Genomic DNA, 144,179 nt, shown 5'->3' with positions numbered 1-144,179 from the left:
TTAAAACATTTCCTCCTATCTTTAATTTCACTTTTTGCTCATTCTATTTCAGTGTCCATACTGTCTGTAATCATAAAATCAAAGCAACTTAATAGCTGAACTTGCAGCACACTAACTCTATCACTACTCAAGGACTCTGGTGAGTCAAGGAATGTAATCAGCTTCTCAAAAACTTAGAACTCACAGTCAAATGTGGACATTTCTACTACCTTTCTGGGTAACCACTGACATTTAAGGTTTTCCTTTATACCAGTTTGAAGCTCATAATTCTGTATCTTATAGAATGCCAGTGGCCAGCAAGTTTGGCTCTGAAATACTGCTGAAATCTTGAGGATAAGATCAACCCTCTTTCTAACTGTTCTACCCTGTGATGGACTGAAAATTTCCTGGCCACTAAATAAAGAAAATCTCTAGTTGCCAAGATTTGTCCTTAATTTTTTTTTGCATTTCTATTTCTTTTTAACAAGGAAATGCACTGGATCTTTATACTTACTTGTTGTAAGTGCCAGTGCAGTAACAAAATTACCAGTATAGAAATGCCATCTGAGTCTTTGGCCAAGATTCTGTAACGTACTTGAGTCAATACATAAATATGTACCATAAGTATGTCCATTTAAATAGTTTCTCATTAATAAAAGTGACATTAAAATAATTCTAATTCTACATCCATAAGAATTTTTTTAATGTAAGTCTATTAGTATAGAAGTACTATTATTTTTTTCTTTATTAACACATCATGTGCATTTTGCTACTTCAACAGAAAGCTATGCAATGAGTTTTATTCTTTTTTAATTTCTCCATCTGATACTCTTTTTACATACTTCACTGACATACTATAAACTTCAGGCTTCCCATATTTCATAAAGCTCTGATTCTTTCCCCTGTCAGAGTACAAATCCCTTGATTTGATTTTGTTCTTCTAGTTGTTTTTTTTTTATATATGCTGTCTTACTTTTCTAAGTTCCTTTACCTTTTCCTTCATTCTATTCCCTTATCCAATGCAAAAGCCATCAAATCCACATATTCTTTCTCTGATTTTTGAAAGAGGATATTATAGACCAAGGTTCTTCACTGTTGCCTAACAACAGACCAACTCTTAATTTCCTTGCACTTTCTGTTTTTTTTTCTGCACCTGCATCTTTGCTTTTCAGGTAATACTGTAAATTAAGGAGCTGGCACCACCGTTTGTAAAAGTTACCTTCCTACAGACTACCCATATAATCACATTTTAGCTAACACGATAGAAACAAGTTAAGAATGCTCTGTAAATCTGCGTTTAATTTTTCATCTGAAAGTACTTTTCCAATATATTGATAAATAATTACCTCAGAAAATGTCATTTATTTCATATATTACCAAAAATGATCCTTTCTGGCATCTCTTAAATATTCATCAGTACTGTAAACGTTTTCTTTCTCTCTTTTTTTCAACTGCTGTTTTGTGTGTGCACAAAACTCTTTGTAGAAAAAATATCACTCCTATACAGTCTTTCCCCATCCCTCATCTTCTAGTGCTTATATATCCTGCAAATATTTCAGGAAGCATTTTCCATGCTATCTGGCTTCTGTGTGAGAGTAAGTCTAGACCACAAGGAAGAAGCTTTGTCCTGCCCTTTGCAGCGCCCACAATTCCTTCAAGCTTCCCAGTAGCAGATAAACACAGTAATTTATTTACTTTAAGCTGAAAATTTCCAAAGAATATTACAAAACATCCCTCATTATGGCTCTCATCCTCAATTGTGGGAAATGAATGCTAATGTTTTCATTTTATTATGGGTTGGACAGAATAATTTCCCCAATGTCACTCAGCACACCAGTGTCAGGTATAGGTAAATTGTTCCTGGCATGTTGATTAAAGAAATCAGAGTTTAATTGATGACACCATAGCACCTCTCCAGCATCTTTTTATTTCTTCCTGACCTATTACATTATTTTCTTAAATCCTCTCAAGCACCAGAAAGGGTGAGAATCATTAGAAGTACATGGACATATGTAGCGCAAGCTTGCATAGATAAGGGATTTTGTAGCTGCACAAAAAGCTGACTTTGTGTGCAATATAAAAATTGGAAACATTTTTAAATCTATCAAGGCAAATAATGGAACAAACAAAGGCAACTTTATTTGAAATGACACTGCCATTCCAAAAAATCCTGTTCAATACTTGGCTAAAAATGAGACTCAATAATTTATAACTATACTGCAGATTCTTTCCTATCAAGCTTGCCTCCTTACACAGAAATATTTATTACTTGCACAGTTTCAGAGTGTACACACAATTACAAATACTACACAGGAAGAGAATAAATTTGCAAAATTTTGACCTTAAACGTTTCAGGAAAATGAAAGGTCAAATGCAAAAATATAAAAGCTGAAACATAACAGTAATTATATAATAGTTTATGATGAAGGCCCCTCTAAAACTCTCAGTTTAGAAATGTGTCATGTGGTGCCTCAAATTACTGAAGCCTGAACACATTATCAAGGTGCTATGCTGTATAATTTGAACATAACATAAAAAATTGACAGTAACTAGTACAGATAATTATGTTATGAGATCATGAATGAATTGTTCTTTCTACTTATGGAACATCTCATGGTGTTTTTCAGAAGAAAATGAAGCAGAACTATCTTCGTTTTGCATCAGATGAAAGTAAAAGACCAAATTCTATCTAACTTGCTAAAAAATATACAGCTATATATACAGAAATATAATATACAGAAACAAGAGCAGCACTTTAGAATTCCAACACTGTTTTTATATCCACTGTTAATAAAAAATCTTGCTACAGATATTCCATTATTCTAGATCTGGGAAATAAAGCATCAAGTGTAGGATAGATCAGATGAGAAAGCTACTGAAATTAACAGGAAGTGCTGTCAAGGCTTTTGAAACGTTTATGACATCCTTTTCCAGTTACAAAGATATTATCTATGTTTACATGCCATGGGACAATGCTACTTCATACATTTATGTTTGTTGCCTCTCTCTAAGTTTGCCTTTCAATCGTTCCTAGTCACTATTTCAAATTCTGTCTTTGTTGATGAAGAATTTAACCTGTGTACTAAAATACGTACATAAAGTCAACCCAGTTCAGAGTAACTTCAAAGAAAAATTAAGCTATTACATTCATTTGAACATTGTGTTACAGAAATATACCAGGTATATATATAGGGAATATATTTATCTCACTTTTACCATATCATCCTAAAAGTTAAGTATGAATGTCTCAGACATGATAATCTACCAGACTGCAAATTCAGAAGGTGAAAGACAGTAAGCTGGTATCCTGACATCAGGCTAGAAGTCTTACTGAAAACCCTATATAGTACAGTCCTCGTATATCACAGACTTATAAGTCCTACAAACAAAAACAGATATAGGTTTCTACAAACACTGTAAACACTTTCACATAGCAGTTTCAATTGCAATCTAAACTCTATATATATACACACTCCTAACAGGTTTATTTTTATTTGTCTTCTGCCAAAACGTAGGCTCATCAGTCTCTTGGAAAAATATACACAGAAATTCAGCTACCAAAAGAGATTGTAAAGGGTTTTTGCATCTCTCTCTAATAATCCTTGAGAAATCAATGCCTAGATGGGACCAAAACAAGAATTTACATCATTTAAGCAGCCAAGTAATACAGAATTAGGAGAAATCAGCAACTGCTACATATTTCCCCACGCTTGCTCTGTCATTGGGGCTGCGCAACAGACATTACTCTCTGTCAAAAGAGGAAACACTTCCAAAGAGACTAAAAAGAAAAAAGAGCTAATTCAAGAAGATAACAAAGCAATACTTTTTGAATCACTGCTAACCGAGACCCCTTTTCTAACCACCACGTGGCTGGTAAGATTTAAGAGTCTTGTAATATATTTATGAGGTAAACAAGAGCATCAAAGAAGCTGTAACAAGTGCACACTAATTTACCACATGATTAAAGTTCCCAAATTTAATTGAAAAAGGAAATGCTTAAAAAAAAAATCTCACTATGAAAACAATTCCTTCAGTATCTGGAGAACAAAATTGTATTCATGTAAGAGGAAAGACAGACATGTAATTAAACAATGTCAATCAATACTCCTAATGGCATACACACAGGTTTTTCTATGCTTAATCAAATGAGATGTGGACAATTTTTGAATATGGAAAAGACAATACTATACTAAATTCACATGCTAATTATTTGTCATACCCTTATTTTAAGGCTTGACAATGAAATATCTGTTTACCCACTGTGTCAAGAAGAAAGCAGTAAAAGCATGTAAGCATCTCATTATTGACTGAAGAAAAACATTAATCTCACCTTAAATTCAAGATCTGAAGAAGATCAGATTCATAAATAAGAATTTATAGTGCATGTTTTCTTTTAAAAATGTCACATGACTGCTTCAAACATATTTGGAAAATATACTATGGAACATTCCAAGAATTTAAACTTGTCACTGCAAAAACATTTGGATACAGAAGATTATATGTGTGGTTTATGTAGTTGCAAAGCAGCATTTTCAGGTGAAAACATTTGTTTCAAAATTCTCATTTTCATGTTCTAGGGCATGCAGAGGAACTAATCCGCAGCAGAAACTTGAAGAGGAATGCCAGCTGACTCAGGGACACCTTTAAATGTCAAGTTCAAGCTTTGGGATTCAAGTACTAATTTTGGTCATCCACATTAACAAATGCACACCTACGTCACTGTAGAATTTTAGACACCATGAGACACTGAACAAGTAATTTCTGATTTCTGTATTACAACTCATTTCTGTTCACTTTAACTTCTAACTTTACCTTAGCATCTGCTTCACCCACTAGAGAGAAAACAGAGAGGAATTTCCAAGAAGTTTCCATCTTTCTCCAGTGTTGATTTGTACCATTCATCACCCCTACATGTAGCCACTGAGAATGTTAGCTTCCAGGGCTTTCCCTTTAAGCAGTAAAGAAAAATGTGATCATTTTGTCCTACCATACATAGGAAGAAATTATTAGATTCTTAATATTTTGTATATTAATGTTTCACCTTTCTATTAGCACAAAATCTAGGACTGAGAAATTGTGACAAGCCTTCCCACATAGCAACTGAGAATGCCTTATCACTCACATAACACAATGTTATAGATTCAAAACTACAACTCCTGTGCTGAGGAATTTTTCACATCCTAATACAAACCGAACACAGTGAAGAAACAAAACAAAAGAACAAACAAACAAAAGACTCTTCTAATACTTTACACATAGAATTAATAATAGAAGAAGAAATACTCTTCACCTCTAACAAACAAAATTTACGTAACTATTTATGCTGTTTCTAAATGAGCTAATTCATGGTAAAATGCATCTTCCAAACTAGGAGAGAAGGAGTGGAAGACAGAAAGAAAATTCGGCAATTTCAGAAGTGTTAAGGCTTCCACTGGAATACTGTACTCAGTTTTTGCGTCAAATTTCATAGATGGTGTTGAATGGAAAGTACCCAAAGGGATGCAAAACCAAGAAGAGGTCTAGGAAATATACAAGGAAATGTGAAAGAGTTGGGTTTTTAAGTCTTAGAATGAAATGGCGGAATAAATAAAACATATTAAATGACTGTTACATTCCATTAACTTGTCTGACAGGCAAGTGATACTAATGAATCTATAAAATGCAAAACATCAATATTAAACATTTTGCAGAATGTGAGATATACATAGTGGAGTTCAAAATTTATATTGTGCATATTTCCTTTTAATTCTGGATAGGAGACGTTGAAATCTTTTTTCACTGTAAATTTTGAAATTCACTATGCACACAGCATTCTGACAAAACTACCTAATTTGCTGAAAATTATAAATAACCTACCTCTACATCTTTGAAAAATGTTCCTCTAAACCGAACATATATGTACCATAGTAAGCCCTATTTTACATCTGATAAACAAGAAACTATTTCTTTTGTGGAAAAGCAGTAGCTGAAATTTGAAACAGGCACAGATTTTTAGGTTCATTCAGTATCCTTTCTGTGGTTATATTATTTTAGGTTCTGTCTCTGGTGCACATTCTCAGCAGACACTCAAGGCTATGCTCGGCATGCAAAATGTTCTGCTCTCTAAAATAAGACTATTTTTAAAATTGCATAATTGTGATAACTTGCTATCTTTCAATAACAGAGAAATCAAAGCAAGCTCTCCACCTTCATAGCAATAGAAATCCTTAAACTTTAAACAGACTCATTACAGAGTCAGTGCAAATATATTCACAGCTAGTATGGTACTTCACTGTTATGCTTGTTGTTGATTAGAAAAAAAAAATAAAATAAACTGATTTCCCCCTTGGGACCCCACAGATATGAAGCAGCCAAAAATCAAAATTTTTGCATAATGCAGAACTAAGAACAACCAGACAGGAAAGGAAAGCCAAATATACCAGTGGAGTGGGAACCTACATATTAGAAAGTATCAGGCTGCTACGAGCAAGAAAGAGGATCAGTGATATCAAGGAGAAAACAGCCCAAGAAACTCACACTTAGGGAAAGTACACCAGAGATGACTGACCATAGAGTATCTCTGAGGAAGCTTAAGCAGTGCACATTTGGTTCCTCTCTTCATTGCTTTTAACAAGCGCTTTTTTGCTTTCAGCCCTGCTTTCTCATTTTGCACATTCTCCTCCGCCTCATCCCCATTTGCTCTGTAGCTTTACTTCTCTAACTTGTTGCAGCAATTGTAGCCTCAATATATTTAGTTCGATGAGCTTCAGTGAATTTGGCACTCACCTGACTGTCTAATATGACAGACACAGAACTTTTAGAGGGTTTTGAGAGGAGCTGCAGCTCCCTGACTTCAATATAGCTGGATGTATGACAGCTCAAATGTGATGCAAATCTGACTAACAGAAAATACCACTCATATATGCTATGTGCAGTAGGTGACAGCAGATATGAATATTTCAGTTATACATTCCTCATATTAGAAAACTAAAAATTGTTCAGCTATAAGCCTGCCTAAGAGCCTTATCCAAAATCTAGTATCATCACTGGAAACTTCTCTTTTCATATTAATGGAACTAGAGAATGATTTTAAGTTAACTGGAGTTTGGTCTTGTTTGTTTTATGAGAAAGACATAAAGCATGACTGCTCTGCAAAGCAAATACAGTCCATCAACCTTTCAACAGGCAAGTAAAAACACAAGTTGGGGAAAAATAATCTACAGTCATTCTGAATGTATTCATGTCATTCAATTCAGAGAGGAAATCAAGCCTTGAAGTTTTGGGGTCTCATTTTGAGACTAGTTACTTGAACAGGTTATTGCTCTCTGTACGTTACCAGCTAGAGGTTCAGCTCCTACACATAACAACTAGACAACACTGTCAAAAGAAAAATCCTGAGTCTGTACACAAGAATAAACTGGAAACTCATCCTTCCCAACATTATGAAAAACACACTCATGATATGGCACTGATCTTAGGATTGCTAACATTCCAAGGGCTCATGCACCAGGCAACATTCCTGTCAGCCAATTTTACATGCCAGATGTCTTAGAGGAAATGAGATCCTGGAAAGAAAAGCCGATACAAAAGAATACTAGGTTTATTTAATGAAAACATGATCAAGTTCTTTTAGTACAGGAAAAGCTACAGGCCAAATGCTGCAGGTCTTAAATTGAGCAAAACTCCCACTACAGTCAAGAACTTCACTGATTAGAAATCATAGATTTTGGCTCAATGTGATTGATGCAAGACAGATCTGAAATATCGTGCAGTTACTGAAAAATTTTACATGGGTAATATTATCATAACATTCCCCACAATAACAAAGCTCATAAACACATAGGCAAGGAGAAAAGGGAAAGGAAAAAAATAAAAAAGGATTTTAACCATTCACGTCAGTGGGTTTCCAAACAAAGCTATATTTCATAAATGAAAATGCTACCTAAAAGTTAATATGAAGAAGACCGGCACATGGCAGGAACCATGTTAGAATCCATATGTTAGAAAAAAAGCCTCTATCTCCATAATTAAATTTGCTTAATTAAAAAAACTTTTCATCCACCTTATGAAACTCTGAATTAAAATAGTAAGGATAGGAAAATCCACCATGGGCGGAGAGACACTATGGACTTTGCAAAAAATGAACTCTTTTGGTATGTTTGAGGCATGTGTTTCCAACATTTCAGCAAAATGAAAAGTGTAATTGCTGCCAAAAAAAAAAGATCAGAGGAATAAAAAGGATAAATTCTAATAATCTGGTAAATATTTTACACTTGAATCCAGAATAAGTGCCAACTACATTATTCTGTACATTCTGTGTTTCCTGACAATGTATGGCAGAGATATGGTTAACTGACCTCATTTCAGTTACTATTGTAATGTGCAGAAATATACAAACAGTAAAGAGATGGAGTTCATATATCTTTCTTTTCAAATCAATGAGGAAAAAAAAAATGCAAGGATGCGGTATCCCTAATCCTAAGTACTTAAGAAACCACAGTTCCTTGATTTATTTCATAATCGTGTGTTTTATTATTTATTTTTATACCCTGCAATTTGCATAAAAGAACGATTCCTTTAAGGCATACTCCAACGAAAAAATGTTTTGATTTGTGGATGTAAAGATTTGCAAGAAAGAGACTGAAAACCTCTTACACTTCTCTGCAGAATGAGATTCTAAGATTCTGTGTAGTGACTAGAACTAACATTGTGGAATACTAAGGAATGAGACATCTCCAAGTAAGCACCTGAATTGCTAAATTAGAGTTAAAACTCTTAACATTTGTTACTGTATACAAGCACTATGAAATGCCTTTTGCCTGGTCTTTTTCATTTGAGGCCACATTTCTTGTCCCTCACTGACTTGCAGCATTTAACATAATTGAGGATTAATTATCTTGAGAAGTTACAAATAATTCATGGGACAGAAATTTTGAAGAAGGAAAGCTAGTTAGAAATATGACAGTGTTACTGAAAAAATAAATTAGGGAAAAAACATAGATAGCTTCTGTCTGTGGTTTTGCTGGGAATTTAAAGCACTTAAATAAAAGACCATTTTCATAATTATTAACCAACAGTGACAAATTTAAAGGGCCAAGAACTTGAGGTGATGAACACACAGTCTTTTGGTAAGAAATGAGAGCCTAATTCCCCAGGGCCATTTGAATAACCCTAGGTCTTGGCATTTACTGGGCAATCGCAATTCTCTGAATTCAAGTGGCCTTAAAGCATTTGACTTTAAGGGAATTCAGGGCTACAGCGACCAGACTGCCAGTTTGGAAAGGCTAGCTTGGATATTTTTTTTAATTCTTCTTTTTTTTTTTTTAAAAACGTATTTATTTATTTATTTATTTAGGCGGCGGTCGGCCCCCCTTCCCGGGGGGCCCGCCCCCTTTTTTTTTTTTTTTTTTTTTTTTTTTTTTTTTTTTTTTATTTTTTTTTTTTTTTTTTTTTTTTTTTTTTTTTTTTACAGTCAGGCAGAAATGCTGGAAAAGGCAAAAAGAGGAAATGCTTTTAGGCCTTTTTGAGTGGGGGAAGAACAGATTATAAACCAAGAGGAAATGATTGCGTGAACAGGGTGAGCCGCAAATGCTAAGGAAGCATTAAAAAAAAAATTCAAAACAAAACACAAATACGTTCCTATTCTGAAAAAAAAAAAAAGTTGGTGGAGGGACAGAAAAGGCACTGAGCAAGACAAGATTTTACTAGCACTACTTTTACCTCCTATTGGCAGAAATCAAAAGCAGTGTAGACCTTTTAAATAAATGTACCTTAGTATTCCACACAATTTTTCTAATCACTATACCTGAACTGTAGTACAACTGCAGACACTTCTTGTAATTTCTTAATTTTTCAAACTATAATAAGAAATATCTGATGATTAGGCATATCCTTTCACTTTACATAGACGTGCAGAGACATGAGATATTTTAATAGGTGGGGAAGGGGAAGAATGTGATGTTAGGATCATCAGTGGCATAACAATAATAAAATTATTAGGAATAACAAAAAATACAATAATAAGGGCGTTGAATAAACTTTAGAATTATAGTGCAAAGACAATAAAGATGGTTTCCTTACCCATCCAAAATTTTCAATTTCTTATAAAGGAGGAGAGGGTGAGAATGCTGGAACTGGCTAACCATGTGAAGAAAAATTCGGGGAAGATATTATGAATGTGTTTAAATATCATACACAAGGCAGTAGAGCAGACAGAGCCAGATTATACCTCAGCAGTAATCAGTGAAAGGAAAGGAGGCAATGGAATGTATAATAGTGGAAATTGCACTCACACGTAACAAAACCCCTTTTTTACTGTAAGTGTAGTCAAACACTAGAACAGGTTGCCCAGAGAGGTTTGTGAAGTTTCCACCCTTGGAGATATTCAAACTCAACTAGACACAGTCCTGTGCTGTAGTTGACCCTGCTTTGAGCAGGGAGGTTGGTCCCTTCTCACCTCAAAAATTGTATGAGTTTGTAACAGCAGAATACAATGAATTAGGTTCTCTGGGGGAAATTATACTAGCTAACTAAAGTACTTCCTTGAATTTATATTTACCAAAGGAAGTGTAATGGAATTACAGATACTTTAACAGTATGTTGGTAGGTGAAGAAACCTGAAAAGCAAAATTTGCTATGTCCTTTTCCAAAAATCATCAGTCTCACCCATTCTAAAACAACTTTGACAGCAAGACTTAATTTGTATTTACAGGTGTAACAAATATCACACATCATCTAAAACTATTATCAAAGCAGTTTAACAACATTTGCAATGAGTTGGCCTTAAGTAAATGAAGAATATGACAGAGCACAGATTATCTACTATTTTTTTGTCCCCTAGTGCCTCTGCCATTATTTCTTACCTATTTAAAATATTTATGTGTTGATCATTTTGGAGTTCATGTTGAATTATTATTAAAAGGAAGTTTCTGATTAGCTAAGGCAGCAACTGCCTCTTCATGATACTTTTCTTGATAGCTTTACCATAAAAATTGTATCCTGCTTACATGAAAGAACAAATAAGCAAAGGCATGGCAATAGCATGGTGCCTTCTAAATTGAGATGTCCAAATCTTTTTTCAGTTTTATTGCTAAACTTCACATAAGTAAAATTTAGGCTGGTGGCTAAAAACTAAGTGCAAATTATAGGTGTTTAATGTTGCAGAGAAATGAGAGGAGGTTAGAATGTGCCCAGATTTGTGTTTGAAGAAGATTTGTTTGTCTTAGAGCTGCATAAATCCCCAGAGTGAAGAGAAGCAAATGCAGATATTTTATGTTGACATGAAGATTTAAAGGGACGAATTTTATTTCTGGTATCCCTAGCAAAATAAAAGGAAATTATAAAGAAGAAAATTAAAATTATCAAAAAAATGGAGAATCTTTAAAAGAAAATTCCATTGCTTCCAAGAAGGCTTTTCATATTTGATCAACACACACATTTCCGTGATGGATGAGCCTTCTCCAATAATTTTTAACATCTTACTTGACCTACATTTGAAACCAACATTGAAATACTTATATTACTGTGTTTGCAAATTAATAAAATTCTCCTAGAAGTTTCTAGTCCAATGTCCTTGAAAGCACTTTGATGATGAAGAAAGCAGTAACCAGCTGCTGCTTCACAGATGCTGAAAAAGCGTGGAACAAATGATACTGATTGTAATGATATGTTGCAAAAGCAATAGCAGTGGAGCACTTCTGTTGAAGACAGCCTTCCTGTTAAACAGAAGACCAAGCACAGACTCTTCCTCTTGTTCTGTATAATATGACTGCTACAGATTGCAAATCTCTTAAAATGCCAACAGGGTTTCTGACTAAAATTGAAAAGAAATTAGAAGAAATCCAGCTAAGGGCCAAACAATATGAGCTAAGACTTCTGTGTTAGTGGAAATTACATAAAGCTTTCAGTTAGCTAGTAGGAAATAGGAATTGCAATCAGACAACATCCAAGTACAGATTTCTTAAATTTACGTTAATTTACTCAAGTTATTTTATTTTCCTTAACTTCTGATGCTAGAGACTAACTTCCACTGACAGTTACATATCTTACTTTTAAATAAAGCTAACTTCCTAGGTTCTAAAAGATCTATCATTTTTTTCTTAAAACACACAAGTATATTCAATTGAAAATTGAAGATTTCCTGCTGCACAGAAGATGCCAACCCCATCCCACTCCACCCCTAATCCCCCCCTCCCCGCCCCCAATAAAAAGAAAAAAACAAAAAAAACCCAAAAAACCAAATAAATACCAATGAAGAATTAGTCAAGATTTCATTTTTCCACTAAAGAAAAATGTATTCTGACACCATGTTTGTTGGCCTAGATTAGAAACATAAATTGACATGGTACAGAAAGAAGTCATGCTAATCTTGAAGGAAATATAGGATGTTAAGCCATCCTAGGAAAAATAAGTAATTGAATCTCATTGTCACTTCTCTTTTTTTTAAATTACTTATACTGAACTAAACTCCTTTGTGGAGTCTCTCAAAATTTATCACATTCATACCATAAAATGAAAATAAATGTGCAGTTATTACCACTGCTGCTTTATGTCACAGTTCTCTGAAGACATTTACAACTTATAAAGTGGGAATGATGAAGTGTTTCCAAACACAGATCTTATATTCTGAACAAAGTAAAATGAAGTTTCAGAAGTGAATCACTGGTTAGCTAAATAGTTTTATAGAAGCTCACACTCCTCAGTGAGAGAATATTACATAATTTGGATCACCTCCATTTAAATAGTTAAAGACTATTGGTTAAACTAGAAAGAAAAGCATTTAATGACAAAAGGGAGGGTAAAAAGTGGAAATAAATGAACAGTTATTTAAGTCAAACTGGAATCACCAAGAACAAAATCACATTACCAAAAGACATGTAAAGAATTTATCACGTAGGTTCTTAGAACTCTGATACAAACTACAATTAGAACATTTCATTTCTGAACATATATTTAACCGATATTACTGAAAAAGGATGACATGAGCAGTATCACCACTGAGTCTAACCTTTTTAAGGAGAATCAAGCAGAAGAAAAGGGAAGAGCAAAAATTTCTGTCAACAAAAGCATTTTTGAGATTACCAGCAAATCTGAATACAGCTTAGTCTTTAGAGCATATTAGAAGTCCAAGATGCAATTCTTGCTAGTAGTCGAGTGCCAAATCAAGAAAAGAAGCCTTCAACTTTGTTCTCAGTACTGGGGCAGTTTAAATCCCTTAACACTTAATTCACTGACTGACAACAGGTAAAGATGTCTGACACCCTTTGGGCTGAAATGAGAGGCAACAACTGTATTATCTAACTCTGAGACAAATATCACCTCTCTGTGCTGCTTGTGCCTGGTTTTGGCTAGGTGACATTATATGAGCCTCCCAAATTAAGATCAGTTTTGGTGTGTCTGCAGATATCTTTCCACTATCACCAAGGCCAAAGGTGCTGCCAGTCTTTATACAAATCTTAACAGATGCAAGCAGAAGCTGAACCTTGATTTAAGGTCTTACAACTTTTCAGCTCTTAGTTGTAAGGACTGTACTTGGCCATTATATTGCACTAGATACTCTTTGTTAGGCTTCACTCAACCTTATGTTCCTGTTTTCCTGACAGTCTTTTTTCCATCTGCTGATGGTATAAGAGATGCAAAAAAACTTCCGTGACCTTAAATAATTTTGCTCCACTCAGGAAACTTCCATCTTGGTATCTCCACCAGCCGTAGGATTTCAAAGCACACGCTCCCCCTTGCTGACTTCCCTCTTCACAGTTGGGCTACCTAAATTCTAAAAGCAAAACAGCTGATTAAAAACACAAAACCTGCTTTCTGTTATTTAATTAGCTTTTCCATGGGATTCTTTCTCAAATGTAGTATGAGTGCAGAGCCTGCCCTCCACCTGGGAACTCAAGTCCCCACGCTGCCAGCCAAAACTAGATCACAGAGCAGAAGCTAGGTGCTTTCCAGGAGCAATAAAGAAAAGAACTACCTGGGATCCTGACGAAGTGCTACACAGTAACGGCACAAGAAAAACTGTCAAAGATAGATTTTTCCCTTATGAGGAACTATTTTTAAATGCTTTAAAGTATTTCCTCTGCAAGTTTGTTACTCCATTTTCACAAAAGTCAAGATTTCAATCAAACAATGTTTCCTCTTTTTATACATACATACAATTCATTCTTACCATATCTGGAGCTGTTTACAGCCTTGGTTGATTCTTTAATTTTTAGTGATTAGGCAAGTTGCTTAGTAAAAGTTATTATGGGCAGACAAGAGAGGCAGACCTCTAATTTGTATTTTAAGATTAAAGAAAGAAGGACATAATGAGTCAGAATGATGAAATAATGGAAGAAACTAAATCTAGTAGTTGGATCCACATTCTAACAAGAGTTATTTAATTACTTTTGGCACAAAATATGACTAAATATATTATTTATTAATGAATTGTCATAATTATGCATTCATCCAGACAAGAGACAGCAATGTCTCTGGCACGAAACAATTCAAAATCTAAGACAACCCTAAGATTAGACATTGACTACATTAAAGCAGAGACAAGCAAAAATAAAATGCACTGGTGGGTATGGCCATGACTGACTGACTTAGAAATTGCTAGTGATGGTGATTCTATGACCTTCCCCTACAATCTTTTTCAGTGTTTTTACATCACACTGTATTCATACATACACAGTATTTACATACCACAGTATTCCAAGAAAACAAACGTTATTCTACTTGTTACAAACTAGTCAGATAGGTTGAAAATACTCTTCTGACTAGCTATTTGTTGTTAAATAGAAACAAATCAAGATTTACAAAACACTTGGGGGAGGGGGGCAGAGAAAGCTCTCTTGCTTTTAGCTACCAAATGAAAGAAAATAAAATGCTAGTTTTTATTGCTATCAAAATGCTACCATCGTAAAAAGCAAACTTAAATGATAAGAAGCGGAAAAAAAAACATTCCATAAAGAAAATCAGTTTAATCACCTAGATCAAGTAGACTCACTGTCATAAGTCTTACATAGAACTTTCAAAAAAGAGCTGGTGAGGATATTCTATTTAAGCAGATGATCTTACCCAGAAAAACTCAGCTGTAGTTTAAGTACTCTCTTTTTCCAGCTTGGATTTCTAGTAGCTTTCTAGATTTCTGACAGACATCCAGATTCACCAGTAAATAGGAACAAGCAGCTACAAAGAAGTTAATATCCTTTCTTGCAAAAGCTATACATATAAAAAAAGAAGTATATATGCTTTCAAGTGCTATGCACATGAACATGTTGTAAGAGATGTTAGAATAGTATAAATTCTCAAACACGAGCATAAACCACCACATGAGCCTGTTGTATGAGTATAAATTGTTTTACATGTTTTAAGTGTTTATGCTAAGATTAGTTTTGCCAGGTGTTAGGACCTTGCACAAGTATACAAAGTTATCTCCTTTCTCCTTTAGGCAGTTAGATCAGCTGGTCCTAAGAGTTCTCTTTCAGACTGAAGAATCCTGCAAGAAAAACTGTGAAAATACCTATGGTGAGGAACAAGCTTGTGCCAAGCTTTACGCTCTACTACAATTTGCCTTGACAGAAAAAGAAGTTGCTCTCTGGTGTGTTACTTATGGATAAGAAAAAAGCCCACTTTGCAAAAAGCATCTTAACATCTTGAAAATATTTAATAGAATCTAATTATGAATCTAGTTATGAACTATTCTAGAAAGACACACAAAAGAATCAATAACATAATAGCATAAAATTTAGTTTGTGAAAATTTTTGTAAAACAAACAAATCCTATAAAAGACTGGTTTCCTCATTAAAATATTTTTATACTGGATTTGTAGAGAAATAAATCTTGTGTGATCATGATACTTGTAGCAATGCATCCATTTTTTCTAATGACTTTAAACTGTCTGCATGTTTCAAGAAATTTGGTAAGGTGTAGAGATGTCAAAGGCAGTAAGTTTCTACAACTTTTATATAATAATAATGGGTAGGAGAATGAGATCTTCTTAATGTTCCCACAGAAAGAATGTTTATAGTCTGAACTATAAACATAAATGGGAAAGTTTTCATAAAGTAATTTGGTTTTCTTTTTGTCCTGTGTGGTCTACAGTACTGGTGAGTCATGCTATTGTTAAAATACAAAGCACTAACCAGTATCTTATTCTGTTTCAAACTGTTCAGTTTAAATTTTGCAAGTTCTGTCCTTTAAAGGCTACATGCTTTCCCAGCGTTGCAGCATTTTTCTTCAAAAGAATTTAATATCAGGTTTTATAATGGAGGCACTGCTACCATTCTGTACCCAAATGTTAGCAGTTTCTAAGTGTCCTCCAACCATGTGCTTTTTATGGCAAAAATTTAAGGAAATAAAACTATCCTTCCATTAAATGCTTATGAAAGTGTCTCTGCTTATGAAAAATTAGTCATGAAGCAATAGTCAAGAACTGTTATAAAATATGAAGAAACATCATTATAAGCAGTATCACTGTATATAGAATACAAAAGCATCCACAGATTTGTAGATCCAATGATGTTAACACCAATGAACCTGCAAAGTCCATGCTGGATTTTTACAGTGCTAGTTTTAGCAGATGAGACCTCCCAGCAGCAGAGGTTTATAGCGGCAGCCATTCCTATTACTTGTGCAGTCTGGTGAGAATGTGCTAAAAAGCTAATACTACTCCCTCTTTTTCATTCTCCATATGGCTGCAAACACAAGAAGTCTCCAGGAAAAAAGAACTAACCAGAGTAGTGTTGTGAACACTGGGTAGAATAAGAGTTCAGGAAGTTTGGAGTAAAAGTAAATGAAAGGTTAAAAATGGTATGGGGGATTTTCTCTCAGTTTTCCACAAGAAATTAATAAGAAATATATTAGTATATAATAGCTATCAGTAAAAAAAAACTCTAAATGTAATTTTTTCTAGATTAAAGATCCCAAAATATCTGCTACTAAAATAGGTTCGCATCTATTTATACTCAAAATTCTCCATCTAGATAAAACTTCTACTGCTTGGAACTATCGTGTCAATTTTAGTATAGGATAATCAAAGCCTGCTATTACTCTGCCAAGAGAATTTGTTTTATGCATCCATATTTGGCCAAAATATTGTAATTTAGTCATTTAACAGAAAGTATATTTCTATGGGATAGACCCTATATTAATTATTTACTCTCCATAAATGAAATCAGTCTCTTTCACTTCTTCAGTTTGAAATTGCTTGCTTTCTTCCTTTCAAATATTCTTCCACAGAAAACTATATACACAGTAAATTCTGAAGACCTGTGTATATCAGAAAGCACTGGAGGTTACATTTCTTACTTTCCCAGTTAAGGCTACCTAAGAAGCAAAGAGTAACTCAGAAATGGAGATATTCCCAGTCTCCTTACAGTGTTATCTTGTCTCTTAAATAAACTCAGGGTTAATTTGATCATCTGCTAATATTGCCATCACCATCATATCAGTTTGTTTCACGTAGTTAGTAGCCCATTCAAGCAACAGACAAGAGAAAAGTGAACTCTGGCACAGCAGATCTAGAGACACCAAACACCAATTTTCTATGTTCTACTGACAATGGGAATACATGACAACTTTGACACGCAATCCAGAAGCTTGCCATCACTGCTCTAAAGTCATATTCAAGGCATATAGTTGAAATGCATTTGGAAGAGAACAATTCTGCTGCCTGTTCACAGACACAAATTGCTGCTGCCTGTGCTGTGTCTGTTCAAGGACACCAAGGAATCATTTTAAAACTCTGAGTCAATACCCTTTACCAATACTAAATTCATATTTTGAAAAACAAGATATAAAAAGGCAATTCAAGTCTATGATCATAATATACTATATCAGACGCAGTACTCTGGGCAAACTATTCTTTTTTTTTTTCCTTCAGGCTGTAATTCTTTATGTGACTAAGCTTTTGGTGACTCACACCACTATATTGTACCAACAATGCTCTCAAAATGCAAATTGCTAATGACTTCTTTTAGACCAATACAAATCTAGAAAATAAGTGCAATTTGATGCAGTATTTCCAAGAGTACCATAAACATCTTTCTATATAGGTTTAAAATAATAGCAATCAAAATTTTATTTCATGCCTAAAGCTATTGCCATACTGAATAGATGCAATATTTGGAAAACAGTGGCATTGTTGTATATGGTACACTACTTCACAGAGTTAACACACCTTTTTTTTATTTGAATGGGTATCAACAAAACACAAAAAATGCTTTCCTTTTTTTTTTCAATAAGTTCCCTTCCTATTATTTTTATGATTCTGCTGTTTTATTGTAAGGCAATTTTATTGCCTTATTGTAAGCAACATTAAAAGTAATATTTCAGTTTTCAGGTTCAAACTTTCAGGTCTATTAAGGCACGCATGCCATTAAATCAAAATAACAGCATAACAATGACATATAGAAAGTGTAAGAAATCTTGAAGTTCATAATGTATATTTTGGTGCAAGGTTTTGAACTTTAAACTTCACTGCTTAGAGCAAAGGAAGTTCATTTGTTGTTTGCAGGCTATATTATGACAATGTAATGTATGCAGTTAAATCAAAATTTTACATTAGACACTGTAAAAATTCATTCCATTAACCTAGCAAAGGCTAATAGGTAACTTAGTTTTTTTCCAGTAGGAAGATAAAAATTTTAATACTAGGGCTTTTTCCTGACTAGCTAGACAACAAAGAGATTGAAACTAATGATCAGAAAATCAATAAATTTATATGAGAAGGAGCACACTGTCAGAGTGGGGCTTCTCTAATTTAAATCTTCAAACAAGGCTACAGGTGATATTTAAGATTCTTACTCAAGGTTATTTACTGATGTGCCTGGCATTTAAATCATTAAGTGAAGTTCTATCACCTAGGATATGTATGAACTACTGGGGCTTTAAATGTTTACAAACAATTTAGAAATTGTCACTGAAAGCATAATCATTTCATCTGCTAAACTTTGCTCTCTCCAGTCTTCCAGATATAGATGTATGAATTCAATACACGACACAAATGATTCTTAAATGCCAATCAATGACTAATATATCTGTCTAGCTATCTGTCAGTGTATATCATTAAATGACAAAGAAAAATTGAGATTTTTTTTTTTAAATAAGTGCACTTAAAGTGAGTTTATAACTTTCCTTCAGCAAAACTTCCAAAAGCACCTCAGAATACAGAAAACAAAGACCCATTTTCAGAAGATATTCAGGCTCTTAGATCTCCCAGGGGAGGGAGAGAGGCAGCATGTGAGGGACTGACGGACCCAGTTGACAAAGGTCTGGAGTAGTATGAAATTGAACCCAAAATAGTTTAAGCAGGACCACCTCAAGTATTTATATGTAAGCAAGGAAGTGTCTACAAGGGGACACTACAGAAAAAACCTTCAAACCCTTTCTGGGAAATCAGCCTGTACACTCATGTCAGCTGAAAGGGGAATAAACATCAGGAATTAAGATAATTTATGTGCAGTTATATCTTATCATAGAATAGTTTGGATTGGAAGGGACCTTAAAGATCAGCTAGTTCCCCCCCCCTCCCATGGGCAGGGACACCTTTCACTAGACCAGGTTACCCAAAGGCCCATCCAGCCTGGCCTTGAACGCCTCCAGGGGGAAGCTAACAACACACTCTTACAAAAATCTACAGACTCAGTGTGACTGCCTAAGTCTCATTTCCTTAAGGAATCAGGCTAAAAATCATCAGGTAATATGTCAGAAATTTTAACATTCCTTTTTGGGTTAGAGAATATTGAATTTCTTGTGGAACATCCTTCTTGTGATTAATCAACCCCAAGTTTGTAGGCGTTTCTTTGTTCACCTCACTATTGATCTCACAATGATCCTGAGGGGAGAATAGGAAAGGATGTTCACAGGAGCCATGATCACCTGTACTACTTTCATTCAGTGAAAACTAAAATATGTTCCATCAAAAACATATAGTATACAAATTGCTTGACCACTGGGCCATGGGTAAAAGGTGAATAGCATCATGATAATTTTGTAAATTTTGTCCCCTTTTTGCAGATCAGACAAGGTAAGGTAATAAATTCAGCTTCTATTCAGATACAATGTTAATCCATTAGTACATTTCTCAGTGAATAATCTATAGGTGAATAAATTACGTAGGTCTGGTGAGGCACATATAAAATATGCAGTGCAAAGCCTCTTACTTCCCATTAGTTTCTGAAGCCAGCCAGATATAAAATTAAGAACTGAATGGGATGGTGTATATCAGAGAGAAGTACTTGTTCCCCAGCATTCTGGTAAATAATAGGTTTTTTCAAATCAGTGTAGGGTTGTATTACAGTTGAATTACACTAATGTAGTTTTTCTATTTGAGGGTAAAGTTAAATGCCAGTGCCAAGAATTAATATTCACCATCATCTATCTAAATTTCACTGATTACACATGAAATCACCAAACTGGAACTGGAAAAGAGCTCTTATAATGTTACTGGCAATCTTATTGTAATATACTACCTGCACCCGTTATGCAACAGCAATTGATGAACAGACATACAATGATGTTAAAAACCACTTTAGGAACTTTGATGGCAATAGTGTAATCATTGTAACACAGGACCAGTGCTGAAAAATGCAAGAGTTGCCCAAGTTAATCACTAGCTATACTGTTGACATGCATAAGTTAGAAATGGGGTTATGGGCTTTGTTGATATTAATCCACTTTTCTTTTTATTTGCTAAACAAGATGAAGCAAATGTGATTATTTACCATCTCATTTGCAGCAGTTCTTTGTCATCCCTTCCACAAAGAGTATTCCTGGTGCCAGTAGTCTCTCGCTTTCAGAAGCACTTAGCACAAATGTACTTCCACGGAATAAATTCTGAACGAAAAATATTTTTACGGCTGCATGTATATGTATTTTACGTGAAAGGTCACACTATAACAAGTGTTCTAGCTAAAATGTGATAATTGAATATTTGTGAATTCTTCAGGCAGGCATTATTTTGACTCTCTTAAGTGCTTAACTAACACATCTCACTTTTAGAAGTGACAAATGAACCTCATGAATAAATTACACAAAATCTAGTTATGTTATTTACCTTTAATCAGCTAACCACAGCTCCACTTCCTGTTTTAAACATTACCATTTATAGCTTAAACTCCTACAGTTGGATTACTGCTTATTATTTTATAAGGCCAAATTCTACATCGTGTTTCAAACTCAGAATATTTTCAAGGACTGCAAATATGTGGTAAACAAATGAATTAACAAGAAGTAAAAGGTGTTCTATAATTTCCTAACTTTTTCTGTCAAAATTATCCTCCCAAATCTCTTTTTATCTTCTTTTAATTTATCCTTTTAAACTTATTTTAATGTTTGTAACCCCTGTTCCTTATAACTAGATACAGTGTACATAGGCAACTATAAAAAAAACAAACCTATGTTTCTTCACTAGGCTATAGCTAAAACAATCTAACCCATATTTTGAGATTTTTGAAAGTGAATTTGAAATATGCTAGCTAAATTGCAAGTTAGTAAAGCAGATATAGAAATGATTTAGGAAATACAACAAGCTTTATTACCCACCAAAAATACCCTGCCAGAAATGATCAGAGAACCCTAAAACTACAACAGTTCTTCACACACTTGGACATGTGCATGAACCTAATCACCTAAGCAGGTATTTCTTCTGTTAACAGGATACATTTTTCAGTGGCTGAATATAAAGTCAGTCATGCTTAAACATGATTGCTAGGCAGCTACTGTGCAGTTGCAGTTTCTTGCTGTTAGTATAGCCCTTTAGATAGTTCATGTGGGACTGCAAAGACTGAAGAGGGACAATGTCTCATTAGTTTTGTGACTATCAAGCACCATATAGAAAAACTGTATATAACATACTTCATGCTGACCCAAGCTTTATATAGCAAAACAGACCCCCCAAAAAAATTCTGCATTTAAGTTTTGGGTGGGTTTTTTTGAATTTTTTCCTAGCTTGAAAACTTAAAGGAACAGAAAGTTCATAATTTATCACAGGTATTTAGATCAATCTGATTAAACTGAGACTTATCTATCAAAGACAGAACTGATATCTCACCTGTTCCCCAAAGCACAGAGCCATCTTCCATGGGCTTCCAGTTATCCTGCATTTTCAACTCAACGTCGATTCAAAAAATTTATTCCTTTCATAGGTTCCGCAAATAGAGTAGCATTAAACAATATACAGTTCCACTGATAATGGAACTAATAAAGAAGCTTGATTTTAATTTACAGGCTAACCATGCATCTTTGGAAAGAAGAACACACAATTTTAAAACATGCTATGTTTATAAGAAAAGATTACAGGAAAAAGAAGAAGGATGATAATTTTTTGTGAAGGCAAAGAGGAATGATGGTCCTCTTTTCAGCTGCAAAAATTATTTTAGACATGTAGGAAAATGTATGTATCAATAAGTAGAGAGAGCTTCTGTTTGTTCAGCATGCAGGGATCACATTGAGAAAAGACTTTTAGCCACAAATGAACATAAAAACTTAGCCATAATGTAAGGAACCATTCTTACTTAAACAAACAAAACATATAAGCCCCCTTTGCCAAATAGGACACAGCATATGATCAGCTCAAAAGGGAAAAAGCTACATTTAGTTCATATCACAATCTCTCCTCATCAGCCAGACCTACAAACATCTCTAAATCACAAACCAGTCTTACACTCTTACAAACTTGACGCTTTCCATCTTCACCAGCCGGCAGTAGTGATCTTCTAGGCTTTACCTTTTGAAGCTTCTAAGAACATACATGTTCTTCTGACCGAAGCAATGAACATATCCCTTTTCTCTCCTGAAAACTAGAGTGCTCACAGTTTGAATACAATCTGATCTCTTACTCTTCTATTACAAAACTAGCCAGCAGTCTCCAAGATCTGGTATTGCTAGATACTTAAAGGTGATGTAATATTACAAAATTTATCACGGACCTTTGACTGCATTCATTACCTGCCTTTTGTCACCCCTTGTCAAGACTAATATGACTAGCATTTGGGGATTCCAATAAGGTAATAACTAATACTGCTGTTGTTAATAGTACAAATAACTTGACAGAGAAACAAATACACTCCTCAATGTCAGTCTTCCCCCCAGATAACAAATACTCGGACTGGGTTCTATTCAGTCATATGCCAACAACAACAACATTCTTTTTAAAGCTTGTGACATTTTAACATGTAAGATCAGATGTTTCATTGTCTGACGGATCTAGGAAAAGATCTCAATAAGACCCATTTCCCAGTCCCAGAATACCCAGAAGTAACAAACTTTACTATGTTTTTGTCTATGCATACATTTACACAGACAGTTCTACTTTAATGAAAAGCTATTGCTGGTCAATACAGGAAGTATTTTGCATTTATATTCATTCTGCACTACATATGAGCTCTTTTGGACTAATAGTAACTAAATATTCTCATTGATTTTGACCAAGGTATGCAAGAAAGTTGCATTCAGAGTTTTTAATTCTTAAAACAACTGTTCTTTTGCAGATATTATATAGAGAATGTATTCAATGACAATACTTGTATATGTCATGGATTTGACATTTTTAAGAGTGTAAGACCTCAACCTCCCACAAATGGAATTTCTGTGTGACAGAGACACACTGTTTTCAAACTAGTGTAAATCTAGGCACATACACACAGGTAGCAAAATATCACATTTTCATTTGCAGGCTTAGTTCAACATATCTCATACTTTTCAAAATAAACAATGGAATACATCAACATAAATTTCTTATCTTTATATTTAAAACTATAAGTAATAATTACTTTTGATATAAAAACAACCTGTTTTCTATTTCACCACTTTTCACACTTCTAGTTAATAATTGATGGCCAAATTCTGCTGTTTCCTAACACAGCTATATCTCAAAGTCTAATTATAAGTTTAACTTCAGTGATCTCTTTTGGTTGATAAAATGATTACTGATTTGACAAGCTTCATCAGTAAATGATTACAAGAACCAATAAGTTAGCATTTAAAATGGGAAGGCAATGTTATATGAAATCTTCCCTTGATAATTAAAACAAATTTCTCATTAAGCACTACAGCTCTCAAAATCTGTAAAGTTAATGACAATACCTAGCAAAATGTAGAGATTGCCTATTTCTAATTAAAAAAATATTTAAAGGACTGCAATTAAATACATCATTAGAAACATGATTTTGCACAATCATCGTGTGGCAAATACTGCAGAGATGGTCTTATTCAATATAATCAGTGTCATATATAACTGTTTAGCTTTTGTACCTATTTTAGTAGGCTGACGATAAACAATTTCCTTATCATTTTAGAGATGTTTGGCTGTTTATGAAAGAAAATTCAACAACAGGAAAAAATCCAGATGATTGTAATTGATACATTTTTTTAACATCAAAATACTGTAGGTTTTTAAGATTATCTGTGACTTCATCTACAAAAATATTCAAGAGATTATGTAATCAGAAATGATGGTGCAAGGAGAGTGCCAAATAAGGAATAATATGTAAGTGCTCTTAAGCACCAGTTTACTATAAAAGCATCACAATAACAGTAAGAAATATTTCTCTTTTTTAATCTTTCAACTTACATATGCGATGAGAAGGTAAATGAACCAGCTTGGCATCTATCCTGGACATCTTCATATCTTACCACACAGTTCTTCACAAATTACTCCATGATTTTGACAATTTAGATATTCAGTTTAGAGCCAATATCACATATTATGCATAAATCAGAAATTAAATCAGATTTAGAAATCAAGTAGGTTATAGTCTTTGAACAAAACTGTCAAGAAGTGTGGAACTGCACTCTGAATTGACATCTCTGTATTTTCTCTGAGTTCTGTTTCTGTTCATGCTCAACAGCCCTATGGAATGTAATAGATATGCACTTGTTGCACATTCATTAAATATGAAGAAAAATATGGCTCTCCACTATTTTCCACCAATGAGTCTATGGCTATATATATGGCTCTCCATCATTTGCCACCAATAAATATAACATTTCCTTATTCAAAAGTCCTGTATTACATTTTCTGTAATGTTCTATGGCTTTATTAACCATAATAACATAAAATATGCAAATGCAATTACATCTTAAACTTAAAAGTCATGAAAAATGTGTATGAAGTAGAAGTCACAAATACAAATGCCAAGAAAAGTTGTTAATGATTAAAACTGTTGTTGCAAAAAGCAGTGATATTGCAAGAGAGATATTTTTGACTTGCAAGACAGAAAGAACAAGATCATCACTTCAGGTTAAAAATACTTATGCTAAATGTTAAATTCCGACATTTACTCATTAAGTAAATTAACAAGAATAATTTTCATTACAAAAGATCAGAAAGAAAACCAGTTCACTCAGATCACTTACAGATCATGTTGTAATTAACCTTGTCTACACTTACTTTTGCATCTTGAAGGAATCAATTTTGTTGAGTATTTCAGATTCTTTGGTAAATGAACTAATAAATCAGGTGACAATGCAGGCTAAATACATGTGCTGAAGCAAGAGATATAAATTAAAAGAAAGTTAAGCTAATGGTATATTAATGTTTAGGAAAAATGTACATTTAGCTAACATGAGATTCCACTGAGATATAAAAGTGTATTTGGAATCATAAATCACAGAAGGGTTGAGGCTGGAATGGACCTTGTGATCTTCTAGTCCAGTCCACCACTCAAAGCAGGGACATCCCCTTTATATACGTCCAGTTTGTTTTAATGCCCCCCTAACCTGATCCTCCTCTATTGAAGGAAAGTCATTACTCCAAATGCTCCCTCGGGACTGAGTGATGTGGGGTTCTTGAAGGCAAATCCTATCAGTAGAAACTGAGGCAAAACCAGCATTGAGCACCCTAGCCTTTTTACATCCTTTGGTGCCCAGTCCCCTGCCTCATTCAGCAGCAAAAACTCACATTTTCCAAGTTCTTCCTTTCTACGCTGAAAAAGTTGTAGAACTCATTTTTTCCCTTCGCACCCCTCACCAGATTTAACTCCATCTGGTCTTTGGTTTTTCTAAGCCACTCCCCACACAGTCAGACAGCATCTCTCCACAGTCTCCTAGGTTCCTACTCCCACATCCTTTACGATTATGTTTCATTTCTGTCAGGAGCTTCTTGTTGATCAACTCATGCCTCTTGCCACCTTCCCCTGACTTTCAGATGAACACATCCTGAATTTAGAGGAAGTGACCCAGCAATCCTGTGTCCCTCTTCCCTCCAGACCTTCATCCCATGGGTTTGTCCCAAGCTGAACCCTAAACAGAGCAAAGTTTGGTCTTCTGAAATTCAAAGTTGTGATCTTATTTGCCCTGTTCTGTTCTCTCAGGATCCTGAACTCCACTATTTCATGGTCACTGCAGCCAGCCACAGCCACATCAATTGTCACATCCAGTTCCTAATTATTATTACTAGGTCCATCAGAGTGCTTCCCCTCATCAGTTCTTCAGTCATCCTGTGTCAAAAAGTCATCATCAGTACACTCCAGATGTCTCCTGGGCTGCTTGTGACCTGCTGTGCTGCCCTTCCAGCAGGCAAGAATTTATAAATTTTATGATAAAATCTGGTCTTGAAGCCTGATTTTTTTCCTTGCCGGGAATCAATTTTATATGAACATACTAAGCATTGATTGTAATTATAGATGACATCTCAATCAACAGGTAGTGGCAACCAATTCTTGATAATGACTGCATATTAGTAATGTCTTAGAAATTAAGTTAGTTCAACTGAATCCAATCTTAGCAGTTCAGCAAAACAGGTAATGGCTAAAATTTCACTAAACAGCTATTTTTAAGCATGAAATCTGTGAAATGATCAGCAGCTCAAGCTTCCAAAAATTTTTAATTAGGTTTAAGTAAGTAATGGGTAAATGCAGTTTCTGTCTTCCATTTTGGTCCAGAAAAATATTTGCAAAAACATAGATGAGATTTCAAGATTGTACCATCCCTACATAATACTAATGAAAACAGTGCCGGGTTTTGGTTTGGTTTTTTTTTTTGTTTGGTTTTTTTTTGTGTGTGTTTTTTTGGTTGTTTTTTTGTTGCAGCAGGCCCTTCATTTTGAAGGGCAAACTGGTTTGAAGGGTAATAAACATGGGTTCAGTAGATGGTGAGGAACAAGGATCTGAACTCAGCAACAGATTTCAGTCAAACAACACTGGCAAATCACTATATATCCACAAATAATCACTATTCATGCAAAGTAGCAATGAGTCATCCAGATGAAGCTGTAATTTATATTGTTTTTACTCTTTAAATAAGTGTACCACTTCCATCTAAAAAAAATGAAGATCTTGTACATAAATCATGTACACTCAGTTGCCTCATGCCGACATGTATACCATAAAGAGCAGGGAATCCTTGCTTCCTTAAAAGTCACTTACAGCTCAATGCCCATAGCACTCAGGGCCAGCAAAAATAAAAATAGATTTTGTTATAGGTTGCATGCTGATAACATCTCAGAGAATCAGACATACTGTTAGCAAGTAATTATTCTTTGAACGTGAATCAATGTGGATAAAACTATGAATGGCAGACGGCATCCCCCAAAATGGTGAGACAGAGTAATATCAGCTGCAAATAGTACTTCCATCGAAAATTTGGAATGTAAATGAATGACCATGAAGTCATAATGCTTAGCAAAAGTCATTGCAGCAGTACATTTCCCAAAGACAATAGCTATTGTTGCTTGCCTTTAGGAAAAGTGACCCTTAGTATTCAAAATATAAGGTATGCCAACCAAGTGCTAAACACAAGGATATATTAGGCTATCCATTTTAATTTTTTGCTGGGAAATTAACTTAGTCTTACAAAATATAACTCTGGCCAAGGCAAACTTTTCACAATTCTATATCAATGCAAATAATTATTGATATTTCACTGACAACAATGCTATCTTCCATGAAAGACATCCATGATTAAAACAGCATTTATCCATAACTAGAATGAGATAATTTAAAAGCAGATTGATTTTTCTTCTAATTAACAAAAGTTTTGTGTAATTCTTTATCTTGTGGCATTGATCTTTGTAGACTTTGAAGCTCATCTGTCCAGTGGATTGCCGCCACAGTGAACAATCCCGGTGCCAGTGTTTATAGACTTGTTCAAAGCTTGCTGAAAGCACTGGATAACAGCAATCCACCCATCTGGATAGACAAGACTAAAAAAGCAGACATCTGCCAGAGCAATTTGGCTGACTCCAACAGGCCCTCATTTATGGGAAGTACAAGGCATGCTGGCATAGAGGTACAGAGTATGTCCAGAAACTTATGTGATTTCTCCTGGACTGGAGAACTGGAATGTCCAGTGTGACTGCTGCCACTCTGTCCAGTAACTCCTGAAAACTTTTATAAGTAACTGGCTGTACTTTTGAGCATTGACGGAAGCACAGTCTCATCCTCAAACAAAGGTAATACAGTGTTGAAGCTGTATGATTAACAGCCTGCAACTCCTCTTCCTCAGAGTCTCCGAGACAGATGTTTCAGTCATATACAAAGTTCACATGCTTTGAATGAAAAAGATCAGACTGTAATTGTTATAACAGAAGCAGGTACAATTTTGCTAGACTGCTAGCATAGAAAATAGTCAAGACAAAGTGTTGCAAGGTTACAATAGTCACTAAATCATAATGTCACTCGTAGATCTTGGATAACAGTCATGAGCACTGCAATAATGACCTACTGCTGTAATTAAGAGTTCACAAATATTCTAAGGCTGTGTATACCACAGTGCTAATGCTATTTGAATGGCAGGAGTAAACAGCAGAATAGTCAGTATCAAGGACAGGTATAACAAACAAAAGAGAGAATACCAGGTGAGTCCTTTGCAGATTTTGAATTTCACTTCACAATAACAGAATAAAAAGACAGCTGATTCCTCATGCTAGGACCCAGTAGGAGAAACCAAGACCCACACCTGTGGTATGTGACTTAGCTTACCACATGAAAAGTATACCACAGCATTTCTGTGTTCTCTTTAGGCATGACAGCTTCTTGTAAACCCCTCTGACCTTTCATTTCAATAATTACTTGCAAAATAACATATCTCAAGAATGTACCTCACATCCAAAGTAGTATAGAAATACTTTGTGGACTCATAATGCAATGTTATTGCTTCACAAGAAACGAGATTCTTAAGACCTGAGGCTTATACTCTGTCATAACATCAAAACATTAGTAGAAACAACTCAGATAAAAATGCAATTCTTTTTAAAAGGGGAGGAAATGTAAAAAAGAACTAAATAAAAATTAACATTTTTAGTGAAAAAAAGTCAAGTAACAAACAACCAAGTGTTTGGATTTTTACAAAGTGCTGATTTATTCTACATTCATGAAAAGGAATTGCGGTAGAGTCAGATTCATTCGTCTTATAGCCCCATGTAAGCAGTGTGTCAACTCTCATCACGCAAACAGATTCAGAGGATTCAGCTCACTAAAATAACTTCCACTGACATGCGTGGAACACAAGTGTACCTTCAGCAGAATATATGGATAAGACCTATGACAGCGTTGGCAATAACATTCCTTTACCTTACCCAAACTTCTTTCATATCCTCTTTCATATAGGTGCAAGTACGAGAATGCAAAACTCTCAAATGCAAACCATGGTCAGTCTTACGATCATTGTGTATTAGCAATAGTATTTACTGCCCTTCAGAGGACTTGATTCATTAATGGTTCCAGTAGCATTGGTCCAGCACTTTCAAGCAGCAATACTTCTAAAGAAATTCTCCTGCCTCAGTGTTAGTTATGCAAAACAAATTACTCACCTCAGCACTATCAAAACCATATGAGAAGCAATGAAGAGGAGAAATCCCAGGAATTCCAGCAGACTTGCACTGGATAGCCAGGTTCATGGCCTCTTCCAGATATCATGTTCTCAAATGGAGTTCAAAATTGCAGTTGCTCCTCCTTACTTTTTTCTTGGTGTTTTGTTTTTTTTTTTTCTTTTTTAATTGGCTGATATCCTCCCATCTGCCTGCGAAGAAAAGGGGCCCGCTCTTTCTTGACCTCTTTATTATTCTTATAAGGAAGTTCCTGCTGTTACTTGGTTTCAGAAAAATTGATTGTGGCTCATCCACAATAATTTTGTGCACTAGGGCCTTCTCTCCGAAGTGCAGCATCATACACCAAAACAGACTAATTCAAACTTTTTACAGAATACAAATGCAAGTGTAAGGATGGACATATAAATTCGTATTTGGTTTGTGTGGCAAGTTTTTCAAAGTGAGGAAGGCTTACAGGAGTGGCTTCTGTGAGAAGCTACTCGAAGCTTCCCCCATTTCTGACAGAGCCAATGGCAGCCAACTCCAAGTTGGACCGGCTGCTGGCCAAGGCTGAGCCCATCAGTGCTGGTGGTAGTGTCTCTGGGATAACATAGTGAAGAAAGGGGAAAAAAAACGCATGGCAGCAACTGCAACCAGAGTAGTGTGAATATTTGAGAGGAACAACTCTGCAGACACCAAGCACAATGCAGAAGGAGAGGGAGGAGGTGCTCCAGGCCCCAGAGAACAGATTCCCTTGCAGCCCATGGTGAAGACCATGGTGAGGCAGGCTATCCCCCTACAGCCTATAGACATCCACAATGGAGTAGATATCTACCAGCAGCCCATGGAGAGCGCCATGCCAGAGCGAGTGGCTGAGCCTGAAGGAAGCTGTGACCCCGTGGGAAGCCCGCTCAGGAGCGGGCTGAAAAAGGGGACTGAAAAACAGCTTTTTGTATAAAATTTACCAAAGCCAAACAAAATAAACCAACTGAAGAACCCCCACCAACTCCACGTTTTTTAAAATCAGAAGTAGAAGGCTACTGGGCAAATGAACATTGACCAGGTGTTTTTATGCTATTTTAAGAGTCAGTAAAATGATTTTTTTAAGGTTATTTAAATACTTTCTCTTGCATTGCAAAGTTTTTCAATGCTGACAATAGTTAAATTTGTCTTTATATAAGATACACCTGTTTTATTTATTGTTCAGTCAATACTAGGCACTAGGCTCAAACACTTGTACATGACAATTACAGTAGTTAAAAGACCAAATAAAACTATTACAATTGTTTCATAACTCATTCCTAGAAGAATTCAAAATAAGTATAAGACAAATTCCAGGCACATTATCACCTAGCTTTTATTTACCGACATATACCACATCAGAGTTCAGATGTTAAGAGTACTTATTTCATTGTAACAAGATGCAATGTAGAAGCAAGAAGACTTTCTCAAAATAATTGTCATTGCTCTGTATGCAGCACTAGGTTGTTATTTATTATAAAAATAAAAAGCCAAATAGATAAAAAATGATGAAGTGCATAAGCTGGTATGTTAAAAGATCTTAAATTTTTACTAAAATTGAAAGTTTCAAGGTGAAAAGGAAAAAATGCAGACATCAGTGTTAGGATTCCCAAAGACATTATGAAGAGATGTACACAGTGCACTGCAAATCTGCAAGTGTACAAATGTTATCTACTGCTCTGAACAGGTAGAAAAGTCACTGAACTTATAGGCATATGCTATTGATTTCTTAGTTTTATTAGGAGGTTCTACTAATCATCACTAGAATCACCTCAGATCTTCACCAATCCTTAAACAGCCAGTTCAAGAAGTGCTATAGGGGGGAGTACTATAAGTTTGCCCTGATCTTATATTCTTCCATAGACTTTAGCTTATAGACACAGTAGACAACTAAATAGACACTGTAGATCGACTTTCCAATTGATCCAGCTCAGTTCTTATTTTAACTGGTTTGTATTAAATGAAAGAGAAATATTTGAAAGCAAGTCATGTGTGATACATGCTGCATACCTGTGGGTACGAAAGCTTCAGATAAGCAGAAGCTCTTGCCACATGCACAATTACTGGGGGGAAACCTTGTTCCCCAACTTTTAATTCCTATCACAACATATAAAGAGAATGGTTTGCTGTCAATGGCAGCTCCAAAGCACTCCTCCTGTTCTGCTTAGGCTGAGCTAAATGAAGAGTACCATTACAGAGCGTACAGGGATTTTGCTTTATTAATTGAACAAAAGTGTACAGATACTGAATGTGTGGAAAGAACACAAATTATCAAAGGGAGGTTGATGGAAGTATAAAACCATATACAATTGACTTTCAAATTTGTCTCCTCCGTAGCCAGGCAATTCAAGTAAAAGAAAATAAACTATTTCAATTGTCCAGGGACAAGTACAGGTTCTACATCAAGGAAATAAAAAGAACGAGAGGTATAATACTATTTGTCCAAGATGTTCTGCCCAGAAAGGAGTAAATGTACTTTCCTCATTTGGGAAGAAGGGGGTATACCCAAAATGTCTCTTAGACAAAATAGTCCAGCAGGACATATTTTCCCATGAAACTTCTTACTAAGAAGTTGCTCTGGCAAGGCAGTCTGCTTTCCCAGGAAGTTTAGCAGTGAACAGTGATTAAAAATACCACAGTTCCAACAATGCTGGTCAGTTCTTCTACATAATATCCTCAGTCTGTGGATTAGTGTTGTTATCATTGCCTCTTTTTGGCAGGAATCACTATTATTCTTTCCTTACTTCCCTGAGACTGTGCAACACCTCTCAGCAACACTCAGATTTCCTCCTTTGACTTCTTGTAACAGGTGTAAAGACAAAATGTATACTTGCTATTAAATATCATTCTTACTTTCTCTTTCTCACCATATCAGTGGTAGGTCCTAGTGAAGAACAGTCTGTGGATTAGTGTTGTTATCATTGCCTCTTTTTGGCAGGAATCACTATTATTCTTTCCTTACTTCCCTGAGACTGTGCAACACCTCTCAGCAACACTCAGATTTCCTCCTTTGACTTCTTGTAACAGGTGTAAAGACAAAATGTATACTTGCTATTAAATATCATTCTTACTTTCTCTTTCTCACCATATCAGTGGTAGGTCCTAGTGAAGACCTTCAGAAAGTAAGTCCAAAAAAAAAAAAAACCCCTAAGAAATCACATTTTTTTCCTAGTGTACAGAGAAAGATCAGGAAAAGCAAAATGGAGAGTGAGGGAGGAAAACTATGGGGAACTGGTATTTTTTCTGCTTAGTCAGTTTCTGGATCAGCTTCCTAGTGGATTGCCTTGAATATCAGGATGTTTGATTCCCTGTACTAATCTAAAGGTTAAAACAAACATGAATTTAAGAGATGGGTACCAGCTAAGAGGCATACAGCCACTGAATATGTGCCTTGTATTATTGACATTAAGAGATTAGCTAAATTTGAACTCGCCCCATTTGCTTTCCAGAGAAGGTAAAAAAAGAAATGTTATTCAGAAACTCTTATATTTCCTTCCGCAGTGCAAATAGGTAGACTTCAAAGACCTATTAAATGAAAAACTGAAGTTTACTTTTCCTTCTACATTCTTAGCAAACATATCTGACTATTATATTTGTAGCTGGGGGCAGTCCATTTTCAGAAAAAAATGCAGACAAATATAATTACTTATTAATAAAGATTTCTAGACATAAGTGCTAAATAATATAACCTTACGTGATCGACATCAAAGTACAAAATTATTTCAGCTCTAACACAGTAGTAGTATAAACTATTGTCAAATTTCAACCTTTTCAACTCTTTAGTGAATCAGTTTTTATCAAGAACTATGATAGATCATACCTTTACAACAGTCCTGCTTACTTATGTAGATTAGTTCCTTTTCTTAAATTGCCTTAACTGGAAGTAAGGCTTTATAAACAACACAAATGGACATCACTTCTGTGAACTTTGTTACACTGATCCATCAGAAGGCGCTAATCTGTGCTGTTCTAAAAACATACAAAGAAACAATCTATGCTAAAGAAATGTTTAAGTAGTTCTAACCAACAGGTGGGATTAGAAGGATTACAGAAAAGGTTACTCCTTAATATGAGTCATTTTAAAAGAGTGAACTCATCAGCCATTGAAGTAGTTTCCATTCAATCTGTGAAATATATAAAGTGGGCACAGATGGAGAACATATTAATTTACAACTGGAAAAGCTTTCTTAAGATTTGAAAACTGCTTAACTTCTATGCAAACGTTAAGTAACTAAAAATGTGTATCTCATCATACATGTTAATTCTCTCTCTCTCTCTTTTTTCTCAAGGTTTTCTACTCTCCGTTTCAAAATCTCTGCAAAAGGTAGAAGATGAAGATATGTTGCTTACAACAATAAATCTAGGAAAAACTGTTCGAAATGGAGACAGAACTGTGAACAGTGGAGCTATACCTTTCCTGAAGCATTATAAGACTGAAGACAGCAGTGTTTTGGATGAAGAGGATGACAGAAACATGAAGGTTTTGGTGAGTTTTCAGTTTTACATTTCGGCTTAATTATAAAATGGAAGTCCTGTTCATAGTCCTTTAGAAAGCAAGTACAATAATTGAAAGCAATAACCTGGTGAATATACAAAAATATCAGTATAGCATACTACAGTCAAGAATAAATTTTCAACTGTAAGTATCTATCCAAGATTTTAAATGTGTAACTTGGACATCTGAATAGAAGAAATCTGATTTTTCAAGAACTATATGTAGCCAAAACTTGTAGGGAAAAATGCCTGTATTTATATTTAATTCAGCACGTCCTTATTGCCACAGGGTTTTAACTTCACCCAACATAAGACTCATTTTATCATGTTCTTTGCCATTATAACATTTCAGCCAAAGACAGAATGCAGGTCATTACTTTTAAAATACCATCTTGAAAGATAAAATACTTGCACTGCTAAGAATAAAGCATAAAAATTCAAGTATAAAAAGTGAACATCACTGACTTTAAATATAAACTGCAACTCTTCTTTTCCCTTAAAACAGGACACAGGTTCCAGACATGATTTCTTAAATCGTGTTATGCCAATCAACCTAGGAAGAAAGCAACTACCTTATCTTGCACTGAAGGGAGCCATGGCTTTTCCAGCTGACACTGAAATTCAAAATATTGAATCAATACAGGAAAGAGAGACTGCAGATGAAGAAAATTCAGCTAAATTCCCTATAGGAAGAAGAGATTTTGACAGTAAGTATATTTTCATTTTTATACAAAAATTATTTAATTCTGGGAAAGTATAATGCAATGTCTATATAGCAATTTGATAAAGGTTCATTTAGAAACTCCACGTCTATTGTGGAGGAAGCATTTGTTAAATTTATCAAATTAATATTTCCAGAGGCCATAAACCATTCTAGTTCTTTGACGATATAAACTTTCAGGTTTTTTTTTTCTGTAGTGCTCAGGTGTATGCTGGGAAGAGTCTATCGACCTTGTTGGCAAGTCTGAAAACTACTGATCTACACCACCTTCTTTGAACATTAAATATCTTATTATGAATTTAATGTAATTTGAAGTTATTGTGGTTTAGTGTGGCTATACATATGCATCAAAAAGTACTTTCCCATCACATTGTAGAGGGAAACATAATTCATTACCAAAAACATAGCTGTAATTACTAATGAGGTATTGTTAACAAAAAATAAAAGACTGCTGCATAATCCAGACTTGCATTTGTGTTGTGTTATATACAAGCTACTTCCACTTATTTGAGTATGAAAGGAAGCAATTCATGAATTTCACCCTCTTCTTGCAAAATTTTACAACTTCTGAACCAGTCAATATACCATTTATGTCAAAACAAAACCTTATAGTCGAAAAAAGTGAGTTAATGTTGCCTGACCAGAAATCAACTTATTCTTGCTTGCAGTTTTTCTGTGTTGTCTTTTTCCACCAATTTTGCTGTCCAATTCTTTCTGAGAGTTGTTTGAAGTCCTAGGTCTTTTAGCATTTTTTTGCAAAGATGGTTCACTTTCCTTATCACAGATTACTTTGTCATTATTCAAATCCATCTGTTCATTCTTGGAGTCCTTGTTTCTTGGCTGACAACTCAGCTTTCCCATTTCTGTATAACTTCTAGTCTGGTGAACATTTTCAGAAATAGTTCCAAGCACTGGTACATCAAGACATGAATTCATACCTTCTGTCATGTAAGAATATCAAAAACATATGTGAAGAAATAAAAAGTTACCTGGGATTATTCATCCTTTTTCTATCAGAGAACTGTCATGTGATTTTTTTTAATCAAAGTTAGTGCTTTATCAGTAAAAACAACCCCAAGAGAACTATGCTGATCATTGCAGTTACATTTGCTATGTGTTCATAAGTGTACTGGAAATTTAAAATCACATTGCTCAAAAACATGTAACACCAACTAACTTCGGGAAGTAGATTTATAACTTTCAGATGTTGGAAAAGATGCTTAAAGGACCTAGAAATTATATATATGATAGGATTTACATCAGAGTAAAACAATTTTTCCTCTTTTTTAAATTGCAAACATGCAAATTTCACTTAGCTTACTCTTGTAAAATAAGAAGAAACATTACATAATGTATGCAAAATCAAACAGATTTATATTTTCAAAGCATTAGCATTACAATTTTAATGCAAAGACATTTAACTGATCATAGCATACAGAGCAATGAGATATGTCTATTTTTTCTTGAAAATTTATTTATACTTGAGTTTTAGTAAAGCATTGTTTGATAACATTTGAAATATTAGCCATCACATTTACTTATGCAATCCTACTACAGCTTACCTGTGATATATCCAGCTTTTAAATGTTGCTTTGGTGCAGGATTTATGCAGGTTGGAATTTTGTTACTGCTGAGGAAATGCTGACCCTTTATTTCACTCAACTCATTTTTGTATGTACATGCAAACTGCGATTTGATTGAAGATTGCCTCATCTGCAAATAGCAATCTGGTATTAGCTTTATTTACAAAAGGAAAATACAACACCTGTGAGACCTGTAAAATAGTAAGTTTCCTCATTCTTCTGTCTTGAAAGCTCTTAGATCACAAAATGCCAAAAAAATTAGTATGCTCACATAAAAGATATTTATGAAGTGTTAATTTACAAAGTGTAAAGGCTTTCAAGAATACTATCAAATTATTCTATTAAAGTCCTAAAATAATTTTAAAATCTTTTTTCATCTCTTTCAGAAAGTTACACATCAACTTTTAAAGCTTCAACCTAAGATTTTCTGTCAAAGTTAGTCTCCTCTTTTGAGGGCACACTCTACAATTTTGAGTAGCTGCCATAGCTACTACAGGTCAATTATTATACTTCTACAGGTCATGTTTGAGATGATAGTTCATAAGTGCCAAGTATAGAATAAGTCTCATCACTTAACTAATTTATATATAGATGAAAGCATAATAGCAACACTGAAAACGAATGATAAATCACATAAACTAAGCTTCAATATACTTATACCTAAAATTGGATTATAAAGTATTATTTCAGATCTCTCTTTGGCAAATGTCAGATTTCTCATTTACTTACAAAATAAAGCCTTTTCCTTGTTGAATGCCAATGTCCTACTCCACATGTGTGAAAACATATCCATATAGAATAAGTCGCCAGAAATCTACCGTATTGAAGAACACTATTGCATCTGGCTCTGCATGCTCATCTCAACTTCCTAATCTTGGAAGAAGGCAACTGAGTCTCAGCACAGGGAAATAAAAATATTTGGCTCAGCCAAAAAAAAATTTATTATATTCAATATATCCTCATTTAATGAAATCAGTGGTTACAGGTCAAACTTCAGTTTACACTTAAGTTACAGCTTCACGTCAGCTTAGAATTTCAGGGTCAAGCTTTGTACTTTCTGGTCAATTTATCACAAATGCTATAGACTCTGCCAGGCAAATTCTGCCCTCACTTTCATTTGAAAGCCTACTGGATTATACAATATAAGTTGAAAGGTAGAGCACAAAGCAGATAATTACAATATATTAGGATTTTTAGCAAATAATCCTATTACAACAGCATAGGTGAATTCAAAAAAATTTGAGCTGAACAGGTGCTACAGTACAAAAAGCAGGAAAAAAAAAAAATCAAGAGACATTGTCACAAAAGAGATGTTGCTATGTATACAGATACCAGGAATGATTTGACAAATAAGAAGTTTACAGCCACTTTTCTGATTAAGAAGCTTGCATTATGCAAGTCTACTTTTCTTCTTAACACAAGATGTTTACATCTTACAGTTTAGGTTTGACCCTTACAGATATATTTTTCTTCCAACTTAAAGTCTCAGAAAGAAAATAATATGTTTCCAGAAACCTCCTTTCACAAGGGCCTTTATCCAAAAAAATCAGTCCCAATTTATGTCCCTTTCATAAGATACTGTTTTCATGCATATAAACTAACAGTCTTTAGATTTTTATCATTGAGATGCAAAAACTAATATCCCTCAATAGTATCTCTTCATGATACTGCAGTTGTCCAGGTGAACACAGATAGTCTTTTTGGAAAAAAATATCCCATTTATTTACAGAAAGGTAGTTCTTTTTTCTGGCTTAATATGTCTGTACATATACAGTTTTACTTTAAACGCAGTATGCCATTCAAGAGTTTAAAGGACCCAATTTTCCCAGTTGTCCATCGCTCCCAAAGTGAAATTTCTCTGTGCCAGATAACAGTCTGAGAAAGAAAGGCAGATCTAACAGAGAGAACTAGCCAGCCTGACTCTCAACAATTCTAATCTTTTTTATAGTAGTAATCTACTCTGTACTTAAAACATTTACCGAAAGGTAAGACTATATGTATAGGCACATACAAGGTTTTGTGTGCTTAAGTTTATACCTTAGCTCACCGAGTCATTAAGTATACGTCATTAACTATAGTCTTTCCAGAAAGTGTTTTGAAGGACAGGGAACCTATACCCAGAATAATCTGAAGAATTTGAAATAATTAAAAATATAACTCTAATCTAGCTTAAAATTAATCAACATCCTATTGTACAATTACGATATTCAAAATATAAAGGGATTACATTTTCTTTAAGCTTAAAGTTACTGTAATAATAATGAAAAATATTTTCCTGTATTTACTGTTTCATAAACACTACATCTTGTTTAAAATTCTCTCAATTCTTAATTATTTTTCAGCAAATGACACACAATAACTTGCACAGAGTTCTATTACGTATTCATATTACAAGAGGCAAATAAGCTACAATTTGAGCTGAGCTGATGAAGCTATAATAAACACAGCACAAAGACCATCAAACTTTAGCAAGAAAGCCCGATTATTACCATTTCATAACTAACAATAAATCCAGTTATTTTGGGGACAACAGGGTTTCTTTTTATCACCCCCATCTGACGCTTCGCTAATTCAGTTTGCAGGCATTAGAATACATAGAGTCAAAAGACAGAAGTCAAGCTCAAATACTGAAAAATGTGCAGCACAAACCCATTTGTTTCAGCTTCACTGAAACTTGAAATATGCCTCAAAACTTCATGATGTATTGCATCACATACCATTTAGTCATTTGCAAACAGTATACAAAGCTCTACCAAATATGGCTGTTTCAACTGATGCTAGTACTAATCTAGAGGGTATATACAAATAAAGAGTACAAGACTGAATTTGTTGAAGCAAATTTCCCAAATAGTCTAGAAATGTATATTCACTAATAAAAACAACTCTATTACACAGAGTGAGGTAGCAATAAGTAAATTTTAGTAGCCTGAAGGCAGAACAGAGAGCACAAGTCTATTGCTGAATTAAAAAGTAGAGCTTCACTGGAATGTTTTTAAAGAAAAAAAGAGCAACTTAACTTGATTGAAGCACACATAATGAAGACTGTCAACAGCTTGAAATAGCTCTAAGTTAGAGTTCTGTTACATTAAATTCCCTGAAATCCACTGCTTTGAGGGCATCACCCCAAAAACCCACAGCTCCATGAGAGCAAAAAGATGTTGGGAGCTCAATTTGCTAATCAAGTAGTTGCACACAAGTGGCACGCAATTAACTCAGACTTACTATCCCCTCTACTCTTCACAAGCAAGTGGGATGTTACTGTTATCCCTCAACAGAAGAAGCAGAAGAAATTCTGCTGGCATTTCAGAAAAAGTGGCTCCCTCTTATTGCTGTTCAGCTGGAAGAAAGTCAAATAGAATTTAATATAGTGTTTCAACACATGTAGGTCAATTAGTAGTCCTAACGAGCGGATAAAGCAGGACATTCTCCCTCCTTGACTTCTGTATCTAGAGAAGGTTTTCAGTTGTTCAAGATGCCAATATAAAACATTCACTTTTATATGAAATATTAATGGTGCATGCTCTATTTATTTCTAAAAGTTAGTTGATAATCTATTCCAGATCTCCTTCCAGCATCTGCATACAGACAGTACTGCCAATATTTAGTCAGTAAGAATGTTGAGATTTGGGTTTTATACACTGGAATGAAATAATAGAATCTGAAAACCTACATCAGTAACAACAAACACATGTTTTTATTTTCTAGCCAAACGATTAGAGTACTATTTGGAAGAGAAAAGAGATAAAAAGAGAAAATATCTTTTCTCCACCCTTACCCTTGTCTTTAAAAAAAAAAAAAAAAAAAACTAAAGGTAAGTTGAAAGTTGAGAAAGGGAAGGGAGTACAAAGTGAAGAATAAAAAAAAACAATAAATGGTAAGTATCATTGCCAAACCAAGGCATCATGTTATTCAAACATGAAAAATGTCCTGAATAGGTCAGGTAATACCAAGCTTTTATTGTATTGAAACTATAAAATTTTTTTAGCATGACATTGTACTAGTCTTTTGCTATCCCAAATTAACCTACTACTGTTTTGAGACTATTTAGCCTCAAGTCACCTCATTACTGGATTTTGAAAGGACTCAAAACTCACAGCTACGGATCCTAGGAAAGAAGTTTAGGGGTCTTGTAAAAAAAAAAAATAAATGGTATTTTCCATACAAGTGCGATTTATCAAATGACACTAATAATAAAGTCTTTCTACAGATTTTGTGCTGAGCATAACCTTTTTCTCCCTTCCCTCTCTCTCCTCCCAACACCAGTTTTTAGCATACTCCAAAAATATTGAAACTACTAGTCAGCTTACACTCTCCATAATTATATTCCACTTCAAAATAAATATTTCTTGCTACCGTAGAAAACACTACTACATGAGGAAGATTTTTTTTTTCCTCTATTACTGTGAATTTCTGCTCACAATTATAGTGGGCATACAGAAAACTCTTGATAACTTCCTGTTGATAGTTTTCCAAGTCACAGTTTATTTGTACTGGAATCACAAATAGGCAAAACAATTCTCTCAAATAACAGCATTTAGGGAACTAAGCAATGAAAAATAACAGCAGTGCATGAAGCTAAATATTAAGTCATTTTGTACAGACATGAACGAGTCACATGAGAAAGGCAGACTGAGATTTTTTGCTTTGTGGAGCTTTTTCCTTGGAAGGATTTCTATACACAGTAAAATTACAATGAATTTCAAGCATGCCAAGATTTGTTAGAGCTGTTAAGCCACAAATTCTTTTTAAAACTAAAACTACAGTTATGTTCCAAATTGGAGGGAAATAGTGCCTCATATAGGAAAGGTTGTCTCCAGTTACATTAAGAAGAAAAACATGCCAAACTACTGAAAATCCTTGCAGCTGTTTCAGGGTAAATGTGTTAACAATGCAGCAGGATTTCTAAAATAATGTATCAAAAGGCCAAAACAATCCTAAGTTTACAAAAAAAGATCTGTTACTCTTTCATATATTGCGTGCTTACAGCTTAAAAGCTTTTGCTCCTTCTTTCTTAATGCCTAAGGTTTGCAGTTTCACCCAGTCCCATTAATTCAGGAACAGTATTTTACCTACAACTTGAAAGTCTAATTAATCTTTACTGCTGTACGTGAAAGACAAAAATCCTACTATGCAACGTTTTTGTTGTCTTAAGTTGCTCTTTAACCTAAACAAGCAGGTGATAGTCCTTTCATTCCTCTGACCAATAAGCAGGACTCGCTTGAGATCATTGAATTCAATAAAACAGGTAGTCAAACAATAGGGTATTTACTCAGATAAATGGGAGTATGAGTCAAAGAAGCAGACATAAGGCTGGATGAACCATTTTTAGATAAAAATAGCTTTTTCCTGTCCAATTAAACTTTCTATATATTTTTGTAATGCAGAAAGGAGTGATAAGAACAACTGACAACAAAAGACATAACAGAAGTTCTACAGATCTTTCTGAATTAAAGACTCGTTCCACAAAATACCATTCACCAGAAGAACACTTCACTTAAACAATAGATAACAAACTTGAAACTCTAAATTGTGTCTCAAAGGGAGATTGAATTTCTTATTACTCTTACCTGCTTCTCCTGGAGGGAATGAAAAAATGCAACACGCTAGTTCCCCAGACTTCTTTCTCCCCAAGGGATAAGCTTTGTCTCCTACCTAATGCTGTTACAGTTAGGTGATCTTTCTGCATCTCTTCCAGTGTTTAATGGGGATTGAAAGATAAAATTATTTCTTTGTCTTTCACCATTGCCAGGAATTTGTTTTGGCACAATGGAAATACCCACAGGTTTATTTTATTTTTAAACACGAATTCCAGTTCACAGCTACTCACTTTATCCCTTCCCCATATTTTTAGATACTAATCACATATGCACAAATTTGTGCCCTGGGTCTAAATATTATCAATCTGCACTCCCCCACGTAATTCTGCAGAAGTGGAGAGATCAGTTCCTTGTAAGGAAGGAGATGGCATAATGTGGTGGGTTTGTTGGTTTTTTTTTTTGGTTTTTTGTTTGTTTTTTTTTTTTTTTATTTAGGGAAGTGTTTCTCCTTTCAAGTTCTAGATTTTACTAAATTACTTTATTCGACACATACCTCTTGAGGGCACTCAGCATACAATCAAACTAATCATCACTACTGTATTTTTTTTCCCCTCTGAAACATCATGGGAAAGGAAACTTTCATGGGACAAGTTCTAATGAGAGAACATGAATTTGTACTATAGACTAACCATCTAACCACCTATCAGAGGCAGCACTGTAAAAAGTTCCTTCAGACAATTTTATGGAACTATTGCTAGCATCACACATACTGCATAAGGAACTTCTCAGAAGAATCATTGACATTGAGAAGAAACATCATGATGCTATTGTCTGATTCAAAAAACAAATGTTCTGAGTTGATTCTTAAAATGAGTGCATTATGCATAACAAAATTTGCAACTGTTAATTTTACAAGCAACCCGTACACATTTCAAGATGGCTGTATGAAATAATAATGAAGACTGATATTCAGTGTACGAAGGTAATAAACAATACTACAGTACTTGAGATAGACAACAACTCGGTCATGGACAAGGAATTCACTGTGCTATGTGCTGCACAGTAAAGAGAGATCAAAATTTATTTCTACAGAGATATTACAATCCAAGAGAAGAAATATATGGATTTACAGAGAAAGGAACTGAAGTTGGTCATTGTAATGGGCATCTATCTCAACACAAAGCACTGCTAAGTTTTTGGGAGAAGTTGATTTAAAGGTACTGAAAAAGGTTTTAAAGGAGGATAATGCGTTCTGCGGAAATCTCTTCAGCCTTAAGAAACAGTATAAAACAAACAGCTGAAAGAACTAGTCTGAAAATTAGCAAACGAACAATGAAGATTAGTATTGCAGACTGAATGTAAGCAAGAACAGATATCTCAAAGTAGCAGATCAGAAATAACAAATGGGTTGAGATAAGTTAAAACAAATAGCTTATATGTACTACAATTTAAAGGAACAGACTGAGTTGTAAAAAGAAGAATGGCATCTAGCCTCTAATCACTTTGATAACAACTTTTTGTACAGCAATTTCTGTGAAGAAAGATAACTCAAGGCTGTAACTCTTTTTTGGACTCAAGTCCAAGAAAAATACACAGCAGCACATCAAAAAGCAAATGATAATTTAATAAATTATAGTTGAGTGGACATATGGATAGAGAAGAATATATTCCAGAATTGTTACGGAGTGAAAAAAGTAACAGGTAGGATACAGTCCTCAATGTTAAATATACCAGGAAAGATAGACTTACCACATCAATATCAATAGCTAAGTATTCACAGAATGGTATAGAAGTAACAAATGTCAGTTTTGACAGAGGGATACTTATGTCAGATCTAGATCTGTGAACTGTTTGTATAAACATGATAGCTGAACTTGTGTTTGTAGATTTATTCATCCACAAAGAAGGTACAGAAAGAGAAAAGAAGAGAAAGACAGGGCTCTATAAAGTCTTCATAGAAAAAGTAAGAAAAGGAAGGGTAGAAGCATGCAAAAGAAACAAGCAAACTGTAGAAATTGTTAGAAAGGTAGAAAGAAAACCAGAAAAGACAAAATTAAAGATTAATGTTTCAAGAAAGAAAGCAAGACTTTATGTGAGAGGACAAAGATCAAAGATGAATGGCAGGCAACTGTCTGAGTTATAGTTAGAAAAGTCATTAGTTGTTTGGCAACAGTCAATTTAGTTGACTAGAAGGAGAAGCAAAGTGAACAAAGGAATACCAGGAGAATCATTCCAGACTTCATAGAAAGATGGTACAGTTTAGATGGCAATGTTTGGCTGATACACAGAAAAGAGAATTGCAAACAGTGTGAAATACTCAGATGTCTTATCTTGAGTAAGAAGACTTGATGCTGATACACAATGGAGGAACATTGACACTGAACTGCATTATTTTTATTTTCACTTTTTTAAATGGAAAAACATCTTGAGATATTTGGCCTCAGCTCCACGCTGTACATTGTCTCTCTGGTATAATAAGATATACTGGAAGAAAGCCATAAAGAAGACTCTCTGTGATTATTAGAAGCAACTTAGCAGCCTCAATGTTGCTTTAAGATACAAGTTGTATAGTCCCAAGCAGCCATTCAATTTAACATCTTAATCACAGGTAACCATCCACATTGCTAAAGTAGGGGAAGAGAGTCCACCATCACCGATTTAATCTACAAAAGATTACAGTGGTAAGCAAAATTCACAATCTTCTAAGATGCCAACAATAGTTTAGAAGTGTCTAGAATCATAGAGTGGTTAGAGTTGGAAGGGACCTTAAAGATCATCAAGTTCCAACCCCCCTGCCATGGGCAGGGACACCTCCCACTAGACCAGGTTGCTCAAAGCCCCATCCAACTTGGTCTTGAACACCTCCAGGGATGGGGCATCCACAACTTCTCTGGAAAACCTTTTCCAGTGTCTCACCACCCTCACAGTAAAGGATTTCTTTCTAGTATCTAATCAAAATAATCTAACATGTAATTGAAGTCTCCCCTCTTTCAGTTTACAACGACTACCCCTAAGCAACAGACCTATTGCTTGTTCTCTTTAAATTTTAGTTTTCATAAGACAAAAGGTCATCTATATTTCAATATAGTCATCCTAAATTGTAAATTGTATTAGACACCTGGTGAGCACCAAAATCAGTTCTAGAAGTTGACTGAAAGATCTGTAAAATTATTGGCTAAAAACACTAGATGTTTCATTCTATTTTGCTACAAGTACATTCTGTTTTGTCAATCACAGTGAAGAAAGACTAGAACAAGAGTCCTACAGAAAATGTCTGATTCTTGTATTATATTAACAAGGATCATAGGAGTCACAGAGCCCTTATTAGAGTCAGCATTACAAAAGCAGCACAGGAGAGAGTCATGATGAACCTTTGCATCCAATTCCTGCCCCTGAAGTAGAACTCATTCAATTATTCAGAGACCTCTGAAAGAACTACTATTTGCGCAGAAACTATGGTAGCTAATCTGGTATTTTTGATTAGCAAAAAGTATTTCCAAAAACAGTTAAAATACTTTTGTAATAGGAATCAGTCTCAAGACTCATATTTTTTTATAGCTCCTGTCAAAAACCTTGTAAGTTTCCAGTAATGCTCTCAAACTTAATAGGCAATTACTTTTAGATAATAATTTTTGTACTTTGAAAACAGCTGTTCATGAATTCAATTACAAAACCTTCATTTAGATAAGGAAACAATTTCAATGTACTATGCAAACAGCATATCATATTTTTGCTATTTGATGAGTAAAGCTGCAGTTTAAATATGCTGTTGATTGTAAAATTAATATAATGAAATTCCTTTATCAGTTTCAATATTTCACAATATGCCTAAGAGTTTTAAACTTAATTTCACCACAATTAGTGCATGTATCCAAAACACCCATCATCCACCTCACCCTCATTCCAAAAAAAGCACTCAGAATGAAGTTGAAGTATACTTAATACACATGCTGGTAATACTGACAGTGCTTTTCATTCTCCTTCTTGTGTTTTTTACCTGCTGTCAGGATCAAGCTTGTAAAGATACTGTCACTACTTTTATTTAGCTATTTGCTGAAATGCTGTGGAAGATACAATCTCTGCCTTTATCCATAGTACCAACATTCAAGTTTGACAATTTTGAAGAAGAAAGACTATAAAATGCAGTACTCTGGAAGATTGCAATTTTCAGACTGAAGTTGTTCTTTCAAATAGTGCCACTCACAATTACCAACATAGTTTTGTAATGTTCTGTTTCATCTACAAAATGACAAACATTACCATCTTTATTTTATTGTTGACAAACCAATGTTATGAAAATGTCCTCAGAATGTTACAAATAAAAAGCCTTCCCAAAAAAAGGCAATGAAAAAGTCATTATTACCCTTTTGGAATGCCTGTATTATCAGAACTGAAATCAAGTGCTTGTGTTCAATTTTATTTCTGTTTTCACATAGCTTCACTTTTATTTCTGTAGTCCTGAAATTCACAGATGGTTAAATGAGATATATATATATAGATTAACTCCCTATTACGAGATCTTTATTAGGAAATACTTTTAAGTTTAAAGCCTTTCTCTTCTGGAGTTCTAGATATTTCCATTTCCAGTATTACAACACTGTTCAAGTTGGGTGAATTACCACAAGTTAATCACAATTACATTTCTTTAGCTATGGGACAAATTTCAGCCAAGTATTTGAGAATTTTAACACTCTTATTTTCATTTAGCATTATTCAGTGCATCTATAACCACACAGCAATTCATGCACAGTACCTTATTTTTTTTTTCATCCATGGATTTCTGAATACGTTGTCTAAGAGGTTTTGGGGAAGATCCACTGGATTGTGCCGGAGATCTATATAGAAAGAAATAAGAAGCATTTATAACATGCAAAAGTAATTAGTTAAGAAGAATAGTTACCATACCAAGTTCCTCAGAGATAGGAAGGCAAGTATCTTCAACTATCTGAAGCTTACTTTGTTTTCTCTCTAAATAACTACATGTACTGAAGACAGCAACAAAATCAAAGCTACTGCTCCAATTTCTGGTATAATTTTGCAGTATGTTTACAATATTGTAGTTCTGCAGCCACGGTATTATTATTTGTAATGCTGGTGATGAGTTAACAAGTCACCATTCTACTTACACTGCCTTGAATAGCATCTGGTTGACATCCAGAATGATTTTCCTTACATTTACAGACTTTTCAACAGAAGTAATCACTCAAGCAAAATGTTTCCACCATCCTATATTTCAGTATGTGAATAGTTACATACATTAATGAAAAATGATCTCATTTTTGATGCATATAATGCAAAATAAAAAGTTGACACATATAAGAGGGGATTTTTTGGTCTTGAAATAAAAAGAACTAATCTGTGCATCTGTCAATAATTACTTCTCTGTTTATGCTCATATCAGGCCAATGTGCATATGAGGACAGTTGTTTCAAAAATAACTCATTCTTTATTTATTTAGCTCATTCTATTCAATTATTCCATAAATAAAATTTATTTAGCTCCTTCTTTATTTTATTTCTATTTGTCTGTTGTGAAAAATGTCTGCAGAACCTTGTAAAGTTTTTTCTATCTAAATTGCCAAAATACGGAGCTTCAGCATATTCCCATCTACACTGTTGTTCTGGTTCATGAATCCTCTTTGTAACTTGCAATGACTAAATTGTCAGCATCCCACTTTTCCAACAACTGATGATTCCTCAGGATAAGCAACTGACTGATTAAATCATCACTGCTTCGCCAGTGTATGGATAGACTAGTTTCCTTTTCAGTGGCCACAGAAATGGCTTTTCAAGAGAGTTTTTGTTTTACATGCCAGAACAATATTGGTATTCCTTAAATAGAAGGACATTTTTAAAAGGTAAGAAAAGGAATAAGCAGGAAGCAATGACTGACTAACATTAATAGGATGGGAAGACAATGGGAATAATATAAAAAACAGCAGCAAACAAAAAGTTGCCCCAAGCCCTGAATACCTGTTGAACCTGCAAAACCAGAAAAAGAGAATCTTTATTGCAAAAAGTTATGAAAATACTTAGTCCGTGGTCAGGCAAAACTTAACTCTAAAACATAAAGAATATCATTAATTTTATCAGAATCACCTTACTTTGATTTCAATACCATCATTACACTTTTATGTTTGCTTAAAAAATTTAAAAATACTATGGGAAAATTAGTACACTTCTGCCTTGTGTGCAGCTTCAAAATAAAAAAAAAAATAGCAAGAGAACTTTATTTGAACTTCCATAATGCAAATCTAAAAACAATATTTTTCAGAAGACGGAAATAATGTGCTTAGAGAAGGAAAACATTTAACGGGTATAGTAAAGAACAGACTAAGTAAGAAAAACTTCAGTTTGGTTAGGATGTTCTAAAACACTGAGGATGTATTGTCAGAGCTTACATTTCAGTTCCCAAATATGCATACATTTCACAAATTGCAATGAAAATATTTTTAATTAAATAAAGCCAACAAAAAGTTAAACAACACAATAGCTGCTTCTCTGCAGTAGCTTTTTTGCAGGATTTCAGTGCTGAGATAAATCTACCCAACTGATCTAGAAGTTTATTAAGAGTAAAACAAAGCAAGAAAAATTCCTGATATGCTGAAGTTTTGAAAAAGAGGTGTTCTCTTTTAACCTCAGTCTTCACCTGAAAACTAGTAGCGCTTCTCTCAAACTGAACAGAACCCAGACAAAACTATTCACAAATTTTAAACATATTTTGGGATTCTTCAATAACAAAATCTCCAGAAACAACAAGAACCATTGTGAAAAACCTCAAAACAATAACTACCATGTGATCAAAAACCATAGAAAAACAACTAACATATTGAGGTGATCAGTCTGATACACAGAATCAGATTAGCAAAAAGAATCTGAAAACTGCACTGTTTACTGCCAGAGATACCGCCATTTATCCTGTAAACTGTTCCAGATATACTATTAATAATCAATTGGCAAAAAGACTGCAAGCACTTGAGATCAAAAATTCAAGACACAAGCATTAACAAAAAAGTGCTGAACCATAGAGGTGCCTGTACATTGACACAAATCAGAGTGATACCTCAGCTACTATCCTGTATAGTACTAAGGCATTCAGAATTCATAAAGCAACTAGAGCCTTACAAGAAAGCTGCTAGAGAAATATAGAACACAAATATTTGATAAAAGTTGAGAACAGGTGGTGTTTGCAAGTTTCATTTCAGTTTTTGAAAAGTTTTTTATTCCTAAAACAATAATTTAGGATCATAAATTCAATACCTTGAATAAATTACTTCTAAATCAAATTTTTAAATGAAAGCATACAGATAATATTAAAAATTATATATGCTGAAAAATAAAATCTAAAACAAATTGACCACTAATAACTAAGGAAAACACAAGAATTGTCTAGATTACAATATTAATTCCCAGACAGCAGTACCTGCTTACGCCTACACCAAGAATATTTTAAGTAAAACACATATTTTCTCCTTTTGGGGAAAATTCAAGAAAATTAATTCAGCTGAAAAAATCAAATGAGGTTAAGTGAAAACAAAGCACTCAGTGGACACTCTTACTCAGAAATAAGTGTCTTAAACCCCGTTTTAAATTAAAGAATTACTTTTAAAAAGCCCAAAACCAATCAAGAACTCTAGCTCTGGATAATAGCTAAGTTTAATTCAGAAAGAGAATTCATAAAATCACAGAATTGTTTTAATTGGAAGAGACCTCTAAGATCGTCAAGTTCAACCATTAACTTAGCACTGCCAAATTACCACTAAATCATATCCCTCAGCACTACATCTACACATCTTTTAAACACCTCCAATGATGGCACCTCAACTGCTTCCCTGGGCAGCCTGTTCCAATGCTTGACAACCCTCCTTTTCAGTGAAGAAATTCAGGTGGGCTTCAATTCCATTCACATAGAGCATTAGCCTAAATCTGATTAAGTTCATTTTCATTCTGATAAAAATACAAGCATGGTGAGGTTTATTAAATTAATAAAACAGTTTAAAAAGTAACGTGGATCAATTTTCCTGAATCTGAAGTAACAGAAAAATAAGCAACTGAAATCAGGGTTATTTTAAGCTTGTTACATAATGAAATAGAAATATATAGCTACAGCTATCCACAGATATTTGAGAGGTGAAAAAATATTCCACAATACGTTGTTACAACCTTTTATTTTAAAAATTATTACAGGTTTATTTAGAATTCTTATTAATGAAACTATTTCTTTTTAAGTTTTATTAGAATGTGCTTATTACTTTGGTTTCATAAAAGAGGTTGAATGACAAATCTAATGGAACCCTTAAATCTTTGACTTTTAGGATCCTCCATCTTCCAACTCAGGATTTACTGCTGTTTTCCTCCTTCCTTGCTTATACCCTCACAGCCTTGCACCTGCACAGTCTGATAGTGCTGTTATGGTGGGCTCTTGTGGGAAATGACTGCCACCACCATAAGAAACACTTCATTCTTCCCTATTTTTCCTACACTTTTCGTTGTAGCTCTTATTTTATGTTAGGGAACCCAAAAGCGTTCATGTACAGAGCTTAATAAGCAAATGGCCATGCAGCCCCTGCCCTGATGAACAGATGCTCTGATCACCTCTGAAGGTACCAAAAGCAGGGACAATCAATAAGGGGAATGACCAGGTCCTTATGAAGACAATATAGTTACCTTGGGAAAAGGACTACAGGGGATGCTTGTCTGGGAACCCTGCCTGCTTTACATCCCAGCTGGCCACTGGGGAGAGTTTTGTCTTTCCTCTTCTCTCTCTCCCAAAGAGCAACTTTTACCATTAGAGTGAATGTATGCCATCAGCTACAGACACTACTAATAAATCTTCATGCATGCAAATTTGTTTCAACATCCTTTGTGCAATACTACCCTGATTGGTAGATCACTATATGAAAAACTGTTTGACTATTTAAAACTGTCTCCACAAAATAATTACTATGTAGGAAGAAAACAGGACATAATCCAAAGATTTCTTGTGTCATAGCTAGACAAAGGAGGCATCTTCAAACTGAACAGTAATCTAATTAGCTACTGAACAGATAGTATTTGAAGTTAGGAGTTCAAACTCAAAAGGCAAGTATTTGGAAGGTTTGTTGCAAAGGATACTCCTTCATAGGTTTCGTGCAGCCTAGAAGTGTACTAGCTCAAAAAGTCCATGTTACAAAAGTAACTTGAACATACAGAAAATGTGAATGAGAAGGCAGAATACTTTTGAGAAGTTGAAACTGTTATAAGAACGCTTCCTCTTTGCACCTAGTCTCTCAGCAGACTGCACTTTGGTCATTTCCTTTGTGTAAGTAATATCAATGCTTTGTTAGCCACTCACTATGGGATCTTAAAAAATCAAACAAACAAACAAACAAACCCAACCCCAACTAACAAACCCAAAACAAACACAAGAAACTGTCTAGTACTCACCTAAAGAGTGTCAAAACAGAGGTGACTCCAAACAGATTTAAGTTTTCATCATCATATAATAGTTCTGCTTTGTTCTGGGTAGGAGGACTAACAGCTTCTTCATCCAGAAGAACTAGCAAGACCTTTACAGTATCTCTGCCACAATACACAGTGTCATGATTTATGGAATGTAATTTTGGCTGAAAGTAAATAAAAGTAAAAGGAACATAAACACAAAATGTCAGCAAGCCAGACTAATAGCTCGCCTCCAAAAGCAACCCTTATCATAACAAGGTGTGAGAACACCCTTTCCCAGTAAGCATTTACAGGGAACCTGCCCACAGGAAAATTTCTTCCTCATCCCAAGCAATTGGTAGAGTTTAGATCATTGCCAGCCGGAGGTATACACTGATGAGCAAGTCACACAGATAAATAACACAAATCTGATGAAACCATGCAGCAGAAATTAACATATTATTTTCTCGCAACCAATTTGTGTGCTATGGGGTACACAAACACATTCTGGTGAAGTCCAGCTCCTCTAACTGAATCTGCTAAAGTAGTTGGTTAAAAGTGAGATTTCCATCAAGATTTGACAAGAGGGGTACTTGGCACGATTTCCTGTTGTTTGGAACAGGATGAATTCCTCACCATTTTCCACAAGAATAAAGAATTCCTTAAAGAAAATAATAATCCACATCTGGAAGTGCTCAATGCTACAGTCAGCAGTACAGATGTAGAACTCCATAGCCACTACGGGACTGCAAGAATTGCAAGTTTGCTACATTTTTCTGTAAAAGTACTAGGAGTTTCCATAGAGAAATTCAGTGCTTAATACACAGTAGTAAATTTTAAAAACTATAGGCATTATTTACCAATGCACAGAAACATTGAATAGCCTAACTTTGTTCAAAAGGACAGGACAAGCAATGAACTGCATTTATCTAATCAGTTAACTGCTTTTAAACACAGTCTTGAAAAGATCAAATTCTATTTCTCTCTCTATTTGATTACATCAATTAGTGTATGTAGCTTTCAAGAAACCATAGCAACATATGTCAGTCAGTTACTATAAGTTATAATCAATAGCTAGAAATAGCAATTACAGAAATGGTTGTTACTTGGCTTCACAGAATTGGCCTATTTCAGTACCATTTAATTTCCTCAAAATTTATTCTGAACCTCTTCAGTCATTACATCACCACATCATAGATTTTTATAAAATGTCATGTGTGTCACAGCAAATTTGTCTAAATGAGAAAAGTACAAATTTGGCATCATCTTGACTGATTACACACAAAGGAAAAAATAATAATCTTTAGAATATAACATAACCTCCTAACTGCCAAAAGATGACCTTCAGAAATCTTGTGTACTACAACAGTGACTTGGTGTACTAACCATGAACTAAAGTCCCGTTGTCCAAGGCACAATAAGATCTTTAGGCAAGACAACAATCCCTGCCACAAATATCTTGTTTATTAGTAAGTGAAAAATCATGATTCAAATTATTTTTTCAAGAAAACTGTTGATCCGTCTTCCAAGGGTACGGACTGTTAGCTACTCCGTACTGTTCTGGTTAGTTCCAGTAACACCAGCCAGATTCCATTTACAATAGTAATTTTCTCAGGAAGAAATTAATCATAATTCCTATTAGTCACTCGTGCAGGTTTCAACACAAAGTAGTACTTCCTGCTGCATAAATTAATAAATTTTCCTGGAGCCCTAGATTCTTATAAAACAAGTATTTGCAGAAAAACTGAGCCGTGATGGAAGAAAACTGCCACTAAAAGAGAAAAGCAAATATTTTTCTAACAAACTCTTTTCAGGTACACTTTACAAGGAAGCAGCCTTCCCAGGAGCTAAGTGGAGGCATCGTTTTCAGCTCTATAGTGAAGATCATATTTTAAATTTACACTCAAAGACATTATTCAATCTCTTACACATGAAAAAACGTTCAATCCCACCAAAAGCAGAACTTATTCTGAATATAGAAATTTTTTTCTAAAAAAGTATAGCATCAGGGCTTGAGGATTTCTTTAAAAACTAAAAAAAGAAAACACAATTGAAAAACCAAGCTATATGTGAAACTCAGCAGAGAGCACTAATCTTTGCTGTTCTGAGATCTTACACAATACAGATGTTCCAATATATATTTTTTTATGCATCCCAAATTCAGTCGGAAAACTTCTGAGGTTATTTTGTTTTATTTTTTAATTAGCAATGGTAACCTGCCCCTCTCTATGCTTAGTAAAATTGAGTGCTTCTTCCATTTATTCTTTCCATGAATAAAATTTCATTAATTTTATGAAAAAAACTAAGATGCTTCTTCCAATACTTCACCTAGTAAAATACTTCTTCCCCACCAAGCTCCACTAAAACGTGCAATTTAGTATCAATCTCTTAATATTGGTCTAAGGTCCCTTTCTACCCTTCAACTCTGTGAAACAAATATTTAAGAATTATTAAAACATACATTCATCTTATAATGTTCACAAGCTTTATTTACATCAACAAGAATTCCCCACACCAAAATCAAAATTTTATCATCACAACACCAACAAAGGTGGGCAATTTACACACACTCCACCCCTCATACAAAAATTCTCTACACTTATTCTGCTCTTTCACTATGTTCAGCCCACATTTTGCCCATTACCTCTCCCAGTTACTGTTCTTAACTCTAATCCCACATTGGGCACCATAAAGAACTGTGGTAGGTTGACCTTGACTAGCCATCAGGTGCCCACCAAAGCTGCTCTATCACTCCCCCTCCTCAATAGGACAGAGTGAGGAAATACAACAAAAAGCTTGTGGGGTCAAGATGAGGACAGAGATGTCACTTAGCAATTACCAGCATGGGCAAAACAGACTTGACTTAAGGAAATTAATGTAATTCATTGTCAATTAATCAGAATGAGACCCCTCCCTTCTTCCCAGACTCAATTTTACTCCCAACTCTTCTATTTCCTTCCCTTGAGTGGCACAGGGAGGTGAGGAATGACGCTTGTAGTCAGTTCCTAACGCATCATCTCTGCTGCTCCTTCTTCCTCATGCTCTTCCTCTGCTCCTGTCTAGGGTGCTTCCCATGGAATACAGCCCTTCATGAACTTCTACAGTATGAGTCCTTCCCACAGGCTGAAGTTCTTCAAGAACTGTCCCAGGATGGGTCCTTTCCACAGGATGCAGTCCTTGAGGAACAAACTGCTCCAGTATGGGTCCCCATGAGGTCACAAGTCCTGCCACCAAACCTGCTCCAGCATGGGCTCCTCTCTCCACAGGTCTTGCCAGGAACCTGCTCCAGTGTGGACTCTCCACAGGGTCATAGCTACCTTCAGGGCACATCAAATTTGCTTCATCCATGGGGTTCTCCGCAGGCTGCAGGGTAGATATCTGCTCCACTGTGGATCTCCATGGGCTGCGAAGGGACAACGTGCATCACCTTGGTCTTCATCATGGGCTGCAGAGGAATCTCTGTGCTAGTGCCTGGAGCACTTCCTCCTCTTCATTCTTCACTGTGCTTGGTGTTTGCATAGTTGTTTCTGTCATGTATTCTCACTCCTCTCTCCCAACTGCTGTTGCAGAGTGTTTTTTTACCTGTTCTTAAATGTTATCAGAGGGGTGCTACTATAGTCACTGACTGGCTCAGCTTTGACCAGCAGCAAGTCCATCTTGGAGCCAGCTGGAAATGTCTCTGTCCAACACGGAAGAACCTTCTGGTGTCTTTTCACAGAAGCCACCCCTGCAGCACTCCTTGATACCAAAACTTCGCTACATAAATCCAATACAGCACTAGATTTGTCAAGCCAAGCAGCTCATCAGTCACATCCAGACCACGGTCATCTCTGATGGCTCTCGGTTACATCCATACTGTGGCGAGTGTGGATGTGCTATAGTGAGTATGGTGAAAAGGATTAGTTTAAAGCCCATCATCTTCTGCTATGTACTCACATTTCCTCACTGAGAAGAGCTATAGTAGAATCTGCCCATCCATGAGTAGATAGGATGTTCCAGCAGTCAATTAACTTAAACTCAAGAATCGGCAGATACTTAAACAAAGAACCACAGACTAAAAATAATTTAATTAAATTTCATAAGCTGCCTTCAGGTGCCCATTTTGAGGAAAAAATATTAACTTCACACTGCTCTCAACAGGACTGAGTATTTAACCACATTTCCTAACAACATCAGGATGCAACCATCTCTACTAGCATGCCTCAATAAGGATACTGGTAAACACTTCTGCAGGGTCATTAGACTATGGAGAATAACAAACACAAACCATTTTGGAAAGCAGTTTTTTGTGAATTTCTCTGAAGAATGAAGTTTTATTAAAATAGTCTTACCTGGCATATAATGATTTTATCAATATTTTATCAATAATACAAGTAGCTAAATAAAGACAGAACTGATAAGGGTGATCAATTTTTCAGATGGGGAAGAGAAAGATATAGAAGGATATGAAAGGGAAGTAGAGAAATGAAAGGTTCAGGGGAAAGATTCAGGGGAAAGAGGAAAATTAGAATGAAATATATACTCCAACTGCTCAGTAGAAATATACATTTAAACCAGTTTAACTGGCCACTAGAGTCTGGCTGGTTTTAGCTCTCACAGAAAAAGAAAAAAAAGCATATCGGAAGTCTGATTAAAATTTGTTAAAAATCTAATTACCATGGAGTAATTCCAGTGATTTCCCAAAACAAAGCATTGTAATAATGTACGTACATTCAAAGTGTCTATGTTTTAAAAAGTTTCCTAGACAAAAATACATGACATTAAGCGTTTTATATATCAACAAAGTAAAATAAAATAATAAAGGTCATCAATGTTTTCATGCCAAAAAAGATTATAATATAAACCTGAGTAGAATCAAAGTAAAGAAACCACAAATAGAAAGCCTGCATTCTGCTCTCCACACTTGACCTAAAGAACTTTAAATATCTTGATTCCTTCCGTGAAAATAAAATCATTAATAGTTTCATTAGTGTCCTGAAATACTACAAAGGAAAAACTTACACATTGATTATTTGGTGTTTTACTTTTATTCCTTCCCGCTCCACATTTCACCGTGTTTTGGATTTCTTTCATATTTAACCTTACTTTGAATGCCTTACCCTGAGAAATACTTGAAACTGAGCTAATTAAAACCTCTGCATTTTAATCAAAATTACTGATACATATTCTTAAATCTTAATTCCACTTTCATGAGTTTTTTTGTTTGGGAATTTGTTATAGTTACACTGATTTGAATCAGTAGTAAAACTGATAGTTCTAAGTATCTACATCTATAACAACTACATGAATAAATTAAGTTTAAAGAGTATTTTATTTTTAACTTTGAGGTAAGAAGTTTAGCTTAAGTAAATCGGCTTTTTGAAATCTACACTATAATCCTCAAGTATAAGTCTTCCAATAATTTAAAACCACAGTGTAGAGGAAATGACACTGCTTTGTACTGTTAGGAAAAGATAATACTTTATATAAAGTCTTTTAAAAATAGAAAAGAAACAAAACAGATAAAAGACATTTGCTTTCTTGTAAAGCTAAATAATAAAAAGAACAAAAGAAGTCCCATTACCCGTGCTGGACTGACTCCAGTAGCGCTGGCAGTCAAGACTTCACATTGTGAATCGATAATATTTTTAATCTTCAAATCCAAATCTTGTACAACTTCCTCTACTGCCTGACAGAAAGGATCCCCATTGCTTCGGCCTTTTATCAAATGCATCTTCACTGTTGACAGAATTCGCCCCCCTGCGATTCTGAAAATAGGGACAGGGTCATCTCCACATTAATCTTGGCAGCACTTTAATATACTTATTAGTGTTGAACGTAGCCAGTCTTCACAGTTAATCAAAACTGTTCAGAAAAGAGCTTTGATCTTTTAAATCAAACAGCAGTATACAAGTATTGTTCAGCATAATAGTTTGAAAAAAAAAAAGATTATAAGGAAAGGTAATGAAACCAGCAGTTAATAATACTCTGAGATGCAACATAAAACTAACTTCTCCATAAAAGTTCAAAGAAAAGTACCTTCTTTAAACCTACAGTTACTGTTTTGCTCATAAGCTGTTAAGTGTAAACAAAATGTTTCACTGGAACATGCATTCCAATTTAACAGACTATTGGATTTTTGAGTCTTTTGTGCTTCATGAAAATGCTTCAAAATAGTACTCTGCTTTCAATTTTATTTAAATAGATAGTAATTAGACCAAATGAACATCACTGCCATAAAGGCACACACTGTTAATCTCTTCTTCATCAACAAGAAAAAACGCCTACAGAAAAGAACTTAGTAGTTTAATTATGAAATATCCATCCATAAATAATTGAATCTCATTGATATAGGGGCTTTATTTCAGCTCTTCTTGTAGAATGAAAAGTCAACATTTGTGAGTGCACCTGAACTATGTTTAGACTGTTAATTTCATTTATGGTTCTCTACCTTGAACCATCCACATTGCATGTATGAGAGACTACATTTGGGATCACTTTTGGATTAGAACAACCAGGTTTCTCCCCAGTGAAATGCTTGAGTGATTAGCAGTTACAGTTGTATACACGATGCTCCAGTAGGCAGTATTGGGAGAACTACACCATGTCTTGCTCCCTTAGACTTGTAAGATCCACATATTCTATAAAAATGGAAATATGACAGGCTGCCAGGTAGAGTGCATATCCTTAGTATATTAAAAAAAAAAAAAAAAAGAGAGAGAAAAAAAATCAATGCTTGAAGAATCACAAGAAAATCCGAAGATCTTGGGTCCAAGTAAATGGCTACAGGGACTGAGGCTCTTGTAATGCCGCACCTTATTTTACACAGACCTGCTAAATGAGAAGAAGCGGTTACAGTTTCAAGAATTCCACTGTCCACTTATAAGTGCATCATTCCACTCAGGGGTCAAAAGTGCTGCCCTGAAAAAAGCTGCTCAAAATTAATAAAATAAAATAACTTAACACTTAAACTAGAGTGAGCGTAATCCCATCACAAGAATGGAAAATCCAAGTGTTAAGAGTGAACTTCTCATTTTGCCAGTGTAATGTGTGGTGAGTAGGTGCAAAAGCCATATGGAGGTAGAAAAGTAAGAATCGCTAGTCATGAGGCACAACTATGAACGATGCACCAACCTAAGTAAATTAGCTAGGGGATCACAGATCTTATCTCAGATCATCAAAATCTATACTGAGACTGCAAATGTGTCTTGACTACTTCAGTAAAGATTTAGTGAAAGACAGAATAAACCCCTTGAGTGAAAAGCTTAATAATTTTGTCCAGTACCTACATAAAACATTAAATGAAAGACAACTTTTTAACATTGCTTGAGTTTGGGCAAGAAAACAGGCATTACAAGAACCACTCAGCTCTCCTATATCATATTGCATCTCCTCCTGGAAGCCTTTTGAAGTTGCATGTTGTTTGAAAATGTTATCATCAATTTTCCAGTTTTCTCAGAACATGAACCCATCACCCAGACCAACAAACCTGATTATCAGCAAGACTTCCCTCATTCCACAAAGCAACTGTTTAACATTGCTATATAAGGACTTAATTATTTCCCCATGACATTTTGTCTTCAATTTCATTCTCTTTGTTTATTTTCCTCAACCTATTCAGAGGGCAGTAGTCTTTATTTTATTTTTAGCTATAATTTATAGAGTTTTTTTTAATTGGTCTTCTCGCCTTTTACTTTTTCATGTGTAGAGTTATTTTCATCTTTGAATACCAGCTGATAACACATGCAAGAAAAAAGGAAGAAATAGAATCAGAACAAGAGGCATACAGGGCCCATTCTTTAAAAAAAAAAAACCAAACAACTGATTCCCAGGAAAAATAGGTAAAGCTCTGTGTTCAGAAAATATCCTGAACTGAAATTAGAGACTGAGAAAGCACTCAGGACAAGTACCATAAACATTTCTTCTGTTCTTACAAGGCACATATTTATTGTCAGTGTTGGAGATGAGATCCTGTGCTTGTGGACTCTTTTTTTGAAGTTGTACAATCACATGTCTTATCCTTAAAGTAACAGAGATTCTCTGCAGTGACTCAAAAAAATAAACAGAAACAAGCAAAAAAAAAAAAAATCCCAGCCTTCCAGTCATCGTGTTTTTGATGAAAAATTTCCAGTGAAGCTAGATACGCTTGCAATGCTAAATTCAGTTATGAGATTGATTTCCTGTCAGATTGTTTTAGTTTTTCTTTTTTAAAGTCTTATTAAGCCTAAGTATAGCATCAGGCCAAAGCAGCAAAAGCAAAAAAAAAAAAAATAAATAAATCAATTCTGTTGATTCTGAACTCTTGCCCTGAGAATTCTTCCTTTGCAGTCAATATGCTTCATGTTCTATTACAAAAATTCAATCTTCCCTTTCCAACTAACCTACAGTTTCTTTTTCCAGACTTTAAGAAACACTAGCCACTTTCCTGCAACATCTAGTAACTGGATATGATGTCTAACCCTAAAAAAGGGTAGCCTGTTAAATCTTGCCTTTAACAGCAGAATTACTGAAGTTTTTTTTTTTCTTGAGAGTTGTGTTTATAGTCCATATAAAAGCAGAAATGCAGCACAATGAGCGTAACCTAGCATCAGCCTATGCAGCTCAGACACCAATAGTCTTGATTTAACTATACCATGGATTGTACAAAATGACTCCATATTTATTCACACACCCTGAACTCTCAAGCTGCTATTCACACCTACGCTAGAATTTTTAGATACAGCTATGATGCTGCAAATCACAGGCCTGCAAAAAAAAAAAAAAAACACAAACCAAAAAACTCTACACCCCAAAGCAATCACAATGGCTGTATTATTCCAGGTGACATAGCCAAGAATGAGATGATGACTAATTTTTCAGCTTCCTCCATGTTTTCTGGCTTCTTCTATGTGCCTGCCCACTTACCCTAAAAAGATACCTTGCAAAATGGAGGTAAAGTATACTTTGTGCATATTAAGTTTTGAAGATGAATTTTAGAATTCTAGTTGGGAGATCCTCCAGCAAATAGAATACTGCGTGTCTATATTCATATAAAATATAAAATAAGTGGGCAGAGCTAGGTAAGAATAGGAATTGAGTCAGAAGAAAGTTAGTTTGTTTATATTGTTTCCTATTAAAATACATGGAGGGAACAGGGCCAGAGATCTTGCTGTTTTGGCTTATTCTGGCTGAACAAGACTCCCATAAATAACTTTAAAAAAATCTAAGTTAACCTGAAACTTTTTTTTTGGCTTTTTTCCAAATAATTCTCATCTTTAAATTTTAAAGGTTAAAGATTATTCAATTCACATTAGATTTGCAAGCTTGGTTAAAGAGAAAAACTTGTGCTTAGCAGAAATTTAAGCACAATGTATGCACTCAGCTGAAAACAGTCACCAAGTGAAGTCTCTCTGCACACAGGTCAAGAGCCATCCAGACCTTAGAAACGAAAAAAAGTTCTGGTGTACCGCTGCTCCAAAACCCAAAATTGAGTCTAACCACAAGAGAAAGAAAAGTTCAAGGGGAAAGAAATAATAAAAATCATCCAGTGCAAGTTACCAAGAGGTAAAAAGAGAGCTCTGGTGAAGACAAGTCCTGTCTCAGAAATGCATATAGGAACTGTAGCCCAGTCTCCTGATGCTTCTTGCCAAATTGCTTTATTTCCCCCAGCCCTAAACTGACAGTTTCCAAAACAGTACCCTCAAATGAGAAAAGTATTGTATTAAATGAGTAGTAGCTGTTCCATAAATATTGCGCTGAACCTACAACTCCAAAACAAACAAGCAGGTGAAAAGATTGACTGAAGTTGTCTTGAAAGCCAGTTTCAGTCCTTTCTGTCTATGGGTATCTTGAGCTGACCTACATCATTATAATTTCCATGTATTTTGCATACATATACATGCATGTATGCTTTAGCAAAAAGTACTATTATACATATGGCACTGGGCAGGAGTTAATTAAGATAATCACATCCTTAATTTAAATGCTTTGCTCTGTGACAATTGCCTTGCAGGTTTTCACCAAGAAAAAAAAAAAACAAACCACAAAACGAAACCATGATAAAAACATTTTCTAAGTTTATTTTTTTGCCTCTACTACCCAATGCCAACTAAGGATATTTGTTATTAGAAGTAAAGTTCATTTAATCTCTTTTTCTCCCCATATTCCTTCTTCTTTTCCAGGAAAGAGTTCCAGTCCCCCCTCAGATATACACAGTACTAACTGGAACAAAGAAAAGGAAAAGTTTATTCATACTTCAACTAGAATTTATATAAACAGGCCAAGACATAAAATGCTGATCTAATGTGTGTGGATTAGTACTGAACACTGTGCCATAGCTTATGCCATTTTACACCAGGATATGATATAACAAAATAAGTTATGTTGCAAGGTTCGTTTTATTAGTCTTGAATATATTTATAAAATGTTGAATCTGCCTTATTTGTGCTATTTCATGAATATTTCAAAGCTCATGTCTAGCAGTCTAGTGGTGAAGCCAGTCTCAGTAGGAGAGTCGCCCTTTTAATCTCATTATAAATGCCATCTAGAGCACAAATGGAGTCGGGCTAAGGCTCTGTTCATTTTACAGAGTCGTTTCTGTGATAAAAAGAGAATCATTCTCTGCCCAGAAAAGACAATTCACTGGATCAGAAAACAATTTAAGAAATAACTATCTTGATATGAAACTATAAATTAATTCAAGAATAAATATAATAGTTCTATTTAAAACACTCAAGTAAGTTACCTGAGCAACTTCAGATCTACCAGTAGGACTTCATTGCTAGTGAGGTTTAAAAAGACTACATAAAACATAAATATAAAAGGAAAATGTTGTAAAAATGTACCTTGGGGTTTGGGGAGGGGGGGGTTGGCAGGGTTGTTTTTGCATTTTTTCAAAAAGGAGACCCTATGCCAAATTACTCTGATATTACTCTTTTATAGAATTCTATTTCCACTGTGGTTGTACAGGGCACGTTCAGATACAAAAGGCTGAATCCAACAGTACAGTGGTGATCTTCCACTGAGTGGACTCAGCAAAGTCTAGATGCGACCATCAACATGACTGTGCAGTACTCCACAGTAAGTCCATAGCAGAAGAGACCTAGAACAAAGAACGCTTTCCCTTCTTTGATGGCCTGCACTATTCTCCATCTGCTTCAGCAGCCAGAAAGGGTCCAACAAGCACTATCATTTTCAATTACACAGTCTTTATTCACACTCTTATTTCCTATCCACAAAAGCCAGGATTGTGGGGTGGGTGAGAGGAAAGCATGTGATCACACAATTAAAGACTATGTTAATGCATTCTTCTCAGGTGACTAAACTAAGACTTCACCGGCAGCCTCTAAGCATTTATTTTTACAGACAATGTTCAGTTGACTTTTTTTCTTCAATTAACAAGTTCCCAAACATTTTAGATCAACTGACAGAAGGAATGTCTTACCATCTTTAGCATAACCAGCACTAAAAGAGGAGTAGACAGTTCAGGTGGGATTCATCGCACCTCTCTTGTACCCAGAGAAAAACAGATGCCTACATGAAGATAAAATGAATCACATGCTAAAAATGCCTTATTTGCATCAGTGCTTCTAAAGGGAGTTAAAAAAAAAAAAAACAAAACTACAATGTAAGGCTCTACCTGTTTACTAGGCACCGTATAAATAGCATCTTCTGTCACCGGTTCCTTCTACTAAAAATATTCTCAGATCTTCTGCCTGCTTAAACCCTTTTGCCTTACATCATCTGTGTCCCAGTCCTATCTATTTCTATCTCAATTTCCTTATCAAACTGTCTTATCTTCTGCTGAGGTAGTTAATTTGTAAGAACCTAATCGCATGCCTTATCTTTTTTGTTTCTACTGCGTTTATCACATAAACAAGCTCCTCTGCTTCCCTAAAATCTAAATTACATTCGCAAGAGCTCCTCTTACAGAACTAGAGCCTTAATTTGCAGAGTTAACATGATGCAGAAGCATTTTTCTTTATTTTCTTGAAATACATCTTTTGTGGAAAAGACAAAAGTAGCATACAGAAGAAGAAAAAAGAAAAAAGGAGTTGAGGATATGGACAACATTCAAAGCCTGATAAAAAACAGAACAGACTGCTGAAGTCTATTCCAAGAACAGAAAGGAATATATCAAAATTCTATTATACTAACGTCAACATTTTTATTCATTCATTTCAACTTCTCCAACAGAGGTAAAAAAACAGATGACAAATATATAGCTATCTAACTTACACAGTGGGAACAAATGTCTTAAAACAGTTTACAAACACCTAGTGATCATGGAGTGGGAGAGGATCACAGCCGCCTTTTTTGTTATGGATTTAGAAAGCTGTCTTAGAACTTGGTAAGAACTGAACAGTTATTCAATTTTTGAATTTAGAACTATGTGAAGAGAGTAGCAATCTGATTCTGCTCTCAAACACAAAGAAGCAGGATGTCAACTAGATATTCATCTACCTGGGTAAAGGAGTAGGATAAAAATTATTTAAGAAACAATGCAAAAATCAAATGCTCTTAACAGAGCAATAACTGTGCCTTTTTAAGCAAACTCAATGGTTCTTTTTAATTGTTATATGCATAAATTTTAAAAAAAGTAGCTCATATTATTTCAACAATAAAATTGTATTAGTGAGCTTATCTAGATTTTACATATATTGTTTCTTTCTTTTACAGATATCAAAACAGTACCCAAAAATTCCACTTCAAACAAGGAGCACGTGAATTATTACTCTAGTTTTTTAAACCATACAGAACTAAATAATAGGTGAAGACCCTACATTACTAGGCCCTTCAGAGTTTTGCAGCTTATTAGATCCACAATAAAAGTGCAGCAAAAAAGAATCCTGTTGCTAAGTATTTTTCCATGTTGCTGCTGCCGCTTTTGCTGTATTGCCAAAATTTTCTATATTTTAGCTTGGTGGAAGAAACCAGAGGGGCTCCATGACACAGTTCCATTGTTCCACCATAACATATTCAACTTATAGAGTTTCCTCTAGACATAATAACTTTCCTGCAATTTACAAAAAGTTATGAGGATTGGAAATATGGGTAGGGAGCTGCCGGAGTGTTAATTAGATCTGGATTAAAGAGAGGCCATGGAAACAGATGAACCAGTAGTTTGGTATCTGATGGTGCAAGCATAAGTTCTTTTTCAATCCTGCACTGGTATAAAAGTGCCATAGAACCACAGCTTCCGTGTCTTTTTAATGAAGGGACTATACTTGAATTTCAATATCTAGGACATAAGGGTGAGCGTATTCTCCAGCACCAGCCTAAATTAGGAAGTAAAGGCATGGGACAACAAATTACAAACATCACAATTTAATTAAATGCAATACTGTACAGTTAGAGCACTTAAGACATCACAGTTGAAGTGTGGTATCTTAAGTCAGAATTACACTGGCAAGTTCAGCTTTTTCAACCAAAGCTGTTTTCTTATAAATCCAATTTAAACCCCAATTAAGTTTTCAATTATTTAGAGCTAAATATATTTTAAAACATTCTCAACATTAAGTTTAATGAAAACAAGCAGATTGAAGTATATCAGTATTTCCATTATAAACTTAGATGTGTAAATAAAGCAGATAATTTACTTTGAAGTTATGTTAAAGCATGTTAGCCTTTAAAGTGGAAAGCATTTTCAGTGAAAATTTTTTAAGCTCCTTGTGGAGACAGAACTACAACTTCATGGGAATAACCAAGACACAGTGGGACAGCCTCACATGTGCAGAGCTGCCAAGGATGAATACAACAAGCTCTGCAGGAAAGACAAGTTGGGGGAATGCCCTCTATGTGTAGAAGCAGCTCAGAAGTACAGAGGTGCTCTTCTACTCTTCTATTGACAGACAAGAGGCTTGTTGACAGCTCGTGAATCAGTTTGTTATAGACAACCCAATGCACGTGAGGAAACAGTCAAAGAATTCTTAAAGCAACTCTCAGCATGATTTGTATCACGGACCCTGGTTCTTACAGGGCACTTTACCACCACCACCATCTGCTGGAAGAGCAACACAATGGGATGCAAGCAGTCAAGATTCCTAAAGAGTGTCATGGATACTGGATAGGCAACACACAGGGTTACGACACAGCTGGATTTGCTATTCACTAACAAGGAAGAACTGGTCAGGGATGTGGAGCGGAAATAAAAAAAATTAAAAAAAATATCAGTGGCAGCCTTGGCTGTAGCAATCACAAAGTAGTGGAGTTCAAGATCTTAGGGGAGCAAAAAAGCAAATAGCAGAGCATAGACTGTGAATTTAGAAGAGCAGATTTCAGTTTATTCAGTGAACTGGTACACAGAATCTCATGTGAGAAAGGCAAATGAGCTCAGGAAAGCTGATGTGATATTAATGACAGCATATTACAAGCACAACAACAGTCCATCACAATATTCAGGAAAAAGTGGAGAAATATCGGTAGACCAGCTTGGCTAAACAGTGAACTGATGGCAGAGCTTCAATGCAAAAAGGCTTTACACAGGATGGTGAAGAAGGGACAGATTACAAAGAAATAATCTAGAAACATTGTCTAGCATTTAGGGATGTTGTCAAGAAAGTCAAAGCTCAGCTGGAGTTGACACTTGGAAAGAATGTTAAAGTAGCTTCATCTGCTGCTTTTGTATTAAAAGGCTGAACATAGAAAATGAGGGACCTTTGCTGAAAGGCAGGAGATTTTGCAACAGCGGACATAGATAAAACTGAGGTATTCAGTGCCCTTTGCTCCTCAGTCTTCACCAACATGGTCTCCCAGGCCTCGGATTAGACAAAGTTTTTAGAGGAGAAATGCAAGTAGTGGGTAAGGATCAAGTCAGGGTTTACTTGACAGAACTGAGGCTTTATAAGTCCATAAACCAAATGGGCTGATAATAGAACTGGCTGATGTCCTTGTAAGACCACTTCGCCATCTTTGAAAAGTCATGAAGATCAGGGGAAGTGCCTGAGAAATGGAGAAAAGGAAATGGTTTTTTGCAAGAAAGACCAAGAGGATAGTTTGGGGAACCACTGGTTCATCAACCTCACTTTTTTCCATGAGAAAATCATGTAAAAAGCCCTTTGAGAAAACATTTCTATACATGTGAAGGATTAGATGGCGGCTGGTAACAGTAACCATGGACTTATCAAGTAAATTATGCCTGACCAATACGTTTGCCTCCTACAATAAAATAACTGGCTTTGCAGACCGGGAACAATGGTGGATGCCATTTACCTTGACTGTAGTCAGGCTTTCTATACTGTCAGAAAACACTCTCAACATACAAGGTATTGCAGTCTGGATGGATAACAACCAGATGAGTTAAAAACTGGTTGGACGGTCAGCCTCAGAAGGTAGCAAACATGTTGTACTGTATCTGGAGACCAGTAACAAATAGAGTACCAATGCAGCCTGTCCTGTAACCTACTTCCTTTTTAAATCTTTGGCAGCGACTCAGTGATAAAAATACATACTCATCAAGTTTTCAGGTGACACCAAATTGGATGGAACTGTCAATATGCTTGAGAGCAGAGGTGCCATGCAGAGATACCTGAACAGACAGGAGGAACAGGCTGACAGGAACCATATGAAATTGAACAGGACACGCAAAGTTTTGGAAAGGGATAACACCTTGCAATGATACAGGCTGGGGAGCAGCTCTCTGTAATAGAACCTGGGAGTCTTGGTGCATGTTCAGCAAACTAACCATGAGCCAGGAGTGTGCCTTGGCAGCAAACACCAACAGATCCTTGGCTGCATCAGCAGTAGCATAGCCAGTAGTCTGAGGAATATGATTATCCCTCTCTAATCAGCACTCATTGGACCTAATTTGAAATACTGCATCCAGTTTTGGGCCCCTCAGTCCAGGAAAGACACTGATAAACTGCAGCAAGTTCAGCAGAAGGCTGCCAAGACGGTCAGGGAGACATGCTCTGTGAAAAGCAGCTAAGAGAACAGCTTGTTCAACCTGGAGAAGACAAGGCTTGAGGGGGACCTACTAACAGCTTTCCAATACCTTCAAGAAGGTAACTGAGAAGATGGAGCCAGGCTCCTCATGCTGGCAGTTAGTGGAAGGAAAAGAGACGACAGGCATAAATTGAAACAAGAGAGGTCCCAAGTCAATACAAGGGAAGAAAAACATTTTCACTATGAGGACACTCAAGCAGTGGAACAGGTTGCCAAGAGGGAGATTGAAAACCTCCAAGGATGAAGACTGCACAAAGCTTGACTCAAAGCCCTGATTAACCTAGGCTGACCCCATAACTGACCCTGTTTTGAGCAGGATATTCAACCAGAAATTTCCAGATGCTCCTTCCAACCTGAATTATTCTATGATCCTATGTTTAAGGATTCCTACAGACAATATTTTGCACACACTTGCACAACTTTCCAGCAACTTCAGAACACAAAACTCCAGGGCTGTGTGAACGCTATCCAATTAACTCAAACATTCAACACAAGACCAGATAAAGTCTCATATGCTTTCTCTCCCAAAATACTGCTGCAGTTCCATATGCAATCACAGCTTCAGAAAGGCAACACATTAGAAATAGACCTGAAATGAAGACCCATCCCGAAGCATCACATTTGCTCAAGTGTTTTGAATGAAACAATACAGCTAACTTTACATTCAAACAGCTACTAATGTGAGCTGTGCAAGACTGTCACCTAGTGGTCAGCGCTTACAGAGAAATCAGGGCCCAATTCAAGAAGAAAATCTACCAAATTTGCTATTCTACAAAATCAGTAGGGATTTTTAAATTGTATATGTGTGTATATATATATACACACACACATATCAATATGAACCAACAAGTGGAGTAACCAGTAAGACAAACGCCTTTCAATCATTCAGTTTTAAGTCACACACATCTTTTACAAACTTGAAAAAAGTCCTGCCAGAAACAAAATAAGTTCTTTCCAGATGCAAAAAGCCTTATTGTCTGGCCTAAAAGAGATGTATTTCCAAAATGATGGGTTAATACTACAGTTTTTCATCTATACCAACAGAAAAGAGTTTCCAGATCCTCAGGTGTATAATAATCATCCACTTCACTGATAAATATAACATTGATGTGTTTCTTGACAAGAAACAGGCACAAAATGTAGAACATCCAAACTCTCTACTGCATAAACATTGTCTCTTATATGTACAGAATCTGTAAATAGTTTTAGCGTTACAAGTTTTACAGCACCCCCTGGATGTTCATGCTATGGATCCTTGAAAGATTACGGATTTCTTCTAATCTTAGATATTTGGAAACCAAGGAAAGGCAAAGTCAACTATTGCAAAATTCCGAAGATTTGAGAAGGTTCGTTGTCTCAGCAAATACACCTTGAAACTACCAAACTTCATTATATCTTTCCATTTCTCCTGCTGCCAGGTCTGCTTACATTTTGTGTAATGTGTGAATCAAATAATCAGTTTCATTAAACTTTCATTCAGTTAACAGCTTTCCCTTCTCTCACTTCATCCACTTTTCACTTTCCTAGCCAAATGACGTAGGAAAGAGAAACACACTTTTGTTAATCTCCATAGGTTAGGCAGATGCTTGGTTGCAGTAGATCTCCTACTTTGTTCAAAATATTCTTAAGCACATCCTATCACTGTCCAGCATCTTCAATTCAGTTTGCAGGTCTCCAAAGCAGAGGAACTTGACTCAGGGCAATGAATAAAGCCTCTTTTCAATGTGTCCTGCAATGACCCAGCATGTATGTAGCTGCTTTGTGTTTTATGCAAGTTCAAGTTTTATAAGATCTTCACTGTAACAAGAGGAAACTGAAATAACAGACTTCTAATCATTAAATAAACAATCAAAAATACCACATTTTTCTTGTGGCACTGCAAATACTGAGACCTGTTCTTTGCAACTTGGTTAATCTCTACATCAGAAAAACAGCAACACCACAGAGAGGTTGTCCAGTTGGGTCTTAGATTTGTTAGAAGGCTTCTAAAGAACAAGCAACTGAAAATTTTGCTGCATTGTTGCTTTTTTTCCCCATCTGCTCTTTAGATTACAGGAGTAACAGAACTAGAGAAATTTCTTGTCTAAAAATACATCTTCTGGAACTCATAACTGTCACATCACAGGCAGGGCATACAGATAGTCCTTGCTCACATGGCTACCAAACACTTAAGAAAAATACCTTTTTGTTCACCAATGTTGTGACCCTTACAGTTTCTAAGCTGTATACTAGTTCTATACCATTTGAGAACTTCAGCATACTAATGAAGATTCTTTCAAAAACAGCCAATTGATTGGTATATTTCTATAAGCTCAGAGCTACTGTACAGACACATATATAAAAACAATAATAGTATTTTACATCATGAGACTATAAAGCCCGTATAGATACTGGAAACACCACAGTACAGCTAGCTTTCATTTTTGGTCAGTGATAAAACCAGCAACAGCTATATGTATACATGCAGCCTAATGAACATGACAGAATCTGACATTAACGAGATTTATATCTGAGATTAAATGGGACAGCAGGTACATCACAGAAAGCAACAGAATAAATAACTGAATGCTAACAAGAATTTCCAAGCTCTAGAAAAATGCTCTAGAAACTGGTAGTTCTCAGCAACCATCCTGCTCTGATTTTTCTCTTAAATATGCCTTGAAGAGAAGGGTAATTAATAAGATATAGCATTTTATGCTATACTTTGATGAACTGTATATACCTGAAAAAGTGGTCTTCTACCATTTAAAAACAAGTTCATGCACATAACGTTTTTCCATTTCTCATTTTTATCAATGTACAGTATCAGATACTATTTAAGTAAAGAAAAAAGTGTGCATTAGATGTTGAGTCAAAAGTTTTCTTTAATTACAGCACAGACAGCACATCTCTGGCATCCAGGATGCAAAATGAAAACTGCAAAACAACTTCAGGAATACTGCCTACTTCCAGCTTTAATACAATCTGAGCAGTCATTTAAGTGATGCCTATGGTTTGCTTATCACATTTTGTTTTGAACTGTATGGATTAAACTCAATTCGAACTAAAAAAAAAATTATTCTTCAGTATCAAGGACAGAACTATCACAGCTGATTTGCTAAAGTTTTGTAGGGAAAAATTACTGATTATAAATTAAAAAAAAAAAGACCACTTCTTTAAAGCTTAAGAAAATTGCTGTTCTCTCTGTACTAATGCCATTACTTCCCAATTCAAATTCTTGTGTTACACTTGCACTTATCTCTAATTAACCTCACATTTGTAAGCCTGCCCAAAAGACTGACCAGGTCTTCAAAAACATTCAAAATCAGTGACTTGACCAGAGCCTTCCTAATAAATAATTCTTATGCTTTGCTTATGTAGTTAAAAAGAAGAGAAAAGAAAGGCGAAATAACCGATGTTGTCATTTGCCAGCTGCAATAAAGACTCCTTTATATAAGGGTATGCACAATGAAATGACAAAAAGGAAGTAATTAACAAGCAAGAAGTAGTAAAGAATTTACCAGCTTACATGCTTACCAGACCCACAAGACTAGAATTTTTGGAAGTTCATTTACAATTAGATCATTTACAAGTAGCCATACATACACTGATTTGGTAAAAATTTAATACAAAGAATAACCTCAATATAAATATTTGAAAAACAATTGAGATAAGCTTATATTTTCTAATAAGGTTTAAATTGTAAACAGTTACTCTGAATTATTAAATATGCAAATTATTAGATTTTCTTTCATTCCCACTCCGACACATATGAACAAAAAAAAAGGTGCTCCACTAGACAAAAATATAACAGAAATTCTATTACCTTGGATTTAAGATTTCACCAACAATTTCTTGCAGCTTGTCAATAAAATTAACAAAGTTTGAAAGCCCCTTTACATGGGCTTTTAAAGGATTAAACAATGAAGATGCACAGCCTCTTCCTCCAAGTTCTATAGTTCGGATAAAAGATGTCGCCATCTATTAGAAGAAATATTCAGAAATATGAAACTGTAGACATACACAAAATGTACACATGTTGAAGTGAGTCTTTCCTACAGATTTGCAGTGTATAACAGGTGGTTGATAGCAGAAATAATTTAACTGAAATCAATAGAATACCACTTAATGGCAAACCTTGTACATCTCAATATTTAAATAGTGCAGCAGAATAAAAAAAACACAAGCCAAAGCAAAAATTACCCAGCTAATTTCATATTTACATTGGATTTCTGATAGCTTAGAAAAAACTTTATTAACACAGGGTATAGTTGTGGGGTTTTTTTGCTGCTGTTTAAATGCTCATGATCTCACAAAAACTACTCATATTCAGAGGTCTATCTACGAACCAAGAACAATTTTTACACAAGCATGTAAAAGTTGACTTCAATAGTACATTTGTCTTCAGAGGTTAAAAAAAAAAGTATACTCAAAACTTCTGAAAAATTATCACAGTTAGGGCTTCTGTCATCATAGTTACCAAATTCTGTAAGTTTCCATACATTTTTTTATGCTATAAAAACACTGAAGACAAGAGATGTCCTCGAAGGCATACTGCTTTGGGGACAAGCCCTGTAATTTTAAGGCAAGAGTCAAAATAAAAAGCTTAGCAGTCCTCCAGAAAGGTGAAAGATAACAATCCAACTCGCTTGTTACAGATGCAATAATATTAATTCTACATATAAATTTTAATTTCAGACTATAGAGCTAAATCATAAAGCTCTTAGGACTGGAAAGAGTAAAACTGGAATTACTCTAGCAAAGACAGTAAACTTGCCAGTATTCCTGCCTCTGTGCTAAAGATTTCCTGTAGATCAAGTACAGTTCATAGGACCTTGCTTTCCCAATGGAAAATATTCTGGCTTTGCAAGATTTCTTCAAGACACAGATGCCAGAAAAGATGACTTTTTTACACAGTAGAGAAGTTTCCCCTCTGGCAACTGTGAGGAAGAGGTAATAAATCCAGTCCAAACACATACTTTTTTTTATACAATGTTAACAGAGCATTAGGAGCTAAAATAATTAATCCTGGAACTGAGATTTCACAAATTTTCCATATTTATTCAACCATAAAAATCTGAGAATGCAGCTGCTTCAGTGACTGTTACATACCCATACTGTTTTTCCTTGGTCTGCTGTTGTCTGTACTGAGGCCACTGTGCATGCAAAATTTGATTATTTAGAATATGGGGGACCACAGTGGTTCTTTGGAGAAGGAATTCTTACTCTTCTTATTCCAACTCTTTTTGAGATAGCTCTGTACTGACTATAACTACTATAAGTATAAATGCACCTCACATACCAAACTAGATTCTTTAGCAACAAGCCTCTGTGAGCACTGCACATTGATGCTGTAACTTTTTATATTCCTGTAACGAGGGCACCAAAAAAAGAGCATACCACTGTCTTAAGAGACTGTTCCAGCTCTATGCCTTTGAGAATAAAATAAGCAGGAATGTCCAATATCAATCACATCTTGAAGAGTATTTCAAGACTGATGAAGCTGCAAACGACTGGAAAGCACTGTCCTCCCCAAATTCTGAGTCAAAGCTGAAAAAACTGCAATCCTGCCCTTTCAAATTCTGTTCTGTGTTCTAGCTTACATGTCAAATGAAGGGTTTTGTCACTCGTTTGCCCTAAGAAAAACAATTTGTACGCAGAAATACTTTAGGTTCCAGATGTCTCAAGTTTAACAAATGCACAGAAAAATACTGGTTTACTAGTTAACCAAAACACTTAACAGCACTTTAAAACTGTAATGCATTGTTACTGGCTTGTTTTTGTTAGTGTTAATACTCCTTTGTGATATTCATTCAACCCAACCTGATCACTTTTCAAGGTATTCGGTTAAGCAGCAAGATCTAATCTAATGCCATCTTTTCTTCCTTTGTCTTTTTTCTTTGATGTGCATACTCATGACCTCACTTCACACTACTCACCATGATCTCACAACTTTGAAAGCAATACAAAAAGCATAACTTATATTAATGTTTAAGATAGTATATTCTTGTAGGATTTCAGCCACTGTCTTGACATCTGTTTTTAGGATATCATATTTTAGAGCTTTAGAGGTACATATGCACACAATTATTCTTCTGTGCAACTTTAGATCTTATGACCAAGTGAGCATCCATTTTTTCACATAGAATTTCTGTTGCGTCTTTTTTTACCTAGAAACCATGTTTATGGTGATATTTGACTTGGCTTGCAAATGTCAGTCTTGCATATGAGATTAAAGCAACACTTTATGTTTATAGATCTATTTCATAGAATCACAGAATGGTTTGGGTTGGAAGGGACCTTAAAGATCATCTAGTTCCAACCCCCCTGCCATGGGCAGGGACACCTACTAGACCAGGTTGCCCAAAGCCCCACCCAGACTGGCCTTGAACACCTCCAGGGATGGGGCATCCACAACCTCCCTGGGCAACCTGTTCCAGTGTCTCACCACCCTCACTCTAAAGAATTTCTTTCTAGTATCTAATCTAAATCTCCCCTCTTCCAGTTTAAAACCATTACCCCTTGTCCTATCACTACACTTCCTGACAAAGAGTCCCTCTCCAGCTCTCCTGTAGGCTCCCTTCAGATAGTCAAAGGCCGCTATAAGGTCTCCCCGGAGCCTTCTCTTCTCCAGGCTGAAGAACTCCCACTCTCTCAGCCTGTCCTCATAGGAGAGGTGCTCCAGCCCTCTGATCATCTTCGTGGCCCTCCACTGGACCCAGCAATTTCATTGCCTTTGATCTACAGCAAGTTTCATTTGACACACATACCAGGAAAATGGACATATTTTTCTCCCGTGAGGCATGTTTTAGGTTAGTGAAGGCCTCTCTACCAAGTCCTCTGTCAGGAACATTTAGAACATAAGCCATTGCTAGATCATCCTTAGAATTCACCAACAGGCTTAAATATGAACAAACACACTTCTTTGCCAGGATTGTCACCTGTATAAGAAAACATCACAAATATTAGTCATCCTGCTGCTAAATTATGTATTATATTCTGTTATTTTTAAAACTAATTAGATACATACTGATAGGATTTTTGGAAAAGTAAGAATTTCATCTTGCATAATTTCAAAATGCTACTTTATGTATGGGGTTCTGGAAGTATTGACAAAAGCAAGCATGATTCATATGTTAAAATTATATATACTATACTTGAATATTCACAAAATATTTGAGGGTTGGATCTCTAGCTATTTAAATTGGCTATCAATTTCTACTTAGAAGCCTCTTCACGGGTATTCCTTTTCTATCCCAAGACAAAATACCAGCACTATTAAAGCACCTAAGGATTTGTCATTAACTTCAAATAGGCTAAGATTTTAAACAACTTGCCAATTCTGCATCAGATTCAGCAGTTTTTCCCTTGGATACCAGTGGATATTGATCATAGAAACACCACTGATTGAGTTTAGACATAAATTGTGACACAACTTCATCCACATAGCCAGAACATAACATTGTAATTGCTCATATTGCAGCACTGTTTTGGACCCTGTAAGAACAACAGTCCCAGAACTGAAGAATTTACAGTTTTGTCACAAGCAAAGAAAGCAAAGACCCAAAAGAGGTCATCAACAAAAGGAAAGATAATAAGAAAATCTACATTTGCTATGGAATTTATTCTTATTCAACAGGATGTATACAACAAAAATGTAGGCAGTAAAAAAAACAAAACCAAACAAACATGTGACAGTCTGAGAAGACAGATTTAAGAGAAAGAAAAAAAAAGAGCAAGTAATATTTTTATGACACTTAACCCCATAAACACACCTACAATATACTCAAGCAATACAGAGTTTGAATACACGTTCTAGTTTTTTAAATCAGCAATGCATTAATACCAATAATTGGAAACTATGGTATATTTCATCTTTTCAAAATATACACAACATTACAAAAGAGACAGAAATTATTTTTACCTTCTCATTCTCCTGGCCCTGTCTGGTGACTGGTGTAGAAGGAGTAGAAAGAACAGAACCATTATTTTCCTGTACATTCATTATGCCAGAAATAAATTCCAACAGTCGAACCTTTAATAAAAAGATTGGAATAAACTTAAATATGAAGATGACTAGAAAGGAAAAGTAGTATTAAAACCTGGTGAAATGCAGCCCTTACAACCTACTTTTGGGTATAGTCTTTAATAGTACGACTGCTTCAGTAGAGAAATGAAGTGTGAGATTCAAATTAATTCAGAAAAGATATCTGAAATAGTTATTTAATACACTTGCACTAAAAGCAGCTGCTTACGTTTTGGAGAACACTTAATATATTATACCAGATTTAGGAAGAGCTCATTAACCCACCCAGATTCTCTATCTTTGCAATGATAACAGGAAGAAATAAAATAGTTTAGAAAAATCACACCTTCCATGCTCCTCCTAAACTACATATAATCTAAACTCCTTATAATCTGTTTTGTGCCTTATAATCACATGAGCATTTGAGTGTAGGTTCTCTGAACCTTTAAGGAAGTAGACAAGCTGGTTACCAGCATACTTGTCATAGAACCATACAACAATTTAGGTTAAGAGGTACCTATAGATATCATCTAATGCAAACTCATGCTTGAAGGAAGACCAGTTTGACCAGGTTGCCCAGTGACATGCTGAGCCATGTTTTTAATATCTCCAAAGATGAGATTCCACATTCTCTCTGGGCAACCTGTTCCAATATTTGACCACTTTTTCATGGAGAAAGCTTTTTGTTCTTACTAGGCTAGAAGAGAAAAAGTTTTAATCATGCTGTAACTAGTGATTCATGGTATGTTCATAATATACCTCAGTTCAATTAACTGTCGGTTACTGTTACAGCTTGCCTCATGTTAAATGACCATATAATTAATCATACATCAAATTCACAAGGTGAAATAAACAGCTGAGAATGGGCAGGAAAAAAGCAGACAATTTCCTCTCTAATTTTTGTTACAAGCTAGAAATGTGGGCATCTTATTTAATTTTAACATTATTTTTTTTAAGTATCAGTATCCTTTGTCTTTTGACCTTTCCATGCTTTAGAGAGCACAGAATCAAATAAAATTACGTGGAATGCTTGTGTTTCAAACTTATCTTGATTATTGCTTACATAAATTTTTGTCTAATAACATCAAGATTAATCAGTTTCATTTTTTATACACTTTCATAGTTTAAGAGTGGCATACACACTGGAACTTCTCTAGCCTAGGGCATGCCTCACATGCAGTGTCATAAGAACATCTGAGCTGCAATAAACTGCAACAGAGCTGCTGACTGAGTGGCTGAAGTGGAACCTCTTCTGGTTTCTGGAAAAATCTAACAGGGAACTACATGTAGTATACCAAAGTGTTTGCTTTTAGGAGTGTGATATTTTAAAAATTATAACCATTAAAAATATTTTGACTGCATATCAACATACAACCAAAACTCCATGACACATGTTAATCACTAAGCTTTGTTGTAGTCTTATCAAATCCCTACAGTCCATTTTTCAGTTCCATTTCTGGCAAAGAGTGATATACTCATAGAAAAGCTGTGGGACCCACCCATCCAGCAGGACAACAAAAAGAAATCATTTGAGTGAATTTAAGATCTCTTTAGAAGATTTAGTAATTTAAACTCATCTGCTTTCCCAATAGAAGAGCAAAGTGACTTGTGAATAATTCACAGCTCCTGCATTATTTAGAAGTGTCATAAATCCATAACTGGAATAAAAAAATATGTCAAAACAATATCAAAGGTCACACAAACAAAATACTTACAGGGGCTATGCTCTCATCTTCAGATACAAGTCCAAGACTATAGCACTTCTGACATACATCTATTAGATCTAACATATTGCTTCTTGCTAAGAAGGCATGATAAGCTTTTTTAAGGTCAGCATAGTTTTCAGGTTCTTTCATGTTTTCATATGATAATCCCAGTTTGTCATGTAACAAATATTTCCAAGTTTCCAACACATCACTAAGTGATACTGTGAAATCTCCATGTTGCTAAGAGAACAGAAAAAAGCAAAAATATTGTTTTGTATTTGGTATAACTTTAAAAATAACTTTAAAACAAACTATAAACATATGTATAAAATTATAATCTAAATAGTTACATTTAAAATAAACAAAGTTTTACTCATAATTTAATTTTTCCAGCACTTTGCCTTTTCAGGTGAGCTTTGTTATATGCAGTAGTTGTTCCTGATGTTTAAAATTCCAGGTATGTATACTGACCTTCACTCATAAGAAAAGACAATTTACTTTCACAGGACTACTGCTTACATAAAGCTATTCATTTGCAGAAATAGTTTTTAGCATGCCAGGCATTTACATCCCAAAGGCAGTACATATAGCTCTATTACCTTCGTTCAAGCAGTAATTGGAGAAAACATATGCCATGTCCAAAAAATATGAGCTTTTCTTCCTGTGTCAGTACAATTATACTTTAGCATAACATTGTGTTGCTACATGGATCTAAGAAATACATTAAAGCAATGCGCACCTGTCTGTTACTAGTACCATAACTAACATTAACTATGTAGTATAGGCTACAATCTTATACCCAGCTTCTGGCCCACTATCCCTGTTAAAATTATTAGATTACATTAAAGAAAATTAATTTAAAAGAGCAGATAAAATGGGTAAGTGACAACAAATACATGGGTAGCAAAATAACCAAGAGCATTTTGTTAGCAATTGAAGAAACTTTTCCTATTCTAGGCAAAAAGAAGTCTTAAATTTATCATGAAGTAATTTAAGAGACTTGTATTACAGTTAGCAGTCCCTTTTTTTCAAAGGATTTACGAAGTGGGGACATCTGCTATTACCACATTTATATGTAGGGGTGTATTAAATAATCATGCCTAAGCACTTAAAAGAGTGAACACTTAATTGCAAAGCAATAAGCTTGAATTTTGTTGTGCAGTTCTAAACTAAAATGAGAAAAGGGAATAAGTTTTTCTTCAAAAATTATCTCTGCATGGAAGAACACAAGAGACTAAGAATGAGAGAGACTACATAGTTCATAATGCTACATGTAATCACATTTTTGAAGCAGAAGTAGCTAAAGAACCAAAGTTGTTAGCAAACCTGGCATGGCTGGAAGTTACAAGGGCACAAGTAGCAAACAAAAGGTGAAAGTGTCACAGCAGATATGAACAAGCTGAGTAAGTGACAAAGTTCTGTTACTCAAGTCACAAATCAAGTGATGTGTTACTGAAGGAAGTAGAATGCAAGACAGCTACCATCCAACTGCATCAAAAAGAAGTTAGAGGAGAGAGCAGTTATTGCTGCATTCTAAGAAAGAAATAATAAGGTATAAATAAATGGGATTGTGTATTAATCTCTGATATTCCTTTTTTACTTTTAGTAAAGTAGTTTTTTAAACCAAGTGATTCACAGTTGTGATCGGGATGGGGCAGGAATCTGCTCACTGAGCATCAGACATTTTAAGTTTTCCAGTTCTGCAAAGAGGTACAAGGAGCTGCAAGAAATCCCAACCTGTCCCCTGTGGCTGCCAATACAGGAGATGAGTATATCATCAATGGTTAAGGACTGCAACACTGAGAAAGCCAGAAAAATCAGTTTCAATCTCTCTAAACCAAGCTACCCACACAACTAAAGAATTCCACTAAGATGATACTTAAACAAGTGAAAATACATAATAGCAGTGAATTCTGCTACTAATTAGATTGTGCTAAAGGTAACAGTGACAAAACACAGGGTTTCAGATGCAGGATTACATATGTATTTCTGGCCTCTGTAATTCAGAATTTCGTCCTTTATTCACAAATTACTTTTTAACCTGTTTTTCAACTCTTGAACACTGACTCTGGACTTTCACTCCTGTACTGTTCTGTCTTTCCAAAACTCTAGCTAGGAGTTACTAATCTCCCTACTCACCCATACCTCATTATATTCTGTGCCTGTTTTCACCTTGTTCCCAAATCTTTGTTTATTATCCAATGTCCACTACAATCTCTGTTTTCTCATAGCCATACTGCCGACCTTTCCACACTACTATACTCTACAACATCCCAGTATCAACTTCCCCACCACCACTTCCTCTTTCCCCTGAAATCTGTGACTTCCTTTCTACTTGCTCTTATCCCCTACTCCTTCACAACTAGACTCCTCATTTTCATCCGTTCCCTGCTCTTTGATCTACATACCAGTCCCCACTTCTTGCTGTTAAAACTTTTTCAGTTGAGGTCCTTCTATTTGAGTTGGACCTCAGAACACATACAAGAAGTAATTTTGCAACAGTAGCAAATTTTCCAGTTTTCAAACAGAGTTCATACTACTAGTATCTAAAGCATTCCCCAGTATATGGCAGGGAAAAAAAAAGCAATATTATAAACTCATGTAATTCCTTATGTAACATGATATAAAAGCCCTGTGACTGAGTGACAAGCCTTGTTTTGCTATGTTAATAACAACAGATAACTAGCGCAGAGGTTTTATTTTATTTCATGACATTTTCACATTAAGCAACTTTAACCTGGATAAAATAATTCCCTAAAAACACCAGTAGCAATGGAACACAAAATTAAAAACAGAAACAGGTCAGAAACAATTCTAATAGTCTCAGTTATTCCAGACCAAAAGACCCCTCCTTAGGGTTCTAGCATACTTCGCAGAACTTTCCCAATAGGCCTGGTTACATTTATGATTCTGAGGTCCCGAGTATCAACTATCTGGATATCACCTAGACAAAGAACTAGGAGTGAAAATGAAAGAGTACTCATGCATACTAATTTCAGAGCACTTTTTTGCCTTCTAGTTTGTGCACAGGTTATGATAATTCAGCACTCTGAACTTGCATTCAGATTACCAGAATATTAACATGGCATATATGTTTTCTGAAAAACACTTGTTTTCCATTTCAGCCCCTCAAAAAAGTAAAGATGTAATCATATTATAACCCAATTTAAACAGATCAAAACAGCAGTAGGTTGTAGAAAAAAAAAAAAAAAAAGAAGTTGTTTTCTCACTGTGTTTTGGAACAAAATCCTCCAAGAGTACCAACTTAAAGTACAACTTAAATATGGTATCCAATAAATCAAAATCTTTCCTCACCAGATCAAGGACCTGCAGAAGTTAGCAAAGTTCATATTACCACTACAAAAATATTTTAAATCCAAATAAAACTGCACTCCAGATACTAACCTTCATGATCAGGTGCTCACTGTGACATTTTATTTCATTACTTATACAACCAATTTGTCTGGTTTTAAAATTAATTAAAAAAATAACGTGGTGTTTTGCAGTAAGTATATGCCAACTGGCTAACAGCTTAAAAAAGTTCAATAAGTTCCTTACTTTCATTCCATGATAGACATTGCAAGTATTGTGTTTCATAGGCATAGAAACAAAGTCTTATAAAGCATCTTCACTTCTTGGTAGTGCAGTGTGTTAAGTTCCCTTTGACTCTTATTTTAGAACATCTGAAATCCAATAGTAACATTTCATGCCTAAAGAAACCATTTTTCAGTATTTTGTAGATATTGCAAGCTTTGTTGGGCTAACTACATAGCAAAGAAGCTTCTGTTTTGACAGAAAATTGTTTTATAAAAACAGAAAGTGACATGTATTTCAGGAATGTCATGTTCTCTCCTGCCTTCCCCAAACAAATGGTCACTAACCATTTTTGGAATAAATTCAAGACTGCTGTGCTTAACCACTACCCAGGTGTTATCTCTAGTTCTATTCTTGTCAGGCATACTTCTAGACTGCAGTACTGTTGCCTGGCATTGCCATCAAGTTGTGTGATTCTGCAGCCTTGTCACCTGTAGTCCTACTGAGCCTTCATTGCTTTTGTATCCTCTCATACAAGAGAGAGGTTTCACTGAATTTCACTGAAATTCAGGTTCCTGAACTGTGGTATATAAAGAACATTAAAGTAGTATAAAGCAGCATTTTGATTAAGTTTCCCAATCCAGGGAATGCTGACAGTGCCACACATGGATTCAGAAATTGGTTCCTATAAGCACAGGTGTATAGACATGAGCATCTGTTAGTTATTATACTTCAATCTGCCAGAAGCAAAGCCAGTGAAGTTAGAGGCCAATATCCTACTCTTAGAAAAATTCCAGTTTACCTTACATGAGTAATTGTTTGGCACTGAACTTCTGGGGTTTTTTTTGGGGTGGGGTGTGTGTATGTCAAGGGTAAAGTACCAGGGTCAAAGAGAGAGGTATGCTCTGTTTAAGGAGAAATGGAGAGCTACAGTATGTATGGGACAACAGAACAACAGCAGTTGCAACAATAGCATCCTGAAACAAAGTAAAACTTCTACTCATCCAAAAAATAAACTATTGCTTTCTAAAGTCAGCACTACCAACTATAGTAGTAATAAAAACAAGATACAAAATATAGCATATCATTGGTTAAAAATAAACAAACAAAAAAAACCACACCAAAGGAAAAAAACTACCACACCACATTCTTGCTCTTGGAAGGAAAAGAGAAAGTCCTATTGATCAGCTAGGGAGGATGCCTCAAGATTTAAGTAGTAAGAGTCTTAACACAGTTAAAACAACCCCAGCTGTTAAGCAACATAAAAATACAAGAAACAATAACTTAACTACTTGTGATTAGGTTACACAGGGTATAAGAAAGACAGTAGAACAGCCTCAGTATATCATCTGCTTTTTTAAAAAAATCCAATTTAATATTCCTGAGGGCGTTCAAGGCCAGTTTGGATGGGTCTTTGAGTAATCTGGTCTAGTGGAAGGTGTCCCTGCCCATGGCAGGGGGGTTGGAGCTAGATGATCTTTAAGGTCCTGTCCAAACCATTCTACAATTGTATGATTCTTTACTTCATTCTTTTTCCTACAAAAATTCAATTTTTTCTTAAAAAAGCCTGTCCTTTGTAGAGAAGGCTACTCAGCACTGGTGAGACCAGATCTGAGTGCTCTGTCCAGTTCTGGGCTTCTCAATACAAGGGAGACCCGCTGATATACTGGAGAGAGTCCAACAAAGTCCAGTGAATCATCCACAAAGATGATTAAGGGACAGGAACATATAGCATATGAGGGAAGGCTGAGAAAGCTGAGGCTTTTTAGGCTGGAGAAAAGAATGCTCAGGGAAGATCTCATCAATATACAGAGACATCTGAAGGCAGGGTGTAAAGAGGATGGAGCCAGGCTCTTTAAGGTGTTCAGTGGCAGGACCAAAGGCAATAGGCACAAACTGGAAGAAACACTCAAGGTTTCCTTTGAATACCAGAACACAATTTTTTACTGTGCAGGTGATTAAGCACCCGCACAGGTTGCTCAGGGAGGTTATGAAGTCTCCATCCTTGGAGACATTTGAGAGCCACCTGGACACGGCCCTGGGCAACTGTCCCTTGGTGGCCTTGCTTAAGGAGGGGGGTTGGACAAGATGACCTCCAGAGGCCCCTTACAACCTCAACTGTTCTGCAATTCTCTGAAAAATTATTCATACTGAAGAACAGCCAAGACAAAGTCTCTTGGTAGCATCATTACAACATGTTACAAGCAACATATCATATGTAATTGCTATAAGCTTGGTAGGAGTCTCTCATTACCAAAAAGGAGACAGATACAAGAGTTTAAGGGAGTAACACTGTAAAACAACTTTGCATTTTTCTTTATTTGCCAACATGGAAACAAGATGATCTGGGAAAACATTTCAAGAATTACAGAATACTGAACAGAACATAACATTCTTCAGACAGTGTACAAAATACACTCATGGAAGCACAGGGTAGAACTAAACCACACACCAAAGCTGATTTAATCCAGAATCAGAAAGAGACAAATAAATTTCTAAGGGGAAAATAAAATCAACAATGAAGTACTTCTTCCTCCAGTCTTACAGCCCTAGTGCTAGAAGAGAAATTTACAAAACACTTAAGATGAGTCTGAGAATTTAAATTCACAGACTCAGGAAAAACAACTGTTTTATATGATGTCTCAGTTTCTCCCACTACCAGCTAAAAAAGTCCTGGTCTGAAAATAACAAGTGATTATTTGTCCTCATAACTATCTCCTATGCTTCCTGATACACAGGTACAAACATAGCAAAATTAAAGCAATTATCCTCAACCGAACTTCAGCTTGAAAAATTGTTATTTGTTTCATGATTTAAGAAAGGCTCCTTTTGAAAGTCTTCCTAGACTTCAGATCTATACTAAACAGTCTAGGTAAGACATATGAACTTTAACTGCAGACTGTATGTCACTTTTCCTCATGCCATATGGCTACAAGTGTGCTACAACACAAAGCATTTTCAGAGGAATTCAAATTGTAGGTTTTTTCCCACCTTTCAACCCTGATATTTGATCAATGATTATCACACTGTTACTCTCATTCTTGGTGAAATGTAAGACTAATAAATTGAAATACTTTTAAACTTCTCTGGAGTTCTCCAAAATCCTTGTTATTTTCATTCCTACTGCAGATAGAGATAACAGTTAAAACACCTAATCCATTAAAATTATCCAGCCTCCCAAAGAAAGAGAATAGGGTTTTTCTTGCTTGTGGTAGGTTGTGGGTTCTTTTCAATCCAGCCAGTGAATAGTCTGTTAGTACAGTTATTTTTCTTGCAGTAATTGACTATCTTAATAGACTTATATTCTACCAGTGTTACATTAACAATACAAAATTATTGTGCTTAAATCAGAGATTTAACAAGGGACTTGCCTAGAACTGTAATACTCTGCAACTTAGTTTGAAGTTCTGGTACTAAACAAAATAAACCAGCCATATTTTACTCTAACACAACATCAAAATGGACATCCAAGTGAAGAAATTGAACTTCAGAGGCTACAAATGCTAAAATAGTTTTAATCCACATATGCAAGACAAGTTTTATAAATACACTGGCAATTTGCTTGTTAGACCAACTAGTATAATCAGAAAAATAAATTCGATTTTGAGCACTTGGTCTTTCTTCAGATTTGAAGTAAAATAGTATATTTCAAGATAGTTGAATTTCAAGAATTAGTTGAAAATAATTGCTCTAATTTTGTTAGATCATCTCTGAAAGCAAAGATGTTTGTAGAGGGGAAGAATCTTTCCTGGAGGAGTTAAAAACAGGAGAAAGTGGAATAAACTAGTTACCTCAAGGGGAAGGAAAAAGCTTATTACAAGCTGTTAGGAAAGAAGTAGTAATGAACCATAAAAATATCATCTTTATCATGTCTGTAATTTTTGGCATCTAACAAAATAACACATTTGAGTTCACTGAGTTTGGTTTGGAAAACCCAAGGATTCTCCCTTGAGAATCACAACATGACAAACAGTGATTGCCTTCACAGGTAGTTTTGCATTATTGCCCTTAATTGGTTCTTGGAGAGTTTGTTTTGATGCGCAACAATTTTCTAGTTTTACCTCTATGGGTATTTTGAGGACATTGAGATCCTGGCTGGAATATATTACATCCTATGAAGTACAAATGTAGGCTCCCAGGACTCTGATTTCTGCTGTAATATTTATTGGCTTATGGTAATATATTGTTTAATGTATTGTATATATACAATATATATCTTGCATATTGGCTTTATGTTTTATATTTCATGTTTATTCTGGACAATTTAGACTACAAAACTTTTTCTGATGATTAATTCAGTTAGGTTAAGAAGTGGTTCTAGAAGTATTTCTTCCAAGATATAAGCTTTGTCCACTACAACTGATAATTTTTTTAATATTACATTGCAACTAGGAGTGCAGAAACTGAAGCAGGTTTTCTGTCTGGGGTTTTCTGCTGCTTTGGGGATTTGGTTTTGGTGTGGTTGTGTTGTTTGTGGGGTATTTGGTTTGGGTTTTTCTTTTTTTCTTAAACTAAAGATTTATACTACTTGTTTAATTTACTATGCAACATCTGGGTAAATCTTCAACAATGGTAATTTGTTTTCATCAATAATTGAGTTTATCTACCCAAAAAGCTCTCCTTAGATTATCAAAGTGACTATCGTTCTCATTAGATGAGAAGGTCTGACTGTATGATGCAAAGGCCTGGCTGTATGTTGCAACGATTTTAGGTATGTTTCGGATGATTACTAATGCCCAATCTTCCAGCTGTGAGAAGCCCCAGTGCTTTTTACAGAGGTACTCAAGGGTTACATCTCATATTCATCATTTGACAGACATCTTATGCACATGCAAAGAAGGTCATATATTTTCTCCTGGTACTGGGTGGACACTCATAGTTTATATATATAGGTCTTCACCTGAGGAGCTTCAGGAAAAAGAGCAGACAAGAACTCCCTGCTGCAAGCACAACTCATACAGCCTGTACCAAATGAGTTTTGTATTCATATTCTTCTCATGTCATCCCCAAGCACGTTCAGAACATTCAGAAAAAAGATGCATCCCAAATGCCATAGTTTTTTACAACCTGATCTACAGTACAGAGAAACATTCGGCGGAAATAAACAGAAGTTACACGATCAGGAAAAATACATTAATATTTACCATCAAAGTCTTGAACTCAGATATACATTGAAACCACTTCCATCCTCCCATCTGTCTTGCATTTCATTTTCCAAGTCCTGATTCAACAGTGTGCTTAATCATACTAATTTTAGCATCTTGTGGCATCTGACCCTCAGTTAGTACCACTAAGTAGCAAGAACTAACTGAAAGAATGCTAACCTGTTTATTGACTTCAGCCATTGACAGTTGTAACACCATCAGCATGTAGTCTGCTCCACAGACAGTAGTCCTTTCAGAGTTTGAAAATAAAGGCCATTGTCTTCTGAAACACCTGATCAGGTTTAAAATTTGTTGCTGGAAAGCAATCATTGTCTGGAGTAGAAGACAGAAATAATTAAGAGAAATAAAAATTAATGTAACTATACAAGAGGTCTATGAGCATCTTCACCTTCCAAACTTCGTGCAAACCCTGTTCTATCTTCTTGCAGATCAAGTACCTAGAATAAACTCTTCCCATTAAACTGTCTAGTGCAGCTTGCCTCACTGTGACAGGCCAACTATAAAGAGAAGGGGTTAAAAGTGCTTATGTATGACACGTCTTCATGAAGACACCTTACTTTCTTTGTACATTATACCAACATAAAAGAATAAACTTTATCACAAACATGACAGTCTTTTGTCTCTGAAAAGCACAGTCGGAATGCCCTAGAGGGTGTTGTTCTATACTACCTGCATTCACTGTACACGCAGAGCAGTGTCTATCGGAAAGTTTCAAACCTGGAAACAAGAGTTTTAATATTACTAAGATTTATTAACAAAGACATCTCTAAATGTCCATTTCTCTGTTGTTGCCTTTTCTCCTTTTTTTTCCCCCCATTCCATAAGTCATTATTTCCCCCATTTCCTTTGGCAATGACTTCCAGTATCAGTTTCAAATATTACTTTTTCATGCCTTGGTCTTTTTCACCTTCTTGCATTTGTCAAGACACAGTTACACAAGACTCTTTAAAACAATTTGCCTTCTTTAAACCTGCTCTTTCCTGAAACACACTTCCCAAACACTGCATACAGTATAGGAGCAGCACTCATACCAGTTACTTTCAGAGCACAAAGTCAATCTTTCCCCTTATTTCATACAATTACTTACTCTCCAAAATGCTTGCACAGGGCAACCTACTTTGTATTACGCTGGCACATATGAAACATATAAGCCATGAAGAATGAAACAGTGGGGCAAGTGCAGGTCAGTATAGGACAGACAACAATCTCTCTGGAGGAGTTTCTGCCTCTCCCCATTGCTCTGAGAGGTTTCCAAGGGACAAGGCCTATCACTCAGAGTGACCACACAGCGAAACAGCCCGAACAAGCCAAAAAGCCAACTAAACAAACCCCCTAAACCCTGAAAAATCGCAATACTGTTGCTGCTGCCGCCCCACTCCTCCAGCTGAACACCCCTCCCTCCCTCCGTCCGTCCCTCCCTCTCCCCTTCCCACCCGCCTACTGCGCCCACCTCAGGGCCTTCCCCCACCCCTCACACACCGCCCAGCCTCGAACAGCTCCGCCGGCCTCAGGCACCAGGCGAAGCTGCGGCATACAGCCCCCGAAGGAGAAGGGGAGAGTCCCCAAACCCCCTGCCCCACAACGGGCTGAGGGCTCCCGCTTCTCCAAGCGGCGTTACCTGCCTGACAAGGAAGCCAGAGCCGCTCCCGCTTCTCCAAGCGGCGCTACCTGCCCGACGGGGAAACCAGAGCCGCTCACACAGGGAGCCGGTTACGGACGCCGAGCTGCCCTCACCAGCGGTTTAAATTTAAATCCTCCGCCGCTGCCCAATTAGAGAGCGGGAGCCGCTGACCCGGAAGCACAGGGGTTGGTAGCAGCTCCTGGGGTGGGAAGCGCTGTTGGCGGGAGAGGCGGTGTCAGTGGCGGTGCCGGTGGGTGACTCGGGGCCGGGAAGGTGGGTGTGAGGTGAGGGCAAGGGGGTCGTCCCGTCCCGGGATTGTAGGGGCGAACTCGGAGCTTCGGCCGCTCAGATCTAGGAGCCGGCCTGGCCTAGTCAGGCTCTCGCCTTTGCGGGGCCGGCCCGGTCTGTGGCAGCCTCTCTCGGGCATGGCAGCGGGGCCCTGAAGGGAGAAGGAGGGAGCAGGAGGATAAAGGGGGAGAGGGTGGGTAACGGGCACCCACGCGGCTGATTTGCCCGAATTGTGTTTCCAGAAAGAATAGAGCTAATGGCATTCTTGGCATTTTCAGCAAAAGCTGGTCGGGTGGCCTGTCTTTGTGGGAAGCCTTGAAGGAAGCAAACTCTCCATAGGGTTAAAATTTGCATTTGGCCTTAGAAGCGTGGCTGTACAGGTTATATGGCTAAGTTTATTTATGTTAATGTGGTGGTTTGTTGCGTTAATTAACAAATAAATAAATATTGCAAGTATGGAGAGCGTCTCAGTGATGCTCGTGTCAAACCTGGGTGGCTCCCAAGCAAAATACTCAGTCTTGGATGCTGAGACCTTCAGATCGTTAACACAGAAAAATCTGTCAAACGTCAGAGATTTAAAGCTGTTTTTCCATGTGGTGTGTAATTAAAGGCCTGATTTCCCAAAAAAAGGCTTAAATTAGAGTCAAATCTGTACTGGATTAAAAGGAGTCATTCTGAAATCAGTTGCGTATCTCCGCCTGAACCTAATTTGCTTGAAAATTGGTTGAATATAGTAAAGTATAAGCTCTTTGGTACACAGAGGTATAGGTGCAGTGTCTGCAGCTGGGGAGGTTTAAGTCATGAAACCATGTTTAAATGTTATGCATGACAGTATTCTCAGCTACAGTTTTGCAGCCTTGATTAACTCTGCTTTTAGTTAGACACAGTCTTTGAAGAGGGGCATAAGTAAAGAGAATTTGAAGGTAGTAATGTAGCATTTCTTGTAGCGTTGTTGAAAATTTGAAAATTCTGTATGTGGCTTTTCTGGTGTGTATAGTTATTTAATTTCTTGTCTTGGTGTTGGGTTCCCAACAGTAGCACAAAATCTGCAGTTATTGCAGAAGTCTGTCGATAACAGTTTTGAATGTGTGTTAGTTAATTTAGTCAATCTTTTGATGAAACTACATGCTACATCTAAAAATAATGAGCTTAAGTGCAGTTTTTGTATTCCTAAATATGATATTACAGGAAATTTGGGGGGTTTGTGCCACAAATACCTTTTACATTTTTTCTTCATGCAAATGAGTAATGCATGCTTTTTAAAACTTTATTTGTAGGAATGTAGATTTTCCTCCTGGAGAAGACATCACTTCCATGATAATTTAACTTAGTCCACTGAAAATGAAGCAAGATTCTACTAGAAACATTGCTTACACTGTGGATTGCGAAGATTATGTGCACGTGGTAAAATTCAATCCGTTTGAGAGTGGAGATGCATGTTCCCTCATTGCATATGGTGGCAATAATTATGTAGTTGTCGGGTTGTGTAGATTTCAGGTAAGTTTCTGTTATTGTTGATTTTGTTAGTTGCTTCCTGAAACTTACTTTGCCAGCACCTCTACTGCACAAAGACTGGTCACTTTCCTGCTTCCACCCCTCCCCATGTAACCAGGGGAAGGTTTTACTTGTTCATTACATTAACAAGTTTGGGATGTTTGTTCTTCAAGAAAATATATAAATAGATATAAGTATACATATGTAAAATACACTTTGGTATTAGTTACCATCCTGCTGGTATCAAGTTCCTTTTGAATAGAATCATAGAATGGTTGGGGTTGGAAGGGACCTTAAAGATCACATAGTTCCCACCCCGCTGTCACGGCCAGGGACACCTCTCACTAGACCAGGTTGCTCAAAGCCCCACCCAGCCTGACCTTGAACACCTCCATGGCAAACTGTTCCAGTGCCTCATCACCCGCACAGTAAAGATTTTTTTCCTAATATCTAATCTAAACTACCCTCTTTCAGTTTAAAGTTGCCACCCCTCATCCTGTCACTGCACTTCTGAATAGACTGCAAAAAAACCAGGAGTGCTCTACTGGAAGAGTAATCCCATTTTAGTATAGCTTGCTAATGCTGATGACTGCTGTTTGAGAACTTAAGTGTGCAACTTTGGGAATGTGTAACTTCGTATTTGCTGTACATTCTTTATCATCAGAGGGTAACTGGCTCCTTTTTTTGCATAGTTATATTTTGTTCTATGTACATTTGCTATTTAGTTTAAATTATCTTCCGAAGCTTTCAGCTAGCCTGTGAAACAGCAAAGATTACAACTGCTTTCAAATTTACAACTAAAGTTTCTGTGTTAATTTTATAGATATTTCTTTTAAGGAGGGACTGTAAAAATAATTACCTAATTTTTTTTCCTTTTGCTTTCCCAATTGTTTTTAATGGATCTTCCTCATAGAATGTCAGAAATGTATAATATGTTTTCTTACCTTGAAATTATTTAGAGCCATCACATTAGGAAAGTTTTAAAAATGTAAAACGCTTTATACTGTATATTTTTATGCTGTGTAAGATTTTTTTAAAAATTAGGTGGGTTTTTTTCTTGAAAGGATCTTTGAAAATAGGTGATAACTTACCTTTGGAATCTATTTTTAAGCTTTTTTTTCTTCAACTCAGTTCTCTATTATGCAATATTAATTGTGTATTTAACCTAATATGAATAGCAATGAATAGCAGCATAACTGTTGTTGTTATTATTATTCCCCAAAGTCTTACTATTGGAAGTTTTCTGAAAAGCACCTAATGCTCACCACAAAAGCCTGTTGTCGTTTGTATTGCCCTCTACCTTGTTTCTGGTGTAGGTCTTCAAAAGAAACTAAAATTTCGACAACCATGGGTACAAGGAATTTTTTCTATAATTTTCCCTTCCATCTGTGGAATCACCGAGTATTTCAAAGTAGCGGAAGAAAATGCTATTCCTGCTCCTTACTTTAAAAAGCATTGAAAAACTGGATAGTTTCATGCTTCCTCAGCTAGGTTCTTCCTAGCCTCTACATTATGCAGAGAGCATACAGGAGGGTTTTTTACCTTGAAACAGAATTGTGACATAGAGAAAATTTTGTAGAAATGTCCTTTGAGGTGCTCCATTAGATGTCTTGAAAACTTCTAAATTCATTTAGAGGTCAACTGATTGACTGAGTCCGCAACCCCACCTCCTGTTTCATCTTTCCTATCATCCAGCACACTCACCAGTGGGAAGAATAGCCAAGTTTGTAATTTCGGTCATGTTAGATGACAGAGGGTACCTTTCTAGCTCCTGCTGTTTGAAGAACGTTGTTCTGGAAATGCTAGCATTTTTCCATAGTGTAAAAACAACTTGGAGAGAAGATAGCATAAACGACATGCCTGCTTTTGTTCCCATTGTTTCTTCTCATTGCAGTGTGCACTTACTGTTATAAGTGGCTTTAGTTGTATCTATGAAAATAATACTTGTACAAAGAATGGGCTCAGCACGTTTGTGGCTCAGTTCTGATTTTTGTGCTCTGCATTGGCCTCTGGCTTGTGACTGCAATAATTCCACATATTTGTAGGGACTTGCATGTTTCAAGTTAATACTTTGTTTATGTTCCAGGTTTTCACCTTGAGGGTGTTAGAATCTAAAAAGATTCCAGATACATGTAATTTTGAAAGCCGTTCAATTTCATTTCGATCTGAATTGTTAGAAGTCATCAAGATTCTGGATTAGCTAACTACAATATTTCTATAGGAGGAAGATGCAGAAGTGGAAGGCATGCAATATAAGACGCTAAAAACATTTCATCATGGAATCCGAGTTGATGCCATAGCATGGAGTCCAGAAACCAGACTTGATGCTTCATCTCCCCAGTTAAGGTATTTATCATAAATGAGTACAGTGAATCCTCATTTCTTATCTGTTTTCCCTAATTCCTGAGCCTTGGGCTAAGGTTAAAGCTTATGGGTGAAATCCAACTCTTTAGAAATCACTGACGAAGTCTCTGAGCACTTCAGTAGAACATTTTCATTCTTAGAGTCAGTTGGTTTTTTGTTTAGTCTTTGTTGTTCTACTTCTTTTGCCCCTTGTCCCTCCCCGTAGTGAACTAGCAGTGAATAATTCTTTTTCCTTATTCATTATTTTAATTGACCTAAAATGTAGTTAGTTATTTCTTTGTACATCTGTGGAGAAGGAATTATTTTAAGAACTTTGCTAAGGAAGAGACTATTGTAATGGCCTGATTTTATAAAGCTGTTTGTAATGGTCTGCATAATAAGGGCTGTGTTTAGGAGTAGGTCAGATGCTATTTGTGAGACCCATTGAGGTATATATCTAGAAAGATAGTTAACTATTAAATATTCACTTAAGAATTAAATTGTTCTCAATAGCTTGTACTCCTGTTCAAAATTATGATGGTAGCTTGTAAGCCTGTTTAAAATTGTGATGGTTGCTTATTGCTGCATTTTTGTACAGTCTTCTGTTTAAAATATGTTAGAAATTGGTTTGTGAATTTATGTTTTGGTATTTTAAAACACTGATAATGAGGGTTCTTTTTTGTGATCTGCCACTTCACTTCTTCCAAGGGAAGTTTCAGTGAGAGCTATTTTAGGTAACTGATAGTTGATTCAGATATAGCTTTGAAAATGTTTTGCGTTTCTTTCCATGAATGCTTTCTTGGCACTTGATAGACACTATTTTATAGATAAGTTCCAATTATACTGCTTGTTGCAAAAGTAGAAAAATTAAGATAGAAGCTTTAGGTGTATTTTCAGAATCCGAATTTTGCTTCTCATGTTATTTTGCAGGTTTAAGCTGAAGGGAAACTGATAAATAGTCAACTACTGCAGTGTTAATTGACTGAAGGTCTTTTCTTTGTCTGTTGAGTGTAGGTTTTGTACTGCGGCTTCTGACAGGAAGTTAAGGCTATTTACTTCAGACCTGCAGGACAAGAATGAGTTTAAGGTAAGGGCAGCTAAGCTGATTTTTAAAAAATTATTTAGTCTTTAGTGAAGTTTAATCTTTAACTGCCCTTCTACCCCATCGCACTGAACTGTGACAGATCCTATATCCACTATCTCTAGGGAAAATCATTGCATTGTGTATACCTTTCTGTCTTTCAAGTGGGAATAACTGGAATTATAAGTTACATGATCTTTTGATTTAAAAGTACTTATGAAACAATTTAACCAAATTGAAGAAAAACTGGTAGAGGCTTATGGATCATCTAAAATACACTCAGAAACAGAATGTTCTACAGGTGAATTTCAAGTACCATGTTGGATAAAGTTCCTTTGTATAGAGACTTGTAAAATTTTCTGTGGTATTGGTTATTGGACTCCTCTATAAGAAGAGCAGATTTAGTATTTTCTCTTTCATGGGAAACTGGAAGTTGTAATTCAGCTCTTTCAAACGTTAGGAAATTTAAAGAACACTGAATTTAGTACGTAACTGCAGACAGGTGCACTAAACATGCCCATAGGCTGTCACTCGTTTATTTCTAAGATAGAAACAAAGGAAATGTCTACTTCTAATACAATTTGACTTCTCCTACTCTCAGTGTAGATGGTAGTGTTCTTAAAACAGTGATATAAATGAAGCCAGGTCTAAATACTGTGTTCGCTTTATAAGCTGAAAATTGGTTTTCTGGAGATTTCTCATGTTTGCAAGACATGTTAACTCCTATGTGACTTGGATATGTGCATATTCTTCAAAATTCTGCCTTTGAAACAGTGTCCCAGGCCAAATACTAATATTAATTAGATGCTTGTGCTAACCAGTTTGACTTTATTTGTTGAGGTCTCAGCCAAGAATAAGCAAGCCTACATAGTACTAAAACATCAGGGGAGAGGGTTCCTTTTTTAGTGCTATGGAATATGCTAATGCCGGTTCTGGTGAGAGTTGTGTATTGAGCATAAAGGAGAAAATAATGATAGGCTTTCATTTGTGGTTTGTTGTGCAGAAACTACTTAACTTATTAGTAACAGTGTAGATGAAGTATGGTTAATAAGTGGGAATAATCAAACATATGGATGAACCTGGTACTACAGGCTCTATTCAGCTAAATTCAGCATCTAAATTCTAATTTTTTTATTTATTTTGGATTAACAAGGGACCTGATGGACTGTTTGCTAAAATTAATGAGAAATCTTTTGACTTCAGTGGAAAGTTATAGTTCATAACTTTCATTCCTCTTCCTGTCCCTACATCATCCGATCCGTAGCAAAAGGTCCTCTTCTCTACTTTCCAGAGTAGATTTCATGTCTATGTCACCTTTCAGGCTCTCCACATTGATGTGGGATATAGCCTAGACTTAAAACTAGGAATTGCCAAGGGGATCTGCCATTTTGTTCATTCGGAACTAATTGCTTTCAGAGAAATAACTTCACACAAACACATCTTTGATAGCTCATAAGCTTAATCTTTTAATATACAAGTTCAAGTAAGCGAGTTTATTCTAATGAAGAATTCTAGTATGCTGTTTATTACTGAATTAGAATGAGATGACAAACAACACATTTTTAAAATAACATTAATTTTGAATATACCCAATGAGATAATTGTTTTCTAGCTCAGTGCATGATCTGTATTACAACCAGAGAAGCAAAGGGGGCAACTCAGTATCACAGTCTGCTGAGTGCTGTTTTTTCAGAATGGAATTGCTGTGATGGGTTATTATTTTCCCAGTTCTGACAAGAGTTTTTTTCTGGTATCAGACCAACACAAATGATACTTTAAAATATACACTTCTAATTTAGGGGAACTTATTATACAGTAGCTTTGACTAGATGCCTAGAAATAAATTTGAAATGCCACATTTACATTTCCATTAAGATTGCAATTATTTTTCATACAAAAAGGTTTGTTGGAGAACTCATTCATCTACCCCTAGAACTTCTTTCTACACAAAACACTCTGACTTGCAGTTACAAGCTTCTACTGCAAAAGTATGTTCATTGCATAACACATCAGAATAATTTTTTACGATAGGTAGTGAGTATAGAGACCCCAGAGCATTATTAATACAACAGGTATTGGACATTAGAACATGGTATTTTGGTTGAACAGTCACAGCTGTAAGTACTAGAAGATGTTATTTTGCCTCAGAAGGAAACAAGCAATTACAGTATCTTAATTACTCAACTCGAGTTGATATGAATAACCTTCTCCAGTGTCTAATGTAAACAGAAGGATCATAGAATTTTGTCAGCTGAAGATGTCATGGATGCTTCTTCATTTTTGGCACTACACAAGACTAAAGATCGTTTGGTGCTTATGCAATACAAATGAGAAGTGTTGGCTTGAATTTAATAATAAAAATTTTAGTTTTGTTTATGCCAGCTCCATCACTGGAATTAACAGTCTAAGAACTTCATTAAGGATGCATCGAGACTGAGAGAAAAGTAAAAATCCATATTGTTACTGAATCAGGCTTGGTATAATGTTAAATGTAATCAGAAAACAGCTAAAAATACTTAAAAATATGTAATAGGGGGGAACTCATTAATAAAAAGGAAGTATGCGGACTAGTGTGTTTATATTGGTAAAAATGTTTTCTTCTGGGTTTTTTAAGTTTTTTAAGAAAATACTTTCTCTGGGAAATCATCTTAATTATACCTGGACTATCATTGTACTATATACCCCTTGTCAAGAAAAAAGTAACACCTAACTGATTTAAAGTATTTGCAAAATCTCAGATGTTCACAAATACTTGGTGACCTATGCTGAGCTGGCTTTCAATCAAGTTTGATATGGTGGTTTCTTAGTAACAGTCAATTGGTACCTTAGAAAAGCTATTTCATAAACCTGCGGTTGAACTCATAAAAAACACATGGAAAACTTTGATCCATTGTATGGAGCACACTCTACACATGGGATTTTTAGGAGAGGTACAAAATGTGCAAACAAAGCTGAAGAAAGTATGTGATTACAGTCAAAATGTAATCTCTGAACATTTTGTCTTTAATAGTAAACAGTTAGTATGTGTTGCTTCTGGAGGGATACACGGAGTAATCTTACTCTGTTTTCCCAGTGGAAAAACTGTCTTGATGTAATTATCAACAAGGAACTTGAAGCATAGTGAGTTTTCCATTACTTTGTCAACACGAGTAATCCAAAATTTATTTGTTGGATCAAGCCCAGAACAACAAACAAAAGGTAAAATATGACTGATGGATCTTCATGAAATCTTTTTCTTCTTTTGAGGTTTTCATTTGGAAATGAATTGTGGCTTCCTTCTCCTGCTTCAAATTTTGTTTAATAAAAAGCATATTTCATCAGAACTGTGGAAGTAAAATAAGGCAGGATATTTGAATTCAGAATGCTGAAAATTTTCAAAAGACTTGGCATTTCTGTCTAAATAGTTTAGCATCATCTTAGGATGTATTAGTTCTAGTATAATCCACAAGGTTTTAATAAAATTATGAGCTATTGGAAAAAATTAAGTTGGCTGCTGAAGATGTTTCTGTATTGAATCGATGAGGCATTCATAAAATTTTTAGAGGAGGATTTAGTTATTGTGCATGCCTGAGACAACTTTTTTTATCAGTTCAGCGTTTGCTCCTCAGAATAGCTACAATTAGGGAACAGATAGTATGTTTTCCTTTCAGAAAACTGGTTGTTTTCATTTGACCATGTTTTCCTCTGCAATCTCTCCATGTCATCCTGTTATCCAGAGGATATTTTTGTCTCCTTTTTATGATACCTTGCTGGGCAAAACAAGAGCAGTTATGCCTTGAAACTTAATCAGTGGGACTGAAGAGGATGGAACAGTAACAGATGCAACATTTACACATGGACATTTGCCCGAGTTAAAGTTTTAAGTGAGATTTCTGTCAAAAAGACCATAGATGTAATTAACGAGAGAAAATATGGGTAAATCCTCAGATGGAGCAAACTGATATCTTCGCTAGCTACTGATTTTCTATGAGACCAGAGATTATTTATTCATACCTAGCCCCTAGAATGAATTTGAATGTACTTTAAACTTCAACTGGACCCTAAAAGAGATGAGTTTTGCATGCTTGCTTAACGCTAAGTGTGTATAAGTTTTCACTTAGGTTTTTGAGGATACTGTAAACCTCAAAAGATGACTGATGTTTGTAGATGAGTACAAAACACTTAATAGAATTGAGAATTCTTGGTATTATGGGCAAGATAGCTGAAAAACCTTTGAAATACATAAAAATTGTCTAACTTCTAATTTTTACTAAAACTGGAATTTTGCTTTTATTCAGAAAAACTATGCTGCTAAATTGTTTTTTTATATACAAATTATTCTCAGTACTTTGAAATATAATTGTCATGATTAAGAAGCTTCAGACGAGAACAAATACACGGTAACAAGGTTCCTTTTAAAATTATTTCATGCTTTCTGATACTGCTGTAAATGTTTGCTTTTGAATGACAGTTCACATGTACATTCACAACATGGGTGCTCATATCCTATGATTTGAGAATGGATGATCTATAAAATCACAGTGAAAGAAGAGTGTGCACTATACCCCATTTTCTTTCCTCTCCAGCACAACAGCATATAAAGCAGAGAGCACAAAGCACTGTGTCTGTTCTTCTCAAATGCTTAATAGAAATTGTGCTTAATTGCTACGGTGTCGTATGGCTTGCTTGGTTTTGCTTTTACTGTTGTTCCTCATTTTTGGTTTTCTTAAAGTCTTAAGTGTGCTCTGTCTTCTGTTTCATCTTCTTTCACTGAGAGTTTTTTCAGTGTTTTCTCAAGGTAGGCTTTTGGTCTGCCATCTTTAGTGGACATCTCCTTTTAGGCAATTTGTGTGCTGACTGCTTGGAAAAGGGCATATGATGAACAAATGGCTGGTTTATTGCTCCTTCAGGAAAAAATATCCCTTTCTGCTTGCAGGAACCCCTAGTAAAAACTACTATTCAGAGATAAGGGTTACTTACCAGTAATGAGAGTTCTTTAAGATATGTAGATCATGCGTACATTCACTTCCTGCACATTCTCCTCTTTTTCTCTGAGATTTATTATCTTCTACCTTCAAAATTAAGTGGTTGAAAGGATGATAAAAAGTTCTGGTGCAATTCAGTGATCTCTGTCAAGCAGGAGCATCAAGCTGACCTCTGTGGTAACCAGAACGAATAGTGGGGGGTCTTTTCACCTACAGTATGAATCTACACATGAATTAGCTATTTTGAAGAACTCCAGTTACTGATAAATACTTTTTTACCTTCCCTGTAAAATGATAGCTTTATCTTAACACACTTTTCTTTAGTGGAACTATTAAATACATTGATGGAACAGTCGGCTCTAAGGTAAAAGTATTTCTTTTTTCTGGTTGACAGACATTTGATGGCCACTCAGATTACATTAATGATTTGGTGTTTGCTCCCAAAGAAGGTCAAGAAGTTGCAAGTGTAAGTGATGATCACACCTGCAGGTATGCATTTTGTTTAAAACATCATTGAAATAGCAGTGTTTAGTTTTTTCTCTGTGTGTATGCTTCATATGTTTGCTTAAATAAATAAGCATTTATTTATTTATTTATTTTTAGTGGGCCTTCATAGCCCACTAACAAGGCAAGTGGACTACTCTTGTTAACGAAGTTGGGGAGTGGCTTTTTGTTGCGACTTGTGGGTTGTTTTTTTTCAAAGCAATATTTTGAACTAACTAGATAAAATGTGAAGAAAACTCTTCTGTCCTGGAATTACGTACACTATAATTTCCTCTGCTGAGACAGGAATAAAAGGCATGAGAACAGGAGAGAGAAGACATGCGTAAGCTCATCACTGGACTATACAGACCCTCTCTATCCATTCTGTCATCAGATGAGTCAAGTTTAAAACCAGTGTATGTATTTAGTTACTTGTAACTTGAAGTAAAAGGGAAACTTGGTTAAACACTTTGAAAAAAAAAAAAAAAACCAAACAAAAAAACCAAACAAAAAACAACAAAAGGCTGGTTAAGGTTTTGTACTACAGGAATTTTTCCTCGTCAAAAGGTCCCCTATCCCCATCTTCTAGTAGTGCATGTGAATCTATAAAGCTGCTATTCCTGTTCCCCCAAAGCAGCTCACAGGTGGAGAGATCAGGAGGGCAGCTGTGCAGGTCCTTGCAGTAGCAGCAAGTCCTTGCAGTAGCAGCAAGAGACTTGAGAAAGCATCATCTTTGACTTTGTAAGAGCTGTGATAATTCAAAACTTGTCTCAATTAAGTTAGTTTTAGTTTTATCTCTGATTATGAAATATATATTTTCTCTTTGAAGAATATCAGTTCTTCATATCAAAACCATATCAATTCCTATTAAAATGACCAGGTAATATTCATGGGAAACAGAAGTCATTTTGTTATTTTTTTCACTTAAGCCATTTTCTACCTGGCTAAGAGAGAAGGGAATAGCTCTGAGAATGGTTACTCTGTGTATGAGATTTTGTAAAGGGTAGATCATCAGCTGGTATAAATCACAGCTTAGTCGCTTTAATTGAACTACTCTCTCCTACATAAATAGAAAATCTAAAAGGCCTGTCATTTTAACACCCCTAGGGAACTCAGAAATACTACTTTGACCAGCAGGCAGATTTTCCATAGACACCCTGTCCATATTCCCAATAAAATCACTAGAAAGGAATAGTAGAAATGTATGACTTATTCGTAGCTTGTTTTAATTTATTTCCTATCCTTGATTTCTTCATTAAATATAAACTAATATTGGCCTTATTCAGCAAAGAGCTGTTTCAGTGTGTTGCCTTTTTTTGTTTATTTTATGAAATGCTTAGTCTTCCTGGGATGAGAGAGAGCTGTTTTAAAAACAGTAGTCTAATTGATACTAAATTGAAAGGAAATAAAAATGATATAATTAATGCATACTATCAAGATTTCAACTTAGTAACTCTGAAAGACATTTTATGCAGCAATCCATAAAGGCTTTGGTTAAAAGCCATAGGAAATAAGTAGGATTTTTTTTGGCTACTTGAGTTCTTATTTTTTCCATTCATGCATGTGGAGCATGAAGACTTTTTTTATTGAATTTAAAGGTTACACTTTCAAAACTAATGGAAAATACATTCCCTGGGACTTACCAAAATCATTCCTTACTTACTGTGTAATTTGCTTCAGCAGTAATGTAAGAAGAGGAATAATTCTTCTGTCTGTACTGAGTTTCTATCCTGAAATTGTTCTTCGGATACATCATCTGTTCATACCTTTGGAATAAAGTTCTAGAACAATTAGTACAAGAACATGGAGTTTTGAGTATTTTGGTATTGTTCTGTTAAGAACTTTTAAATCTTAATAATGTCTTAATACAATGTCTCAGTATTGGCAGAATATACACAAGCATGTTTAAATCTTCCCTGGTTTTCACTCAGTAGCAAGTTTAGCAGAGATCTCAAAGGAACCCAAATTTTCAGTTTTCATGCGCTAAACAATCTTGCCACAAGCTGCTGCAACAGTGGTATCTCAAAGCTTGGTTCAGTCGTTTTGGGTGGAAGACAGACAGTCTAAGTCAGATACTGGTTGAAGAGGCTGTGATGATTCAATATTTTTACCTTTAGATTGCTGTTATGTCATTGAGGAATTCTTGTTTCTTGCACATAGTCTTTGTTGGCCTTGCTGGTGGTACAACACAAGACTTTTTCCCAGCTGTGAAGTAGAACTGATTTTAAAATACTCTTGCGTAACAGTAATTCAGTATCCATCTATGTTTTGTAGTAGTGAATAAAAGTGTTGTGTGCATAAAAGTCTTGTGTGCATTCGTAGACAAGTGGTGTTGGTATGTAAATATGCTGTATGCTTTTGTAATCTTTCGTTTCTCTGCACTTAATCTCAAAACTAATATAACCTTAAAAAGAATTGCTCTTCTGAAAGAAAAGACGTTTGGAAGACTCTTAAAACCCACCATGTTGCAGTTACTCACAACTGTATTTTTATTAAAGATCAAAATTCCTGTAGCTAAAATGGCATCTGCAAAGCTGATTGAAAAACTCAAGCCCTGGGTCCTAAATATCATATATTATTCCTTCATTTTGTCCCAAGGATCTCTATGTTACAAGATGGATGAAGCTGTTCACAAGCATATAGTTAATTTATATCTTTGGCAGGATATTGTATTTTCAAATTATGTTTATTTTATACTGTAATACATAGTAAACTAATATTGAGGAACTCACAAGATAGTTTCCTGTATTTCACATTTTTATTCATTTTGTAATTGCTTTACCCTCTTAAAAAATAGAAATAAAATTATTTTTGAAGTTTGATTGCGAAATTTAAAGAAAATGGTAAAACACTGGCAGAGGAAATTGCTAAAATAACTACTGTTATATTAAAAATTGAATTGGTTTTATTTAAAAGTCATATGTGTTAACATATTGTGTATAACTGAACACAAGTAAGGATCTTGTGTATACATAAATAAAATCAAATGTAGGATATTTATACATTTCTGCTGAAAGGCAAACTTGGACAGAAGAGAAAATTACCTCTTGGATTAAATCTGTTTTCCTTCAAATCTAGTTGTTTTTTCTTCAGAATCTTTCCTATGTCAGTTTCAACATTCTATGTAATATTTATGTCCATTTAAAGTACTTTGCTCATCCATTTCTTGGTAAAAGAGCATTTTTAATGAATAAGACAAAATCTTTTATGATAGCTTTAAGGAATATTTCATTTAATTCCTTAAAATGTTGAAGTGTTATACACTTTGAATATTTGCATTCCGTGTAGGAACTCACGTATCCCACTTTGCTAATGAGAACTGTGTCTGCAGCTCCCTGTGCACCACTATTAAGGAAAAAAAAAATACTGCCTTTTTTTTTGTTATGATTTGGAAACACATAGGAAGCTGCAGGGATTCAAATGTACAAATCATTTTGTTCTGATACTTAATGAAGCTTCTGCAAAAAGAACATAGGAAATGTTTGGAAAACAGCACAAGCTTAACAGACACCCCTCCAGTGTTGGTAGTTTTTGACAATATCTGATGTTTCTCGAAGTATTTCATGCAAAATACCATCCTGGTAAAAAACACTAGTCTTATATGCATGCTAAAAATTAACCTCTGACTGCTAAAAGACTAATGTATCTGATTGATAAACATCTCGTGCTTCATCCTGATATTGAACTGAAAGATTACTGAGAGCGTAAGGCCCTTTAAAATGGCAGCGTGACAATTTCTTCAAGAATCTTGATTCTTTCAAATCCTCAATTGCTGGATTGGCTTTCATTTTTAAAAGCTGAAAAGGACCTTTTTTATTTATGCTTTAAAGTACATCATCTTCCTCTCTGTGTGCAATAGAAAAGAATGTACAGTTGACTTATCTCCCACTTTATCTGTGAATGTTTTTGCCCTTTGGTTCCTTTCTGAGTTCTCTTCAGTTACTTACGCTGTGGCTCACGTTGCTTCATAGAGAAGGACCTTGTGAATTTATGTATCAGTCACAGTCAAGTTCAGCCTTCTCTGTTGTACATACAACAAATGCCAGTCCATCAGAAGGTTAGTTTTGCTCCCCGGACAAGAGATTCGGGGGAAGGGTTTGATATAACTAGAGTCTCACAATTTATTGTAGTGTTTCATCTGGTTTTAGGTTTTTTTAATCTGTAGTGTATTTGTTTCCATGGTACTCTTATTTCTTAGTTATTCTGTGCAGGTCTTTCTCTAGACAGTAAGAAGAAAAGCCAATGTTTTTCTGTGTCTTGTCTTCTTTAATGTGTTGCCAGCATTTGTTGCACTTGAGTCTTACCTTGTTAATTCACTAAATATTTCAGTCTTTGGCTATATTGAAAAGTTGCCATTCTCACTTACTCCTGCCTCCAGAATCCTATTTTATTTGTATCTTCTCATTCCTAGTGCACTCAATTACAGGGTTTTGCCAACATTTTTAAGAAAGGTATCTTATTTCATGTTGTTCTATCTTCATCTGTTTGTTGTGAGAGAATTCCCCAGTGTCTCTTCATATAAGAAAAGTCATACCAAAATATTTATCCTTTCTGAGGTATGCTGATCATAATTATCAAGCTAGTTATGCGTTATAATAGATGAAAATAAAGGAGTGTCTTGGATTGTTTGTAAGAGTCTAGTCTTCGACTGGACAAATTTCTCATGCTTTTTGTCTGCACGTCTGTATGTTCCCCAAATGTAGTCTTACACAATTTCTGTTATAATAACCAACAACTTCTGTTGTACTTCAAAATCACTATGCAAGTATTAACTGGCCTTCTGTCACAGTACCCAGTCAGCTTTAAATAAATAAATAAATGAATAAATCACTTTCCAAATGTTTGGAACATTACTTCAGTCTGGTCTTCAGCGTGGATGAATAAGCCTTTAGTTAGGAAGTCTTCAAAATATGCAGATGAAATGGTAGCCATTTCCTGTGTGACGTATTATGACTTAAGGGTCACGTAGTCCTAGAAAGTAGTCTAGCCTATAAATTGTTCCAAATAGAAGTCACTGCATTAGACTTAGTTAGCAGTTACCTTGTATTTTAGAAACTGATTGGCAGAATTGTAATTGAGTTATCTCAGTAACAGTCATCCCACAGAAGGAGTTAGTTTTATGTCTACATTGGAAACAATAAGCTGATAACTCTAACAGCTAATTTGTCTTTGGTTGAAATGATACAACTGAAGCTTCACATTTGTGCAAAATTACTGCTTAGTCTGTGGCTTTGCTTTAGATAACTTTAAGGGTATTACAGTAGTAGTCTGATTTCTTGGACTTAGATTTCTGAGCATACATGTCCTGAAATTCATGCTAGCAGAGAACAGTCAGTTGAGCCACTTGAGATAGTACATGTGCAGCTCCTCCTACTTCTGCCAACACTGTAGGGGATAATTGGAATTACATCCTACACTTATCAGTGAAAAATAGATGAATGCTTGTATATCCAAGTAGATACTACAAGAAGCTAGATGTAACATGGATTTTAATGCCAAAATTTGAAAGATTCCAAGTACTAATTCTTTAATCATGGAATAATGATATTGACACTTCCTTTGGCTGCCAAAAGAAACACGTTAACTTTTTGAAAGAGTATTTACGCATTTACTCTACAAAAAGACTTTTATTTCATGAATTAAAAAGTACTGGAAATGCTCTCCAGTCACAAATTTAGGATCCTGTCTGCCGAGTCAGGAGATAGTTGAAGATGGTTGTGCCTGGTGGACTAGTGCTAAGCAGCACACATTAATTTCTCCCTTCTCCTCATGAAACCTTTGTTTCTGCACAGTTCTTCTCTTCTGGCTTGTTCTGCAGAGTGTGGCAAATTGGGAGTTCTGCTGTCTAATTCTGCCTCAGATTCTGCAGCAGTGAACTGCTGGGCAGTGCATTACCTGATTTATAAAAAAAAAAAAATGACATAAATTAATATTAACACCTCTCTCCTTCTGAACAGCTAGAGGGGATTTCTACAGTTGCACTTCAGCCTTCTGTTCTTTCATGTCCTACCTAGTATCCTCTTCCGATCTTTGATAACCACCTCCATATGGAGTTGGCAGAAGACCTTAGACAAGGCCAGAGTTGGTTTTATTCTCCACAGTGTTAACTAATCTCTGTGTTTCCATTCTCCTTTTCTGAGATCTTTCTCTCCTCACTCCTTGTGTTCAGTGAGGAACAACTTCACTCTACTTCTGTTGTGTGATCCCTGTAACAGGAATCTCTCACTTCTTCATAGTCCTTGAGGCTTTTCAGGTGTGATAGGATTTTCCTTGCAAGTGGAATATGTCTGATGGACATAAAAAGAAATGTCAGCAAGGGATATTTAAGTTAGATATTATTTTAAAAACAAACAAACAAAAAAAACCAAAAAGAAGACATGTTGGGGTGTTGGGCATTTTTAAGAGTAGGTTAGTAATCTCTGAATAATGGTCCACATACAGTGGATCATGCTTTGTGTATCAGATGTCAAGTTTTGCTCTAGCCCGACCCCACTCACCAAAATAGTTGGAAATCTTATGTTTAAAGAATTCCCTGTTTTACTTCCATCTTCTGGGTATTTGAGAAATGCCTGAAGGTTGCAATATGGTAATGTTCTTTTGCTGTTGCAAATTATGGGTTTTATTCAGTTATTCAGGCTTGGGTTTGTTCTCCAGTTAGAATTATTCAAAACTCACAAAGTTAGAATATAAAATAAGGAACATCTCCATTGCCACGAGACAGGTTTTCAGATGTTCTAATGAATACTTTGCCAACCTTAATAAAAGTCCATTGTGTGCTAAAATTACTGTACACATGCAGCATGTCATTATGCATACGACATACAATGTAGTTGCTCCAACATAGCTTGAATGTCTTCGTGCGTTGAGATAACTGCAGTTGTCATTTATTTGTTTAATCATAGGATATGTGCGACAAAAGAAATATACTAATATCTCATGATTTTCTTTAACAGCATTTGCAACTATCTGTATTTTGAGTTAGTTTAAATTCTGAGTACTACAGCATATAATTTCTCAGTTCTTAGTTACTTTAGAAAAATTGTGAATATACTAAGAAGATTACATATTGCTTTTGAGGCCTTCCATTATTTGAACTTTGGCCCTTATTTCAGCTGTGGTTATTCAAACTTTTATCCTTTAAATTTATTGTGGAAGCTTTTTTAAATATAAAAAAAAAATACCACTAGCCCAGTAGCAAGTCTAAATAACAATAGTTGGTGGGGGGAGGAGGAGAAGTAAGAGGAGTGACACATTGTGGGGTTTTTGAAGAAAAGTCGATACTAGTTTGCTTTGGTATAAAATCATGGTGATATTAGTAAAGTTTCAAGGGCTTTGAATGGGAGACAAAGTGCTCAGTCTTTTTGGATTGATTTACATGATAGGAACGCAGACAAAACTTGAGGGCTTTTTTTTTTAGCATCTGTAGCTGATTTGGTTATGATTACTAAGTAATTGAGTAACTGAAATTCAGTTTGGCTAAATTTTTGGTCTTTACACATTTCTTACTTGGGTTAGTCACAAAGAAATATTGAAAAGAGTTAATTGAACACATACGGAATTGTAAACTTCCATACCAGCATGGACTTGATCCATTCAGGCAAGGATCTGTTTTGATATGTATTGCCTGGTTTGGGTTTGGTGGTTTTTTTTCAAAACTAAATCATACCATCTTTATTATCAAGAAAGAAAGAAGAAAATACAGGAGGGGCATTTATCCTTTTTTCCCCCCTCCCATACTGTTTGTTACTAACAATCTTGCCATTCTTACAAAGCAAGAGATGCAAGTTGGGCATTTTATAAATAACAAAGTTAGGGAGGTAGAAAGCATAAATTTCCGTCTCAACACCTAATAACCTCACTCACTTCAGGGAAAGAAACACGATGGCATGCTCCTTTAGCCAAAATGATTCACCGTCTTCTATTATATCATAATTTTCTCCCTGCACAGTAAATACACATGGAGAGTGTTGATTTGACTTGGACAAATCTACAAGGCAAAATTTTTGGCAGTAGAAGAAAGTATTGTATGTTTCTAAATTACCTAATCAAGTAGATATTTCATTTTTTAAACGGTTGTCAGGTTTTTGTTTTGACTTTTTTTAATAAGGACACTGATCCTTCAAGATTAGAGACCCTGTGTTTTCTACAGGGAAAACAAATATTTGATCTGTTGTGGTTTGGCATAAGAAAACAACGTTGTTCATTAAACATATTTACTTTATTCCCATATATTTTGTCTAGACTTATGATGTATTATTTAAGAGTTTTTTGAAATCTCTTAAATATAAGGCTCTAAGCACCCTGGTGAGATATAAACTGAAAAAGTCTGGAGGAAGTCAGCAAAAATCCTCTAGAATAAACAATACTAGTACATAGCCACTCATAGAACTCAAAAGACTGGGCAGAACACTACTTAAAAAATTGGCTGTTTCTAAGGTTTTGCGTGTCAGGGACGAAGGATATATGTGTATGTTTTGGTGTGAAAATGCATATAAATAGTATGCAGTCTTGTGGTTGAGACTGATCTTCACAACTGTGATGTCTTTGTCCTGCAACTGAGCTACTGATCTTGTAAGAAAAGAGGCAGTTGAGCAGTGGCTGTGAGGTAAAATAGTCTCAGTTTTGGTTTTGTTGCATTTTATAAACGAAGTAGCTTCATGGCTCATTAACACTCATGTCGAATGCATCCAAAGAAAACTCACTCATCACCTAACCTACTTTTGGTGTTTCAGCATACACTTCCCTGTCAGTCCATATTGATCAAATATTGTTGATTCTTTAAATATTTTTTTTAACTGCTTGATATGTACTGTAGGTGCTTCTACAGGAGAAGATTGAACTGTCACATGTGATTTCTTTGTTGAAAGCTTGCCAAAACCCTTTGTGGGCTAGAGTTACCTCTGCCATAGATCCTTTTGTTTGCCTTAGCTTCATTTTTAGTTCTTATATCTCCATTACTCAATCTTGTCTTACTAGGAAAAAATGGAAATTCATATATTAGACAAGCAAAGTACTTCAGAGCATGGTCTTACCTTTTACATGGTAACGTGGATGATTTAAGTTGCTTCCTTATCAGTGAGACCAACACTGATCTTCCTGCTTTGTATTCTCTCACTGTTATTTATGGTATAGTACAAAGGCTGTAGTATTGACTTATGAATAAAGTGGGAACCTATCATCTAGACTTCATGTCTTGACAATTAAACTTGTCAAGTTATTTGGATACTGCCCTTTTAAACTGCCTAATTAACAATGTTAAAATGCATTATCTGCAGCACTGACCGCTGTTACTGACTTGAAATGATAAAGCATGAACACTAATTTAGTCACTTCCTTTGTCAATATATTGAGGCGCTGAAAGTTCATGTATTTTCAGTGAAACGGCAATACATTTAATACTATGTGGGGGTTTTATTGTTTGTTTTTTGCTTTAGAGTCTGGGATTTGGAAGGAAATGAGAAGGCCCATTTTGTCTTACGTTCTCCTGGAATGAGTGTTTGCTGGCATCCTGAGGAGGATTTTAAGGTTGTGTTTTCCAGCTCTTCATGCTCACCACCTTTAAAATAACAGGATGGTAGACTTTTCTAAACTCTGAATCTCAGATGCTATAGGAAGATTTAAGTTTGGGGAGCTAGTGTACATTGTAACTCATTACTGGTTGGATCTGCTAACATGAAATCACTGTAAATTAATTCTCATTCTCAACATTTTACCTTCAGTTCTTTGCTCCTCCTATCAGAAATATTCATGATTACATACATCAGTTGTTGCTAATAACTATTCTGCTGATTGCATATTAACTTACAGTTACCAGAGAAAAGTTCCAAGATTTTGTCAGTCACGGTAACACGGTTCACCAATAACATAGACTCTTACAAAGCATGCCAAGTTTTGAAAAGAATCTTTTTGAAGTTAGCAAGGGACTTTTTGTTGTTGTTCTTGCTTGGAATATATGAAATATGTGCTGAAAAATCAAAACAAATCAATAAGCTGTGATTTTTTACTTATCTGTTTATTGTACTGGGGAGGATTAACCAGCTGATAAAAACCAAAATATTCAGCCTCATTAATGGTCTAGTTCTTGCAGTCTTGGGTTTATTATTCCTGTTGTGCCAATCAGTAACTGCCTTACGCAGCTACAAGTAGTTGTTCCATTTGCCACAAAAACACACACTAAGACAGAGAAAAGAAGTCAAATAAGGTATCAAAATATTTACATAGCAATAGGGAAGAAGGATCTCTATTCTCACCACACTTTCCACCAATATCAATATCCGGTCCTTACTAAGAAAACTAGGAAAACTGTTGATTCAGGTGGTATCACAACTGAATGTGTTTGCTACTTTTGCTACTGGGCAATTTTGTTAGCACAACAAATTTACTAGATTAGCCTAAAAATACTGCAATATTACACCAGCCTTGTATATTAGCCTGTCTTTTATTTGACCCTTATCAAAGAGTAGGCAGAGGTTTGGGTTTTTTTGTAAAGAAAAACCCCTTCAAGAAGCTAGTAACACTTGACAGATTGACAGTTTCTGAAAAGCTTATTGCAGGTCAAAATGCTTACTGCAGCATGTCCTGTAGTTTACAGATGAGAATGTTTTGGTGACAGCTTTCCTTTTTTTAAACAAACTTGGATGTTATTGGAGTATTGTTTTTAATAGTTCTTTGCCTGCTTAATTATTGTTCATGACTATCTGAGAACCATTATCTCCTCATGGAGAAAAGCTCTTTCATCATTTAACCAGAAAGCTCTTTCTACAATACTTAATAAACACCTACTCAAATATATTACTTTAATAGAAAAAGTTTAGATAAAATGTGTGCAAACTGTTATAGGATGAAGCAAGAGAGGGTATATAAATTCAGTAAGTGTGAATCCAGATTTTACAGTTAAAAAGATCAATACTGTTGTTTTCCTTGTACAGCACTATGTCAGTCAGTTCTTCGTAGTCAGAACAGAAACTTCTTGATTTTCAAAGAATAACATTTTGCTTTACAATTCTAAAAGCACATGCATGGTTAAGAAGTGGTGCTTCTCAGCACCAAAATTATAGACGTAGATATCTGAAGATATATATAGATAAAATCATGTAATCACTATGTAATCACTGGGCAACCTGTTCCAGTGTTTCACCACCCTCAATTAAAAAAAAAATAATATTCCTTATATCTAGTCTAAATCTACCCTCTTTTAGTTTAAAACCATTACCTGTTGCAACAGGCCCTGCTAAAAAGTTTCTCCCCATCTTCCTTATAAGCCCTCTTTAAGTACTGAAAGGCCACAATAAGGTCTCCCTGGAGCCCTCCTTCTCCAGGCTGAACAACCCCAACTCTCTCAGCCTGTCCTCATAGGAGAGGTGCTCCAGCCCACTCATCTTTGTGGCCCTCTCCTCTGGACTCAGTCCAACAGGCCCTTGTCCTTCTCATGTTGGGGGCTCCAGAGCTGGACACGGTAACTCCAGGTGGGGTCTCACCAGAGCAGAGCAGAGGGGCAGAATGACCTCCCTCAACCTGCTGGCCATGCTTCTTTTGAGGCAGCCCAGAACACGGTTGGCTTTCTGGGGTGCATCTGTGCATTGCTGGTTCACGTCCAGCTTTTCAACCACCAGTACCCCCAAGTCCTTCTCAGCAGGGCTGCTCTCAATCCCTTTATCTCCCAGCCTGTACTGAGACTAGGGATTGCCACAACCCAGGTGCAGGAGCTTGTACTTGGCCTTGTTAAACCTCATGAGGTTCACATGGGCCGGCTTCTTGAACTTGTCCAGGTCCCCCTGGATGGCATCCCATTCCTCATGTGTGTCAACCACGCCACTCAGCTTGGTGTCATCTACAAACTCTCTGAGGGTGCACTTGATGAAGGCATTAAACAGTACTGATAAAAACAAGATTCATTGCATGCTAAGTTTACCATGTTCTATTGATTTCTTTTAACAGCTGATGGTAGCAGAGAAGAATGGAACAATACGATTCTATGATCTAATTACACAGCAGGCCATTCTCTCCCTAGAGTGTGAGCAGACGCCACTGATGTCAGCAGACTGGTGTTTAAAAAATAACCTTAAAATTGGAGCAGTTGCTGGAAATGATTGGCTAATCTGGGATATCACTCGCTCCAGGTATTTTTATACAGGAGATAGCTTGCTTTATTCTTTAAAGCAGTACACGAGGAGATGTGACTACTTTGCTAATACAGCACTTAAATGCACTATGCGTTACATCACCTATTCAGTAAATAAATTAACAGTCATCAGGAATTATGAAATCAATACAGATCATTCTCTGGCATTTTTTATTTATCTTTATCTGTCAGTGTGTATCTGTTAAAAGTAACATTGTCCGAGGCAGTACCTCACTACTGCTTACCTTTAACTGTAAGTTCCATGTGTTTGTTAATTTCATTCTAACTCATAAATACATAATTATTGAACAATAATAACGTGGATAACTACTTCACTTTTCCTACTGCAAATTGAGATGTAATCTGAAGGAATGCTCTGGTTTTCCCTTAGTTCCTTCATAGAGAGTAGACAATGTGTCCCCTTCACTGTTTAAATGATACATGCTTTTGGTACTTACTGTATGAGATGTAGTTGTTTGCAGAACAGTTTTTTTACCCTGAATGTCTGTTGTAGTTACCCACAGGATAAGAGACCCGTCCATGCTGATCGAGCCAGATTATTCAGGTATAAATGTTGTCTCTATTCTGTGGGTTTTGTCTATCTAAATCTATGTATGTGCAAGCAGTTGGGAATTCAGGGACCTGGTTGTGTGTCATTTACATAATTTTTAGGGGGACCTGGTCTATAAACTTTGCCAAATCTGTGAATCACCTACATTTAGTATATATGTGTAGCAGTCCCATGGTGGTTTTTTTCTGTTTTACAATGACATGTATTTGGGGCTGTGAGTGGTGAATCATTTACAAGCTGTTTCTCTAAATTTATTTCTCTGGTGTCAGTGGAATATCTGACAGCTTAACACAGTTAACCACAGGGGAGAGACCTCCACTTTGTCTGCACTTCTGATAGTCTGATGGGGATATTTGAAAAGTACATTCATTTTATTAATAGGTGGTCCCGAGTGAATGAAAATCTATTTGCAACCACTGGATATCCAGGAAAGACAACTACTCAATTGCTTGTTCATCATTTAGGACATCCCCAGGTAAATTTTTGAGTTCAGCTTTTGACTGCAATTGCATCTGTTCTCTTCAAATCAGGCTCATAAATAGTTAAAAGCTACAATTAAAAACTAGCCCAAATCGTCCAGAAATGCCACTTGGTCTACCTATTTTATTTTGGTTTGTGTCATCCATGCTAAGTTAGAAAAAAAAATAACACCACACTTAACCTGCTATTTTTAAAGTTGCTTGACCTATGTTTTATTTTGCTTTCCTTATCGGTGCTAAGGGGGAGAAAACCACATTTAACCTGTTATTTAATACATTTTTCAGTATTCCTAATTCTAAAGAAGCTGCAAACAGCTGGTTGTGTCTTTTACAGGTTTGAACTAATTAAATTTGAAATCATTAGTGAAAATATATCCAGAGCCAATGAACACAAAGCCTAAGAAATATTTTGGGTTTGCTGGAGTTAGTATACATCTGTAATGCTTACAGTAAAAATATTACCTCCAAACATACTAGTTTTGATAAGCTTAAATAACAAGAAATAATTTCATTTAAAAAGATTTTGAAGTTTGAAAGTATTCCTTTAAAACAATAATAATAATAATGAAAATAGTTGAAACAATTTGCTATCATGGAATATTTTGCTGTATCTTACTTAAATGTACTAAGTAGATACTGGAACTAAGTAGCAGGTAATGAGATTTTTCAGTTGGATTTCTGTTGTATTTTGACTGCATTTGTTAAGGAATCCTAAATCCATGGTGGTTTTTTTGTCCATGCAACTTGGTATATGTGGTATAGAAATCATTTATATGGTAAGTTGTATTGATATTTCTCTCTCTCTGTTTTTTTTTTTTTTTAAAGCCCATTCTTACTGGTACCGCAGCTGTAGGATCTGGTCTGACATGGCATAGAACTCTTCCATTATGTGCAGTTGGAGGAGATCATAAAATTTTCTTCTGGGTAACTGAAATGTAAAACAACCATTTGTGTTCCGTATGAAACTTTACAGCATAATGTCTCTTTTCTAATAAAACGAAAGAATTTACTCTTTGTACTGGTATTCATTCACTTGGAGAACTTTAAAAAGGAACAAGTAAAAGATGAAACATTTGTGTTTGATTTTTAGCTTGCAAATACAAGAGCTTTTGTAAAATTGGTTATCAAACATCTTATACTTGGTTACTTCCCTTAAAATAAAGTGCACACTTTTTTTAACATGGTTATTGGTGGGAAATTAGTTTTTGCAAATGTTTTTTTAAAGGAGATTTTGTATCTAGCAGTCTCAGTCTGGCAATCTCACTCAGTTTACATGGCTCAAAAACCTTGAAATCATCCAGAGCACCTACAGAAGCAGCACCTGTCTCTGTATATTAACATTTAAAGCATGTTTCTCTAATTGATAACTGCTAAGGGTTTAAGTAATTCTGGGATACGGACTAATTAAAAAATTTTTAAAAATAAATCATTCTAATGCCAAAGAAAAAAAAAATACCTGCAGATAAGCAAACGAAGTTGAACTTTTACTGACTGCATTTGTAGATTTACATGAGTCACCAACAAATTGCTCGCCACCTGTTCCAAGATACTATAATGCTTGGGTTGTATTTATCAATGTAAAATACTTATAGAAAAATTTTATAGTAACTAAATTAATAATACTATAACCCTAGAAGGTGTTTTTAACCTCTTAGGATTGTCATACATTCTTCAAATTGAATTTGTTTGCTCTGTTCTAAACAAGAAAGACTTTTTGTGTGTTACTGTAATTCTCTGCATTAGCATTCTCACTATTCTTTAATATTGCCACCAACCAACCAACCAAAAAAGCAATAATTAGCATAGATTGTGATTTTTTATTTTTGTAGCTGATAATATCCCTGTCTCCATAAACTGTGACATAATTGGACAATTCCAAACTATTTGGAAGATTTTTTTACTTTCTCCAGAGGGGTTACCATCTGCTGCAGCTTGATCTCCAGTTGTCCTTACTAAGGAAACAAACCCTGAAATTATCACAGAATTTATTTCTGCTAATTTAATCCCAAATTAAAACATCTTCTATAGATAGAAATTGGAGGAGTCCAAAATACTGAAATCAGAAAGACTGCTCATTCTTCTTGGCTTTCAATGAAAGAGGCAATTATTAAAGCGATATTTGAAATCCTTGAACAGAAAGCAAGGAAATTATTAAATGCAGTAGCTGGATGTCACAAAGACAGGGTAAGTAATGTTGGTGTAAGGGTATCCAACAGACTTAAATGAGGATAAATATTTTTGGTATTACAGTAGTGTCTAGCTGGAATCAATTGCATGCAACATTTTGACCCCCTTTTTTTCCGAATCATTTACCCACCCATATACAGTGCAACCAAAACAGATTTAATAACAAAAAAAGAAGAAAACCTTATAAAACCCTTCTGGGTATCCCTGCTGGCGATAAGAAAACATCGAAAGTGCAGAACAAGCAGAGTAGCACTGAAAAGTTGATAAAAGTGCAAGTGGGTCTCCAAAGTTAGTAACTATTTAGCACGCACCCAAGAATCATGCAGCAGTTTTCTCACTGTCTTTGCCATGGTGTTTTCTGTTGACAGTCTTTGGTGGTACAGGCTGGGAGGGAATGGTTTGCATTTGACTGTGCCACTTCATGGAGCACCTCATGGCTTGTCTTAACGCTGGAGTTCTCCAGTGCTGGCCCAGTTGGATTTATCCTGTAGTACTTTGTGGGGGACTGTACTTACAAGCAGTGGTCCTGGAGCAAGAGCTGGGAGCTGCATCTTCCCAAATAGCATCGTCATGCCTTTGGTATCATCTTCTTGATTCACCTTTGATCATGTTCCAACATAGCCTTTTATCTCTGTCCAGTTAGTCATTAATTTTGAGCCGAAATACCACACTGCATTTCACCTGAGCTTTTCCCTTACCCGTGTATATCTTTTTTCCCTGAGACTTCTGGGAAGATAGATCTGTCTTCCTCCCTCAGAACTGGAAGGAATTCTGGAGTGAAAAGAAACAATGTGTTATTTTTTTGATCATAGCGTAAGACGTAAAAATCAGCCTCCTTTTTTTTTTCATGACAGAGCTGAATACTTTAAAAATGTTTTCATTCGATCTTTATGGGTCTCAGAAGTTTCTGATCATTTTCTTGGCCAAAACCTATGCAGAGATTGCATGCTAAAGCCATCTCAAAATGCTGTGTTGTAAAGTGGAAGTGGTGGTGATCGTAGCAAAATTCTTATTTCAATATTTTTAAATTAATACAGGATGCCCTGGTCTGATACTTGCTGAAAATTTCAGACTGCTTATTCCTATGATATTGATGGAATTTTGACTACATTTGGCTTCATCTAACAGATACGAATGACTAGGACCCCACCTTTCTCTAGCTGCTGTGCCATAGCTCATACAACAAAAGGTCCCTTTCATGGGAGGCCTCCAGCTCCTCGTTGCTGTTTGAACTTGCCCTCTGTTCTGTTAAAATCTCCGTGTTCAATACAGGTGAGTGTAACGTGTACGGACAGGTTATTTCTAGGTGAAATGTGTTATTTGTTCTTTAAATTACTATTTCCCTCCAGAAGGCTGGCTATTTGATGCAGAACCCACACAAATTTGTACGCCCCACCGGCATACAGGTGGAACCTTCACAGTGCAGAGAAGCAGCCATGGCGTGGGGACCTTCACCACTCCTCCCTTGTAATGGAGCACTAATGTGTCTAATACACCTCCCGTGCTGAGCAGCAGTCCCACTTGTCCCCTCCCTGCCACCATCCAGGGGACCTTTGCCAGGGAGGTGCAAATACCTGCTGTCACTCTAAGATATATATAGGGGGCCTACAGGAGAGATGGGGAGGGACTCTTTATCAGGGAGTGTAGTGATAGGATGAGGGGTAACGTTTTTAAACTGAAAGAGGGTAGATTTAGATTAGGTATCAGGAAGAAATTCTTTACTGTGAGGGTGGTGAGACACTGGAACAGGTTGCCCAGAGAAGCTGTGGATGCCCCATCCCTGGAAGTGTTCAAGGCCAGGCTGGATGGGGCTTTGAGCAACCTGGTCTAGTGGGAGGCGTCCCTGCCCATGGCAGGGGGGGTGGAACTAGATGATCTTTAAGGGCCCTTCCAACCCCAACCATTCTATGATTCAGGTCCTTGGAGCCCATATAATGTAGAACTCCGGTACGTTCTCTTTGCCAGATACACACAAAGTGTTTGCGATGTGGATTCAGCTGGCTAAGAGCCATAAAGTAAATTTTACCCTTTTTGGCTTGGGCAGTAGAGAGTTAAAAAGCAACTGGCTGAATATATGCAACCAAAAGGAAATCCCAGTATGTAGGAAACAAGAAACTAGAAATTATACAACTTGTTAACTTTAAGATGGGTTTGGAAGACACTTCAGTCTTGACTGGTGTGTGCTTAAACTGCAGAATAAGCAGTTTATGAGCAGGACCTTTCAAGATACAGCACTTTGTTCATCTCGTATCCATAGTTTGACCAGAGAGTACAGGTTTAACAGGAGGTTTAATTGGCTCGTAAACACAGCTAAAAGCCTTTTATGGGGCTGAGAAGAACGACTGGGCTGGGGCACTGCTCTCCTTCTGGATGTGTAGTGAAACTGAAGCAGTTTATTTTTCCTCTGTCTGCTCTCGGAGCAGAGCCTTACACAGCACCCAGCTATGCAGGATGTCATATGCTACACTCAGTACCCACACTGCCCCAGCAATTTGCGTTAGGTATGTGCAGCTGCATTTAGACTAAGATTTTTCATTTAGAATTGTTCAAAACCCAAGGGGGCAGAGGACAGAAATTCTTTTGATATGTAGTTAGTTCAGAAGCCAGAATGCTTGGTTTTAATACTCTGTTTTTAAGGACTACTTAAAACTAAGAATTGGAATGATCTTGCCAATTTCAAGGCTCTCCATGATACTTCTTTCCAGTACAAAATGGGTATTTAAGAAAATAATAAATAAAAATGAGCAGCTAATGTTTTTAGCATGTTCCCCATGTTCTTCCGTACAGAACAAAATAATTAGTTAATCCTCTGATGTTGCCTTAAGACAGTGCTTGGAAAACTGAAACTTGAAGAGCCATTTTCAGAGAACTGCAAACCATTTGTCATTTAATTTCCTCTTTTTTTTTTTTTTTAATAATGAACCTACATAACACCTGACATTTGTATTTCTGAGTCTATTTATCTGTCATGGGTCGATCATTCTCTGAACCTTCTGTTAGCTAAATTTGTACATTATTCTGACATACCGAAATTATTGAGATAGACTTTTTTTTTTTTAATTCAGTTGAGGGAAAAATCATTGAGGCAATATCAGTTTCATATAGAAAGCTTTGCCAGAATACCCTTTGCAAGCATGGATTTAGAAGACCCCATGGGAAATCAAAAAAATGTTAATCCACACTCTGACCTTTTCAGCTGTTCATTGGACCACCTTAGTAAAAACAACTATTGCCCCTATGGAGGATCAGGTGACACCATGTCTGGAAATTTTTTTGGATCAGCTTTTTGTTTCTGTTTAACTTGCCTCTCAATTGTATAGCTATTTGAGTTCTGTGCTGAGTCTAACAGAATATTGTCTCTTGGGACCTGTAACAGTATATAAGCATACAAAATGCATAGGAACATTGTGAGTTACAGTAGCACTTGCCAGTTTTTTTCAGCTTGTGCAGTTTTGTTTTGCAATTGACAAGAGGCTGTGATTTGGTGCACTATAAAAATATATGTAGTGGGTCGATTTTCAGTGCTTTGAAACCCCTGCTGTTGCCTTTACTTTTTTAGTGTATACCCTAATCACAAGACAAAATATTTTTTACTAATGATGAAGGCAAAGCACAGATCAGTTTTCTGTACGCACAGCTTTTGCACTCCAAGCTAGTCTCAGCATCTCTAAGGTTAACATCTTCAAAATACTAACTTTCAACTGAACTGCATTGCAGTAATTGTTAAGCAGTCTTTAATCTTTCCCTCACTGAAAGGTGGAGCTACATGACTGTGTCTTTAAATGTCTGCATATATATGTACACATACATAGGGTATAAACTGCCAACAGTTACACATTGTACAGTATTTATTCCTTAATTTGACATTTATCATCCAGTATGGGTGCTGGTACAAAATACATTTTCAAATTGTACACACTGTAAATCTGTATGTTATCACTCAATTATTTTTTATAAATCCTCCTGAATGGGATTCAGTCATTAATAGTTCCAGTTTAACAAACCAGTGCAATTAAAACATTTTTAAGGGGCTTTGGGAAAATTTGGATAATTTTCCTCTACTCTCTGTTTTTCACTCTTCATACCCTGCATTTCCTAACTCCAGCTGGGAGAAAAAGTGCTGTGTTGCACTTTTCTATGCAGTATTTTTGGCCAAATTAAAAGCAGGAAGTACCAGAAAGTTCACAGAAGAGCATATTCTTGTGAGGTTTCTTGTCCAACTTTACAGACCAAGAGATTCAGATAAGATTTGACTAATCATTTACATTATTAAATTTCTGTGGCATTGCCTGGAAAAATTGTATTATGGACATTTTATGGTAAATGATATTAATTCTTCTTGAATATAATTCAGGGTTGAGGTTTTTTTTTTTTTTGAGATAATTAAGATGGTAAGATAACTCGCTTAGATAATTTAAACAAACAGCTCCTTTGCCCAAGAAAAATTTGCACAATACCTATAAGCTAGATTCAACCTGCTGAACTTTGTAGACTCACCCCCTGTCCTTCCTTTGCGAAATGTGAGAAATTGCCAACTGCATGTCAGTGCTCCAAAACATAGTATGAAACACAGGTCATTCAGTAATTCAAACAGTATGGGCAAAAAGACTTTGCTATAGTATTTTAGTAAGAGAGGAGTAAGGATGTGCATATGACAGCAGGTTAATAATAAATACATCATGAAAGTAATAAATATAAAATCAAACAAAAGCTGCTTCAGTACATAAATGAGAATTTTGTGTAAACTTGAGTACCAGATCTAAGTATTCTGTGTATGCTCTGTCTGGAGCCATGTCTTTGGGGATTTAAAGGTCATTTCTCATTTTTCATTCATAGCTGATCAGCCTGGGGGTTAGACGCATGATCTATATGCAGTTGCCATTCCTTACTCTCCATAGAGGCAACATGTCCTGAAATGTCTAATCATGTGTTCTTTAAAGGCTTTGATCCAAATCAGTTGTCTGGCAGATCAGTTCCAGAGAATAGATGTCATAGCTCATAGAAGATCTGTTGAAGATGCAGAAACCGGATTAGTTAATATTATAAAGGATGGGGTTACAAATATACTTTCTGTTCAGCTCACAATCTCTTGTACATAACTGTGTATAACTGTAGATACCACATTCAAAATTTTATTAGCACAGATGGTAGACAAACTGGCAGTACCGGGAGATCTGGGCCCTTCCCTGAGCTTTCACTGAGCCTATCATTTTCAGCCAGTAGAGCTCAATCAAACACAACATAAAAGATCAAATGTGTGTCCAGCAAAGAAGTATTTCTGTTGCTCTTGTCCTGAAATTTCACAGGTGAAGTTGCATGAGGTAGCAGAGTTATCTGTAATTTTGCTACCAAAGCCAGCAAGGCCTTACTCAATAACCCTGCTCACCAGACTCTGTTGTTTAACACACCCAGTGGATGGTTTGACTCAATGCATGAACCAAGCAGACCTTCCTCTAACGCTAGTTTTCCACCAAGATGGCTATTTGAACTGCCTTAAGGAAGGGATCACTGTGTGCAGTAACTGACAAATGGTAAAATGAGCGCGTGTAGCCACCAGTGGGGAGTGAGAGAGAGATGGGAAACCCTTTCTGATGATGCAACTGGTTGGAGTCATTCAACCTATCTTTGCATTGGGACTGCTCTTCTAAGTGGTCCAATCAGTCCTTTGAATCTGCCGCAGAGAAAAATAATACAAGCAACCACTCAAAAAAAACAGGTTGGTTATTTTCCAGTTTGGGGATTCTTCTAGAGGAACATTTGCAAACCTACAGACTATTCCCCCTTTTCTTGGAGCCTGGTACCTCTGAGGTTCCTTGGCTGAAAAGGAATAGACCTACTTATGCCTCAAGCTTGAGAATCAAGTGAAGGCAGTGATAGGTATTCATGAACAATACAAACATGTTAGACCACTGCTAGGTTTACTATATCCCTTTTGTGTAAGCATTACAGTACAGGAATCTTTCCTAATGTGATTACAACCATGCTTTTGTCTCTTTCAGAAGATCCCAGGGTCATTTGGTGCTTCTTGTTTTTATCTCTGTGGTCAAAGTGTGGCCCTTCACCACCCAAATGATGCATGAAACAGTCTCATCACTGGCTTTTCTCATTACTCATCTGATGTCAGACTGCTGGGGAAGATGCTTTATCTTCACAACCTGCCTTACCCAGGGCCTTGCCCTGTGTGTGCAGAGTGACGTCCGTCCCGGTGTGAATCCACGGGACCTCAGGCAGGACCGTGCTCGGGGCCCACCTCGCCTCGGGGCCCCTCTGCGGCAGCGACCAACAAACCACACAAGTTCTGGGAAAAGCAGGGCACTGTTTTTAAAAGAGCACCAGGACACCATGGGGCGGGTTACAAAGCGGCGGGAGGTGGTGAGGTGGGAAGCGCCCTCGCCTTTTTCCTTCATTGGACTACACTTCCCGTGGTGCATTGCGCCGGAGCGGGGAGGACTGCGCATGCGCAGACCCCATGGGACCGGCGGGGCGCTGCTCGGGGCGGAGGTTTTGTTTCCGGGCTGAGGTCAAGAGGTCGCGCGCAGAGCGCCGGGGGTTTCCGGGGTCCGGGGCCGCGCTCCCTCCCGCCGCCGCCTTGTCCCGGCGGGGATGGACGAGGACGGGCTGCCCATCGTGGGCTCCGGCATCGACCTCACCAAGGTACGGGCGGCGGTCGCCCGGGGATGTTGGGGGGGGGGGGGGGGGGGGGGGGGGGGGCCCCCCTCCCCCCTGGGCTGTGCCTCAGTTTCCCCAGCGTGTGAGTGATGGAGCTGGGTGGCCTCGGGCACCCCAACTGGAGATCAACTGTGGCCACCAGCACCCCGGGCTGGCGGTGGCCGAGGAGGCTCCCGGGCTGGGCCAGCAGCCGGGAGTGGTGGCCCCAAGGCAAGGCTGGCACCGGGGGGGGGGGCCCCGGGGGGGGGGGGGGGGGGGGGGGGGGGCGCTGGTGCTGTCCCGCTTCCTCCCCCGGCGGCGGCTGCGCTGGCCCTGGTGCTGGGCGAGGCCCGTCCTTCCCCTCCCCTCGCCCCGCTCTCTGGCCCGGCCGCGGCCTCGGCGGGCACCCCCCTCTCCCACCCGGGGGCTGCTTGTGCCTTTGTAGCAGCCCGAGGACCCCCAGTGCCCGCAGGGGGGTCGCGGGCGGACGAGGCGGTTCGTGTAGCCTGAAGGTGTGTCCCCAGCAGAGCCACATTAACGTTTTCTGACATTGTTTGGCCCCAAGTTTCTGCGATATCCTTACATTTAAGAGCTCAGTCGCTTCAGTCTTAGAACTGTGAGGCACATCCCGTGCAGAGCTGCTTATTTGTGGCTTTTAATGATGCAAAGACATTCTTTTAGCTTTGGTTCTCAAGCATAGAGCATAAAGCTAGGACAGGGTGGGTTGCCCCAGGAATCCCTCCATCCCCTGTGCTGCCCCGTACATTTCCATAAGGTCATAAGCACAGTTGGGCAGTTTCGGAGCCACAGAATTGAACTTCAGCAGGCCCTGCCCCTGCAGGTGCACAGGCTCAAAGCTTGAGTTAGTAGCAACAAAAGTCTCACAAAAAATCAGGACGTCTTGAGACTGGCAAAGTGTAATGAATGGCCACGCTGGCAAACGGAAGACCAAAGAAGAAGTGAGGGCTGGGGAGTCACTGTTTTCACAAACTGTTGTTCAGCGCAGCTGAAGCTTGGCTGCAAATTTTTTTCCTTGTAAAGCCTTCGCTTTAAGCGGTTACAATTCCATAGAGTAATTTCCTGTGTGAATTTTAAGACTCGAACAATTTTCCAAGGCAATTAACCCTGAGGCGCTATAATTTTATACATAAACATTTGTGTGAATGTTCCTGATTCCAGTCTGTCGAACGGTTTAAATAAAAATGCCAACTGTCTGTTACAGTATGAGCACCAGGCTTTTTTTTTTGACAAACGTAACACTACCTTTTAGTCTGAAAAGTATGTGTGCATTGGATCCAACTTGGAGGAGTGATACTAAAGTGTAATTTTAGGATATTCTAGGCTTGCAGATAAGAATTATAGGTAGCCACAAAAGATTGGGACAGCAATTTCACTACTCTCTATTTTTTATTATGGTGTTTGTGTGGATGACCAGGTTTGCTTTTCCTTCCTAAGCTTCAGAAGGAAAGATTCTGATTTCCTTTCTGTTTTTTAAAAATTTTGACACTGATTTTTGGGAAATTTCACAATTTCACCTAAAAGTGTTTTCTTAAATAAGATAGTCCTTCATTTATGTGGATCTTGTTGCCTTTTCTGTGTATCCTGCAGCTTTTCAACTGTCACGTTATTAGATTTTTGGTGAAAAAGGATTTGTATATATATTAAAAAATCTTTGTATATATGTGCATTCATAACAAGCACACTTTAGTTAATTTCTAAAATAATTTTTGCTAAAACATTTGCATTTTCTTAACAAGTCTTTAAATCCAAATGTGAGAACTGACATCTATGTATAATCTAATTTTCTTATATTATTTAATGCAGGTTCCTGCTATTCAGCAGAAAAGAACTGTAGCATTTCTAAACCAGTTTGTGGTTCACACAGTGCAGTTTCTCAACCGCTTTTCTACTGTTTGTGAAGAGGTATGTTTTTCATTTTCCCAGCTGTCAATTTATACAATGAAAAAAATCCTAGAAATGAGAACCATTCACTTAAATATTTTTGATGCAATAATACTGGTAGCTTAAACCAAAAAAAAAAAAAATTCAGTCTGCTTTCTGTTCAAGGTTTCTCTCGAGTAAGTGCTTAAGACAGATTTTTCCCCAAGATATCCACATGAACTGCTGATTATAGCACACTTAATTGTGTTTCCTTAAACTTTTGTGTTTGGCACAGTCTTTGAACTTTTTGGTACTTGGAATTTCTTCTGAGCAGCTCCATCTGTGGATATCATCTTGTTTTGGAAGAAGGATGTTAAATTCCTATGGTGCTGAATCCATTTTGACAGTCAGTATCCCTCTCATCTGCGTCCTAGGATATTGCATCAAGGCTTCCTTTCAGATTTTACCACCTCTAATTGGAAAGGGTGATACAGTAAGCTCTGAATATAAATAATTTTGATGCAGAAAAAAAGACATTTTTGGCAAGTGATCAGTATGGAACATGAAGCCATTAATTTTAGTGTCTTCTAAAATAGAGAAAAATAAAAATATTTAGTGTTAATAAGTTTTTGTGGCGACTTTACTGTCCACGGAAATATACCAGACTGACAGGACTAGAACTGTCCACTGACCAGGACAAGAGTGCTTCCTCTCTTGTAGAAAGGGTGTTTTCTAATGTGGCTTTGAGCTTAACCTTTTTGTCATTAGTGGGTTTTTTTGTAACTGTTCACTGGTTTATTCAACAAAGACGACTATACAGCCCTAGCCAGCAGGGCTAGGGCAGCAGTCAAATCCAATTAGACTAAGCCATGTAATCTGAGAAATTCTGTTATTTGTTAGTAAAGTTTAGAGCCAGACCCGTGACAAGTTTATAAAATCTGGCTACCACATCAACATATGGAGCTTCAGAGGAAAAAGAGTATTTTTTTCTAGATTGTTAAACTTACTGTAACTTGATACATGGGACAATGTAACTGCCTGGTGATGCTGTTGTCAGTTGTCCAAAATTCAGTTGTCACATGATCTCAATTTTACCTTTTGCTAGGCATTATGGAAATCAGAACACATGTATTTAAAGCCATCTTTAGCACACAGCAACTCTGTGAAGTCCACTTAATGAAAGTTACTAGTTAACCTAAATGTGGTATTACCCATAAATGCTTGCTTTATAAACTCCTTGAAAAGTTTTTTGTATTTATGAAGTACAGAAGTGTTTTTAATGCGAAAGGTCCCAGTGTAAATCACCAAAAGCCAAGAAATTCAAAATTAGGACTGACACCATCCTTAACTCTAAATTTCTTGACTCTTACCTGGTCAAACTGACCTGTAAAGTTATATAATTATCTTTTGTACATCTTTCCTCCCCTTTCCCGAGCTACATGTAGGGCACACAGTTCCTTTCAGTAGGAACTAACTCCTCTTCATGAACAAAGAACCATCTGTAAACAAGTCAGTGCACTCTCCAAAAAGACTAACTCCCGTCAGTCTCTTTTTTTACTTTTTCTAGCATATTGGCAGAATTGCCATTTTTTTAGGGTGTTAAAGTTCTGCTTCAGAGCCAGGCAGAATCTTGCCCATGTGCCAGAAAGCTGTCAGAGTGGTACATACCTGCCAGCCAGCGTGCTAGCCAACTTCACTTGGACAGGTCTGGTGAAGTATGGTAGTGATTAGTTAAAAGAGTGACAGTTCTTATAGAGTAATTTAGGAAAAACTTAAGTTGTATTTTTTTTAAAAAAAAAAGTGTCAAAATTTGATTGAGGTGCACCTGGAGCCTATAAAGCTTCTGGTTAGTTCTGATTCACTGTGCATTTTGACTTTATAGGACTTTCAATCACCTGCTGTATTCTTTATCAGATTTTTTTACTTTGTATTCGCTCTGTTACATACACACGCATCACGTCTTTTCATCTTCTACATTTGGAAAAAGCTTTGAAGAAAGATGTTTTGGTAACTGCGAGAGTACGGTATGTCTACCATTATTCTCCAGTTACCCAAAGTAATACCTTATTGACTTTGGCTTTCTTTTGTACGTAGTCTCTTTTAATTTCTGTCAGTCGTTATTTGGGAAAACTAACTGCCTAGTAAAATTATTTAAAATTTCAACCACTGTAACTACTGTACTAAGAACGGAGTAGTTTATTCATTTTTTTCATAATATTACCATATCATTTAAACTCTACTCTGCCTTCAGCAGGTAGACAACAACAGTGATTTTGTTTAACTATAGATGTAAGCTGGTTTATATGTACAAGTGGCCTACGGAAGTGTTTTCACGTCCTAATTGTTTTCAATTCTAGAAGTTGTCAGCACTTTCTCTCCGTATCCAACAAATTGAAACAACACTCAATATTTTGGATGCAAAGGTATGTATGAGTACAGACTTTGCCTTCTAAAAGTGGCAGCTTCTGAGGTTGCATAAACTAGCTTCCTTTTCCTAGTCTGAATTGAGCAAATAGGTTTTCATAATGATTTGAAGCAGCTAATGCAAAATGCTCACATGGGAAATTCTCTCTTTGCATGCCTTGCCAATTCTATTGCGTAACATTTGAACATTGTAGTTGATATGGAAGAAAGGAACCAACAACACGTAGTGGAAATGTTGGTTTTGTTTCTTAAACATATTGAACAGGAAAGGAGCACTTGGACCTTGAGAGGGCAACTGAACTACATGGCAGCTTACTTGTGTTGGTTTTATTGCAGTGTTTGGTTTTAAGAGAACAGAGGGTAGTTTTCCGATATTAAAATAGGCAACTTGTGTTGCAAGGCTGCAGTACGAAATTACATTTGCCTTGGGAACTAATAAGACTTTTTTTTCCCCCTCTATAAAGTAAAATTATCTTTCTAAGTGTTACCAAACTGTAAGGATTTCAACTGGCATAAGTAACTAGATAGATGCCTTGTAAACCTTTTGATCTTGAAATGGGACCTGAGTTGGATCTAGGTTAACACAAATGTGTCCAAAAGGATATAATCTATAGTCATGTGTTATCATTTAATTTGCTAGCAGTGAAATAGAAATCACCTGAACCCTAAAACCAAAGAACCATACACCATGTAGTTTTAACCTATTGTTCTTTCAATAATGATGGAAGCGATTTCACTTGGCTTTTCTGGTAGCAGGGGTAGGGCATTTTGAAACCTTTCATTAAGATCTTTGTGAAAAAAGATACTGTAGTACAAACAGCGCTCACTAACTGTTATTTATTTCAAAATATTTAGTAATGATCAGTACTGATAATTTTTGCAGAATTCTTGATAATGGTGTTAAATAGAATTTCCTTCAAATAAATATGCAGCATATTTAATATCCCCTCTCAGCATTTCCTTAAAAAAGAGTGAAAGATGTAGAAAGTTGCAAAATCTGTAACCAGTCACCCATCTGTTAGGTAATAGAGCTGTTCTTGTCATGATTTCTTTCCCTGTAGAGGAAGTGGCAGAGAAGATGGCACGGCTCTTGTGTAGCTGATAAGCGCAGTAGCAAAATGCTGGGAAGGTGTTAAATCCTTTCCTGCACTGCAACCCCATGTTAACAGTGAAAGCTCCAATCAAGGAGTGGTTTGGGGGTAAAAGCCACCTGAATAGAAAAACCTTTCTTTTTTTTTTATGCCAATGAAAATACCAAAACTAGTAATAAAAAGTTATGATTTTACTAATAGGAAACCTACCTGGGGAACACGTGGTAAGCAGCATGCTGCAGATCTTATTGTACACATAGACTTATGATATACTCATTGCTTATTCGGTGATGTTTTGTACATTCAGTTATCCTCTATTCCTGGCCTAGAAGATGTCAAATGTCAAGTGTCCAGTGCAAATACGAATAGTGTTACAAATGGTCCTGTGGCACAAGCTACTACGGATCAACAGACAGCTGTATCACCTCAGTCTGGAGTAAGTAATGAAGCATAATTAATATATTAAAGGAATATACCTCTCTGTGTCAAATTTCTAGTCTCATTTGAAATAGATGGAAGAAGCAAGTGTATTGGAAGAGAGCAATCAACTCTAAAGATCTAAAACATATTTTTCACTAATGAAACTGTATTAACAAGTGACTTAAAACGAAAGAGGGTATACCCTTTCTTGAATATGTGTCTTAAATAATTAGAAGTAACTCAAATCTAATGGTAAATTAGAGTTACCATTTAGAGGAAGCCTCCTTCCTCTTCTTCAATCACACTAAAATATGAACGGGAATTACATCAGGGGACTGGGAAGAATGTGAATAAGAATAACAGTTCATAATTCCAGCTCTTTTCTCCTTTGTTTAGAACGTGAGCTTTCAGCTCAAATTGGGAGTTTCTAGCATACTTTATTCTAATGAGGTTATTACAGTGAATACTTTCTATATATTATCATCTATGTGCAGAAAATGTGAGTTATTATAAGCGATCAATATTAAGATCCTATCCCTGTGATTAATTTTTGTTGGGTTTTTTTAACCCAGACTTAAATGCTGTGATCATCACTTCACTAAGCGAGGCCAATTCCAGTCTCTGCTCATTCTTTTATTTGGTGGAAGTTGCTGTGGAGCAGCAATAGCTGGAGTATACTCTGTTGCCTTTCCATGCCTGTTAAAGGTTGTAACTTTAATTTGCAGCCAGCAACACGGTAGACAGAATGGACAATTGGCATTGTGTGTTTCACTGATGTTAGAGAATTACGCTCAGTTATTTTTTTTTTAAAATGTTCCTCCTCTGATATTACAGTAGGGACAGCTTTTCTGAAAGGTTTCCAATGCTACTTTCAAATGTTTAGTTTTATCGCAAATGCACCATTTTCTGTTGACCTTTAAGTAGTACTATAGCTTCTTGTAATTTTTCATTATTTTATCCATTAGGTTAATGGTTTATGCTAAGAAGTATAGTTTATAAGCTATATGATCTGTATGAAACATTTTTCAGGGAATGAAATAAATACTTTGAGGAAAAAAGGCATTGTACCACTAGGGCAGCTAGATAGTTATAATCCTTTAAAAATATTTTTTATAAAGGGAGCATTGAAGTTTAGTTCTGTTTTATTAATTGAATGCAACAAACTTAAAAGGGCTATTACAGGCTAATTATTTTTTTTTCACATATTATACAATAGCTTAAAATTGTGACTACAAGTAGAAAGTCAAACTTGTAACAGTCAATAATGAAAGAGCTGTTTTTTGTGTATTCATGCATTTTATCTATATTAAAAAAAAATCTCTATACTATGAGCATAGTTCAGAATAATCTTGGTGAAAGAAGAGTTGCAGTTCACCTGTAAATTACAAATGTTATGGATTGAAATCTCTCCCTGCTTCTGGCTTGCCTACCTAACCATTAAAGTGTTATCTTCTTTGTCTACAGCAGAACAATATCCATGAAGAAGGGTTACAGAAAACAGAGGTAGTAACAGAAGATGTTAGAACTGTGGCCAAGGATCCAAGATACGCCAGATATCTCAAAATGGTACAAGTGGTAAGTCAGTTCTCTTTCCAGTCTTTAGGTACTCTGTCATTTTTAGGTGGAACATCACACACAGCTCTTAAGGGAACATTAAACATCTGAAGACATATATTGCATCAGTAATCTTTAAGCTCAGATAACATCACAATATTTCTAGCAGGTCTTCTCTGATGAGTTGGTGTAATATATTCTCTCAGACAGCTTCAGGCAAGATCTTTCTACAGAATTCTGCTGATACAGTTGTGAAATGAAGGTGTGAAGATGTGTAAATGCAGAGTGATATTAGCTGGAGTCACAGAAGATGCCACAGAGAGTGTAGTTATTCCGGCAGAATTGGTGTCATTCATAATTATAGTTTGGTTTTGCTGTAGGGTACAAAATGCAGCTTTGCTGCTACAGTCCAGAGCAGGAGCATTTGGTATTTCTGTAGGGTTCAAAATAGAGATACAAAAACTGCTTCAGTGCTTGGTTCCACTTCAGTTTCCTGTTATTCGTGGTGCAGGTTTTGTCTGCCTCTTTATCTGTAGACTGTTCTAAAGATAAATAGGAAATAAATTAATGTAATGTCTATATTTACATGAATGAAAACTATTGAAGGGGTGAAAAGGTGAATGGGAGCCTCTTGGTGACATTTTTTAAGAGCTGTTTTTTTCACATCCACAAAATTAATAATGAGATTGGAAACAAAGAAAAAATCTGTATTTTCAAGCTGTCAGTGGAAATTTTCTTCTGAAATATATGTTATAATGCTGGAAAATACGACTATGTCATAGTATTAGTAAAATGGTGCTTGTGTTACAATTAGAGTGTTTGGTACTTTGGATGATGTTCCGCACCTTATTTTTCATTTGAATCACAAATTGGCACTTCACGGGTAGCCTATTACAAACCATTTGGAAAACGTAGCAGTGGGGTAGTAGCAGAGAGTAGAACACTATGTTAGTGCCTTGATTTAATGCCAGGCTTCAAAGTGGATGTGAAAGTGCTGGATGGTCTAATTACTTCAATTTTTTTTTTTGGTGACTGCTGAAGGAGTGAGATCTCACTTTCCACATTTATCCTTTGTACTGGCAGTTCTTGGTGACTCCTCTGCCAGTTGTAAACAGTGTGGTAGGAAAGTTAAACTAACATACTACAAATTAATGCGTGTTTTTGATTTGTCAAACTTGTCTTCTCTTCCAGTCAAGTATTTCAGTTAGTGTCATTTATTTGCCCAAATTATGTTTCTAACTGAAGATTTGTTTGAACTGATCATTTATTTATTACTCAACATATTTATAGTATTTAAGAATTAGCACTGTGAAGAGATATTTCTTTTTTCACTAAAGATAGCCGTTCCATGAAATAGTAACAAATCCATTTCAGTAGAGTGCAGTTCAGCATACTAAGTTAATATTTTTTAAAATATGCAACAATAATATTCAAGCAAACCTTACAAAAACAATGTCATATTTTCTACAATAAATGTTCAGGACGCTTCCTTTGACAGTGTAAGAGGAGCGGTCTACGATTTCAGGTAAACTTCATGTTTAAAGTACAAATACTCTTACTTGATTCTAAACACCAAACATGACTGAATTAGACTCCAGGATACTGACTGATCCTTGCTTTAAAGGACTGAAGTAACAACCAAACACAGAGAGTGCCCTGCTCTTCAGGAATTCCCAGCACTGATGGTACATGACCTCTTTCTGGACTATGGAGAACCAAAACCTATTTTGCACCAAGATTGCTACTTGAACTGTGGTTTCTCCGGGGCTTGCGCACTCCCCGAGCTGCAAGACCAGGCTGGGAGTAGGGCTGGGGTACACTGTGTGCTGAATGTGTAGTGATTTGCATTATTTCAAATCTTAACTGAGCAAACGTGATGGAAATTTGGGACTGGCTCCTACGTTAGAAAACTATGCCTGTGCCATTTTAGTGGACCTGTTTGCTCAGTATATTTACAGTTTAGCTTTAAAATAGTTGTTTTATTTTAGCAAGATTTAGGGTCACAGCAATATTAGATTGCTGTGATTCTCTGATTTTCGAGATTAGAACTTACAAAAGTATCAAAGTAATTGTAGTGCCCTAATTGTATTATAAACAGATATAGGTACAATCCTATTTGTTTTCGTTCAGGAAAAAAAGTGCACTGTTGAAGGGCATTTTGATTAAATTTAGAATTGGTTTTGTAAATCTATGATATGAGGGTTACTGAGAGGTTTTTTCCTTACATACTTTGATGCATAACATTTTGGATTAAAACACTTCTCCAAGTGTGAACTAAAAGTGTAACCAATTTTCAATCATTCTTAGAAGTTTGTGTACTGAGCTCCCTCTCATCGAGAGCAAACACAAATTCTGCTTTGCCTGATCTGACTCAATCTGGTTTTCATGTGGTTTGAATTGATACATAAACACTTCAGCAGTAACTTTGGAGCTGGGGAAAGGAACCATCAAAGCAGTCAAGCAAGGGAAAATAATTAGATAGTATGTATATATGAGACAGTGTATAGATACACAGTCCCTGGTGTCCAAATTTATACTAGAATAAGTCAATATTTTAAAGTGTCATGAAGTACTCAAATGCTTTCTCCTTTGTAGTGTATATTAGTTGTGAATTACTGAGAAATTCTTTATTACAAGCTAATACCTCGCAACTATTTGAGTCATATTTTTGACAATATGCCTAATGAATTGCTAAAACTGTGTACCTGTCTGTATGTTAGTCCGGAATCTTCAAGCAAAAGTCTTGATTGTGATTCTCACTGTGAAACTGCACGAGGAATACACAGTAAGGCAGCTACCTTAGTTCTCACTTTGCCAGGTTAGCTACTGCCACTGTCAGTAGTACCACATGCTGCTCTGGAATATTAGTCATGGCTCCCTTTATTTTATCACTATTTTACTTACTTTGGACAACAGATATTTGCCTTGTGCCAAAAGAATCCTACAATACTTTTCATTTAGGTTGTGAGGCCTCTCCTGACTTTCCTAGACCACCAGTAGCTTTGTCCCTTGGAAATCACAATTTTTTTTTTTCATTTTTTTCCCCTCCTTTCTTGGCGTGCAATGGTCCAGGTGGTGTTTCTGGTGGTTTGCAACAGGGGATGGCAAAGCAACAAGTTGTCTTTGAGCAACTCTAGTGGAAACACAGGAGCAGTTTGTTGGAATATATCTCGTAAGACGACGTGGGTCAAAGTGTTCTTGGGTATGCGATCCAAGATGAAGGGATGTTTAGGTGTTGCTGAATAAAATAAAGTGCAGAAGCTGTGGAAGGACTTGCAGTGAAAGGAAGGAATTTTTTTTTAACACTTACATAGTTGGCTACAATCTGCCCACAAGTCATAGAAGAGTCAAGCCTGACTGTACAAGCACTTGTATTCAGAGGAATCACTTTTAAATTGTGCTTCTGTTCTCGTGTCCTGTTTGCCTTTTCCTGCTTGCTTTTTAAAGACTTTTTCAGTTTTTAGCACTGCCTTAAGGTATCCTTCCAGAGCTGTAGCAGATGCACTTTCCTGGTTTTCCTCCCTCTTTGGCTATACCTTCAGCATGTCTGCATCTTCTGCATCTTTCTGGCACAATTGTTCTCTGCTGTCATTGCACTTTCTTCACATTCTCATCCGTACACATATCTTCACCTTCCTGGCTTGTTCTGTATGAATTGCAAATACCCATTTGTGATTCTCTCACTACAGCTTTCTGTAGGTGTTTTACCATAAATATAAGAAGGATTAAAAGGGCCTTTGATCTTTGTAGTTTCTCACTTCTAGGTTCATACTGATGGCAACTGAGATTATCATTCTATGCTGTTGTTCAACAAGTGATATGCATAGATTTGTATAGATGTGTAGCCTAAGAGAACCTGTGGAATTTAGTGTCCAGTAGTTTCATATTATTCTTCCTTCTCCTACACAGGGTGTTCCTGTAATGGCAATAAGAAACAAAATGATTTCTGAAGGGCTAAATCCAGATCTTCTCGAGTAAGTAATTTGTAACTTCCAGTATGGCTGCAATTCAACCATGTGCTTAAAAAACTTTGGAAAAAAGTGTGCTTAGAAAAGCTTGTTTATGGTATTGTGAATTTAAATTCCCAGCATTAAAACAGGTCTTGCAGTTTTTCGTGAAAGGCGTTTTTAGCATTTTATAGGCCTGAAGAGGGCCATCAGTATCAAAGAAGGAGGGGATGCAATCTCAAGTATGAGCTGTCTTTTCAGTATTGTCTAGTCTCTAGTCCCAATTAATACAGAGACTGGTCTATAAACGTGTACTGCACCCTCCCAAACAGAAAGCTGCAGGACTTTACCATTCAGACTTGAGAGGAAACGGAAGGACTTCTTCCAAGCCAAGCAAAGGTGGTGTAGTTCAAGGGAAAGGATGTAGCAATGACAAGGTATCAATGTGCATTTAGCAATCAGTAGCCATTTTCACCGTGCTGGATAGAGCATGAGGTTTTTCTCAGATATTTTCTTTCAACACTTCAGTAATAAAATGTCATCGTTGTAGAGTAGTAAGAACAAACTCTATTTTATTTTGCCGGATTGAGGAGGGACAACACAGTTGTTTCCAGATTCCCTCAGTAGCTGGAGTGTATAACTGGACTTCAACATTGACAGTGTAAATTGAAGTCAGCAGTTCAAAATTGTGACTGTTGATTGAGCTAACCTGATGTGAAGACTACTAAGAATAGATACTAATTTTCAAAGCTACTTGTCTGCCCATAAGTATGACTTTTAGGCTTATTTTACAATTGACATTGTAATTTAGTATTACTGTACTATTTTACAGAATTTTTTAAACTGATGAATATTATATCCACCAATCCTCTTCAGAAACTGTCAGTATATTAGAATGTCTGCTTCTTCTTCTTTCTAGTGAAGTCTTTTTACAGTTTGGAAAAGCTTATTCTGAAACTAGCACCTTGCTTAATGAAATACATAAAAATATAGGAAAACTGAAGTATCATCACATGTTGAGTCACTTTATCTCCCAGCTACTTCCTGGTGTCTAAATAAGCCTAAAGTAGTTATTCCTCATTTGGTCTTTTTACTGATTGAATGAGAAGTAAGAAAAAGAACACAAGTAACAACCTGTGCAACTGTGAGACAGGATTATCAAACATGGTTTTACTATTTGTGTGTTAAATGTGTTGTATTTTTCACTCTGCATTTCTCGTCCACACCTTTCTGTAAGTGCTGCTCTTTCTTCATGTTTGGATGGATTTTTATAGTGGATAAAAGTAAGATAATATGTTAACATTTCAAAAGCTTTTTAAAAAAATACTTCCTTTTGGATTGTCTGTTTTGGGTTACGACAGAAACATTACTGTGGATTGAGGCTCACAGAATATGTCTGAGTCTCAAAGTCCATCTTCAAAGATTCTGTGGAACAGTAATGCTTAGGCGGATTTTCTTTAAAATGTTACTGGTTTGAAAACTGTGTAGCAAATCTAGCTGGTTAATGAAAACTAATTTTTTGGCAAGGTGCATAATGCATAATATTTAAGCAGTCAGGGGTGACCTTTCTTTTCATTTTCTTGATTTCTTCTCTCAGTATCATAGATTCTTTTTTTAAATATATGTGTATCTTGCCATTCACACCACATTTCTTGTGTCTTCAGGTTCCTTAGGCATGCTCAGTCAGCCCCAGGGAAAATGTACCTATTGCTGTATGCTCAGTTGCTCACTGCAGACCCTCCCAGCTACTTGCCAGTGACTAAGCGTGTGTTTCTTGTGGCTGCAGAAATGCTAATTCTAGTAATATGGAGTTGTTTATACTCTCTTCCTTAGGCTGTTCTGTTACCACTCCTTTCTCAACTCTTTACAGAACTTGAAGACTGCCTATTCTATCAAACTCCCAATTTATCTATTTTTAACTTTTATTTTTTATCCTTCCTCTCTTGCCTGTCTACGATTCCAGAAGAATTTGTCCTGCTCTCATGAACTAGAGGAATTCATTGCCATCTTCCTCTCCTTACTTGAGGAGAGTTTTTGCACTGGTCTCTCCAGATCACATGTCTTAGCACGGCTTTTCTGTTTTGTCATTACCACGGCAACAAGGAATAATATTGTGAAGTGGTATTTGCATGAAAAAGCAAGCGCTTTCTTAATTTATTTTGGAGGTGTGCAGGGGGGAGGGAGAAGGCTCTCTTACAGTTCTTTAATGCAGTTCTCATTTTTGCACCCAAAATGTTTAGGAACACTTTAAACATATCTTGGGGATTTCCAAAAGAGAAATGATAATAAACAGAACTAAAGTTGGAAAAGAAATTCTGTGGCATGACACACAGGAGTAGCCCAAAAATAAATAATTACCGGATGAATAATACAATTGTTGGCTTAGTTTAAAATGTAATATTTTATCAAAGAGAGCAGTTAACTATCATACAGGAAGCTAGTTTCTGTGAGAATCATTCTTCCCTTTCCCCAAGCATAATTGTGTGCATATTTTCTACCTTGGTTTCAGAATTTACCAGGCTCAGTCTCGTTTGTATTATCAAACTCATTACATACTTAGGAGGGAGACTCCAGGGAGGGCCAGCGTCATCAGTCAGTGGTGTTAGTTAGTCTTTAGATGGCTGGCTTCTCTCCCCTTCATTCCCAGTAGATTCCCTGAGCAAATGTTTTGACACTATGTTAGGATCCATCTTAAATATTCTCTTCAAAACTAAATAGAAGAGATCTGATCATTTGTAGTCAATAAAAATCCCATGGCTGCTCTTGCATGTCAAATTTAACCCAGTGTTCTAGCCAAATTCCACTCTGAGTAATTCTTTTTTGCTTCTCTAAATTATCCCTGCAGTTTTAGTTGGATACAATATTGTTCATTTCCTGTCTTATTTTTTTCATGTACTATTTACACTGCTTAATGGTGTACAGCATGTTCCTTTCAGCCCTAGTACCTCTGAAGATTGAAAAAAAAAAAAAGTTGAATTAATCAGTATTGCCTGCTTTCAACTCTTTCTACAAGTGTTTGCCACTTCTTAATGATCTGTCATTATTTCCGATAACCTCAAAGGTGTGCTTTCAAACTGATGTCTACAGAGTTTTGGTGTCCATTGACTAACATTTTCTAGTGTTTATCTTTCAGTTGTAAGTGAAGCAATACCAGTGAGGTGTGAGTTTGTGAATCATAAACAGTTAATGTGTTAAATGGTGTGGAAATAGTGCATGCAATTGTGGTGAAAGGCCGTGCTAAGCTGCTTGTGTTCTCAGCCACCTTCTAGGATTTACAACACAGAACTTTTTTGTTTGCAGGACCCCAGATGCCCCTGTGCCTGCCTGGGGAGATGATGGGAAAGCAGAAGACAGTTCTGATAGTGAATCTTCATTTAGTGACTAAAGAGACTGATTTCAGCCTTTGGAAACCTCTGTTAAGTGCTAATGTGTTTGGAGCTTTAGCAGACAATGGTTTTGCGTGGGTCCTATGGGTGATGTGGTTTAGCTGACAGCATTTTTAAGAACTAAGATCCTACATGTTGTCTCCCAGAAAGTTTGAACAAGCATTGTGTCTCATCCTCGAGCTTTCCACCGTGAAAATTAATCATGAGATCCTTGCAATTTTAATGCTGCATCATTTCGGATGCCTTTCTGGTTCTCTGAAATTAGTTTGCAAAATTCTAAAAATTCCATGCCTCTAAACCACCTGGTCTCTTAGACTGCATTCTTATTTATTGTTGGATTTTCTATCTAGCACTTTTAACCTAAGTTGCCTTCTTTCTGTCCCATAACATACAGGTAAAGTAACTTTTCAATATGAAATTGTTCAATTGTAATCTGTTGGAACTGTATTTTTTTCTAATTTCCTATATTCTGAAGTGATGCAACAAGAATCACACAGAAGTCAGCTTCTGTGATTGCAAGTGGTGATTTCAATTAGTAATACTCTCTTTAGAGAGAAAGTAAAATACAAGTGAAAAATATATTAAACCCAATGTGAATCTGTTTTCAAACTATATACTGCTGTTCAATATCACATTAGAGTCTGTGTGAAGTTATTAATGAAGTACCTGCTCTGTAGAAGAGTTGATTTATCTAAATCAGGTTACAGTGGTGTAGAAAGCTACAGACATTGCAAGATGGGTTTGCAAATGACACTGTGGAAGAAACAAGTGACTGGGAGATTATTAACGGAAATACCAGATTCTTACAATTTGTTCCCATGGGTCAGTAGGAAGCACTTTCTGATTGCTCTTGGGCATATTTGAAAGAAGCTGTGGCTGAGCAGTTTGCGTAGGGTAAGAAATCGCCTCCAAATTGGTGCTGTTGCTGATAATTTTGGCAAAGCAGCGCAAAATTCAGTTTGGATAATGATGAAGCTGCCTTGTTACCTCTTGAGGTGTGCATTTGGAACAATATGAAGAAATCCACTTGGAGCCTGACTGCCCCTGAAGGCTTCCGTCCAAAGTACTTAATCTAATGCATGAGTCAAAAATGACATTTCATTAAAGAATTTGCTTTAATATAGTTTGTTCCGCATGAAATTCTTCACAATCTATTTGAATTCCCCAGATTATTGTAATTATACCAGAATGTTGTGAGCCAGGCAGTCATTGACTCTCTGGTATTTCACATTCTTCCTGAGACCGAGAAAAGACTAAAATTGAAGGTCTAAGTATATAAATTTGTTAGCTTTTATGACCGAGTCATTATCTTAGTTATTTATTGCCCCTTCAGTAGGTTAGCTGCTTTTTTTCTCTGTAACTTAAGCATAGCTGCCACTTGAGCCTAGCAAACCTGTTTAAGCTCTTCATAACCTTCAAGTCACAGTAATCCCTGAATCCCTGTGGAAGCATATCTGCACTAACAAACGTCTAGCGATGGTGTTTCAATGATGGGCTAATTATTATTGAACACTTAAAAATATTCCGTAGTTAACACTTGGTAAAACCCGACAAATATTAACATATTAGCAATAAGTATTTCAAAAGTAAATGTTAGAATGTTATTTCAGAAAGCATATATTATAACACTGGTGACTTTTTGAAATCTATATTTGGAAACTCATTGAAGCTATCTATATAATTAAAGCTATGTTTTGTAAACCAAAGTTGTGGTTCTATTTTATTCCCATGTGTTTTAAACATGATGAAAATTCTTCTGTAGCCTCTGTAATACACGTTTCTCCAAAGCAGGTTATGCTGAAGTTGAATCAGTCCACTGCCTGAAGGGGACAGCTTTGAAAACAGGGGATTGGAGTTTCACTTAAGCCCTGTTAGCGATCTGACCAGAGGAGAAGGAACAGCCTGTAGCTGCTATTCTAAAAATAAAACTTAAGGAAGACCGAAATTAATGAGAGCTGTATGTTTGATACCCTTGAACTGATACTAACCTATGTAAGGAAACACTGGGACTTGAGACATAGTAGTCAATTATTTTTTAACAGAAATCAACAAGGTTACCAAAACACGTTGAAAGAGGTGTGACTTGTGGTGTTTATCATTTTGAGGAAGTTGTTTGTGTGAAGTAATTTTGATCTGAAGAAACTAAAACCAATTGCTTTTTACGTCACTCCAGATGTATTTTTATGTGAAATGAAAGAGAAAACCTCAGGCGTACTGTCACTTGTTATAATGAGGGATAATTAATTGGTAATTACATATACATATGTCACAGAAGACCAATTTCATTAGTAGGCGTGTTGAATTTAATTGCTGAAGACTTGGGGTTTTTTTGGGTAGCTGTTTACTTTGGAATGGTGCAATCTTTGTAGGCTTGCAGAAACGTTAAGAAAAACCTTTCCACTTTGTCTCCTCTTGCCCTTGGAGTGGTGGCACACAGCACAGTAAAAGTCCAAGTGCCTGAACCATGAGGAACCAGGGAGAAAAAGATGAAACCTTCCCTGTTTACCTTCAGTGCATCAGCAGCCATGGTGCTTCCAGTGCCTTCGGAACCTCTGACCACATTGAGCTCCTCAGTTCCTGCCAGTCTCATCTGCTAAACACATCCCCGTACCCTTAGCCTGTAGCCAAGTTCAATCCGAGATGTTTCAGTTCAGGACACATGCTGACACGAGAAGCTATTAAGTATGGGAAGGCTGGTTTGAGGCTGAATTATGTCAGCTGTGCTAGTCCTCCTTGATCTACAGCAGTTTTCTAGTGAGATGGTGCTAACCCAGAAAGTTGGAAAGCCCTTAACCGCAAGCTAAATACTATAAGCAGAGAATATTCCAACTTGCTCATTATTTGCCATCTGTTTTGGAATAGAAGATGGAGGGAGTATTTCAACTTGGCTGCATAGTAATCAGATATACATAGTACTTTCAAGGGAAAAAGTCCATTTTTAAGTGACTTTTATTTTTAAAAAGCTTCCCAACAGCAATGAAGTTTTAAAAGATGCAGTATACGTTAAGAGGTATCGTCGTACACATCTAATGTACCCAAATTTTACGTGGATTTAAAATCATCATCCAGGGCAATATTACAGTATTTTGACATGAGAACTATTTCAGCTTATTACTGGAATAAATGTTGAATGCATCTGTTAATAATAATTATGTACTAATGATGTACTATTAGTAAATTATTTACTCAGTATTTAAGCAAGCAATTTTTTTTCACCCCATCACCATCTTCCTCATTTTGCAGGTGAACCAGAGAGCAGAATCTATAAAGGTCAGTTTCTTAAAGATCTTAGCAGCATTTTAAATGGATTGAAGTGCCTTAAGACTAGATGCATATCTGTATTTATGTAAATGAAACCTCAAAAAACTGTCAAAGGCAAAACTAACATCTGGACATGATAATAGCTTTATCCTGAAGTTCAGCACTCAATCATTAATCTGTTCCCTCTCATCTCTTCTGTTCAGCTACATTTGAAAAGAAAATTGATGATTCTTTTTCCAAGCTGGGTCTCTTCCTTTTCTCTTGTTTCTGTTTCCAGTGTGTTATTTGCAGCAGTGATTAAGTGTATAGCTTGACATTCTGTGAAAAAAAGCCGTAAGAGGCTATAGCCTGTACTTGGAAAAAGAATATCGCTAAGGTCAGCTCTTCAAATTAGGTGTCATCTGGTCGATTTTGTTTTCCATGATGTTATGTGGCAGGAAACTGAAGTTCATCACGGTCTTCAGCTTTCTGGGAATCCAGGTTTATCTCTGAAAAGCTGGTACAAGGTTATAGCGTTACAATGGATTTTTTTGCAGAACAGATCATGCTTTTTCTTACTCTTCAAAAAATCTGGGAACCTGTTGTCTGAGACAACTGCGGGTTAAATGTCTGCTGTAGCGTTGTTCTCCTGATACTTCATGTGATGGTGTCCCCATGCAGACCGCTTTGCAGACAGCACTGGAGCTGCACATTAGCTCAGGCTTGTGTCTCGCTTCCTCTTGCAGTTCTGTCTCTGGTAAAAATCACTACTTTAATGGAAGGCGTGAGGAGTCTCGCAGTGCTCTGGCAGCCCCTTTTCCTGCCACCAAGATTTTATTCCAGCTGTGAGCAGAGATTAATGTTCGGCGCTAAATTACAAGTTTGTTAGTCCTTCCAAAAATGTTTGCATTAATTCAGGAAGCTGTGGATATTCCTGCCTTGTGTTTAACTGTCTAACTTTGCTAATACAATATTGCTTTAAGGGAGTTCTGTGGGCTAGTTCGTTATGAGGGAAACTAAGCAGAAAATTAAAATCACACACCCCATGCCATACAGAAAATGAGTGACAGAAGCTTAGCGTAGGGTGTGTGTCCACATATTTATACTCATTTTGAGGAAACAAGTTTAAATGACTATAAATTAAAATGCGAGTGGTTGGGTGAGGGCAGATGTAGCATGAAACACTCGGTTTTATTTGGATTTAGTTGTTTAAGTCAGTGTCTAAACCTTCAACAGGTGGATTATTTTCTGGTTCAGTGTATTTCCCATTTTCAGGTAAAAGTGTGGAAAGGAAAATTGTGAACAAACATTCACTTTGCAGACAGTTGATTGTTTTTGTATCAGACTTCATAACTGGTACCCTCTCCTTGAAGGAATGGTAAATAATAGTATTCTCTGATTTAGATAATACACTTTTTGCTTATCAAGCTCTTGTATATTCTACTCTACTGTTTATGCTATCTGAGGATATGCTGTTCCCTGTACACTAGAAATCCCTTTCTGTGCTTCATTATCGCCTTTTGTCACGGTCTGGAATCAGCAGTAGTTGTAGTGAAGTGGATGCTGAGTGTGGAACCAGTCTTTTACTGGAAAGAGCACACATCTGACTCCTGAAAAGGATGGGTCGGAAGAAAGGGATCTGGGAGTAATTTTTTACATTTATATGAAGAGTTCTTTTTATAGGTGATAACCATCAACTGTTTAATAAATCTTAGCCTTTGTGTCACTTGAGGTGGGAGAACTTTAGTACACTTTGAATTACCCTGCTGTGAAGAACTGGACAGTGTAAAACAAAACTTGTAAGGCCCATTTTAAATGAAAACTCTCCTAAGAATTGTGATTATCCTTTTTACTTTCAAACAAAAGATTTCTAGCGTTCAGCTGACTTCATGCTCCCAACAGATGCCACAATCCTTGTGTGATTTCTTGTAACACTATTTACACCATTTTTCAGGGGCATGGGGAATCTTTTTCCCAGTGAGAGCTAAGCTCTTCACAATGAATGTCTTATCGTGGTGGTTTCTCTGTACCGCTTCCCAACAGCTCATCAAAAAGGAGTACTTTTGCATGTGGAGATGATCCTTTGATCTTCTAGATCCAGTTCACCTACTTTTAATGTAGAGTAGAAGTAGGAACAGGGATAAACAGAGAAAATGAGGAGTGTCTTTTTCTCAGTTGTTTCATCATTTGCTTTTTCCTCAGTGCTGTGCTTTTAGGGAACTGCCAAATTATAACAAGAGAGATTGTTTTTTATCCAAGAAACCTTGAACAACATTTGGGTCTTGTTTGCCCAGCATGATGCCTGGCATCATCAAAAGTGAAGGGTGAAATAGGTGGCAGCCAGCATTTTTGTAATAATGGATTAGGTGAAAAACAGTTCATAATGCTTTGTCATGTGTTCGGTGTGGTTTAGGCAACTGATGTCAAAAGCTTGCCTGCCTGCACAAAAGCATTGATCCAGACAACAATTTCGAAGCAGCTGAATACAGTTAAAATATCATGGGTGGCGGGTGATTGTTAGTATTTTTCTTACTGTAACTTCTCTTCGCCTCTGACTTGGCTTTGGTGTCTGCCTCCTCTTCTATTGCAACGTTCAGCTTTGTTATTGTTCTTCCAGCCTCCTGGCATCCATGCTCTTCAAATAGTATTGAGTTGACCCATTGCCATAGTTTAAAACCATGCCAGTCTCTCTTTTGAGCTCTTGCATTTTATGGAATGATTCTATGGTATCATCTGCATAACATTTTAATTGTGAAGTGTTTCCGCCAGATTTGCTGTGAAAACACCATCATTTTGTACGTGTGTCTGTCCTTAGTTTTTCTATTGGCTTGTTTCAGTCACATTTTGGTAGGGGAGAGAGAAAGACATCTCAAAGATCGGGGTCCCCATGGGTTTGATGAAAATAAATAACCGGGTAAAAGGGAGAGATAATGTAATAGCATTTGAGCTGAAGAAAGGCTGCATCCCTGGCTGAAACCTTCTTAGACCCCAGGGTGATCAGTGTGAGAAAGGGGTGTTATAAAGTACCCATTTCTGCTTTTCCCCTAAGGTTAGTCCCTGTCAACAGCCAGAAGCCTTTAGACCTCTCTAGTTACAGCCCTAACTCAATTCTAGGGTTGTCTCCTGGATTTTCTTTATTCAGGCAAGGGGTCAATCAGCAGAACAGCACAACACTGATACGCTGCCAGTGAGATTATAACCAGTGGCAACCAGTCTGCCCAGCAGCTAGAATCTGAGCTTCACGAAACAGGGTTTCCATTGTCTCCAGCAGATTTTTATGAGCGTAAGGCCATGGTCTGTAGCCTTCTGATAGGAAATGCGTACGTAGAGCTTGCGTCTTAGAAATCAAAGCCAGTCAAGCACATGCTCGAGCTCCCTAGGAAATCAAAGCCTGTTCATTTCCCTGAACTTCTTGCTGTAAGTACGCAGTTACCAGAAAACATTTCAAAATGTGACCAGCTTGGATGAAGAGAGAAGCCATGCTTTTGTGGCAACTGAAGGTTTGGCAGAGAGGCCAGGAACAATGGGGCAGTTCTCTTCGGGAATTATTTATATTGTGCTCACAAGTGGACCACACTGTGCTACTGTTGTGTAAGGCAGTCCTCAGAAAGTCAGGTGGGAGTACAGACTTGCCTCTTGCCGTATAAACAGAGTGGGTTGCGTAACTGAACTTGTCTTTCTCCTCTTCTGGACGTTTTTTTCCATTTCAATTATTGCATCTATGTCATCATACATATCAGCACAGGCTGCACTAGCTGTTTTTTCCGAGACCTGCCTCTCCTGGGCATCCGTCTCGTTGCTCCATGACAAGCTGTTGCCCTCCACAGGATTTCCAGGCGTTACCAATGAGCCTCAGCCACCAGCAGCAGACGTGCAGTGACCCATCGTCAGGCCCCAGCTGGCTGCTGCGCCCTGTGCTGCTAATCTCACCTCTCCCAGGGACCCAATTGCTCAATCTTGCCCAAGTATTTGACACTGGATTCTTTCATCAGATGCCTTCACGAGGGCAGTGCGATAAGCAATGGAGGGATAAGCGCTGTCAGCGGGAGGGAGTTGCCAGACGAGGTATGATGGGGCTCTGCAGACCCAATTACCTGACCCCAGGAGCCATGAGCCCCACCTTCCCCCTGAGAGGGCTTCCTTCTTCCTTTTTTTAAATGGTGGTGGGTTTTTTTTACGGTATTTTTTTGGCTGTTATCTTTTAGTATGTCTCTGTTGGACATCTTAACTACCATTTACTTCACACGCTGAGCACGCAATAAAGCTATAGCCCCAATTAATGTCACATGATCAGTTCAGGCACTAGCCATGCTACTTTGAATACCAGATTTTGGCTGCTTTTCAGTATGCATCATTATTGTGTGAGACTCCTTATCACACAGGAATCACCTGTCACGAGTGTCACCCGGCCATAAGAGAGAAACTTACCATCAGCGGTCATTTTGCTCAGCCCTTCCAGGTTTTGTATCTGTTAGTTGCCATAAATTGCCCACTGATGCAGTTTATGTCCTTGCTCCACTAAGACGTGCACTTCATACTTATCTGGAAGACAGACAGCATTTCTGATTTTTGGTTTGCATAGTAGATTCACTTTAGTGCCAGTCTTCACTTAATAATTCTGCTTCATCTCTTTTTCTCTGTCCTATGTACGAAAACACAGTGAACTGGGGAGAGAAAAAGCATTCGTTGATGGTTAACTTGGTTATGGACAGAGTCTTTATCCTTCGGTTTTGAAAGTCTTTATTATATACACTCTTCTACTTCACAAAAAATGCATCCACATGTACACATTCTCACATACACGCTCCTGACTTCCCAACATGTTTACATTTTTCGTTCCAATTTGCAACACTTCATTTGTTCCTGAGCAGTGCACATTCTTTATTTATGTCCAAGACCCAAGCAAACAAAATTCCTTCAAACATCTTTCTGAATTAGAGGAGAGATTACAGTGAAAAAAAGCAAAACAATTAAATTCTCTCCCACTTAAATGAAAATTTTACTGAGGCTTGTTTTGTTACATAGTGTTATAGTGAAAACAGATGATATTTGAAACTTGGCTTTGAAGCAAGCCTCCCTTCAGCCTCCACAGGCAACCAGACATTCCCCCTCTGCACATCACTTCCAACAGCTCTTTAGTGCAAAATATTTCCGTGTTTATCCTCCAGACAAATTACAATTGCTGATCTTAAGTCATTTGTGTGCTAAGAAAATGATGTGTTGTCAACCCCAAATCCCACTCTTCTTTATAAATCCTTTCTTTCATAAAGAATTAAATGAAACGGAGAGGGAATTCATTCCATTTCTTTTTTTTCTTTTAAAATGCTAGGCTGGCTTCAGTGGAACCAGCTCATGGGTGGGAAGTGCAGCGAGCAGCATATACAATCAGTCTGTGTATCCTGACTGACCCCGGAGGGCTCTGGTGTCTCGTGTGTTGCCCAGGCAGAGGGAGCTGAGGTTCAGCGGTGCCGCTGACACCAGAAGAGCAGATGTGGGGTGTACCTCCCCTAATCTGTCTACTTTACAAAATAACCATGAACCCTTTATCAAAATGTTTAGCTTGTTTTGATAGCTGGGCTAAATTGTAAACAAATGGTAACCACATGTTATTTACGGCAGAATAATTTTGCTTTGTTTGGTTTTATGACAGCATTGACACAGTATTTTATGCAACCTTACTGACCTACATAAGGTTTTGGTCTACAAGTTATACTCTTTTTCTGAAAAACCAAAGAATTAACAAACTAGATGATGGTAGGATTTGTTTTTAACCATAGCAGCTGGCAATTTGATGGGGAAAAGCCAGTAAAACTTCTTTGGTGTTTTCAGAGATCACAAAATCTGTTTTCTGCTGTTCTAAGGGCCTTGAAAAATATTCTGGCTTGTTGTTGAAGTTCATTAAGTCATGGGGTGATAGCAATACACAATACCATCCCTAATTTTAACCAAGTTCCCCTAATTCCTGCCATCACAAACCGTTTCCTGGCTTCTCCTCACCTTGCTCTGCAGTGTTTTTTTTTTTCTTTGGTTTGGTTTTTTGTTACTCAAGATTTGGGAAGGAGGCAGAACATTGTGATGAAACCTTCTTCTGTAAAATCACTGAAGCCATTACACCGCAATTACACCTCTGGTCTGTTTGTCTTCAGATACAAGCCAAGATCGGATGGTTCTAGATCAGCAA

The 144,179-nt window shown here is 36.4% G+C and overlaps 4 protein-coding genes across 10 annotated transcripts; 3 read left to right on the top strand and 1 right to left on the bottom strand.

The window, feature by feature from the left end:
* Positions 1-33,947: 33,947 nt before the first annotated feature.
* Positions 33,948-35,345, top strand: PMCH (pro-melanin concentrating hormone). Of its 2 annotated transcripts, XM_014937503.1 has the most exons (3): positions 33,948-34,197; positions 34,711-34,912; positions 35,124-35,345. In XM_014937503.1, exons 1-3 carry the CDS (start codon positions 33,949-33,951, stop codon positions 35,171-35,173), a joined length of 501 nt encoding a protein of 166 aa, XP_014792989.1. In that variant the 5' UTR covers position 33,948; the 3' UTR covers positions 35,174-35,345. The 2 variants fall into 2 exon arrangements, with proteins under 2 accessions (XP_014792989.1, XP_014792988.1); XM_014937502.1 differs by having other exon boundaries at positions 34,711-35,131.
* Positions 35,346-35,465: 120 nt separating this feature from the next.
* On the bottom strand, positions 35,466-87,501 carry PARPBP (PARP1 binding protein). Its single transcript, XM_014937517.1, has 11 exons — positions 87,394-87,501; positions 85,935-86,087; positions 77,086-77,316; positions 75,269-75,379; positions 74,115-74,285; positions 71,171-71,325; positions 57,029-57,212; positions 51,472-51,650; positions 46,800-46,881; positions 36,489-36,639; positions 35,466-35,867 (listed from the first exon to the last, which is right to left on the bottom strand). Exons 2-11 carry the CDS (start codon positions 86,082-86,084, stop codon positions 35,533-35,535), a joined length of 1,749 nt encoding a protein of 582 aa, XP_014793003.1. The 5' UTR covers positions 86,085-86,087; positions 87,394-87,501; the 3' UTR covers positions 35,466-35,532.
* Positions 87,444-112,229, top strand: NUP37 (nucleoporin 37kDa). 4 transcript variants are annotated; one of them, XM_014937521.1, is made up of 10 exons: positions 87,444-87,581; positions 88,962-89,181; positions 91,400-91,524; positions 92,536-92,608; positions 97,961-98,055; positions 107,484-107,574; positions 109,987-110,168; positions 110,685-110,735; positions 111,123-111,216; positions 112,046-112,229. In XM_014937521.1, the coding sequence occupies exons 2-10, from the start codon at positions 89,026-89,028 to the stop codon at positions 112,157-112,159; spliced, it is 981 nt and encodes a 326-aa protein (XP_014793007.1). In that variant the 5' UTR covers positions 87,444-87,581; positions 88,962-89,025; the 3' UTR covers positions 112,160-112,229. The 4 variants fall into 4 exon arrangements, with proteins under 4 accessions (XP_014793007.1, XP_014793004.1, XP_014793005.1 ...); XM_014937518.1 differs by lacking the exon at positions 87,444-87,581 and adding an exon at positions 87,587-87,669; XM_014937519.1 differs by lacking the exon at positions 87,444-87,581 and adding an exon at positions 87,604-87,680.
* A 7,692-nt stretch (positions 112,230-119,921) lies between these two features.
* CCDC53 (coiled-coil domain containing 53) lies at positions 119,922-136,464 on the top strand. 3 transcript variants are annotated; one of them, XM_014937488.1, is made up of 7 exons: positions 119,922-120,061; positions 121,880-121,978; positions 124,294-124,359; positions 125,759-125,887; positions 127,339-127,446; positions 131,335-131,399; positions 134,673-136,464. In XM_014937488.1, the coding sequence occupies exons 1-7, from the start codon at positions 120,011-120,013 to the stop codon at positions 134,755-134,757; spliced, it is 603 nt and encodes a 200-aa protein (XP_014792974.1). In that variant the 5' UTR covers positions 119,922-120,010; the 3' UTR covers positions 134,758-136,464. The 3 variants fall into 3 exon arrangements, with proteins under 3 accessions (XP_014792974.1, XP_014792973.1, XP_014792975.1); XM_014937487.1 differs by having other exon boundaries at positions 127,336-127,446; XM_014937489.1 differs by lacking the exon at positions 125,759-125,887 and having other exon boundaries at positions 127,336-127,446.
* The last annotated feature ends 7,715 nt before the right edge of the window (positions 136,465-144,179 follow it).

Source organism: Calidris pugnax, unplaced genomic scaffold, assembly GCF_001431845.1.
Source record: "Calidris pugnax isolate Ruff unplaced genomic scaffold, ASM143184v1 scaffold1, whole genome shotgun sequence".
NCBI lineage: Eukaryota > Metazoa > Chordata > Aves > Charadriiformes > Scolopacidae > Calidris > Calidris pugnax.
This window is presented reverse-complemented; position numbering and strand designations above follow the sequence as displayed.

Bases quoted from the DNA above. Each gene is read 5' to 3' on its own strand.
- PMCH (XM_014937502.1), top strand. From the start codon at position 33,949: ATGTGTATCTCATCATACATGTTAATTCTCTCTCTCTCTCTTTTTTCT. The intron at 34,198-34,710 runs GTGAGTTTTCAG...CCCTTAAAACAG, and splicing joins ACAGAAACATGAAGGTTTTG to GACACAGGTTCCAGACATGA.
- PARPBP (XM_014937517.1), bottom strand. From the start codon at position 86,084: ATGATTGCTTTCCAGCAACAAATTTTAAACCTGATCAGGTGTTTCAGA. The intron at 71,326-74,114 runs GTATGTGTGTCA...TTCTTCTAATAG, and splicing joins AAAATATGTCCATTTTCCTG to ATGGCGACATCTTTTATCCG. The intron at 46,882-51,471 runs GTGAGTACTAGA...CTTTCTATATAG, and splicing joins TCTGTTTTGACACTCTTTAG to ATCTCCGGCACAATCCAGTG.
- NUP37 (XM_014937521.1), top strand. From the start codon at position 89,026: ATGAAGCAAGATTCTACTAGAAACATTGCTTACACTGTGGATTGCGAA. The intron at 110,169-110,684 runs GTATTTTTATAC...TGTCTGTTGTAG, and splicing joins TGGGATATCACTCGCTCCAG to TTACCCACAGGATAAGAGAC. The intron at 110,736-111,122 runs GTATAAATGTTG...TTTTATTAATAG, and splicing joins GATCGAGCCAGATTATTCAG to GTGGTCCCGAGTGAATGAAA.
- CCDC53 (XM_014937487.1), top strand. From the start codon at position 120,011: ATGGACGAGGACGGGCTGCCCATCGTGGGCTCCGGCATCGACCTCACC. The intron at 124,360-125,758 runs GTATGTATGAGT...TTGTACATTCAG, and splicing joins TCAATATTTTGGATGCAAAG to TTATCCTCTATTCCTGGCCT. The intron at 131,400-134,672 runs GTAAGTAATTTG...TTTTGTTTGCAG, and splicing joins CTAAATCCAGATCTTCTCGA to GACCCCAGATGCCCCTGTGC.